A 121,896-nucleotide genomic window follows, 5' to 3' on the forward strand; every position below is an offset into this window, starting at 1 on the left:
TTTGAGTTGAGTTGAGTTGAGCTGACTGCTGAGCTGAGTTATCCTGAGTTGAGCTGAGTTGAATTGACTTGAGCTGAGCTGAGCTGAGCTGAGCTGAGCTGAGCTGAGCTGACTTGACTTGACTTGACTTGACTTGACTTGAGTTGAGTTGAGTTGAGCTGAACTGAGTTGACCTGGCTTGAGCTGAGCTCTCTTGAGTTGAGTTGAGCTGAGCTGATTTGGCTTGAGCTGAGCTGAGTTGAGCTGAACTTTTTTTATTTATTTTGTCAAGCAATTATAAGATAACAGGTATAAGTATAAACATAGTTATGGATACATGAAATGGGTACATACAAGAAAAATAAAAAGAGACAATAGGACAGGGATGGTAGGCATGTTGGTGCCCTTATGCACGCCCCCTACAGACCTCTTAGGAAAGGGGTGAGGTCAATAGTAGACAGTCTAAGGTTAAAATTTTTGGGGTTTGGGGAAGAAACTACAGAGTCGGGTAGAGTATTCCAGACATTGACCACTCTGTGGCTGAAGTCGTATTTCCTGCAATCAAGTTTGGTGCGGTTAACTTTGAGTTTGTATCTATTGTGTGCTCTTGTGTTGTTATGGTTGAAGCTGAAGTATTCATTGACAGGTAGGACATTGCAATGTATGATTTTATATACCATGCTTAAATCGGACCGAAGGCGGAGTAATTCAAGGTTTTCTAGTTCTAGAATTTCAAGTCTGGTGGCATAAGGTATTCTACAACGAGTAGAGGAGTGGAGAACTCTTCTTGTGAAATATTTCTGGACTTTCTCAACTATGTGAATATCAGATACGTAATGCGGGTTCCAGACTGTTGAGTTGATGATGATGAATTGAGCTGAGTTGACTTGGTTTGAGTGGAACCTGTCTTCAGATTACCTGAACTGAGGTAAACTGACTTGACTTGAGTTGAGTTAAGCTGAGCTGAGTGACTCTAGATTTACAACTGCCTATTTCTGTTTCAAACTATGGTTGGGAATATCCCTATCGTATACCCATGTTCCTCTTGCATCCTTGCTGTTTCAAAACGCTCTCCCTTTATCCTTCCCATAGTTCTCTTAAGGTGAGTTCACCCTTTACAATACAATAATTGATCAGGCCTTCCTATCCAAAGCATTTTATAAAATAAAGCCATGTTGGTATCCTACATTTTGCCCAAAGGTTATGATGAAAAGCTACCATCAAAGTGAATCCCAAACGGTCTCTTCTTCTTCCAGAGCAATAGTTTGCGAGAAAAACAGAACTGAGAGCCAATGGGAATCAGGTAGAGACTGAGTAACTTTTGGGTTCCCTAAGAAGCAGAAAGGCGGGGTGAGGGGACCACAGATAACATGGCCTAGGTAAGTAAGTCTTTGACTTACAACCTTTGACTTACAACCTTTTGTTTAATGGCCATTCGAAGTTATAACGGCACTGAAAAAAGTGATTTATGATCATTTTTCACACTTCCAATCTTTGCAGCATCCCATGGTTGTTGTTGTTGTTCTTCTTCTTCTTCTTCTTCTTGCCCCACATATCCTTGCTGGGTGGAATCTGGGCAACTGAATGGAGCTAGCAGAGTGTTTACTGGCCGGATGCCTTTCCTGTCACCAATGCAGAGTTTTGTTCAGCGGATATATTCCCATTGTGCCCAGAGAGAGAAATATTTGCCTCTACCTAGGATCGAACTCATAGCCTACTGATTGTGAGGCAAGGGCTCCTCCTCTGGGCCACGGCACCACGCCAGCATCCCCATGGTTACGTGATCAAAATTCAGAGGCTTGGCAACTGACTCATATTTATGACGGTTGCAGTGTCCCAGGATCACATGATCCCCTTTGGCAACCTTCTTCTTTTTTAAAAAATAAATTTTATTCAGAGTTTCCAAAAAATTTTTTTTAAAAAAAGAGAAACATGTTCTCATATTTTGCATCATTGTCGTAACAGCGTACATATCTATTAGTGTCCATTAAATTCATTTACTCCAAATATATCTATAACTTGTTTGCTAAGTCCTTACTTATTTGTATTGTTATTAAGTTACAATAATTATTTATTTACATTACTTTACATATATACATATCTATATACGTATTCATCCTTTTTCCCATTTCTTTAATCATTTTCGCTAAACATCTTTACTTCCGTTTTACTCAGCCATTTGTACCATATATTCCGTATTATAAAGCAATCTCCTTCTGCCTTGTTTTTTAATGTCATCGTTAATCTAATCATTTCTCCGCATTGGTGGGTTTTATTGATTGCTGCCAAGTCTGTGGGTACCGTTGTCGATTTCCAGTTTTGAGCGAAAGTTATCCTCGCCATAATGTAATAATGTGTAGTATTAAGTGCTGATGCTTCTTGTCCCGTGTGACATTCCCAATAAAAGGTCTCTGGGTTAAACTTAATCTTTTGTTTTGTCAATTCTCCTAACCATGCCTGAATCTTAAGCCAAAACTTTTGCGCTTGGGGACACCTCCACCACATGTGAAAATACGTTCCCTGGCTGTGGTGATTGCATTTCCAACATTTGGTGATAGGTTGGGGGACATTTTAGTTCATCTCGCTGGTGGCAAGTGCCCTTTGGCAACCTTTTGATGACTCAAGTTGAGTGGAGAAGCCAGATTCACTTCACAAACCGTGTAACCAACAACTGAAGCGATTCAGTTAACAACTGTGGCAAAAAAAGGTCGTTCAATGGGGCAAAATTCACTTAACAGTCGTCTCGCTCAGCAACAGAAATTTTGGGGTCCATTGTGGTCATAAGCTGAGACGGTGCAGTGGCCTAGAGGGGGAGCTCTCACCTTACAATCAGGAGGCTGTAAGTTCGATCCTGGGTAAAGGCAGATATTTCTCTGGGCACAATGAGAATTTATCTGCTGAATAAAATTCTGCACTGGTGACAGGAAGGGCATCCAGCCAGTAAAAACTCTCTGGTCCACTCAGTTGCCCCGACTCCACCCCCACTAGGGATTATGGGGTCATTAAAAGGAGATGATGATTGCAGTCATAAGCTGAAGTCTACCTGCACATCCATGAAAAGTTTTGCAGTTGTATTTTCACCTCGTGGTAAAAATTGGTATTAACTTGGATTAACTTGTGAATTCAACCTAGTTAATTCAAGATTCAGGGGAAAGTATTGTGCGGACTCAGAAAATGAATTAATTCAGTAACCACGTAGACTGTTTTTATGCTGATGAAGCCAGAGGCAACATTTTAGGGCAGCTTTTCCCCCCCCCGAGATGGAATTGATCCTCCTCAAAGTTGTCAAAGCTTAGAAAAAGCAGCAAGGAATCCCAGAGCAAGCGGTTTTATTTAACCTTGCTCCAAATTACATTTATCTAATTACCATTTATATGTACGGAAGATCTGATTAACACCTACATATCTACTCACATTTCCGCACTTCTAAAAAAATACAACAGTGTGAGCTAAAGGCCTGCATAAGTGCCATACAGATAGTCCTTGATTTACAACACTTCGTTTAGTGCCCATTCAAAGTTACAGCGACCATGAAAAAAAAGTAACGTGTGGCCATTTTTCAGAGCTCACAACTATTCACTTAACAACTGGGGCAAGAAAGGGCATAAAATGGCTCAAAACTCATTTCACAAATAGCTCACTTAGTGTTGTGGTTCACCGGCAGCCGGGGCAGATGGCAACAGAGTCAGACATTGAGGAAGAACAGGGACCAGTCTGGGAATCTGGAGATGACTCGGATGAGGGTCTTGCATCCGATGCAGATATGGGGCCAGGACCATCTGTGAGTGGGGTGCTGACTCTGGAGCCTTTGGAGTCTGGCAGCAGCGAGGCAGAGGACCCAGGGGAGCCTGTTCCCAGTGCGTGTGTGCACAGAGCTGCTAGAAGGCGGGAGCATTTGAAGCAGAAGGGGTGACTTGGGAGTAAGGCTGGGAGGTGATTGCCCCTCCCATAAGGGATAAAAGTCAGACCTCAGTGACAAACTCTTTGCAGGAAGCAAAGTAGTTAGATAGATTCTAAGTCCTCCTTGAAGCTCTGTGTCCTCTGGTTGTTTTTTTTCTGGTACTTTGGTTGGTTTCTGTTTTAATTAAATTGGATACTTCTGTTTTTGGCAGCATTCCACAGCACTGAAAGGCGTGTGGTTATCTTGGGGAACTGTTTTAAGATTAGTTCTGGCTGGGAATGAAAGTAATTCCCAGGGTTACATTAAAATAGGTTTTTGCTTTTAAAACAAGTTTGTGTTTCATTAAGTTTGACGAAGCCTGGGTCAGAACACGTAGCAACATAAAAGTTGGGCTCACTTGTGGTCGTAACTTCGAGAGCCACCTGTACTTCATTAGAATTGGCACAATTATCAACACGAAAGGGGTTCATTTAGCACCAAAGTCAAAGGCAAAGTCAACATGGTTGGGACTTGTCAAAGATGTATTACAGGTAGTCCTTGAGTTACGACCATCTGGGAGCTTCTCTATTGTGGTCATAACTCATGTCAATCGTATGTCAGGTCAGCCACATGACCGACCCGATTTTACGTTTTTGGCAAGTGGTTCTTAAGCGAACACTGCGGTGTTGATAAAGTGATCCCATCAGTCATTAAGCAAATACCGGGGTCATTAAGAGAACCAATGGCTTGCTTGTGGGCCTAGTTTTGCTGAAAACCGATAGTTGGATTAGAAGACCGCCACGTTCCCTCCCGCCTCTGTTCTGTATTCTAGATGTTAGTTCTTGACAAATCTGTTCTAAAACACGGTCATGTGCTACATATGGATATAGATCACTCGATCAATCAGAATAGAGCTGGAAGGGACTTTTGAGGTCTTCTAGTCCAACCCCCTGCTCAAGCAGACGGCCCTATACCATTCTAGATAAATGGTTGTCCAATCTCTTCTTAAAAACCTCCAGTGATGGAGCACCCACAACTTCTGAAGGCAAGCTGTTCCACTGGTTAATTGTTCTCAATGTGAGAACATTCCTCCTCAATTCTAGGTTGCTTCTCTCCTTGATTAGTTTCCACCCATTGCTTCTTGTCCTGCCTTCAGATGCTTTGGGGAATAGCTTGTCTCCTTCTTTGTGGCAGCCCCTGATATACTGGAATCCTGCTGCCATGTCACCCCTAGTCCTTCTTTTCATTAAACTAGACATACTCAACTCCTGAAAACGTTTCTTTGTATGTTTTAGCCTCCGGTCCCCTAATCATCTTAGTTGCTCTCTCCTTGATGAGTTTCCATCCATTGTTTCTTCTCCTGCCTTGAGATGCTTTGGAAAATAGACCCCCCACTCTTCTTTGTGGCAGTCCCACAAATAGTGGAATATTTCTATCATGTCCCCCCACAAGTCCTTCTTTTCTCTAGACTGGCCAAACCCAAATCCTGCAACTGTTAACAGATAACCAGAGTTGGAAGGGACCTTGTAGGTCATCTAGTCCAACCCCTCGCCCAAGCGGGAGACCCTACACCATTTCTGACAAGTGGCAGTCCAACCTCTTCATGAAAGACTCAAGTGATGGCGCTCCCACAACTTCTGAGGGCAACTTCTGTTCCATGGGTTGTTCTCACTGTCAGAAAGTTTCTCCTTATTTCCAGATTAAATCTCTCCTTGTTCAGTTTCCATCCATTATTTCTTGTCTGGCCTTCAGGGGCTTTGGAAAATAGCTTGACACCTTTCTCCTCTCTGTGGCAGCCCCTCAAATATTGGAAGACTGCTATCCTGTCTCCCCTGGTCCTTCTCTTCCCTAGACTAGCCAGGCCCAGTTCCTGCAACCGTTCTTCATATGTTTTAGTCTCCAGTCCCCTAATCATCCTGATTGCTCTTCTCTGCACTTTTTCTAGAGTCTCCACATCTTTTTTATAGTGTGGTGACTAGCTGGATGCAGTATTCTAGGTGTGGTCTTACTATGGCTTTATAGAGGGATATTAGTACCTCACTTGATCTGTATTATATCCCTCTGTTAATGCAACTTAGGATTGCATTGGCTTTTTTAGCTGCCGTCGCACACTGCTGGCTCATATTTAGTTGGTTTTCTACTAAGACTCCAAGATCCTTTTGAGAGTTCCTGCTACTGAGCCTGGTTTCACCCAGTCTATATGTGTCCTTTTGGTTTTCTTGCCTAAGCATAGGACTTGACTTTTCTCTACATTGAATTTCATTTTGTTAGAAATTGTTATTCTTCATGTTTTTGTTTTCAAGCCTTTAATCATCTTAGTTTTCTTTGCACTTTTTCCAAAGTCTGATTGCCCAGCTCCCAAAAATGCTATGGAGAACCATCCAAACTTCAAATCTAACTGCAAAATAGCTTCAGGGAGGCCCGTCATAATTTCAAACAGTTGTTAAGTGACCAGACATAAGTTGAGAACTACTGGTAATATTGTCCTCTGGCTCTAACTCTAGGCCTTGCACTGAGATTCGTTCAAAATTTCTTCCCTTCCTCATTCTCCCCCTCTTCAAACTCAAAGAGTAACTTTGCTTTCTGCAGTGCATCTAAATTCTCAATGTCTAAACTGCACATAATTAAAAAATCTCCCATAACATTTCTCCAAGGTTAAAAGGGACTCTATTAATGTCTGGACAGCTTCCAGGACCAGTAATTATAATTTTGACTCCTTAGAATTCCAAAAAGAGTTTTAATTAGAAATGGATTTTTCCCCCCTTCCTTCTCTGCTTTTTCTCTGGTTCTTCGTGCCATTTCAATTATTTTTTTCCATCTCCAAATTTGTCAGTTATTAATAACAGGTGAAAAATTCCTCCTGTAGCTGCAGAAATAAAAAAATAATCTGAATCATCTTTATAAAAGAAAAGAAAAAAGAAAGAAAAGCATTGCGACAGGTTTTTTTCCATGCTTTGTGCGGTGACTCGGGGTGTGGCACAAAGGCAACACAGTCAGATAATCAATAAGGGCCCCTTTATTAGCTCCAACTTTGCCCCCAATATCCTGGTTACCTTCTGGCTGGAGAAAAACTCTCCCAGGAACAGCCCTTGGCTGCAGAGAATCAAGTCCAAAACGTGGTCAACAAAAACTGTAACTATAAGTCCAATCAAGGCAAAATGAGGTAATTTAGTCCAGCAGGGCAGGAGCAGGAATTCCAGATGTGACACGGCAATAACTCAACACGGTTGGAAAGATGCCAGGAACATAGATAATCAAAGTCAACACAAGATAAACTCACATTTGCTCCCAGCACACGCTGCATTCAACATGCATTTCTTTTAAACTATCTTCCCAGCTGTGGCTAATAAAGGGAATCAGGGCCTTTTCCTCCCCCGTAAGCCACGCAACCTACATTGCTCTCTTCTCCATTCCTCTCTGTGTGCCCTAGGATGAAGAGGGGGTGGGCCTGGATCTTCCTCTGAACTCCCTCTCCCTTGTTCTACCTCTCTTCTGCTCTGCCCAGCTGAATTTTGCCCTTCCCCAGTTTCCTCCACAGCCAATGGAGACACACTCGCACTCCCTATCAGCTGTTTGTCTTCCTCCTCGGATTCAGACTCCGACTCTGGTTGCTGTTAATACATGTATAATTAAATATGCTTTTTCTTTGCTGTAACCTTCAGGAACCATTCCTAATAAAAATATTTCAGGTTTCAAATCTATGTGTTGTTTTATCATTTTTTCCAACCTTGTGTGTATTTTTGTCCAATATCTCTTAGCTTCTATACAAGACCACCACATATGGTAATATGTTCCCAGTGTCTGGTGGCACTTCCAGCATTTAGCTGATTTATCTTTGAACAGCTTAGCTCATTTTGCTGGTGCCAAGTGCAATCTATAAAACATCTTATACAAGTTTTCTTTGTATGCTGGGCACCTGACCACGTTTGACCGTGGCTTTTCTGAAAACCAGCTGTCACTTCTGGGTTTGGACAAAACCGCGCCCTTAGCGAATCCATTGGTTCGCTTAACGACCATGGCATTCGCTTAACAGTCGCTGCAAAAGAGATGATAGCAGCGGGCGGGTGGAAATAGTTTTACAAAGCTTATAGCACTATTTACATTTAGGTTTGACTGATCCTTGGCATGTCTCTCTGTCTGTGTGTGTGTGTGTGTGTGTGTGTGTGTGTGTGAGAGAGAGAGAGAGAGAGAGAGAGAGAGAGAGAGAGAGAGAGAGAGAGAGAGAATAAGAGAGGATGAGACAGAGAGAACAAGACAGAGAAAAGAGAATGAGAAAGGAAGGAAGAGGACAAAGGAGGAGGAGGAGGAGGAGGAGGAGGAGGAGGAGGAGGAGGAGGAGGAGGAGGAGAATTGATGAAGAGGAGGGGGAGAAGAGGGAGGGAGGGACAGAGAGAGAGAGTCAAAAGCTTCCCATATTTCAAAAGGAGCAGCCTCTGTAGACGTAACACAAAGAGCAAATAGAAAGTTTCCACAGAGCAGCCTTTCTGCCGCTGAAAGTGGATCTCTGGCTGGAACAGATTTCCAAGAGACTCCTTGCAATTCGGAATCAAATTTCTCTCTGGGGCTGCTGAGACCTTGGAATAGACGCTCCTAAAGCTGCAGCTGTTGCAAAAGGAGAATTATTCAGCCCTGCCAGGCTGGGGGGGGGGGGCAGGTTGAGACACCCTGACGGGCTGAAGTCTCTCCCCTCCCACCTCCACATCCCCCCTCCCCAAAAAGTACGACTTTTTATTTTATTTTATTCCTGTATTTATTTGTCATAAATATTTATACAAAAATACCATTTTTATTTATTTATTTGTAGCCCAACGGTTGGGTTGTCCTCAAGAACATTATGGGTTCTTGAGGAAATGGAAATGAACCAAAGGGAAGGGAGTTTTTTCCTTGAATATTTATTCATTAGAGTTTTATCCTGCCTTTCTCTTTCTTTTCTTCTTTCTTTCTTTCTCTCTTTCTTTCTTTCCTTCTTTCTTCTCTCTCTTTTTTCTTTTTCTTTCTTTTTCTCTTTTCCTTTTTTACTTCTTTCCTTCTTCTCTTTTTTCTTTTCCTTTCTTTCTCTTTCTTGTTCTCTTTTTCTTTGTTTCCTTTTTTCTTTCTCTTTCTTTCTCCTCTTTTCTTTCTTTCTCTTTCTTTCTCTCTTTTTCTTTCTTTCTTCTATTTTCTTTCTTTTTTCTTTTTTCTCTTTCTTTCTTTCTCATTCTTTTTCTTTCTTTCCTTCTTTCTTGTTCTCTTTTTCTTTCTTTCTCTTTCTTCTCCTTTCTTTCTCTGTTTCTTTCTTTCCTTCTTTCTTCTCTCTTTTTTCTTTTTCTTTCTCTTTCTCTTTTCCTTTTTTACTTCTTTCCTTCTCTCTTTTCTTTTTCTTTCTTTCTCTTTCTTGTTCTCTTTTTCTTTGTTTCCTTCTTTCTTTCTTTCTCTCTTTCTTCTCTTTTCTTTCTTTCTTTCTTTCTCTTTCTCTTTTTCTTTCTTTCTATTTTCTTTCTTTTTTCTCTTTTTCTTTCTCATTCGTTTTCTTTCTTTCCTTCTTTCTCATTCTCTTTTTCTTTCTTTCTTCTCTTTTCTTTCTTTCTCTTTCTCTCTTTCTCTTTTTTCTTTCTTTCCTGCTTTTATTTTTATAAATAACTCAAATTGGCGAACATATGCAATGCTCTTTCTTCTTTCTAATTTTTCACCCAACCATAAGTCTGTGAGATGGGTTGGGCTGAGAAAGAAGGACTGGTGCAAAGTCACCCAGCTGGCTTTTATATCCAAGGTGGGATTAGAACTCACCCTCTCCTGGTCATTGGTCCAATGTCACCCAGCTGGCTTTTGTGGCTAAGACAGGACTTACCCCTGCTTCTGGGAGGAACCTGATAGCTTTTGATGGGGAAGGCTCAGGCCAGGGGCTCTTGGTGGAATCCCATTTTATGGGGTCAGGGGCCCAACCCTTGCTTAAAATTAGATAGTGTAGAAAGGTAGCACCCACCCCTCTCCTAGAAGAATGAAATATTTTGAGAAATATTTTTTAAAAAGTCAAATATTATATTTCCCTGGATGAGAAATGGAGAAACATGCTCTTGGAAAGCAGCCCCCGCCCTTCCTTAATAGCCAACAGCAAAGCTCAGCACTAAGAGTCAAAGAGATAGCTAGCTCTATTCATAAGCAAATACTCTCACCCAAGATCCAACAAAGGTAGGATTAACTCTCAGTCACAATAGGAATTGCCGAACAGCCCTTCATTGCATCACCCTCACAAACTTCAACCAAACTTACCTCAGACAAACTCCTAAGATCTGTATTTTGCCTTTAGAGCCAGCTATGACCGCTACATAACCCCTACATGGCCCCTTGGGAGTCTGACAACAGCCAATAGAATACATATTCTTGCACAGGAACAGGAAGCTCAAGCGCAATGCTCAGAGAAGGTATAAATGACCCTCACTCTCAACTCCATGTGTTCAGCTGCACCAGGGAACCATGGGCTTGGTGGTTCTGCCTCATCATTAGACCATCTTTCCAACCAGCCTCCATGTTTCCAGGGTCTTCCTCCCGGCTTGGAACTGAGCCAGATGGATATTTCTTCCAACAATAGGAAGACCCTGTTAGGGATAACATTGTTTACCCTAACTGTTTTGGGTAAAAATAATAAATATGGTATCATGGTTTGTTAGTTAAAGTGTGTGTAACTTTAACAGCAAGAATGTAATTAAGGGTGTGGTTGTAAAAGCACTAAATAAGAAGCGAGGCAAATGCAGCTCTCTCTCTCTGGCTTGAAGATCCCTAATTACTGGATGGATTGATGACTGCGTTCTTGCTGAAACGGGGAGAGAAAAGGGAGTGTTGATTTTTCTCAACGGAGAGAAGATAAAGTTTGGACTGATTTATTATAAGTGTACTGACATTGGCTATTCATCACGGACTTTGCAAATAGAGTATCCCTGACAAGACTTGACTGAAATTGATATATGACTAATGGACCGTTTATTTGACTATGCTATAGTTCTTAAATGGAATAAACTATATTTTTGATAGCACAAGCGTATCTGTATTTTTACTGCGTGTTAACTAGAAAACTTATCTCACACATTTACCTGTCTTCCTATCTGACTTTGCTGCACGTTCTGTTTAGTTTGTTTTCCTTAACACCCGTTGGGGAATCCAGGCTTAACAGACCCTATCTAATATACGGAGATTTTATGATGGCCCTGCATTGTTTGGGTTAGAGACGGTTAATAGTTGATTCCTAATCAGGACAGAATCAATCCATTTACCTTCTTAATGATTGGATTTAGGCTCTCTTCCAGGTGAACCGCTAATCCTAAAACGACATAGCCAAAAGCATTAGCTGATTTATGTGTGACAACTGTTTTCTGAGAAATTCTCCCTCGTTGTCAGGTCCAGTGCTAATTAGCTTTCCTTTCAATCAACCATAATTGGCCAGGTTTAAAGACATCTCCTAAATCCTACTCATCGTGACACCAAAGCTGAGTGGGAAACTTGGGAAACTCAGAGGTTCTATGTTATTTCTTATATATATATATTTGGCACCAAAACATCAGAAAAGAGATCTGTTAAGCCTTGGCTAGATTTATTATGTCTACTTTCTTTTCCCACCCCAGAGAGCTAAAAAGTTCAGCCCTACCCTTGTGCTGAATCAGACTATTCAGAGAGAGGGAGGCGGGGAGAGAGAGATGGCTAAGGAAGGAGAAAGAGTGAAGGAGGAGGAGGAAGAGGAAGGAGGAGGAGGAGGAGGAAGGTGGGAAGGAGAGAGAGATGGCAAAGGAAGGAGAAAGAGTGAAGGAGGAGGAGGAAGAGGAAGAAGGAGGAGGAGAAGAGGAGGAGGAAGGAGGGAGGGAGGGAAGGAGAGAGAGATGGCAAAGGAAGGAGAGAGAGGGGAGGAAGAGGAAGAAGAGGAGGAGGAAGGTGGGAAGGAGAGAGAGATGGCAAAGGAAGGAGAAAGAGTGGAGGAGGAGGAGGAGGAGGAAGGAGGAGGAGGAGAAGAAGAGGAGGAGGAAGGAGGGAGGGAGGGAGAGAGAGAGAGATGGCAAAGGAAGGAGAAAGAGTGGAGGAGGAGGAAGAGGAGGAGGAGGAAGAAGGAGGAGGAGGAGGAGGAGAAGAAGAGGAGGAGGAGGAGGAAGAGGAAGGGGGAGGGAAGGAGAGAGAGAGATGGCAAAGGAAAGAGAAAGAGTGAAGAAGAAGAGGAGGAGGAGGAAGAGAAATAAGGAGGGAGGGAAGGAGACAGAGAGAAAGGGACAGGGGAAGGGAGAAGAGAGGGAGGGAGGGAGGGAGAGAAAACTAGAGAGAAAGTGAGTGAGAGAGAGAGGCAGACTGGCTGACTGGCTGACTTTTAAAAGTCAGGACTGTTTATTCTGTTCTATCAAAGGTATATAACTTAAAACTCCAGGGCTTGCAGTAGGTTCAGTAGCCCACACCAACTTCCCAGCATCATATGAAGCATTGCATGTTGCATTCACACAACATGCTTCCCCTAAGGACCAAATTAAATTATTTCCTGAGTATGCAGAGCACATGGATGTAAACAAATGGTACTATAGGAGCATCCAACACTGATGTTAACCCCAAGGTAGCTTAGCATTTGATGTGAATGCACTGGCTAGGTGTTTCAGCAAACTTGATCAAAGAAATTGCCAGAGCCTACAAATAATGCTAATTCATACTTAGACAGAAATATTAAATTACACCTTTGGTTCTCCGATGGCCAGCCAAGATACATCTTTCAAAGTCTAATAGGTCACGAGGCATTGGCATATTTTCTTTCCCCCCATCGATTTTCATATCATTTTTTTCCCCAATCAAAATCCAAGGAAAAAAAAATCAGAATGAAAAATATTGTATTTGGCCATTTTGTTCTAGGGCTGGATTGCTATTAATGGGGAGCTAACGAAAACTCAATCCAACCCAGAATAAGCAACTTTCACTTCTCTTGTCATAAGTGGTGAAATTATGCATGCTCTGTTAAAACGTATCCTACTCAACCTAGTAAGTCTTACTTAATGGAAAGAAACCAGGCTGTTCTCTGAATCTCAGATATTGGGATTGCAATCTTGCCGTTGAGGTCCAGTCCTCATCATACCCATATTTTTTTATTTAACTTCAACAAAAAACTGAAATGCATATTGTATGTGGAACAAGTCCACAAGCCTTAAAGTTGCAAAGCTTGGAGAACCATGCTCTAGAACACTGTTTAATGATGCCTGGACTTCAAGTCCCAGAATTCCCCCAGCCCCATGGAATTCTGGGACTTGAAGTCCACAAGTCTTAAAGGTGCCATGTTTGGAGGAAGATGATGTACAACAGTATTTTATGCATGGACTTCCACTCCCATAATTCCCCCAGCTCCATGGTGTTCTGGGAGTTGACGTCCACGGATCTTTAAATCACTGAAGTTGAGAAACACTGCTCTATCTCCATCTCTCTTGCAGCATTCAACACCCTGGAGCTTGCCTCCCTCCATCTATTGGTTTAATCTCCCGGTTCTTCTTGCTTTTCTACAAATAAACGGTATTATTCATTTGATAATAATGGATCTCAAAGTATTAGTCAGCATTAAGACTAGGGGAAAGCTAAGTAACATGACAACAAAAGAAAGCACTGCGGTGTGTGAAGGGACCAATTGGTGCCATGAAATATCTCAGGATTCACATCAAGAGGCAACAGATGTTCTCTGGGGTGGAGGTTATTGAACTTGATGGCTGTTTACACACACACACACCCCACATAAAACCACAGATGGCCTGCCTTGAAGATCAGCTGCTAGGGAATAGCTACAGAAGAGGCCAATTGTCCATTTGTCCACGGTTGTCGCTTTTCTGGATGCATCTGTTTGACCACCGCATGACACATGAGTTCCAGATTAGATGTGGCCTCAAGACTGTTCCAACTTCAAGATCTTCTGGTGTTCTTTGCCCAACCACATCCACCTGACCCACCAGAGCAGGGAGGCAGGGGGTGTTATAGGTCTCCTCTTTGAAGGAAGTCCATCTGGTGAGACCGAGAAGAAGGGTCTTCTCCATGGTGGATCCCTTCCCTGTGGAACACCATCGCTGTGGAGATAAGACTGGTTCTTCACCTTGACACTCCTCCAAAAAAATGTCCCGAAGACATGGTTCAGCCAGCAGACCTGGAGATTCCAGGGTGGTAACAGAACCCATCAAGTGTTTGGTTGGTCTTGTCATCAAGGGGTTGAGGAATTATTGGGTTTTGTACTGGGGTTTTATCTTTGCAAGGGAGTAGTGCAGTGGCCCAGAGGTGTGGAGCTCTCACCTCACAATCAGAAGGCCGTGAGTTCAATCCTAGGTAAGAGGGAGATATTTTTCTCTCTGTGCACAAGAGAACATATCCGCTGAACATATCCTCTGCATCGGTGACAGGAAAGGCATCCGGCCAGTAAATACTCTGCTAGCTCCCTTCTGTTGCCCAGACTCCAGCCCACAAGGGATTATGGGGTCGTTAAAAAGATGACGATGATTTTATTTTTGCAAGCTGCCCTGAGTTGCTGTGACTGAGTTGGGCAGCCATATAAATATTCTTCAAAATAAATATATTCTTAGGAAGGTGTTTTTTTTCTTAGCGGTTCTGACTCGCAGTGCCTCTCCTCAGATCTGCTTCATTGCATTCAACTACACCAAACAGAGTCTTTTCCATCACTGAAAACAATTCGTCTCCCCTTTCCTACCTCAAATTGCTGCCTTCTATTTTCATCTTTTCTTTCCTCTATTAATGCCTTCATTTTTCATTCCTCTTTGTGGCTACTACAGCTGCAAAGAATACCAAGAGCATTGGCCATTTGTGTCGCACGGAGATGCAACCAAAAATACCAGCACTTCTTTCAACATAATATGAGTAATTCTTGACTTACAACCCCAAATTTGTTGTTGTTAAATAAGTTTGATGACCTTTCTTGCCACAATTAAGTGGATCACTGAAGATGTTAAGTTAGTAACATGCTTATTAAGCGAATCTGGCTTCCCCATTGAGTTTGCTTGTCAGAAGGTCTCAAAAGGGGACATTGCAACCGTCATAAATATGAGTCAGTTGCCAAGCATCTGAACTTTATTCATGTGACCATGGGGAGGCTGCAAACGGTCGTAAGTCTGAAAAAGTGGTCATAACCCACTTTTTCAGTGCCATCGTAATGAATGATTATAAATTGAGGACTACCTGTGTACTGTTCGTGGTCTCACTCCTCAGGAATTTATGGCAGTTCTACCCAGAACTAAACCTCCCATAATCCTTCACAGAGGATTATTCTTAAGTAAGAATTCGTTTTTACTGACTCAGGGGATGAGGTGGGTTGAGATTTTGAGCAAATAAAAGGAAAAGAATGTATACAGATATGCAAAATAGATAAAGACAGATATTAATAACAAGCACAAGTAAGGATAATAATTATTGGTGATGTATATGAATAGACAATAAAAATATAATATTGTATGTCGATGCTAAAATGCTGTTGAAAATGTATATATGTACTGGTGGAAAAACAAAAATCATTTGGAAAAAAAAGGAAAAGAATGTAATGAATTATAATTAATTTGATATGAAACAAAATATGAACAAAATCATTCTCAACATACCAAAATAATAATAATAATAATAATAATAATAATAATAATAATAATAATAATAATAATAATAATAATAATAATAATAATAATAAATAATAATAATAACCCACAAATTCACTTAGAAACTATTCTGTGTTGATGTTTGAATCTGTATTTATTTCCTTCCATTTTATAACCGAGGTTTTAAGGGTGAGATTGTGACTTGTATGGTTTAGTGTTAATGAATTCTTTGCTTTTTGAAAATACAGTTAAACCACATATAATTAAAATTTAGGCTTAGCCTCAGCAGGGAATTGTTTGTTTCTGCAGAACGGTTACCTCTGATCACAACGACAGTGCTTGGAATTTTGAGGCCCAGCATTTAAAACAAATTGATCTTATTTGTCTGCTTGCTTTTGCCCCAACCTCTCTTTTTCAGACAGTTCTTGAAATCAAAACTTTTATAATGGGAGATGGACCTTTTCTATTGTTTTTGGTCCTTCTGTGATGGAATTTTTACAATTAAATCCCTTATTTTGAACCGAGCACCTTTGCTTCCCTCTAAGGAGCAGACCAAGGCAAATAGCTTAGAACATAGCGCATCGTCAGAATTGGAAGGGACCTCGGAGGTCTTCTAGTCCAACCCCCTGCTCAAGCAGAAAACCCTATACCATTTCAGACAATAGGTGGTCCAGACTCTTCTTAAAAGCCTCCACTGATGAAGCACCCACAACTTCTGGAGGCAAGCTGTTCCACTGATTAATTAATGTTCTAACTGACTGGAAATTTCTCTTTTACTTTTAAGTTTGCTTCTCTCCATATCAATTTCCTGCAGTCGTTCTTCATATATTTCTCCTTTGTTCTAAATTGCTTCTCTCCTTGGTTTCTTCTTGTCTTGCCTTCTGGTGCTTTGGAAAATAGGATGACTTCCTCTTCTTTGAAGCTTACCTCACCTCTAAAACCATTGTATTTCCTGCACCCTAAAGGAGTTTTAAAACTCTCCACGGCCTTCACTTTTGGACCTGCCTTTCTGGTGTGCAACCAAGAGCAGCCGTCCCAATGGTGGTGGAGTCTCGCATTACTCAGGTACCGGTCCGTGGAAGAATAAATAATCGTGAAACCGGTCCTGGTTCAAAAAAGTTGGGGCCACTGCCCTAAAGGAGTTTTAAACTCTCCACGGCCTTCACTTTTGGACCTGCCTTTCTGGTGTGCAACCAAGAGCTTGGGATCTTCAAGAGTTTGAACAAAGGTAGGAGTTTATCGCTTTTTCGTATTTCCCTTTTCTAAGCGAGACAGAGAACAAAGCGTACAGCTGAAGTCTGGAATTAAAAGGGTAAAAGAAGAGCTGGTCACCTATTTACGCAGTTTTAAAAGATCTGGATGCATTCGCTAGAGATTAAGCTATTTTGATCGCTTTTGATTATCTCTGAGTCACGAACAGCAGTATTGTTACTCTGTCTGTGCTTGTGTGTTCCCCAAAGACAGTTGCTTGTCCCTAGGGTGAGTCAGGATGCTAGATTACAAGGGCTTTTTTTTTTTTACAAGCTTGTAGGCTGCTTCAAAAGTCAGTTGACGGCAGCCAAGGCTATTGTATGCGCAAAAATGGAAGACCACTTCGATTCCCACCGTGGACGAACGGTTGCAGAAGTGGATGGAAATGGCAAAAATTGACCACTTTGATTAAAGGAAAGAACACAAGTGCTTCTGTTTCCACATGGAAACCGCTTCTGAGCTTTGCGCTTGATGTGGAAAAGAATGAAACTCTCGACTTTGGGTTTTACCGATTAGACTGATAGATCTTTAGAGAAATGACTTGTTCGTACTCTTATGGAAAAGCAAAAAAGCTGAGATTTGATGCTAATGCCTTATTCTACTGCAACAGAGGGTTGGAAGTCCATGTGTCAACTCATAAAACATTCCTATGCCTGTTTTAGTAGTTGCCATAAAAAAAGGGGGCGGGGAGGAAGGAAATCTGGAGGAGCAATGCAGCAAGCGAAAGTACATTCCAACTCTTATCTGTAAAAGATTGTAGAATTCTATCTCTGCACTCAGTTTGTTTTTGCTTGATACAGGTCACCTTCAAGAAGTGAGAGGAGCCAAATGTCAACTCATAAAACATTCCTATGCCTGTTTTAGTAGTTGCCATAAAAAAAGGGGGGCGGGGAGGAAGGGAATCTGGAGGAGCAATGCAGCAAGCAAAAGTACATTCCAACTCTTATCTGTAAAAGATTGTAGAATTCTATCTCTGCACTCAGTTTGTTTTTGCTTGATACAGGTCACTTTCAAGAAGTGAGAGGAGCCAAATGTCAACTCATAAAACATTCCTATGCCTGTTTTAGTAGTTGCCATAAAAAAAGGGGGGCGGGGAGGAAGGAAATCTGGAAGAGCAGTGCATCAGTTTGAATGCAAAAGTACATTCCAACTCTTATCTTTAAAAGATTATAACTAAAATACCAGAGTTTTTGCTGGCAAATATATTTAATTGGAGAACGTGAATGATGACACCCAGCCCGTGAACATGCTCAATTGGAGAATCTGGTTTATGAGACACCCAGCGGGGGGGGGGAAACAGGGTCACAGGTGACTGTCAATTACGTATGCCAGAGTTGGCTTCATACAGGGCAGTGCCAGTATGTCGCCTTTCATAAATCCTTTGAAGCTTTTTGAAGTTTGGCTCTAGAATCATGATTTAATTAAAGCAATTGCTGGAATCCTGACATTTTGCTTCTTTTCTTTTCCTACCTTTCCTCATTTTTCTTTCCCCTTCCCCTTCCCCCCCCTGTTTTTATTTACTTTTGCATATTATACTTTATCACTTAATAAAAAAAATGTTTTAAAAAAACAAGTCTGTGGGGGAACACCTCCAGAAGGGGATGTAGAACAACTCGCCATGGCTAACTCACTGTAGGACGATGCATTGCAGGACAAGAGTTCCATTAATATAGAAGAAATACTCGAACAGAATCGTTAAAGAAAGGAGGCCAAAATACAATGTGAATGATGAAAATTAAAATAATTTTTAAATTATTTTAAATCATTAAATCGAATTGTTGAATTGTCCTGCAGTGAGTTGGCTATGGCACACAGTGATGGGATTCAAATTTTTTTACTACTGGTTCTGTGGGCGTGGCTTGGTGGGCATTGTTTGGTGGCTTTTTCTGTAAAATCTCCATTCCCACTGCAGTCCAGGGGAAGGTTACTGCAAAATCCCCTTCCCTCCCCACCCCACTAACCTGCTTTCCAGCTCTGTTCTCCTGTGCAGGGCAACCAAAGAAGACCCAGCCAATCAGCTGGGACTCAGGAGGCAGAGAATAGAGGGGGGCGGGGCCAGTCAGAGATGAGATTTGCTGGTTCTCCAAACTACTCAAAATTTCCACTACCAGCTCTCCAGAACTGGTCAGAACCTGCTGAATACCACCTCTGGTCCCACGGTGAGTTGGCGGTACCAAATTCCAAGTTGGCCGTGGCAGATTGGCCATGGCAAGTTGACTGTGGTGATTTGGCCGTGGCGAGTTGGCTACATCGAGTTGTCCCATTCTCTCCAAAAGTAAGGAGGATCACAGATGGATAGATTCATTCCATGGGGACAGATGCAAAATGCTATAATAGGATGGGGGGGGGGGGGATGATCCCTGGGAAAAAGATTTGCTTGTCTTGGTAGATCACAAGCTGAGCAAAAAAAAACCCGACTCAACAGTGTAATGGAGCTGTGAAAAGAGCAAATGCAACCTTAGGATGTACGTATGCATGTCTTTACTATGTGTGTATGCATGCATGTGTGTGTGTGTGTGTGTGCATTTGTTTTCTTATGTTTTCACAGGTATTTATATGTACGGTATTTAGGTTTCTTCGGGTATTTTCCCACATTTTAATATTTGTGCTTTTATTATAGCGACATTTCGGCAGAATCTCATCTGCCGTCCTCAGGCTAGTGTATTGGGTTCTTTTTAATCTTGTGTGTCAGGCTTGGCAGCCATTTTTTGTTTGAATTTGGTGCTGGCTTTCTGCTTTATTTGAATGGTTTTTTCCTCATCCTGATTGGCTGGGAGTCTAGGTCTGTTTTTATTGGTCTTCGAGTTGCTGTGTTCTTGATTGGTTGGCAACGTTGTGTTTTGTGCATTGGGGTTTCTTAGTGCAGCTTGGTTTCTTGTGATAATTATTTATATAATGTATATATTTTATAATATTATATATTATATATTTAGACGAACACAATACAGAAGCCCGATGATGGAAGATGAGATTCTGCCGAAACGTTGCTACAACTTTAAAAGCACAACTACAATGACGTGGGAAAATACCCGAACAAAACTGAATACCATATATATATATAAATATATATAAGTATATGTATTTGTATATGTGTGTGTGTGTGTGTGTGTGTGTGATATGTAGGTCTAGGTGTGTTCGGGTCTTTTCCCATGTAAGATAAAGAGTATCTTGGCGACGTTTTGGCGAGGTCCCACTCACCATCCTCAGGCTGGTGCTTTCGGCTTCGTGCCAGTGCAAGCAGTGTGTGATCGGAGCTGCCGTCTCTCTATAAATACTGGTGGTGGGGGCTGGTATGCTGGGCTGGTTGGCTGCGCTGCTGCCTCTTGATTGGTTGATGGAGTTGTTGTGGAGATATCCTGGATCTTGTGCTGTACAAGATCCAGGATATCTCCACAAGATCCAGGATATCTCCACAACAAAACTCACAAGGCCATCACACAGCCCATTATACCAACATCAACTCCATCAACCAATCAAGAAGCAGCAGCGCAGCCAACCAGCCCAGCACACCAGCCCCCACCACCAGTATTTATAGAGAGACGGCAGCTCCAATCACACACTACTTGCACTGGCACAAAACCGAAAGCACCAGCCTGAGGATGGTGAGTGGGACCTCGCCAAAACGTCACCAAGATACTCTTAATCTTACACGGGAAAAGACCGAACACACCTAGACCTACATACCTCTACCCGTGAAAATCTACGAAAACAAATATGTGATAGATATATATATATAATATTTATATATGTGATAATTATTTACATATATATATATATATTGATATATTTATATATGTGATATATGTGATATATGTGATATATGTGATATATATATATATATATATATATATATATATATATATATATATATATATATAATATTTATATATGTGATAATTATATATATTTATAATTATAAATAATTATCGGCCATTCACAAGAAACCAAGCTGCTCCAACATCCCATTACCCAGGTCGTTACAACACAGGAGGCTGATAGACACACAGCCAATACCTCAGCCACACACGTTCTTACGAAAAAGCCAGCCAATCTGCAAACATCAACTCCATCAACCAATCAAGAAATGACAACACAGCCAACCTCCCCACCAGTATATAGAGAGAGACGGCACCTCCAATCACGCTTTGCTCGCACAAGCACGAAGCCGAAAGCACCAGCCTGACTGATGATGGCAGATGAGATTCTGCTGAAACGTTGCTACAACTTTAAAAGAACAACTACAATGACGTGGGAAAATACCCGAACCAAGCCGGAACACCATACATGTAAGTACCGAAAACTTAAGAATATATATATATATATATATATATATATATATATATATATATATATATATATATATATATATATATATATATATATATATATATATATAAACACACACACACACACATACATATATACATACATACATACATACATATACACACACACTGTTCAAAAAATAAAGGGAACACAAAAATAAGACATCCTAGATCTGAATGAATGAAATATTCTTATTAAATACTTTGTTCATTACATAGTTGAATGTGCTGACAACAAAACCACACAAAAATTATCAATGGAAATCAAATTTAGCAACCCGTGGAGGTCTGGATTTGGAGTTACACTCAAAATTAAAGTAGAAAAAAACACTACAGGCTGATCCAACTTTAATGTAATGTCCTTAAAACAAGTCAAAATGAGGCTCAGTAGTGCATGTGACCTCCACGTGCCTGTATGACCTCCCTACAACGCCTGGGCATGCTCCTGATGAGACGGTGGATGGTCTCCTGAGGGATCTCCTCCCACACCTGGACTAAAGCATCCCCCAACTCTTGGACAGTCTGTGGTGCAATGTGGCGTTGGTGGATGGAGCGAGACATGGATGGAGCGAGATGTCCCGGATGTGCTCAATTGGATTCAGGTCTAGGGAACGGGCGGGCCAGTCCATAGCATCAATGCCTTCGTCTTGCAGGAACTGCTGACACACTCCAGCCACATGAGGTCTAGCATTGTCTTGCATTAGGAGGAACCCAGGGCCAACCGCACCAGCATATGGTCTCACAAGGGGTCTGAGGGATCTCATCTTGGTACCTAATGGCAGTCAGGCTACCTCTGGTGAGCACATGGAGGGCTGTGCGGCCCCGTAAAGAAATGCCACCCCACACCATTGCTGACCCACTGCCAAACCGGTCATGCTGGAGGATGTTGCAGGCAGCAGAACATTCTCCACGGCGTCTCCAGACCCTGTCACGTCTGTCACATGTGCTCAGTGTGAACCTGCTTTCATCTGTGAAGAGCACAGGGCGCCAGTGGCGAATTTGCCAATCTTGGTGTCCTCTGGCAAATGCCAAATGTCCTGCACAGTGTTGGGCTGTAAGCACAACCCCCACCTGTGGACGTCGGGCCCTCATAACACCCTCATGGAGTCTGTTTCTGACCGTTTGAGCAGTGTTCCTCCTGTCCCTCCTTGCACAAATACCGTTTCCCAAAAATAAGACCCAGCTGGAAAATAAGCCCTAGCATGATATTTCAGCAGGCTTGTAATATAAGCCCTACCTCAGAAATAAGCCCCAGTTAAGATCATCACCAGACTTCCCTGAAAATAAGCTCTAATCTGAAAATAAGCCCTAATGCACCTTTTGGAGCAAAAATTAATACAAGATCCAGTCTTATTTTGGGGGAAACACAGGCATATGTATGTATGTATTTATATCCCTTTATACATTTTTACAATAATTCAAGGTGGCGAACATATTCAACACGCCTTCCTCCTTGAATTATCAGAAGTGTAGAGGTAGTCCATGACTTACGACGACAGTTGAGGCTCAAGTTTCTGTTGGTAAATGAATCATTTGTTTGTCATAAATACATGCCATTTGCCAAGCATCTGAATGTTGATCACGTGACTATGGGGATGCTGCAACGGTCATACGAGTGAAAATAAGTCATTTTTTTCAGTGCCGTTGTAACTTTGGATGGTCACTAAAACAAAAAGTTGTAAGTTGAGGATTCCCTGTATTTAGAAATACAGGAATGCTGATATTCACTGATGTGTTTTCCATTTGTTTCCTGTTATTAAATAACAATTCAGTGGCATGCATAACCTGTGAGGGATAGAATGGAACAGAATAGAATATTGGAATGAAGAATAAAAATAGGAAGAATAGAATAAGAATGGAAGAGAATAGAACGACAGAGTTGGAAGGGACCTTGGAGGTCTTCTAGTCCAACCCCCTGCTTAGGCAGGAAACCACATACCATTTCAGACAAAGGGTTCTCTAATATATAGCTTGATCTGCAGGTGAGCTGTTAATTCTTCAGTTGTCTTTTTGTATGGGGGGGAAAGTGATGGGAGAGTTTCTGGAGTTAAAAGAGTTTAGGTCTAACTCTTCCAAGTGCTGCGGGAAGCAGACTCATGCCTTCTCTGGCCCGTTCCCATGTGGTCCTTCTCTCTCAGCAAGGGGCCCAAGCTGAGTCAGCCGAGGAGCAGAGGTGGAAAGGAGGAAACGGCTGAGGGGTGGAAAAGCATTCACCAATTCAGCGCCAAGCTCGGAGGAGAGATAAACCAAGCTGCAGGGATGCTTCGGAAGTGCTAAAAATGTTCAGCCCAGCTGCCACATAAAAACCCACAGAGGGACAAAAGGTGCAAGATTGTGCTTTTCTTTGAGAAATCAAAGTGGGAAGCAGGGAAGGAGAGAAACGCACACAGACAAACGCAGCAAAAAGCAGATATCCAAAGGAGCAGCCAAGTCTGTCTGCAGAATTTTAAGTTTAACCTTAGACTGTCTACTATTGACCTCATCCCTTTCCTAAGAGGCCTGTAGGGGGCGTGCATAAGCGCACCAATGTGCCTGCCGTCCCTGTCCTATTGTTTCTTTTTATTTTTTCTTATATATACCAATTTCATGTATTCATAACCATGCTTATACTTATACCCGTTATCCTATAATCGCTTGACAAAATAAAAATAATAATAATAATTTGCACACGGTCTGACGAATCAACAAAATTCAAAGGCCTTTCCAGTCCGCCCATCCTGTTTCTTCAGAGTCCAACCTAGGCTTCTACAGAGTGTCGCAAAGAATAACATGGACAAAGAGACATTCCTGCATCTGTCTAATATTTAGAATAAAATAGAATAGAATAGAAAATATGGAATGGAATGGAATAGAAAATATGGAATGGAATGGAATAAGAATAGAATAAAATAGAATAGAATAGAAAATATGGAATGGAATGGAATGGAATAGAAAATATGGAATGGAATGGAATATAATAGAAAATATGGAATGAAATGGAATAGAATAAGAATAGAATAAAACAGAACAGAACAGAATTGGAAGGGACCTTGGAGGTCTTCTAGTCTAACCCTACACCTCTTCAGACAAATGGTTGTCCAATCTCTTCTTAAAAAATTCCAGTGTTGGAGAATTCCCAACTTCTGGTGGCAAGCAGTTCCACTCATTAACTGTTCTGACTGACAGGAAATTTCTCCTTAGTTCTAAGTTGCTTCTCTCCTTGATTAGTTTCCACCCATTGTTTCTTGTCCTGCCCTCAGGTGCTTTGCAAAATAGTTTGACTCTCTCTTCTTCATGGCAGCCCCTGAGATATTGAAGCCCTGCTATCATGTCTCCCTTAGTCCTCCTTTTCATCAAATTAGAACATACTGAATTCTAGCAATCATTCAGGAATGTCTCTTTGTCCATGTTATTCTTCGTGACACTCTGTAGAAGCCTAGGTTGGACTCTGAAGAAACAGGATGGGAAGACCAAAAAGGCCTTTGAATTTTGTTGATTCGTCAGACCGTGTGCAAATTATTATTATTATTATTATTATTATTATTATTATTATTATTATTATTATTATTATTATTATTATTATTTTGTCAAGCGATTATAGGATAACGGATATAAGTATAAGCATGGTTATGAATACATGAAATTGGTATATATAAGAAAAATAAAAGAAAGAATAGGACAGGGACGGTAGGCACGTGTTTTAGCCTCCAGTCCAAGGGTGGGATTCAGCTGGTACGGACTGGTTCACGCGAACCGGTATTTCCGGCGGTTAGTTGGCCCCACCCACCTACCCGCCCCTGCCCTGGTCTGTCCTTTATTTCCGTGTTTTGCAGCCGATTGCCGTGCCTCAGCTGTTTCATTCACCAGGGCTGCAGCAGAAAGTAAGTTTTAGAGCTGAAAATGGTCGGATTTCAAACCCTGTGCACGCTCACCAAACCAGTTGTTACACCGGTTGAATCCCACCAGTGGTGTAAAATCTCCAGTCAGAGGTGGTATTTGCTGGTTCTCTGAACTACTCAAAATTTCCACTACTGGTTCTCCAGAACTGGTCAGAACCTGCTGAATCCCACCTCTGAATCCCACCCCTGCTCCAGTCCCCTAATCATCTTTGTTGCCCTCTTTCGAGAGTCTCAACATCTTTTTACCTCACGGCGACCAAAACTGGATGCGGTATTCCAGGTGTGGCTTTACCAAGGCGTTTATAAAGTGGTATTAACACTTCCTGTGATCTTGTTTATGTAACCTAGGATTGCATTGGCTTTTTTGGCAGCTGCAAGCACACGGCTGGCTCATATTTAGGAGATTGTCCACCAGGACTCCAAGATCCCTCTCACAGTTTACTGCAAAAGATTTGTTTTTCAAAGGAGTTTCAAACTAAGCAAGGAGAGAACCAACTTGAATTAAGGAGAAATGTCCTCCAACCCAGCATCCTAACGTGAGCCACATTGTTCCTTTTATTTTTATGCATTTATTTGTAGCCCACCTTTTATTATTATTATTATTACTACAAAAAATTCAAGGCAGCAGAACATTTCCAGCACACATTATTCCTATTTTCCCTACAACAACCTTGTGAGGGGGCTTGGGCAGAGAGAAAACAACTAGCCCAAAGTCACCCAGCTGGCTCTCATACTGAGCGGGGACTAGAACACACAATTTCCTGGTGATTGGTCTAAAGTCACCCAGCTGGCTTTCATGCTTAAGTAGGAACTAGAACTCACCATCTCCTGGTGATTGGCCAAAAGTCACCCAGCTGGTTTTTATGGCTAAGGCAGGATTTGAACTCACGATCTCATATTTTCTAGCCTGGTTCCACATGATACAGTTCTACAGAGGAATTACTGAGTCTGTCATCTGCACCTCTATAACTGCCTGGTTCGGTTCTGCAACCCAACAGGACAGACACAGACTTCAGAGGATAATTAGGACTGCAGAAAAAACAATTACTACCCACCTGCCTTCCATGGAGGACCTGTATACTGCACGAGTCAGAAAGAGGGCTGTGCAAATACTTACAGACCCCTCACATCCCGGACATAAACTGTTTCAACTCTTTCCCTCAAAATGACACTATAGAGCACTGCCCAGCAGAACAACTAGAGACAAGGACAGTTTTTTCCCACGACTGCCATCACTCTGCTAAACAAATAATTCCCTCAACACTGTCCAACTATTTACAAAGTCTGCATTACTATTAATCCTCCCTTCCTTTCACCCATACCCTCCCACTTGTGACTGTATGACTGTAGCTTGTACCCTTACGATTTATATTGATTGTTTCCAAGTATGATTTTATTGCTTATTGTATCCTATGACTATCACTAAGTGTCGGGCCTTATGATTCTTGACTCTTGACGAATGTATATATATTTTTTGTGCACACTGAGAGTATTTGCACCAAGACAAATTCCTTGTGTGTCCAATCATACTTGGCCAATAAAGAATTCTATTTATATGTTATATTATGATAGTTTTAATAAAATTCTTAATCATAAAGAAGTAGATTGTCATCTGCACTCAGAAGTTCACGTACATTTCCATTTCCAGTTAACACAACCCTAATTCATCCCAAGCTTGCCTTAATATACTTTTCCGTTAATATACTAAAAAAACCAAGCAAATATCACACTGATGTATTATATTTTATTCTATTTACTATTATTCACTTATTTAACTACAAGTTTTATTTTCATCATACTGCAGTCACTTTCGCCATATTCTTATTATATCCAGCAAATAGTTCCTCATATTTGTGCAAAACCTTCCATAACCTACGTTTATTTACCTTATTGTACCTATGCTCTAAATTAACAAATTATATTAACCTTTCCTTCTTGTGTTCATACATTTTTCAACAAAATTGCTGAAAAACAAACATCTCATCTTTGTTCTCCCTTGTCTGACATAAAGTATATTTATGGATTTTGCTGGTTTTCACCTCTTTTACCTTTTCAGTCAGAATTCTGCCAAACACCTGCTCATGCGTAGCTAACAAATTAATCCTCTGGAGTCTTGCAATTTTGGTATTTTTTTCTGAAATCTACTGAAAGGACAACATTTGCAGCCTTCCCATATGCATTATCCCCCCCCCCTTTTTTTGGTTACATAACTATTTTTTTTAAATGATAGTTATATAAATGGATCAGCAATAGGTATCTTCATGAATAATAGTTACATTAAATAACTATACATAAGATTGGTAGCTATTTACAGCTCAAATGATATATACCTTTTTCTCTTTTATTGTATTTTTTTCAATTGAGAAAATATTTTCTATGTGGGGTTTTGTTGTTTTTTGGCAATGCATGTATTTTTATGTTTGTTTTCTTTTTCTGTTTCTCTGTCATTGCTTTAAAACAGATTTTTTTTTAAAAAAAAGTCACACTTGTTTACAGGTTTTCAAGTCAGTGTTCTGACTCTTAGTGATTACATAGACTTTCTCCTGGAATTAGCTGTCTCCAACACTTTCTAAACAAAGACACTGATATTTTAACATTTCTTCAGGCATATCGTCTACATCTCAGTCCAACCCACATCACATCTTATTTTTGAAACAAACATATTGCCTCTTTTTCTAAGCAGATGCTTCTCACGGTCACCATCCTCATTTATTCTTGAATTGTGAAATGCCCCAAACTTCCTCTTTTGGGGGGGATTGTTACCATTTTCCCAAGCATCCATTCATGTCATCGAAAATGACTGGCCGCAAGGTCACCCACCTAGCTTTCATGGCTAAGGCGGGACTAGAACTCACTGTCTCCTGGTGTTTGGGTGTCTGGGCCAATCACCAGGAGACAAGTGAGTTCTAATGATTGGCCCAGTCACCCAAAGTGTGTGTGGCGCACGCAAAGCGCGCCCATCAAGCCACGCCCACTAAACCGGTGGTAGTGTCAGGGTTCCAGCAATCGCCCTCATTAAATCATGATTCTCGAGCCAAACTTCAGAAAACTTCAAAGGATTTATTAGAGGCAAAATACTGGCACTGCCCTGTATGAAGCCAACTCTGGCACACATGATTTACAATCACCTGTGACCCTGTTTCCCCCACACACACTGGGTGTCTCATAAACCAGATTCTCCAGTTGAGCACGTTCACAGGCTGGGTGTTATCATTCACGTTCTCCAGTTAAATACATTTGCGGGGGAAAAGCCCTGGTATTTTAGTTACAATCTTTTAAAGATAAGAGTTGGAATGTACTTTCACTTCCAAACTGCTGCACTGCTCTTCTCTTCTTGGCAAAAAAAAATCTTACTTTTTTTCCCCCAAATAAAATCATCTTTCCATTGTACAGTGTGTTGGTTGGTACATATCTCTTGTGCACAACATTAAGTCTTTCCCTCCTAAATTAAAATTAAAAATTCATATTATGTAAATCAGCTATCCATATCATATTATATTGCTATCAAACCATTATTAGACTTTGATTATAAGTTCATGTCATCCTTTTCGAGCAAATCTCAACTTTTACAACGTCTCTTTCATTTCACAATAATCAAATATAACGTATCATTACAGTGTATCATCTTTACTATTATATTATAGTATATTTTATTTCTCTATTTTCTTATCTAGCCATTGATAAAATAAATCCCATATTTTATAATATTCTTTTTTCTTATTGCTCTCTGATTTTGGCAAAAAATTTGCAGGAGTGGTTTGCCACTGCCTCCTTCTTAGAGCTGAGAGTGAGGGACTGGCCAAAGGTCACCCGGCTGTCTTGGTGACTAAAGTGCAGAACTAGAAGTCACCGTCTCCAGAGTTTTAATTTGATGCTTTAACCACTACCCTAAACTGGCTGTGGCATATACTGGTTATTGAATAAATGGAACACATGGAGATTTTTGTACCTCTATCACCGTCTAGTGGTTGGATTTTTGTGTTCCATTTAAGGCTGGACTGGGGAATGGTGGGCATTTTATGTCTTGTGGACTTCTGTTGGAAGAAATGTGCATCTGGGTTCAGTTCCAAGTGGGGGAGAAAGACACTGGAACCATGGAGGCTGCTTGGAAGGATGGTTTCAGTGGTGGGATTCATATTTTTTTTTTTACTACCGGTTCTGTGGGCGTAGCGTGGCTTGGTGGGTGTGGAAGGGGAAGGATACTGCAAAATCCCATTCCCTTCCCACCCCACTAACCTGCTTCCCAGCTCCGTTCTCCTGTGCAGGGCAACCAAAGAAGACCCAGCCGATCAGCTGGGACTCGGGAGGCAGAGAATAGATTGGGGGTTGGGCCAGTCAGAGGTGGTATCCTTAGCTACTGGTTGTGTGAAATGCCGCCAAGCATGAGAATGGAATAGAAACGGTTAAGACCGATTTCTCTCGAGTTTCCCTGGAGATGTCCTGATAGAACCAAGTTTTACTTAGGAAAGGCTGTTTTTGCTCTCCAAAATGAGATAGGTCAGGAGTGAGGAATTATGGCCCCTTCATGACCTGTGGACTTCAACCCCCAGAATTCCTGAGCCAGTATGGCTGTTTCAGGAATTCTGGGAGTTGAAGTCCACAAGTCATAAAGGGGCCATAGTTCCCCAGGGGTGGGATTAAAATTTCTTAACACCCAGTTCTGTGGGCGTAGCCTAATTTGTGGGTGTAGCTTGGTGATCACGTGACTGGGTGGGCATGGCTTGCTGACTGGGCGTGGCTTGGTGATCACGTGACTGGTTGGGCATGGCTTGTATGTAAATATTTATGTAAATATTGATTATTATTTTTTTAAATTTAAAAGAAGAGCAACTTTTACCCAAAATCAGGCAAAGCAGGCAGGCAGATAAGAGTTGCTTGCAGAACCACAGATCCACTCACAAATTCTGCAATCTGCTGGCTGAGTCTGCACTGAAGAATAGAAGCTTCAGTCCTAAGGAAGGTTCAGCTCTGCTCGCAGGCCGCTTCTCCCCCCGACTCCAATCCCCTGAATACCACCCGACTGGGCCTCAGGGAAGCCTCCTGGGCAAAGGCGAAGCAGTACAACAGCAATTTAGATTTGCTAGAAAGCAAGAAATCCGACGATTTCCTGCTTTCTAGCCAATCTAAATCGCGTGTCACAGCTGATAGTCAGAACAGCTGATCGTCAGGGGGAAAAAAATAGCAACTTACCAAAAATTAAGCGAAGGCACAACACAGGCAAGTTGGATGGTGCGCATGCGAGCTAAGGAGTGACTGGGCTGGGCTGGGCGAGGCAGCCGGGCAGGAGCCAGCCAGTGGCATGATTTGCCAGTTCTTCGAACTGCACAGAATAGTAACAAGTAGTTCTATAGAACTGGTCCGAACAGGTAAAATCCCACCCCTGTAGTTTCCCCCATGCTGGCTCAGGAATTCTGGGAGCTCAAGTCCACATATCCATAGTTCCTCACCTTTGATAGGTGATTCTGTCCACCCTGAGATGCATTCACAATTCAGCTTGACCCCTGCCCTGCAAGCTTTACAAGATCGTTTACTACAGCTAGTCCTCGACTTACAAGTATTCATTTAGTGACCGAAGTTACAATGGCACTGAAAAAAGTGACTTTATGGCCACTGTTCACACTGACAGCATTCCCCAAGGTCTCGTGACCAACATTCAGATGCTCGGCAAGTGACTTGTATTTATGGGGGTCATGGGATCCCCTTTTGCGACTTTCTGACCAGCAGAATCGATGGGGGAAGCCGGATTCACTTCACAGCTTCGCAACTGCACTGGTTCACTTAATAGACACTTGGAAGAAAAGTCGTAAAATAAGGCAACGCTCACTTAGCCACTGTCTCGCTCAGCAACTAGAAACGTTGCGGCCGTAAGCCTAGGACTACCTGTATTAAGTTATGAGGACTGTAATTTGCATAGCGCAGGACCACAGGGAAGGTTCCTGCTGGGTTTTCACTCATACCCTTTTCCAGGAGACTCCATTTGTTTTCCATCATCCAGTTCTCTCTGACCACGAGGGTGTCATTCCTGTCGGAATCTGATTCGGAGGGAGAGGCCAAACAGCTGACATGGAGTGGGAGTGTGGCTCCGTTGGCTGTGGAAGAAACTGGGGAAGGGCAAAGTCCAGCTGGGGAGAGCAAGGGAGAGGTAGAGCAAGGCAGAGGGAATTCAGAGGAAGACCCAGGCCCACCTCCTCTTCATCCTAGGGCACGCAGGGAGGAACGGAGAAGGGAGCAACGTGAGTTGCGTGGCTTGCGGCGGAGGAAAGGGCCCTGATTCCCTTCATTAGCTGCAGCTGGGAACACAGTGTTTAAAAAGGGAAGGTGCGCACAGCAAACTGTTGGGAGCAAATCGTGAATTTATCTGGTCTTGTCATGGCTTATCTGTGTTCCTGGCATCTTCCCAACTGTGTGAGTTTTGCCGTGCTTTCAAGTCTGAAATTCCTTCTCCTGCCCTGTTAATTACTGCAGCTTGGTTTGTTTGGAGTTTTAGTTACAATTTGTATGTCTCTTGTTTTGGACTAAATTTTCTCCAGTTAAAGACTGTTCCTGGGAGTCTTTTTCCAGCTGAAGGTAACTTAGACAATGGGATCAAAGTTGGAGATAATAAAGGGACTCTTCTTGCTTATTTGACTCTGTTGCCTTTGTGCCACGCCCCGGGTCATCACAGAGGGTTTTGCCACCTCTGGAAGCATCAGGTCTTATTAGAAGGTTTTACATTCTTTTACCGTTCTCCCTTCAAGAATGTGTTCGACTGAATTGAGATTCCATGCACCTCATTTGGGATCGAAAAACTGTTTTGATTCCATTCCCGGGTCACGGCTGGGATTTCAAAAGGCAATTTTTAGAAAGGCCTTTACAAAGCATTTTCACCACATAGCCATTAGCAAGAGAGCACGGTGGGGTAAGGCTTGAATGGTGAGTCCAGTCTCTTCTGCCAGGAGGCCTCTCTAGATGATTGAAGGAGGTACTTTTCCTTTGATTCCATCATTAATACAGGCAGAATATTGATCTGGAGGCGACTTAAGTGTAATACAGCTGAGATGATGTACAAGAAATGCTTTGGAGCCCTTTCTTCAGTCACAACAGGTAATGGGATGCATTCTGTCCATTAAGGAAAGCCAAACTCAGGAAGCACCCTGGTTGAGATTGAACCACAAATTAACAGCAAGGGAATGATCAAATGGATTCCGTTTGACACTGACGGGGTTATCCGTAAACTTGTAAGCTACCTATTAGCAATATAATAGACTAGCTTGATACCCGTGCTTTGCTACGAAACTATATGGTCAGGCTTAGATTTTGGGGAGGGGAAATTCTGCCTCTGCCTACCAGCATCCATCGGTATTCATCTGGCTAGTGTCCTATCAGTGTGTGAGAGAGTTGAGGGTTGCTTGGAAACAGAAACAGTATTTGCTAAGTGAGCAAGGAGACAGCAAGGAGCCTGGGCATGGCTTAACTCAATTGTTCTGTACAAAAGCTGCTTGATGCTGTGAAACTAAAACTGAAACTCCTCTCCTCTGCTTGCGTTTTGCATTTGGAACAGAATTCTTTTCAGGTGGGGAGGGGGAGTAGAACTCCTTAGCATCAGAGCGTGTTAATAATAATAATAGAGGAAATACTAATGCTCTGATGGTCATTTCAAAAAATCCTTTCTTAGTGAGCACCTAGAAGCCAAGAGGAACATACGTGCCAAATTTCAAATTTGTAGGCTTTATAGTCCTGGAGGTTTTGTGATGATGCGTGAGTGGTATTTCGCTTTTATACATATAGATTAAGATTATCTGCAGCTCAGGGTTGAACTATGGGGTTCTTGGTGCTGAGCTGGGTTGTTTTCTTGCAGATGTTTCATTACCCAAATAGGTAACATCATCAGTGCATGGATGTTACCCAGTTGGGATAATGAAACATCTGCAAGAAAAGAACCAAGCTCAGAGAGCACCAAAGACCCCACAGCTACCTCTTAGTGGTACAGTTCCCTGTTCGGCAAAGAGCTGGAGAAATGTTATGAACAAGTTTGCCAAGAGAGTGGATTCCAAGGCAAATCTGACCTGTAGGGTTTAATCGATAGAGCTCCAGTTCCCATTGGATGGACAAGGGAAGCAGGCAGATCTGGGATCTTCACCGAAGCAGAATGTGTTGGCGACGGTTTGGAAATAAAAGGGAAATGGCTGTGGACAGTAGCTTTTATGGCAGAGGTGGGGAACAATGGCCCTTTTATGGCTTGTGGACTTCAACTCCCAGAATTCTGAGAGCTGGCTCAGGAATTCTGGGAGTTGAAATCCACAAGTCATGAAAGGGCCATCATTCTTCTCTCTCTCCCCCCCCCCCTTTTATGAAAACCATCTCAGGAAGATTTTCCCTTAAAAAAAACATGGTCACAAAAACCCTCACAGGCTACAAAGTAAGGTATTGTTTAAATAATTCACTCTATTTTATTATTTTCCTTTAAAATAGTTTAAACTTTATGCTACAGACTTGTTTCAAAAAAAAAGCAAAACAAAAAAACCAGAAAGTCTCATCTTGCTGCATATATATATATATATATATATATATATATATATATATATATATATATATATATATATATATATGCACATCGCATAATATATGCATATACTACGTATACACATATATCCACAATTGATTTTTTCCTCCAGATCATTAAATATTACATGAAGAGAAGAATGTGTGTTAAAAAGAACCTTTTTGTGTGTTTTTTTGACTTTTTAAACTCAGCAGTTACACAAACAAATTCTAACTTTCCCTCTCCCTCCCACCCGAAATAAAATAAAATAAAATAAAAATGAACCCTCTTCCTTGTGGAAGATATGAACAGAGCTGTTAAAACCAGACCTGTCAAGAAAATTAGAAGCCCGACTGCCTGGTGCTGCAGCTTGCCAAATGCTTATAACAAAATCAGGGTTGGTTGCAGCCAACAATGCCAACTTTACTGAAGGTTCAGATGACAGCTGACCCGGAGGGCACGCTTGGCAAGACTGTGCTAAAAAAAATTATCAAGTGCATTGATCCTTAACCATACAATGGCCAAACTCTCACTTTTGAATAGAGCAAAAGACAAATTGAGACAGGTTGTCGCTCTGCCAAAATAAAATACAACAAAAATGGCAAAAAAAATTAAAAAAAAAAAAACCTCCAAATCCTTTAAACTATCCAGTGATTGTATTTTTTTTCTTTCTTTCTCATCCTTTTTTTAAGATTCCTTTTAAAGAAGAGAGAGAGAGAGAGAGAGAGAGAGAGAGAGAGAGAGAGAGAGAGAGAGAGAGAGAGAGAGAGAGAGAGAGAGAGAAAGAAAACGTAGTGTTTTTAATTTAAAAAAGAGAGAGAGAGGAGGAAAAAAAACTGGTTACCAAGCTAAAAACCTCATGATTCCTTTAGAACAAACAACAGTGCACAATTGGAAGAAGTTTGGTTAGAATGCAGTCAGTTTTTTATATATATACATGGAAGTCACAGCAAATACAAACTAAAAAATAGCTTTTTTTTTTCTGCCCCTCTTCATTTTAAAAGGGTGATCCACCAGTATGCCTCCCCAGATGCTTCTGATACTGGCCAACAACATGAAGAGACTAAATACTGGATTTATTCAATCAGTAGATCAATTAGAGCTATAGCTTTCCTTACTAAAAAAAAACAACAGAAACCAAAGAGAATCCCCCACTTTTTCTGGGTTTTGGGGGGACGGGGAGAAGGGAACTCAGTTAAAAGTAGCACAAAGCAGCTGCTCTAAGCCAGATTTCCCCTGCTCCTAGTCTTCAAACACCCCGTCTCCTAGTATTGCTCCATGGGGTTAGTGTTGGAGTGGGAAAATTGAAAGCCACAACTGTGATGATTTTATGGGTCTCCCTTCTCTTCGGCTATGGTGACACTCCACTGGGAAAGAACCAAGCGCTCCTACGGCCTTGTTACGCTCAATGCTACTTTATGCATGCCTCCTCGCACACGTATGGGGTAGCGGCGCGCAAGCTAGGGAGGGTGGAAATGATGAGATTGCCTCCTGGTGAGAGGCGGGACCAACCCTTGAGAGGGAAAGAGGCGATTCTGGACACATACTGCCGGTTGCCTTAAGAACCACAAGAGGAAGGATGGGGATGAACAAAGGTGGGTCTTTCGGACGTTGTGCTAATCCACGTGGGTTAGGAAGAGCTGCATTTAGGCCCCATCTAGACAGCTGCCGGCTGCCGGTCTCTCTCTTGACTGGGGAAGGAGGGGAGAGGCGTAAACAGCTTCCTGCCCCGTAGGAAACAAGACTCCCGTTTCACAAGGTGTCAATGCTCAGTTTTAAAGGGGGGGGGGGGAGAGAGAGAGTTTTCCTTACGTCAAGAGATGGAGGACTGCAGTTCTTCCCAAATCGTTGACGGTCTTATTTCACATCCTTGAAATCAACTTTAGGGGAGTGGGGTTCTAGTGTAAGGAAGGCTTTCTCGAGCGTGCATGGGTGTGCTTGGGTGTGGTCAGCACACCACTCCCATCTGATATAATGGCCTCGCCACGCTAAGGGTTGTCGAGGCACAAAGGTGCCAACTCAAGCAACCAAGACTTGCAACCTCTTTCCTTCCCTGGTTAAGGGTTCCCTGGCTGTTTTACATCCCACAATTCTGTAAGGGGTGGTTGGGTTCATTTGTCCTTTTTAAGGATGGATGAATCCCCTTTGAATTTCTACACCCGACAGCTTTCACCCACCTGTTTGGCTCCACTACCGCGGCCTCACCCAAGCGACAGAATTTCCTTTTTTTAAAAAAAAAAACTGAACAGGCTTCGTGACATTCAAAGGATTGGATCTACCTCGCGTTTTAGCGCCTGCTTCTGAACGCAGCGAAGGACAGAATCTTTCCAGGATCTATCTTTCTTTCTTTCTTTTTAAACCTGAGCAATAATGTAGGGTTGTGTCTCTTGACATTTTTTTTTTAAAAAACCCAACTTGCAGGGAAATTCTTCCTGATTTGTGAGCCTGGCCTTTCTAAAGGGGTGGATGCAGGAAGAGAGAAAGTTTCCTTTAAAGCAGGGCTCTCCAACCTCAGCAACATTAAGACTTGTGGCGTTCCCATGGGAGTTGAAATCTGCAAGTCTTAAAGTTGCCAAGGTGGGAGACCCCTGCTTTAAACTACTGTTCTCAGAATATGCAAAGGTTTGGTCCGCTGACCACCATTTGCTGCCGAGAAGGCCGGTTTCTGAGGACACGTCACATAAAGCGGAACCATGCCACCAATCTCTTGGTCGTGCATGCAAAATGGACCAGGAGATTCAAGGGATTATTAGGGGCCAAGGGTATGATACGCCTGTACTACTGTTTTCCTGATGGGAATATTTGAGGCCAGCTTGCCCAATGACACCGGCCCTTAGGCACAGAACAAATGCCTCCATTATTCCCCCTCCCCTTGAGGGAATAAGGTTGATCTCAGCAGGCAGGAAAAGTTAACCTCTGGGAGAAGGCAACTGGGCCTAAGGCCCCAAGAGAGGTTCTACAAGCAAGCATCATCATCATAATTCTTAATTTGTGGGGTGAAATCCAGCTCAGTTTAAACAAGAATGGAGAAGAAGAGCCAAGAGTGGAAGAGACTTCTGTCAAATTAAAGCGCCGGTTTTCGTGTTAATGCTTTAAAAAAGCAATGAGCTGCAGGTCATTTCTGAAAAGGTATTGAAATGAAGATCCACGACCTTCCTCTGGTTATCTATTTGGATAACTTTTCTGAGAAAACATTCAAGTGATTACATAATAACTATATTATTAAAGCAGTGCTGCCTGTTCTTTTATGGGTGTCACACCAATGCACACCTTAAATTTTATTCCGATGTGCTTGGCGTGTAGAGATCGGAGTCTTCCCTGTTTTATTCCTCGGTTCCAATTTACAGAGAGCTACCCTGGGAAAGAACCATGCTGAGCCTCTTCGGTCACGAGAGAGAAAAATTTCTGAGTTTGTGCTCGGCCATCCCCAAATCCCACTACAGTTTCTCAGCGAGAGCGGAACTTGAAGTGGGCTGACTTTTTAATGGCCTTTTGCATGAAGATAGCTCATCGTTCTCACCCCCTACCATCATGTACCTATCACCCCACAGATATGGGATTACGGCTGCGACCCTGTCCGTTCAAGCCACCTCTGTAAAATACAGCGGCGATCAGAAAGGAAAAAACTGCTTTGTTCCTTGTGCTTTTCAAAAAGATACACACACACCCCCCCAAAGGTTGTAAGCCAAGCCAAGTGACCAATAGGAAAAAAGTAGTATAGGCAGAAGTGGGCAGATATCGGTTCGCCCCGGTTCGAATGAACCGGTTGCTAATGTTATCATTTTTAATGGCTGGTTCAGCAAACTGGCAAATCCCATCCCTGGCTGGCCCTGCCCACCCCGGCCCTCCCAAGAGTCTCCATGTGGCCCATTTTGGATCCCAGGTAAGTACAGGGATTGTGCGGAGGCTCGGGGAGGGTGAAAAACAGGCCTCCCGGAGGCTCCAGAAGGCCGGAAATGGGCCAGAGGGCCTCTGGAGTCTGGGGAGGCCATTTTCACTCTCCCGGAGGCTCGAGAAAAGCCTCCTGAGCCCGGGGAGGGCAAAAACACCCCCCCCCAGCCATGGTGCAGGAGGCCGAGTAGGCCACGCCCACCCAGCAACCAGGCAGAGAACCGGTTGCCAAAATTTTTGAAGCCCACCCCTGAGTATAGGGAGGGGGAAAATAATAAGAAAATGCACTACTACTCTGAAACTCAAATCGGGAGTGCAGCTGAAAATTCACTCCTGAATTGGAAACCAAATTGGGAGGCAAATTGGGTCTTTGGGGACCGAGCCTTGGTGCGTCTACGACTGAATCTGTTGGCCCCCTGGAGGGCCCTGGTCCTGACTCGCTGCTTGTTAAGCTTCCCCCCATCCCCCAATTAAGGTACAATGAGGATACTCAGGAACCTTTTTGGGCCAGCAGTGTCTTTTAATGCTTACACGCTGCCGGAGAGGAAAGGAAAGGAAAGCGGCAACGTTCTGTTTTGGTGGTGAATTTAAAGCAACCGGCGTAGCGCTTTCTCTCTCTCTCTCTACAGGGTGGGACCGAGAAGGGATTGTGGCTCCCGTCCACTCTGACCGAAAGACATAGAGTTAAAAACAAAACAAAAAAACCAAACCAAAACAAAACGTGGAAGCTTCTCTCTGAAGTTCAGTGGGCTGTGCTTTCCGCCGACGGGAAGCTCCCTTTCTTTTAGCGAAGTGTTGCCTCTTCAAAGAAATGTCTGAAGTGACCTTGCAGTTCTAAAGGCAGGAGGGAGGGAATGAAAGAAGGGGGGGGCAGAAGAAGTGGAAGAAACTCTCCCAAAGGAGTCTAACGACTTCCAAAAACAAAAACGCCCGGAGTGGATGCTTGGATACCAAGGTGATATCCAGAAACTTCTTTGCCACAAAAAAAAAAAAAAAAAAAAAAAGGGAAAGGACTAAATAACTAAAAAAAAAAAAAAGGAAGAAAAAGAAAAAAAAGAAAAAACCACAGTGAAAAATTAACTGCTTTACAGTAAGTATTTCCGTCGGCTGTCCTCGTCCAGCGTCAGATCTACCACTTCGGGGGGCGAAGACCAATTCTGCGGAGGAGGGGCCACACCTGTCCATGTCTCTGATTGCCGGGGGCACTGCAGACCTGAGCCGTGTTTCCGGGAAGACACCGTCTGAATGACGCCTCCACGAGGATGGACGTATCTGGGATCAAAGCAGAGGGAGACACGTTCTTGAATATGCCTGATGGGCTTCTTCGGGTGAATGCGGGCGATGCCTCAATCACAGGTATGCTGCCCCGAGTCCCGCTGGGAGGGGAGACCGGTGGTTTTAAAACCTCCTAAATAAATCTATTTTATTTGTTGGTTTTAAAACCTACTAAATAAATAGAATAGAATACTTTATTGGCCAGGTGTGATTGGACACACAAGGAATTTGTCTTGGTGCAAATGCTCTCAGTGTACATAAAAGAAAAGAGACATTCGTCAAGATTCAAGAATCATCAGGTACAACACTTAATTATAGTCGTAGGTTAAAATAAGCAATCAAATCATACTAGGAAACGGTCCATATAAATCGTAAGGATACAAGCGACAAAGTTACAGCCATACAGTCACAAGTGGGAGGGGATGGGTGATAAGGAGTGATGAGAAGATTAATAATAATAGTAATGCAGACCTAGTAAATAGGTGAACAGTGTTGAGGGAATTGAGGAAATACTAAATAAATCTATTTTATTTGGTGGTTTTAAAACCTACTAAATGAATACGAAATAAATCTATTTTATTTGGTGGTTTTAAAGCCTACTAAATAAATGCGAAACAAATCTGTTTTATTTGGTGCTTTTAAAATCTATTAAATTTACTAAACAGATCCTCGACTTACAACCATTTATTTAGTTCAAAGGTACTTAGGGCCATTTTTCACAGTGACAACCTTTGCAGCATCCCCAGGGACACGTGATCAAAATTCAGGTGCTCAGTAACTGGTTCATACTTGTGACCGTTGCTGTGTGTGTCCCGAGGTCGTGTGATCGCCCTTTTTACAACCTTTGGACAAGTAAAGTCAAGGGGGAAGCCAGAGTCACTTAACCAGGTTACTAACTTAGCAACTGCGTGACTCGTTTAGCAAATTGTGGCAAGAAAGGTCATAAAATGGGGCAAAACCTGCCTAACAAGTGTCTCGCTTAATAACTTTTGGCCTCAATTGTGCTCATAAGTCGAGGACTACCCGTAATAGAAACGGGAAGTAGGTGGCCAATGGTTTAAGTTGGCTAAGTTGAGAAAAATCAATGGCTTGTTTTGGTTAAACCGGTCAACCTGATGTCAACCTCCATTATGTTCTGGGGTGACACTTGTCATTTCCTAAAGTTTTGCTGCTGGCAGACAACAGGAATAGCACTTAGACTTATATACCGCTTCCCAGTATTTTACAGCCCTCTCTAAGCGGTTTACATAGTCAGCCTCTTGCCCCCAACAATCTGGGTCCTCATTTTACCCACCTCAGATGGAGGGAAGGCTGAGTCAACCTTGAGCCTGTCAGGATCGAACTCAGTGGGCAGAGTTGGCCTGCAGTACTTCATTCTAATCACTGAGCCACCATTGGCAAGGAAGGAAGGGAAGGAGGGAGGGAGAGAGGAAGAAAGGGAGAGAACGTGGAAGGGAGGGAGGGAGGGAGGAAGAGAGGGAGGGGGAGAGGGAGGAAGGAAGGGCAATAGCCTTTAGACTTATATACCGCTTCCCAGTGCTTTCCAGCCCTCTCTAAGTGGTTCACAAAATCAGCCCCTTGCCCCCAACAATCTGGGTCCTCATTTTACCCACCTCGGAAGGAGGGAAGGCTGAGTCAACCTTGAGCCTGGTGAGATTCGAACTGCCAAACTGCAGTCAGCTGGCACAATACTGCACTCTAACCGCTGAGCCGTGGCTCATAACAAGAATGGAAGGAGCAAGTGGGAAGGGTAAATCAAACAATATGGGAGGCAAATATGAAAATAATATGAGCCAATAGCAGTGGTGGGCAACTATGCCCCTTTCCAGCTGTGGACTTCAACTCCCAGAATTCCTGGATGGCTCAGGAATTGTGGGAGTTGAAGTCGATAGCTTGTAAAAGGGCCATTGTTTCCCATCTCCGGCCAATAGTCAACCCAGAGCAATTGATTGCATGATCCTCAGAATTTATACAATCCTATGACTTTTACTTGTATTTTTGCATGAACTGATGCAACATCGAAGCCAACGTTTATAATATCTACATTATTGGGGAAGGGGTGGGTGGGTGGGCTTTGGGAAGAAAAAAAACAGTGGCTAGTCCACAAGTTAATGGGTTTCAACCCCCAAATCTCAGGAATTGAACGATACAAGGGATCACGGTGAGATATTTACAGAAAGGATGCTTGGTGATTTGCCAAAAGTACTGGCAATAAGGAAGATGTAATTCTATCAACGTTTTCCGAATCTTAAGCATGCCATTAACGGGATAGGGTAGATGACATGAATGCGCGGATTTCTCGTGTCAGGCAATGCTTCCCCAAGTTCATTAAATTAGAAATAGACTTGGGAATAACAAGTTGAGTCCAACGGGACCACTCCCAAATCAGTTCACTCAAGCCAATAATAAATATAAATACACACACAGACACACACAAAGATATGACTTGACCTTCTTTGAGCCTCTTCATTTTTTTTTTTATAAGGGCACTGCAGCATGGGTTATCCTCACCTTACAACCATTCATTTCGTGTCCATTTAATTAATTGCTGAATTAAATATATATGCTGCCCTTCTCACTGTAACAGTGACTCTTGTTTACAACAGGGCTGGGAAAAAAGTGACCAATGCATTTTTCACCATCAGAGTGTCCCCGGGGACGGTGTGTGTGTGTGTGTGTGAGAGAGAGAGAGAGATGTGATCAAAATACAGGTGCTTGGCAGCTTCCCACTTGCGCCCTGAGATCAGGTGATCATCATTTGTGATCTTATTAAAGGAGACTTCAGACAGAATCAATAGGAATGGGGGGAGAGCGCCAGATTTGTCAGAGTATACTCATGAACTGGAATAGAGCATGGTAACAAGGTCAGCCAATGAATAGGCATAGCAACTAAGTCGGCCAATGAGGACTGTTTGGAAACTGAAATTAGAAATAGCCTAGGCGTGGCTCTGCAGTTCTGCAGCTATGTTGAGCTCTGAGTCTGTCTATTGAAAATGAAACTGCTTCTCTCCTCTGCTGTGTGTCTTGCTTGCCTGCTGAACAAAAGTAAAACTGATGCCCGTTTCTCTGCTGAAGTTGAGCTGATTGTCACATGTCTACTCCTGTTTGAGTTTGCTCCACGTTGGAGAAATCCACAACTGGTATTGTAACATTTACTTAATATGTTTATAAAGATGTTAAATGAAGCATCAGCGATCTGTGTTTCTTTTTCTGGCTCTGAATTTACGCTGCAAAATTCTGAACAAGATTAACTTAACAAGCTTGTGAATCGATTCACACCCGCAAGGGGGAAAAAGGGGGGGGGGGATAAAATCGATCGCTTAACAACCATATCGCTTAGTGATGGAAGGTTTGGTTCTGATTGTGGTTGTAAGTCGAGGACTTCCTGGATTTTCAATTACCTGCCTTAATCCCTTTCTGTTAGGTTTGGAGGCTTGTTTCAACAACTGGGGGGAAAACTTTCTATTTCCTCATTTCCCCAGGAACCCTTTGGTTTAAATCTTAATATTATTGGCCAGGAGGCTCAACTAGAATTCACTGCACCCTATATAAAAAGATGGAATAACCTTCAGGATAACTGAAGGGCTGCCCTTTTAGGCTGGACATCTGCATTTGATTCAGATCTCTCCTCTCAAGGAAAGAAACACTGAAGGGGAAAGATGCTTTTGGGTTAACCTTTAATGGTTAATGACTATGGAGATTCTCAGTCATCCAGGCCATGGTGTGTTTTTTTCCAAGAGGCAACTGGACTTTCTAGTTTTTCTTTGAAGACGTTTCACTTCTCTTTTTTAATATATATTGATACATTTTTCAATTAACATACATAACAGTGTATTTATTGTCTGGGTCAATTGCTTACGTTATGTTTTCCCAGTCTCCTAATTTCTACTTCTATTACCCAACCATTTATGAAACCAATCCCATATTTGAAAATATTCTGTGTCTTCACTCTCTTTTATCTTTAACGTCAAGTCTATCCATTTCTGTGCAATCTAATATTTTTTTTAAATGACATCTTCTTCTCTCGGTGTTTTCTTAATTTTTCCTAGACGTTTCGCTTCTAGAAGCGGAGAGCTGAAGAAGCTTCTTGGATGAGAAGCGAAAGGTCTTCAAAGAATAACCAGAAAGTCCAGTTGCCTCTTGAAAAAAAAAATCACCTTTGGGGGGGAACAGCCTTCCGCAGGCAACAGAAACGTAACCCCAAAATCTTAATCTTAATTCCTTAGTTAACCTTACTAAAGCTTAACCTTTAATGATGAAGACCTGCTATGGCAGGGGATCTCCTGGCAACCTGGAAGACTTCAACTCCCAGAATTCACCAGCCAGCCAGGGAATTCTGGGAGTTGAAGTCCACAAGTCTTCAGGTTGCCAAATTTGGAGACTCCTGTGCTATGTTGGGGGGGGAATGAACACGATTCTGCAAGTTGGGCTTTAACCGAAAAACGAGGGAAGAGCTTTGTTTTGGCACCTGTGCTCATAGAGTTCTTCACTCCTGCTGCTCGCCTTTCCTTTTGGCAGCTCATTGGTTTTCTCTGCCTTCATCTCACTTCTCCCTAGGCCTGGGATTCTCTGTCCCCTTCCTGCTTGACCGACTTCGTTCCTGTTTCAAAGAAAGATCTCTTTACTTCTTGCACTTCTCTCTCCTTGTAGGGTGACTCTGCTCTGACTTGCTGGTTTTAAGCAGCTTTTGTCACAACTACCGTGCGTTTCTACGGACTCTCTGAAGCCCAGCATTCCATGTTTTTTTTTTTAAATGCTGCTTCTACATCTGAAATTAACCTGAAAAGAAACCAAGCCATCTGGCGCGTCTATGGAGATTCTCAATCATCCCGTTGATGGTTGTCCCAAAGGTGCCTTTTTTTTTTTTCCTCAGGCCACTGGATTTTCTTTTGGGGTGGTGCAGTGGCCTAGAGGTGGGGCTCTCACCTCACCATCAGGAGGATGTGAGTTTGATCCTAGGCAGAGGCAGATATTTTCTCTCTCTGGGCACAATGAGAATATATCTGCCGAACAAAACTCCGCATTGGTGACAGGAAGGGCATCCGGCCATTAAAACACTCTGCTAAGCTCCATTCAGTTGCTCAGACTCCACCCCGCAAGGGATTGTGGGATTGTTACATTGAAGACGATGAACTGGATTTTCTTTGTTTTTTTCCTTGAAGACATTTCACTTCTCATCCAAGAAGCTGCTCCGGTTCTGACTCTTCAGAACTGAAGAAACTTCCTGGATGAGGAGCTTCTTCCGTTCTGGATTTTTCAAGAGGCAGCTGGACTTCCTTTAGTTTTTCCTGGAAGATGTTTCGCTTCTCATCCAAGAAGCTTCTTCAGCTCTGACTCTTCAGAACTGAGGAAGCTTCTTGGATGAGAAGCGAAAACGTCTTCCGGGGGAAACAAAGGAAGTCCAGCTGCCTCTTGAAAAAGCACCTTTGGGAAAAAGCCATTTTGCAGGCAACAAAAACATCACCCCAAAAGCCTTAACGTTCGTCATTTTGAAAACTTATTCCAGCTTTTTAATTATAGTCAAGAGTTAAAAAAAAAAAAACAGAAGCAAATGGGAAAAACCTAATAAGCACCTTGCATGCTCTTGAACTCCCACGATCTCCACTTCGCTATCAGAGGAGGCAACGTTGATTTCTTCATTGACCTGGGCGTGGCTGGTGGGAAGTTTGTTGCTTGCCAGGAACTCAGCATCCAGATGATCTACGGGAAAGAAACCAACAGACATCAGCCAACCAAAAGATTCCGGCGGGGCTGGAACAGCTTCACTGCTCGGGTAAATCAAAGATCCTTCTCAATACAAGCACAGCTGCAAACCTCAGGGCTAGTTTTAAAACAGTGCAAAACAAATTCTGCAAAGAATAGAATGGAATGGAATGGAATAAAAAATAGAATAGGACAGAAATCTGGAAAGGACCTTGGAAGGTCTTCTAGTCCAGCTCAAGCAGGAGAACCTATACCAATGATGGCTAACCTATGACACGCATGTCACTCGTGACACACCGAGGCACTTTGACTGACACGCTTGTTGGTGTGGGGAAAACCTGCACATTTAGAGGCTGCCTGTGCTCTGCTCCAATCCCTGCTCCCTGCTTGTTGCGTGGAGGCGTGGTGTCACCGCTGCCGCAAGATCTTTGCAGCAGAGAACCAGTTTTAACCGCCATAAACTGAGGTTTGTCAGTTTCATTACCTCAGGAACGCTACAGGAGGAAAGGAGATCCATGAGGTTCACAGCCCTGTAAGGTGGCCTTCCAATCCCCACATCCTGCACCTGCAGCCCTGAGACCAGGGAGACGAGTTTTTCACAGCCCTGTGTGATCACCCCAGCCCAGTCCGTCATAAACCAAATTATTGATATTTCTTGAAGTGACACACGACCCGGGGAAGGCTACACTTTTTCCCGATTTTCGACACACCAAGCTGAAAAGGTTAGCCATCACTGACCTATACCATTTCAGACAAGTGACTGGCTAGTCTTAAAAACCTCCAGTGATGGAGTGCCCACGGTTTCTGGAGGCCAGCTGTTCCACTGGTTAATTGTCCTCACTGTGAGGAAATTTCTCCTTAATTCCAGGTTGCTTCTCTCCTTGATTAGTTTCCAACCATTGTTTCTTATTCCTGCGCTCTGGTGCTTTGGAGAATAATTTGCCCCCCTCTTCTTTGCGGCATCCCCTCAAAATACTGGTGGAACACGGCTATCATGTCATCCCTAATTCTTCTTTTCTTTAGACTAGCCAGACCCAAAACCTGCAGCCATTCCTCATATTGTATCTTCGTACTCAACGGAGTATCCCAACTTTGCATTATACACATTGTTGCATCCACGCTGCCACAACAGGTTGTCCTAGGTTTTACAACCATACGTCTGAAGTTACAATAGCCAATAGCAACACCAATAGCACTGAGGCTTATATATCGCCCCACAGTGCTTTACAGCACAGCATTCTCTGGGCTGTTTACAATGCAGAAGCATTATTTGAATATTGCTCCCAACAACCTGGGCCCTCATTTTACCGACCTTGGAAAGAGGGAAGGCTGAGTCCATCCTGAACCCTGTCAGGATTGATCTCCAGGCTGTGAGCAGAGTTTTGTCTGCAATAATTTTGTATGTATGTATGTATGTATGTATGTATGTATGTATGTATGTATGTATGTATGTATGTAGGTCGCTTTTGGGGTGTGCATGTATCGGTGTTGGTACCGGGTCACGCAGGCAGCACCATACCGGGTACCTACCATGTTTTAATATACCTACTTATTTATGCTGGGACTTCTATTGAGGAGGCGTATTGTCATGTCCATGTAGCATATATTGGAGCGTATATTGAGAAGTGATGCGGTGGCCTATAGGTGGAGCTCTCGTCTGAGTTTGATCCTAGGTAGAGGCAGATATTTCCTTCTCTGGGCACACTGAGAATATATCTGCTGAACAAAACTCTGCATTGGCGACAGGAAGTATCATGCCCCAGTTGGAATCTGATTCTGAGGGAGAGGTGGAACAGCTGACAGGGAGTGGGAGTGTGGCTCTGGAGGAAACTGGGGAAGGGCACAGTCCGGCTGGGCATTCAGAGGAAGACCTGGGCCCACCCCCTCTGCATCTTAGGGCATGCAGGGAGCAACGTGAGTTGCGTGGTTTACAGAGGAGGAAAGGGCCCTGATCCCCTTAATGGGCTGCAGCTGGGAAGACTGTTTGAAAGGGCAAACTGCGCATGGCAAAGTTGCTGGAAGCAAAGCGTGAAATTATTTTGGTTTGTCAAGTCTTATCTGAGTTCTGGCGTCTTCCCAAGTGTGTGTATTTCGTTATCTTTTGACATCTGCAATCCTTTATCCTGCCCTGTCTCGTTAATTGCTGCAGTTTGGTTTGTGTTGGTTTTTCTTTATAATTTATATGTACTTTGAGTGTTTCTTTTAAAAACTGTTCTTGGGAGAGTTTTTCTCCAGCCGAAGATAATTGGACATTGGAGGCCAAGTTGGAGGAATTAAAGGGACTTTACCTATTTTTGTGACTTTGTTGCTTTTGTGCCACGCCCCTTTGGGTCATCACAGGAAGGGCATCCGGCCCTTAAAACACTCTGCTAGCTCCATTCAGTTGCCCAGACTCCACCCCACAAGGGATTATGGGGTCGTTAAAAGGAGATGATGATGTAAGTGTATATTGGAGGGGGTGACTCTTTGAGAGCTGTATGCAATGAAATTTCATTTTAATGTATGCCGATTAGTGTATATTCAAAGTGACAATAAAGCTATTCTAAGTCTCTATGTTTAATAGTGAGTGCACTTTAACCGCAGTGCCGGTAGGGCTCTTGAAAACGACACTGAAAAAAATTACTTAGGACCGATGTTCACACTTACCACTGTGGCAGTATTCCCATGGTCAAAATTCGAGCACTTGGCCACTGGCATTGTATATATGATTGTCACAGCGTCCTGGGATCATGTGATCGCTATTTGTGACCTTCCTATCCAGCTTCTGACAAGCAAAGTCAATGATTGTTGGATTTGCTTAACGACCTCATGATTCACTTAACTGTAGGGATCTGATTAATCGTCGTGGCCAAAAAAAAAAAAAAATTGCAAAAAAGGGGACAAAACTCACTTAACATCTGCTGTGCTTAACAATGGAACTTTGGGGCTCAATTCTGGTTGTAAGACAAGGACTGTCTATTATATTTTTATCCTGCCTTTTTAAATGTATTTTTCATGGCAGCCAACATACTGAAGAGGGCTAGTCCCTCAGGTTACGGTGGCAACTGGGACCAGAACTGCCACAAAGTGTGACGTTCCGCAACTGTGTCCCTTAGCAAGACAATCCCAGTTGCCATCACAAACCCAAGGCGCATCGGTCATTAAGTGAAAAGTGGAAGGGGAGTACCCAGGGAACTTCTATTTGAGAAAGCGATTAATGTAAGCTTCAAGCCCGTGTTTCTTCTTGGTATATCTCAGTCTCCAGACAATAGAAAACAGCAGATAGATGGGGCTGCCTGAAAAACATAGCAGCGGACCAATATCAGCTGGTAAGTACACTTATGTACCGCAAGCAATTCTTAAAAAGAATTGGTTACAAAGGAGAACGGTGTTTTAACCGCATTTCTGCACCCAGTGCAAATTGAACACTGTCGGATTGTATTAGATGTCGAGAGGCAGAGATATTTATTGCACTTCTCTTCCACTGATGGGGAAGTCATCATCCAAAAATACAGCTCAGAGCAGCGGCAGCCTCAGCATTAATTTAAATAAATTCCCAGCCTGTCTTTCCACCTCCTCCCCTACTTTGTACATATTGTGGCTTACAAATATAAAATTCAATCGAGCCACCGAAATATCAATTTAAAGCAAAACTGTCTCCTGAAGCTACAGTTTTCTTCTCATTAGCTACACTAATGAGCCTCCCTTCATGAGAAACTTCCAAAGCCCTAGAAACAAAGCAGGATGATATGTGGCAGAAATAAGAAATGAGCTTCAATGCCGGATCTCGACATAGTAAGATACAGCAAAATTCTTAGAAAAGAATTAAGGGGTCCTTGGTCCTCTCTGAGCTTGGTTGTTTTCTTGCAGATGTTTCACTACCAAGCTAGGTAACATCATCAGTGCTGGAAGGAAGGAACTACCAGCTGAGTCAAACAAGCTAACAATAAACAACAGCCTAATCAAGGAACCACCAAGACCACTCCCACCAACAGGGTGTAGAAAGGTAGCACCCATCCCTCTCCTAGAAGAATGAAATATTTTGAGAAATATGTTTAAAAAGCCAAATATTGTATTTCCCTGGATGAGAAATGGAGAAACATGCTGTAGGAAAGCAGCCCCACCTTTCTTAATAGCCCACAGCAGATGCCAGCACTTAAGAGATGGAGAGATAGGTAACACTATTCATAGGCAAAAATTCCCTGCAGCAAGGTCTGAACAAAGAGTAGGATTAGCCCTCAGCCACAATAGGAATTGCTCAACAAGCTCCTTCATTGCATCAGCCAAACTTCAACCAAACTTAGCTCAGACTCCTAGGATTTGAACATGGCCCCATGGGAGTTTGACAACAGCCAATAGAATACGTGTTCTTGCACAGGAACAGGAAGCTCAAGTGCAATGCCCAAGAGAAGGTATAAATACCCCCCACTCTCAACTCCATGTGTTCAGCTGCACTAGGGAACTATGGGCTTGGTGGTTCTGCTTCACCATTAAACCATCTTTCCAATCAGCCTCCATGTTTCCAGTATCTTTCTCCCCGCTTGGAAGTGAACCACATGGTTATTTCTTCCAACAAGGGCAAATGACTGGTATATAAAAATAAGAGCAAACACCGCTCCCTTCTACCACTGATGATGTTTCCTAGCTGGATAATGAAATGTCTGCAAGAAAACCAACAAGCTCAGAGAGCAGCGAGGACCCCCACAGTTCAACCCTGAGCTACAGATGCTCTCTACTATCTAAGAATCAGAGCTGTCACAAACTCACATGCAGCAAAAGTTGGGATTAACTGAAACTTCTAAAAAATCCTCCTGGGTAGGCCTACAAAGAACTGGTTCGAACACTGTGCTACGTGTTCAATTGTAGTTTGTGCCCTAATAGGTTGTCTGCATAGAACATGCTAAGAATAAATCACAGTTTACAAGCAGTCGTGACCAAAGAAAGCCAGCATATCATGTTATGGCATCTGTTTGAACCTGGTCACAATAACGCCCTACAAAAAGATCAGCTCAATAAATTGCAAGAACCTGGATGACAATGGTCAGGGGCCTCTATTGTGGTCCTACTCAATGAGCCAGATATATCTCATAAAAATGCACTGAGGAGGTTTTTTTTTTACCATCAAAACACTCTGGAACAATGCTGCATTTGAAGTATAATCTTGTATATCAGTGTAAAGACTCTTTATCTATCTGTAAAATTTATTGGCTTGTTACACAGCATTTTGTAACGACAACTCTGTGCAGCTTACAATATTCAAAGATAAAGCTATAAAAAAAATCTGAAAGACAAGTAAAATACTGTAAGAATTCAAGTACTGAGCCCCAATTAAAAGATAGGGGAGCAGAATAAGAAGAGGAGGAGGTGGAATCTGTTATTAATCTATCAATCAATCACCTTCCATACATGCTTGAAACCTAGTCTCTCTCTCTCTCTCTCTCTCTCTCTCTCTCTCTCACACACACACACACACACACACACACACACACACACACACACAAGCACCACCTTATAAAATTACTTTGGGTTTGTGTGCATGATATGGATTCCCCATTCAAGAGACGTGGTGGTGCAGTGGTTAGAATGCAGTATTGCAAGCTGACTGCCCATTGCCAGCAGTTCGATCCTGACCGGCTCAAAATTGACTCAGCCTTCCATCCTTCCGAGGGAGGTGAACTAAGGATCCAGATGGTTGGAGGCGATATGCTGACTTTGTAAACTGCTTAGAGTGGGCTTTGAAGTGGTATATAAATCTAAATGCCTGTTGCTAGTTATGCCTCTAATCTGCAGCAGGGAAAGACCAAAATGGGCCATTGGTTAAGAAAGCAATAGGAACTGCCTAATTTGACTCAAGGACATTCCTGGCATTTCCTGTTATTGCAACCTTGAAGGGCTAGTCAAGTGGATAATAAGTACCCTGTGCAAACTTATTGACAAAAGTACACGTCCAGATAAGCCCAGGGGAGCTTGCTGCCCTGAAGGTGAGGGAAGAAACAGACAAGTCCTCCCTCACAAACACTCAGCTAAGGGTCTGAAGCAAACCTACACAACTGTTTGGACTAAAACATACAGCCTGAGGCCTAAGAGCTGCCCATGATCTCTTTTGGAACCCCTGGAGGTCCTCCAAACGTTTCTGCCAGATGGTAATTTTTTTAACGTGAGCAATAAGGATGATGAAGTGCATTGTATTAACTATATTTTGTCAATTGAATTATACGATTGAGATCCAAGTTTGCTTTTGGTAGGGACCCTTGAATTTCTTCCTCTTTTTGGAGGGTGACTACAGACGTCATTCTGAGGTCATGGCCTTCAGCCCTGAACGAGTTGAATGCATTCAAACAAGGGGAGGCTGTATGACTCACACTTTCTGGGGCCTGGTTTGAAATCCAGAAGAGGTCAGGGAGTCACTCTGAAAGACATGCCAATTTACAAGATAGCCCTCGACTTACAACAGATCACTTAGTGACTGTTTGAAGTTATAATGGCGCTGAAAAAAGGGACTTAAAAGGGAATAAAAGTGAAAGAAGAGGAAGGAATGAAAATACTTTAATTGTTTTTAATGATTTATAAAATACAACTGAAAAGAAATGTGAAAGATTTCTAATGACATCAATATCAGTTGTCAGGATGAATTTCAATAGAGTAACCATTTTATTCACTATTTTTATACATTTTTTCTTTTTTTAGAATTTAGTGTGTATTTTTAAGGGAAAGTACCAAGCCGAATTCGGTTGATAAGAGTTATATAATATAAAACAGATATTAGAAGCTGAATGTTATAATTGTATAATGTATAAATTAAATGTTTAATGAGATTTAAAAGGATAACAATTATAAGATATAAAAGTGACACACTACTTGGTAATCACAGGGGAAACCTTGCTTTTTAATGCCTGGAAGGGGAGGGAATTTTTAATTTTCTTTTCCCTTTTGGGATGATGATGGAAAAAGAATGTATGAAATTGTAAACAGGACAGACAAAAGTACAAGTATAATGACTAGAAAGATATAGAAATTTAGAAAAAAGATATGTAATTGAATTAGAAGGGAATGAGATAATTATAAAATAAGGTTGAGGAAAGTAAGGGAAGGGGGAAATTATTGAGAAATTAATAAAATGGTGACAAGATATGAAATTGAATAAAAAGATGAATATGTAACTATATGTAATATATCTGTATGGAGATGTGATAATCTGGAATCATGCTGTTCTCTAAAAAAAGATGTTCTATTTTTATTATGTTTTGTGAAAACCCAAATAAAACTTTTACAAAAACAAAAGGGGTGGGCGACTTATGACCATTTTTCATCCTTATGACCATTGCAACATCCCCGTGGTCACATGATCAAAAATCTTGCTTCGCAACTGGTTCATATTTATGACGGTTGCAGTGTCCCGGGGGTCATGTGATCCCCTTCTGTGACCGTCTGACAAGCAAAGAGAATGGGGAAGCCAGATTCACTTAACCGTGTGACTAACTTCACTGTGGGAGATGACCAGGCCTAGAATGAGGGAGGGGTCAAATACGTCATCAGTCACGAGTCCCTACGTGCCCGCAAAAGATCTAAGTCCAGCCCATCTTGAATGCCTTTCTTATCTCCCGTTCTGTCATGCCCCTGTGGGAGTCTGAATCCGAGGAGGAAGACAAACAGCTGACAGGGAGCGGGAGTGTGGCTTCGTTGGCTGTGGAGGAAACTGGGGAAGGGCAAAGTCCAGCTGGGCAGAGCAGGGGGAGAGATAGAACAAGAGAGAGGGAGTTCAGAGGAAGACCCCAGGCCCACCTCCTCTTCATCCTAAGGCATGCAGGGAGGAACGGAGAAGAGAGCAACGTAGGCTGCGTGGCTTACGGGGGAGGAAAGGGCCCTGATTCCGTTCATTAGCCACACCTGGGAAGAGAGTTTAAAAGAAATACATGCTGACTGTGGCAGCTGCTGGGAGCAAATGGAACCCAAAGTTTATGTTCCTGAGACATTTGTTAAGTGAATTTTGCCCCCATTTTACAACCTTTCTTGCCACAGTTGTTCAGAGAATCACTGCTGTTGTTAAATGAGTAAAATGGTTGTTAAGTGAATCTGGCTTCCTCACTGACTTTGCTTGTCAAAGAGGTTGCAAAACGGGATAACGTAACCCCAGGACACTGCAAGGGTCATAAGTATGAGTCAGTTGCCAAGCATCTGAATTTGGATCATGTGACCCTGGGGGATGTGGCAACCATGCTCAGTGCGAAAAATGGCCATAAGTCACTTTTTTCAGTACTGTTGTCACTTTGCACGGTCACTACATGAACTGTTGTTCACTACCTGTACTCATTTGAACTATCTGAAGCTCCCGATTTCCGCGGCGCTTGACATTAAGAACGGCGGGAATTCACTAAGCAACTATGGCAAAACAAGTCATCAAAATGGGTCAAATTCACCTTAACAACGGTCTCGTTTCACAACAGAAATTTGGGGCTCAATTGGGGTCCAGGACTGCCTGTACTGCAAGTAGGCAGATACCTTTTTGCGCAGGTATTACTACTGCAGGACCTAGGTTGGGATCGTGTGATTCCACATGGAAAGAGAAGTAAACCTTGAGGGAAAGCACCAGAAGCAGTGGTGGGATTCAATATATTTTTTTTACTACCAGTTCTGTGGGCGTGGCTTGGGGGTGTGTGGCTTGGTGGGCATGGCAGGGGAAGGATATTGTAAAATCTCCATTCCCACCCCACTCCTGGGGAAAGGTTGCCACCGGTTCTCCAAACTACTCAAAATTTCTGCTACCGGTTCTCTAGAACTGGTCAGAATTTGCTGAATACCATCTTTGACCAGAAGGCTGCTATGATCCCAGCAAGACCCATGAAATACATTCTACCCACTTGTCTCTGCATTCAGCTCTTCCAGCAAACCTCTCGTCCTCCAAGTAGGCTCAGCGTCCTGGTTAGCGACGGAACTGTTGTGCTCTTGAACGGCTGCGGCTGCCAAAAGATTGTCCACGTTCACCACTTCGGGGTCAGAGTTTGTGTCCGAGATATCGTAATGGGGCACGACGGGAGGTCCATCTGGAAAGGAAAGGAAACCTACAGAGATCAGTGACGATTGACTGCCTTGGCTGTGAAAACCCAACATGTGAGCATTTCAAAATAAACGGCATGTAAAACATATGAGCTGTTGCAATAATACACCTGAATAAAATGCTTAACATAAAAACTTAGGAAATGAATATGTGAAACAGACAGCTGTCCTTCCCATTAAAACACAGACCCCTAATTCTGTCACAGGAATTAAATGATTTCTATTTAAAAAGAAAAAAGATGGTGAAGGTTTATCTGTTTGGAAAATGGCTGCTTAAATCTAATAAATTTCAAATACATGTCTATACTGGTTTTATTTTGGTTTTAGAGTGTTACGTTTAGAAAAAAAATATTAAAATATAAAATATAACCCTGATATTCATACGGTCAATCTGACATTATACAGAGTCTTAAAAGACAAATAATGGGCAAATCATCATTTTTCAGGTCATTCATCTATCCACCCTTACAAAAGAATTTGATCCCAACTTTTTCAAGTTGCAGTATTTGTTGTTTAGTATGGAAGGACTATAAAACAAAATTCCAGATGAAAGTTTGAAGTAGAACGTAACAGGCCTATTCCCAAACTAACCACACTAGTAACAATTACCTATTAATACAGAAGAGGAGGAGAAATTAAATAAAAAAGGCACTGGTTTTGTGACACAAAGTCAATGGACCAATTCAGATATGGCCAATTTTGCCATCAGAAATACGTTCTAAGATCGTGTATTCCTCTCTTCTGCATTTTAGTTTCTGGGAATTTGCCCAGAAAATTGCCTTCCTGTCCAAATGAGCCATGTTTTGTGTTCCCATTTGTCATAGTTTACTTCAAAATTGGATTTGGAAATTTCAGTTTGAAATGGGCTTAAAACTATAGTTTGCACACACACATACAAAATCAGAGTTTGCTCTTTTGGAAGCTGCTGCTGTTGGCTCACCAGGGCTATCTCAGGAAGTGAAGAAAGGAAGTGAGCATTATTGCAAGCATGTCTGGGTTGCCAAATTATATAATCAATCATATCTGAACCAAATCCAAAATTTCACTATGTCTACTTGGATGCACATTATTCTCCAGGTGTTCCCAAAGGAACGCAGAACGTTTTTTCCCCTCCAGTTTTATTTTCAGAACAATCCTATAAAGGAAATTAGGCTGAGGGGTGATTTTTAATCTCAAGGGTTGCAACGGTTCAGACGCTGAACTTGTCAGCTAGAAAGCTGACGGACCAAGTTTGAGATCCGAGCACAAGGCAACGGGGTGAGCTCCCATTCCTACCTCAGCTCCGGCCAGCCTAGCAGTTCGAAAGCATGCAAATGTAAGTAGATAAATAGGTACCACTTCGGTGGGAAGGAAACAACGTTCTGTGCAGCTTGGCGTATAGTCATGCTGGCCACATGACCATAGAAGTGTCTTCAGGCAACGCCGGTTCCCTGAGCTAAGAAATGGAGACGAGCAACACCCCCAGAGTTGGACATGACAGGACAGGGGAAACCTTTACCATTTTTATTCCCAATGTCACTTAATGTGAACTTGAGACTTCCTAACCATCACATCGGTAGAGGCCATCAATCATTTTGTGATTGAAACCCATTTGGGGATTCAGTGCTCAGCTTAGGATAGTCCTCAAAAGGAATGTGGACATTTCCTATTTATTTCATTTACTCCCAGGTCCTATTATCACAAGTTTTCCTCGATCTGAAGCATACAGCATTTATGTGATAGGAATATGTGTAATTGTTAAGAAGTCTGAAACATTTAAATCAGGGATGGCCAACCTTGGCGACTTGATGATCTGTGGACTTCAACTCCCTCCCAGCCATGGCTGGCTGGGGAATTCTGGCAGTTGAAGTCCACAAATCTTAAAATCGCTAAAACTGGTTACTCCTGATTTATGGGCTTCCCAGTTAATCAAATTGATCACTTGACTAAGAAAGGGATCAGAAAGTCCAGCATTCTTGCTTTCCACCACGATCATATGCAGGATAAGAGCCGGAGGGAGGGGTGCCCCTCCTTCGCTGTTGCTCTCCAGCCACGGGCAATGAATCATCATCCTTAACAATGGTTTATAATCACTTCCATAAATTCATCTCCTCCCTCTTTAAATGCTTCTTTGAAACCAGCAGCTGTCTCCACCATAAAACCCTTACACTCCCGAGGACATCATAAGGATGTTTTGCAGATAATGAAAGAGGAAGCCTCTTGCTGTCGAGAGAACCCGCCCTCACTTAAGTTGTCACTTAAAAGGAATTTGGAGGTGGTAGTAGTAACGTTTGCTCAATAGTTTCCTTGGTATCCTAGCCCAAGGCTGGGAATTGCCTCTGCCAAACATTTTAGGGAATTCGCTACACGTTGAGACACACAGTGTTGGGCTCATGATTGATCCAGAACAGGTAGTCCTCGATTTACAATCACAATTTCTGTTGCTAAGCGAGACAGTCGTTAAGTGAATTTTGCCCCATTTGATGGCCCTTCTTGCCACCGTTGTTAAGTGGATCACTGTGACTGAGTGAGCAATATGGTTCTTAAGTGAATCCAGCTCCCCAACTGTTTTTGCTTGACAGAAGATCGTAAAAGGGGACGACACCACCGTCATAAATATGAGTCAGTTGCCAAGCATCTGAATTCCGATTACATGACCGTGGGGATGCTGCAAAGGTTATAAATGTGAAAAACGGTCGTAAGCTCCTTTTTTCAGTGCCGTGGTAACTTTGAACGGTCAGTAAACGAATTGTTGTTAAGTTGAAGACGGCCTGTTTAAAAACAACTTTTAACATTAGAATGGCTGTTGTATTGCATGCAAGGTAAGCTTCAGCCTGATATAACTAGAGATGATAGTTCGAATAAACTGTATTATAGGAAAAGAGCTTGAAGGCTGAAGATCTACAGTTCAAACTAAAGACATTTCTCTGTTATCAATAGAGGACAACAATAGCAATTGCACTTACAGTGCAATTATAGCCCTCTCTAAGCGGTTTATAGAGTCAGCCTGTTGCCCCCAACAACCTGGGTCCTCATTTTACCAACCTCAGAAGGATGGAAGGCTGAGTCAACCTTGAGCCTGGTGAGATTTGAACTGCCAAATTGCAGGCAGCCGACAGTCAGCAGAAGAAGCCTGCAGCAATGCGCTCTAACCACTGCGCCACCATGGCTCATAGCCTAATCCCCATAGCAATAGCAATAAGACTTATTTATCACTTCATGTTGATTTACAGCCCTCTCTTAAGTGGTTTACAGAGTCAGCCTCTTGCCCCCGCAACAATCTGGATCCTCATTTTACCGACCTCAGATGAATGGAAGGCTGAGTCAACCTTGAGCGGGTCAGGATCGAACTGCTGGCAGTGGGCAGAGTTGCCCTGCAATATACTGCATTCTAACAAATTGCATCACCAGGGCTCTTATATAGGTAGTCCTGGACCACAATTGAGCCCAGATTTTCTGTTGTTAAGTGAGACAATTGTTAAGTGAATTTCACCTCATTTTTTTTGACCTTCCTTGCCTCAGTTGTTCAGTGAATCACTGCAGTTGATGAGTTAGTAATCCAGTGAAGTGGATCTGGCTTCCCCGTTGAGTTTGCTTGTCAGGTCGCAAAAGGGGATCGCATGATCCCGGGACACTGCAACCGTCATAAATATGAGTCAGTTGCCAAGGGTCTGGATTTTGGTCACCTGACCATGGGGAAGCTGACAAAGGTCATAACTGCGAACAACAGCCCTAAATCACTTTTTTCAATGCTGTGGCAACTTCGAATGGTCACTAAATGAACTGTTGTAAGTCGAGGACTACCATAAAGAACCTTCCCTCAAGAAAAGAGATATTTGGACATGGAACCTTTAAACATTGACGTTCCATCTAGCTGACAAATTTAAAAAAAAAAGAATCAACGTTTTAATCTGCAGTTTGCCCTTCCCTTTTAAAATGTTTGGCAGGTTAAGATTCTGAGACAAGTTATAAAAGAGAGATTTGGACATGGAACTTCTAAACATTGACGTTCCATCTAGCTGACAAATTTTTTTAAAAAAAGAATCAACATTTTAATCCGCAGTTTGCCCTTCCCTTTTAAAATGTTTGGCAGGTTAAGATTCTGAGACAAGTTATAAAAGAGAGATTTGGACATGGAACTTCTAAACATTGACGTTCCATCTAGCTGACAGATTTTTTAAAAAAAGAATCAACATTTTAATCCGCAGTTTGCCCTTCCCTTTTAAAATGTTTGGCAGGTTAAGATTCTGAGACAAGTTATGCATGGAACACCTGAAATCAGTTTTGCAGTTTATACTAAAGAAAGGTACAGTCAAATATAGCTTCTTTTTGAAAATACGCAGTTCCAAAAATGACAGCACTTTACTTAAAAAAGGGGTAAACGAATGGTTAAATATGAGAAGGCATGGGGTTGGTGATGATGGAAAACGATGATTTTTGCAATAAACACTGATGACTGCAAAGTGTTGGAGAAGCCTTAACAAATCGGCATTTCAATGTTCACTGTCTAAAATGTTGCATGCAGCTGTATCGAAGGAATACTTGAGGTTGAAGAGGGGTTTGGAGGTTTGAGTAATGTGAAAAAGGAAAGCTATTTCTCCCCTTGATGAGTCATCAGAGTTCATTCAGTGCAACTGGGCTTCAATGGACATTGCATGACCGATTAAAAAAAAAAGTTTTAAGTGCAGAAGATACGAGGGTTAAGTACAATATTGACTGTTTATTACCTAACCAATGGTGGTGCTGTTTGTAATTAATTCCTTTTATCAATTTCTCAACGGATTGCCTTTAATTACCAGCACTGGTTTGTCCAAAGTAGAATCAAACAGATTTATGGAGGTCAAATTATGCTTAGTTAACAATAAGAACCAAGTCAAAATTGTACCACTCCAACATGTATAATCATGCAAAAATGTAGAATAAAATGCATATACATGCAGAGTGATATTCCGATCACCTACCCAGAGAATAACTTGGGTGAAAGTCTTCATCAGTAGGAAATAAAAGCATAAACTTGCTATCTGTAGCGCCAACTCTGGTATCTTCCACACTTCCAAACAGCAAACCTTATAGCTTAGCTTAAATTTAGCATACATGAGACAGTGACAATTTACATGCTGAACAATAAGATTTATCAGTTAAGAAAAAAAAATCAACTTCTTTTTTTCCCCAAGTTTTCATTAAATCAAGGAAAGAAACCAAAATATATGCCTTCACTCTGTGAATGGAACAAAAATGTTGCTTTTTAAAATTCTGACTCTCAAGTAAGATGAAAATATGAGCAAATCTTAGGAGGCAAATAAGCTGAAAACAGGCAAGCAGAGAGGAACACAAGGTTGGAATATTTGGCACAAGATTTTTCTGTACAAACATTCCTACAGTTAAAAAAAACCAGGGTTCAATGAAACTTAGGCAGGAAACTTACCAATAACCCTTTGTTTACAGGGAATAGTGTATACATGTGAATGGTTTCTTTGGGACATTCAATTTCAAGGCTACCATGCTATGCATACTTACTTAGAATAATTCTACTGTGGTAAAAAGGGATTATTCCTATTTTGAATAAACAAGCAGGGGATTGGATCCTGTGATCCTGAAATGCATCGGGTTAAAAACTGGTATCCTTCAGCCATTCCACAAACCAACTTTTTTTCAGAGTTGCTGTTTTTCTCATTTTGAAACTAGGTAATATGATGTCTCTTTTAATATGTGTTCGCTACTCCGAACTGCAAAAAATAAATTCTCTCGCCAGACAGAAGGCTGAAATGGATGTACTGAAATGAGCCAAAGAAGCTTTTTGAAAGAGAAGCTAAATCTTTTCAAGGAAAACAAACAAACAAACAAACAACAAAGTCCCTCTGAAAACCTGTCAGAGAGTTGGGGAGGGGGAATTAGAAATCCATGATGATGAAGGAAGCTGATTAGTCTTCCACATGTTTATGTGTTGAGCTTTTATACTGAACTGGTGCCCAGAAAATTATTCAGGAAGCCTTTCCCCAACTCTCTTCCTGATGCCCTACAGTCCTCATGTCTGCATTTCCAATAAAAGCACCATGTCAGGGAAATTCCCCAGTCATTTCACTGGAGGAAACCATTCCTCCTGAGAAAATAAAAGGAAACTATCACTTCATCAAAAAGAGAAAATAATTGGGTCTCTGAAACTTAAAACTTATCAATACAAAATGCAAAGGGAGAATACATATGAAAGCATGTGGAGAAAGGTTGCAGGAATTGGGTTTGGCCGCTAGAGAAAAGAAGGACCAGGGGGAACATGATAGCAGTCTTCCAGTATTTGAGGGACTGCCACAAAGAGAAGGGGGTCAATTTATTTTCCAAAGTACCAGAGGGCAGGACAAGGAATGATGGTTGGAAACTAATCAAGGAGAGAAGCAACCTGGAATTAAGGAGACACTTCCTAACAGTGAAGACAATAAACCAGTGAAACAGCTTGACTCCAGAAGTTGTGGGTGCTCCATCACTGGAGGTTTTTAAGAAGAGACTGGACAACCATTTGTCTGAAATGGGGCAGGGTTTCCTGCTTGACCAGGGGGTTGGACTAGAAGACCTCCAAGGTCCCTTCCAGCTCCATTCTCATTGATTTGATTCTGATTCAAGAACGAGATAAGAGCTCAATATAAACACAGTAAGGAAGAGGAGGGGCGGGTAAAACAAAAGCAGATTTACGGGAGGAAAATAAGTGTAACATCCCAAAACCATCTAGGCTAGCTTCCTGGAGATACTTATAAACAAGGCATAAAAGCAGTAACATTCCACAGCTGCTGATCTCCACTGAGTAAAAAATGCTGTGTGGTACATTGCCACTGAAAATGGAGGCCCTCAACTTTTGACCACAACTGAGCCCAAAATATCCACTGCGAAGCAAGACAGTTGTTAAGAGAGTAAGACAGTCATTAAGTGAACGTGGCTTCCCCACTGACTCCAAAAGTGATCACGTGACCTGGGAAACGACAACCGTCATCAATACACGCCAGTTGCCAAGCTTCTGAATTTTGTTCGTGTGACCACGGGAATGCTGTAACAGTCCTTAAGTGTGGAAAAAACGGCCACAAGTCGCTTTTTGGTTCAGTTCGAAAGGTCACTAAACGAATGCTTCGAAGTTGAGGACTATCTGTATAACTTCCACGCCTGACAGCCAAATGATTTCCTTCAAAGGTGTCTAATCTCCTTTAAAAGGAAGACTGAATCTTTGCTTCTTTATTTCTTCTGATGATTGGAAGCGCTCACTTCTTCTCAGGCCACAAAAGAATAGATCAATAAGAGATCCAATGGCAGAATCACACAGCCCCGAAGGCTTTTACGAAAGAACTGGACAACCACTTGTCTGAAATGTTACAGGGCAGAGGTATCAAACCTGTGTTTGCCCTCGGAGGGCCTGGCCAGGGTGGGCGTGACATGGTGTCAACTCATAAAATCTTTCTATGGTCTTTTTAGAGATGCCAACAGAAATGGAGGGGGGAGCAGTATGGCAGTTTGCAAACCGAAACCACATTCCATAAATGCTTTCAAAGATACTAGAAGTTTCTGCCAGCAAAATTCTAACTGGAGAGCATGATTGATGACTCTTGGCTATGGAGGTGTCCCATTGGAGAATAGGAATTATGATACACCCAGGGGGTGAAGGGAAACCAGGGTCAAGGGTGACAATGAATGATGAGTCTCAGAGTCGGCTACACCCAGGCAATGCCAGACCTTTTAACTCCCAATAAATCCTTTTTAAGTTTTGGAAGTTTGGTTCGAGACTCATGATTTAAATGGGGGTAACTGCCGGAATCTTGACACATGGGACTCCTGTGGTGGCCAAGTGCTAAGGCAGGACTTCCCTGAGACGCTCCTTCACTCTCATTATAATCTTCCTTTCCTTTCCTTTCCTTTCCTTCTCTAACTTTTCTTCCTTTCCTTTCCTTCCCTTCCTTACTCTTCCCTTCTCTTTCTTTCCTTCCCTTCTTTCTTTCCTTTCCTTTCCTTCTTTCCTTCCCTTCCTTACCCTTTCCTTCTTTCCTTTCCTTTCCTTTCCTTTCCTTTCTTTCCTTGCCTTCTTTCCTTCCCTTCCTTACCCTTTCCTTCTTTCCTTTCCTTTCCTTCTTCATTCCAATTTCTTCTTCATTCTCTTTCGTAGTCTGTTTTTGCTAGCAGAGGCAATACGGGCTGGTCCTTTGCTGTTTCGAAGCCAGCTCCGTGGGCCAGATCTAAGCACATCACGGGGCAGATCCAACCCATGGGCCTTGAGTTTGACACCCAAATTCTTGATTGAGCAGGGGGGGTTGGACTAGAAGACCTCGAAGGTCCCTTCTAACTCTGTTACTTCGTAACCTTTACAGACCATAAGCTGTTCAGAGGACAGGAAACATCTGCAGGGGATGGACTGCCCCCCCCCACTTGTCCTGTGGGTCCATGCAACTAAATTAGGGCACCTCTATTTAATCACCAGCCATTCATTGGGAACGGTCTCAAATAATTAAATGTGCCAGGAAGGAAGGGGAAGGAAGGAAGGAAAACTAAAATGGAAGTCTATCTCTCATCAAAAGGAATTGGGTAGTCCTCAACTTACAACAGTTTGCTTAGTGACCATTCAAAGTTACAACGGCACTGAAAACAGTGCCTTATGGCCGTTTTTCACACTTATGACCACTGCAGCATCCCCATGGTCATGTGATTTACATTCAAATGCTTGGCAACTGACTCATATTTATGATGGATGCCCTGCCCCGTGGTCATATGATGACCTTTTGCAACTTTTTAACAAACAGTCAATGGGGAATTCACTTAACAACTGTAATACTAATTTAACAACTGCAGGGATTCACTTTAAGAAATGTGGCAAGGAAAGTCGTACAATGGGGCAAAACTCACTGAGCAAATGTCTCACTTAGCAACATATATCTTCTGCTCAATTGTGGTCGTAAAGGGAAGGGAAGGAAAAGGGAAAGGGAAAGGAAAAGGAAAAGGAAAGGAAAAGAAATTGTGAGCAAAGCTTGGGTAAGCCACCCAGAGTCATTTGCTGAGATAGGCAGCTATGGGAAGGGAAGGGAAGGAAAAAGAAAGGAAAAGGAAAGGAAAAGGAAAGGAAAAGAAAAGGAAAAGAAAAGGAAAAGGAAAAGGAAAGGAAAGGAAATTGTGAGCAAGACATGGGTAAGCCACCCAGTCATTTGCTGAAATGGGCGGCTAAATGGATGGATGGATGGATGGAAGATGTGAGAAAGACCCAGAGTTACTCTGACATAAGGCCTATACATTTTATAAATAAATACTAATTTTAAAAAAACTCTGAGGTTTATTTCACCCCCAATCATAAGAGGGAACAATCAAGGGATATATTGTGACTATGACAAATAATCAGAGAAGAGGGGAAACCAACACAGGGAACAACAAAAGGGAAAACCAAAATCATTTATGATCACCCCCAAGGAGACCCGGTTGAGGGCTGTAATATCATTCCTGTTTAAGAGGTGAGGCAATTCTACAGCTTGGGGATTGCAGATTCCACTTGATATTATTTCCCTCAATCTAAAGAGAAAACCATTCACGAACCAAACAGATGCTTTTGTTTCTTTGCTGAAATCTCTAGTCAGGTGAAAAATAACGACCCCTAAATACAGGTAGTCTTCAACTCACAACAGTTCGTTTAGTGACCATTCAACGTTACAATGGCACGGAAAAAATGTGACTTATGACTGTTTTTCCCAGTTACTCCCCATGGTCGTATGATTTACGTTCAGTGGCTTGGCAACCAATTCTTATTTATGATGGTTGCAGTGTCCCAAGGTCACGCAAACCCTTTGGCGACCTTCTGACAAGCAAAGTCGATAGGGAAACCGAATTCAGTTAACAACCGGGTTACTGACTTATCAACGGCAGTGGTTCGCTTAGCAATGGAGGCAAGGAAGGTCGTAAAATGGGGCAAAACTCACTCAATGAATGTTTCACTTAACCACAGAAATGTTGTGGGCTTCATTGTGATGGCAAGTCGAGGACTACCTGTACCATAAGGAAACTGCTGTCATGGATACTGTTATTTTTTACTAATTTGTTTTACAGATTATCCCCGACTTACAACATATTCGCTTGGTGATGGTTTGAAATCACAATGGCCCTGAAAAAAGTGACTTACGACCGTTTTTCACACTTACAACTCTTACGGCATCCCCGTGGTCACATGATCGAAAGTCAGTAATAGTACATTAGGTTGCGTTGCCTCAGCTGCTGTCGTTAATAAGCCTTGATTTATGGCTTACTGTATCCTATTACTCCAACAAAGCATGCTTTAAATAATCAAGCAACATTAAAATAAACCATAGTTAAGCTTCTTTGAGGACCACAGCAATCTGTTCATCCCAGCTACTTCAGTTTATAAGTCATTTTATGACTCAGTGTGATGTATGAACTCAACCACTGGCTGAGTACATAAATTGTATGATAGTTTCCTGAGTAGGACAGTTGGATTCCTTCATACACTGTGTTAAGCCATAGCTTACAAATTATGTCAAGATTCATGCAATGATACAAAAGTATTCTGAATTGCAGCTTTGTGGGATTGTAACTCACTAGCAAATCACAGTTAAAGCAATTAATAGTTTTAAGTATGGGAGCCAAGACGATAGGAAAAAACACTTCTCAATATGATAAGACCTGTGTTCTAATTCTTTTTTGGGATCGCATTTCTTACTGGGTTACTGACACTTCCAATTAATCATCCTAAACTTGACTTGCTTCCCAGAAAAGTCCTACCTCTGACAGGATCAGGCAACTGGTAATGGAATGAACCATACAGGATGCTCTCTTCCAATTACTTAAGTCCCTCTGGCTGGATTCACACAAAACAATAATGTCAAAGACAATATACCGTGTATGAACTCAACTCAGTGAAATAAATCTTCCTGAGTTACTACAAACCGAGTAGGATCTGCAACCTGAATAGCATCTCCATGTTGTTCTTGACTTGTGGCTCCCAGGACAACCTTATACTTACTCAGAAGTAAGCCGCTACTGAATTCAATTTCATTGTAAAAAGTTGGGTATGGCTATTGGTAATGTCAAAAAAAATCTGGATGGGGCTCCTTCCAAACATTTTACCATTTGGGGAAGGGGATAGTTTCAGAAGGATCTGCATCCAGGAGATCTTCTGATCTCTTCTTTCATGATCTTGATCTTCTGAGGCTGCTCGAGGGAAAGATACGAAACAGCTCCCACAAAAAAGCACAAAGAGGAATTTGCAGGAGGAGATAAAGGGGAAAGAGTAAATTTAAGGGCTGAGTAAACTGGCACTGCAATACTGAAGTAATACTGCAGTGACAGCAAATAGTATTAGTAGTAACTTCAATACTATTTGGATATTATCTGATATGAAAGGCAAAATCTTTGCCACCTCATCGTTCGCAATTTGACATTTTCCGCATTTAGTCAGAACAAGAGTCTGAGCATGCAAGGCATCAGATGCACCAACAATTGGTAAAAATAAGCAAGAGTTCTGAAGTAGGCAAAAAAATGACTGTATAGAAAATATACACTCCTTTAGAAATAAGATTTCAAGTTATTTGGAACCAAACTTGCAAGCTACTTGTTTTTTTCTAATTCATCACCTGGGCAGGTTCCTCCTTCTGCACCCCATTAACTATTGTATTTGTCATCTTCACAAAATCTCAAGAGACAAACAGAGGAAGGGACCGATAAAAAGGATGACTTGCTGATCGCGACTGGTAGTTTCATGTACTACGCTGCATCTGGCAGAGAAGACCCTCATGAGCCAAATTTTAGATTGCTAATGTGATTAGCTGAAATCAAGATATAGTTTTTGATGTCTTCAGTTTCTCTGTCTTCCCCAGAGCACTTTGCTTGAAATATGGTTGGTTATAACCATGGTTGTTATGATCTCAAATACAGTTAGCTCTAATCATGGCTCTTATTGTATTGAAACTTGAAATCATTATCTATAACTGAGATTAATGGAAGGGACACGTCCACTTTTCATAGCTGACCTTTCCTAAACCATGATTTAAACAGTTACTCTTGACTGCCTGGCTACAGGTAGTCCTCAACTTACCACCAATTGAGCCCAAAATTTATGTTGCTAAGCAAAGACATTTGTTAAGTGAGTTTTCCCCCATTTTACGACCTTTCTTGCCACAGTCGTTAAGTGAATCATCAACCATTGTTAAGTTAGTAACATGGTTGTTAAGTGAGTCTTGTTTCCCCATTTACTTTGTCAGAAGGTCGTAAAAGATGATCACATGACCCCGGGACACTGCAACCGTCGTACATATGAGTCAGTTATCCAGCATCTGAATTTTGATTCCGTGACCATGGGGATGTTCCATAACTATGAACAAATTGTTATAAGTCACTTTTTTCAGTGATGTTGTAACTTTGAACGGTCACTAAATGAACTGTTGTATATCGAGGGCTACCGGTATCTTTCCAGAGCAGCATTTTAACAAAATCCAGTTCACTGGCACCAACAGGAATGCTACACAGCTTTTGTGGAAAACAAATATGAGCTTTAAATCACCTTTACATTCTAAGTTTGGTTTTTGCAATGATTTTTAGAGGGCGAGAGTTGGAAAAGTATGTCAAGAGCTGTTTCATATGTTAGTTTAGAATCCAATGAGAAATAATATATTGTAAAAATCTACCAATAAACCATACCTAATTTCTTATACTCCTGTAATGTTTCAGAACATGACTAAGGCAAGAAAATGGTGTTTAAGCCAAGGTGTGTTTGGGAAAACAGATAGAGCTGGCAGCCTCCTCGGAACATAATCCTAAATTCTTACCTGTATCTCAAGAGCAAAACAAAGAAACTACAATACAATAAACACTACACATTCTTAATTTGTAAAAGAATGGCAACTTTATGCTTTATTCAAGGCAAAACCAAAATCAAAACCAACTTGTCAAGATACTAAAGAGATTCCCTACTGTTTAAAACCAGTTAAATGTACACATTTTTAAGGTTAGGAAGGTATCAAATTCACATCCATATCAATATGATACATGGAAAACTATTAACACCAAACTTATCTTTTAGAAACCATTCACGTTTGTTTTACATATTATTTCCTGCATAGCCTTTTGAACAAATACCCTGAACAACGCAGCTTTTAAAAAGCTGCTTTATTTCTCCTAAGATAAATTATGTAGAGGAGAGGGTAGGAAACCGGTTTACATATTTTTAATTTTTTTTTTAAAAAAACATCATGTTCTTTAAATACATTCACAGATAAAATTAACAACATGGATCAATGAGCAATAACTGAAGATATCTATAAAGTACAGGCATCCAAGATATTGCTTTAAATATCACGATCTAAAGAGATCTTTTTGAATTTTTGAATGCTTATCATTTCACTGCATGCCTTTTCACAAACTGCATTTTCAAAGACCTTTTCGCTTTCATAGACTGCTTTCCATGTGATAGGAGCAGCCTTGAGGAAAAAAAAAACAGCATCCTCATACCGAGGTACTCAAACAATTTGTTAATTCCCCCCCCCTCAACTTTTACAATTGAAACTTTAGGCTGCAATCCTAAACCAAGAAAAAGCTGCAGTGACCTGTGTGGGATTTACTTCTGAGTAAACATGTTTAGGATCTCATTAACTGTGGAGTCTTGGGCATAAATTTTACCAGATTGGGTTACCCACATTTTAAAAATTTTAGCATAATGAAAAAGTGTATTTTTGTAGTTTTTAAAAATAAATTATTTTCACATGAAAGGCCAAATAGGAACCATCAGAATTGTTGATTTCTAACTTGTAAGGGATGTTTACTCAATAATAGCCTCTCCCAGGAATGAAGAAAATTTTAAACTGAAAAGAATAACTACATACTGAATGGGTATTCCCAACCAACACCTCTAAGAAGAATGTTCAGTGAACAAGAGCTTAGAAAATGTTTCTAAAAAACTAAAAGACATGGAAAAAAAAAGAGCAGCAACCCAGAAAGCCATGCAGCAAAACCCACTTATTCAAGATCTTATTATGTGTCCATACACACCATTTCCACATTTACTTGTAACGTTCAGGAAAATGTGGAATTTTTTTTAGATCAAGGAGATGGGATAAGAAAGAAAGAATACTCTGAAAACAAACTCTGAACAAATATTTGGAAAACAAAACAAAACCTTACCATATACTGCTTCCAGAGGTATATCTTCTGGAAGCAAGCACAGATTTTTTTCATCCCTTAAATCACGGGTATCCAAACTTGGCAACTTGTGGCCTTCAACTTCTAGAATTCTCCACTCAGCCATGATGGCTGGGGAATTCTGGGAGTTGAAATCCTAAGTCTTAAAGTTGCCAACTTAAATGTATGGATAAAAGTGTCCCTGATAACTTAGCCTGAGTCCATGTTTTTTCCATTATCTGAACCAGCAGAGAACCCAATGGAAATCAGGAAAACAAGGATGTCAATCATAAAGCACACAACAGAAGGAAAAGGGTAATATTTGTTACTGCTTGAATCTTTCAAACTGTTATTTGGCATCAAGATTAGAAAATGAGGGAAGGAACTTGTTATGCAGCACAAGAGATACTGACTAAAAGAGCAATCAAAATGATCATGCTATGAATTCTTTTATAGGCTGCAAATGACAACATCTTTCAAGCTGAAATTTACAACTGGCCAAATTTCAAGACTTAACCCCACTATTATTTCACACTATAGTCCAGAATTGATAGCATAACATTACAATTTGATTGTATGAAACACACCCACACCGACAATTATTCTGTTTTGACAGGTGGTATAAGTTCTTATGCATGCTTTTATAGTAAATGTTCACTTAATCTCATTCAATGTTCCCAAATTAATTTAACCCTTGGAGAGACAGATCTATTATTTTTCTCTCTCAAATTCTTCTGGCCATTAGGATTAGCATGTTTTTACAAAATGAAAGATTCCTCTAAATATAAATACTGTGAATGCATAAACTTGTGTGAAAGCGAATGAGAATATTGAATGGTTTATCAAAAACTTTCCAATTCATAAATCAGCCAATTTCTGCCCTAAGTGATGGACGAACCAAACATGGCAAGCAGTATTATAATTCTGTTTAAGATGCACAATATAGATGCTAGCATTTATTTTAAGAAAACATTTACAGGACATACTGATTTGGTATGAGTCTTTCAATTTCAAATCTTTTATGTATATAATATATACAAATAAACAATTCTGGCATGCAAAAGGAGCAGATAAGGAATACATTGATTGGTCCTATAAGTAAAATACACACAAAAAGTGCTCACTAACGTAAGCTCTGCGGATGAAAAGCCAGGAAGAGCATCTCAATGGCAAAACCAAATGACATTTCTTTTCTCAAGAAGGTGACAAGAAAAATAAACACCGTTAAAAAGCCTAAAAGAAGGAACCAAATTGTGTTATTTGTTTTACAACGGTCAGCTTTTCCAGTCAAGATCTGGGTTAACCGTTGCCGCTTGAGCATCTTGTTAAGTTTGTGATGGGTTCAAGCTGGATTCCATGATATTTCCGTTTTCAGGGAAGAGAGCTGGGAAATTGTTATTCAAAGTCTCTGGAACCTCTAAAGCCATATCGGTATTTTGACAGCTGGCGTAAGAGTTAAAGGACGGCTGCTGTGGAAGTGCCTGGCTATCCGGCGGCACATGCATAAAAATCCCTGCCTGAGGAGTTGAGGAGATTCTTTGGCCATCTAAGGGTACTTTAGGTTCCCTGGACTCCAGTTGCTGCTTGCTTTCTTCATCGGTGTCCAGGCGAGTGAGTTTTTCTATCCACATGCGGAACTTCTCCTCTGTCTGCCTCTGCATCTCGGCAAAGCAGTTCATGGCCTCTTCCAGGACGCTGCCTATGCAGTTCCTATCCCACACGGTGCCCCTGTCAAGCAATCCTGGAATTTCCCTGGTCGCTCCTCCAGATCCCCCAGCACGGCTGAAGCCAGCTTGAAAGACATTGAGGCCATGGCATCAGATATCATTAAAGGAAGATAATCACATCCACACATTTAAGGCATGCGAGTATGGTATGAACGAGCTACACGCTTGCTCTAACTGACCAAGAGACACACCGTCCCGGAGGAGTACCGTGTCTGCGTTCATAAACCACCGCACATTAAGGAAAACCTTTTTGACTTTTCGAAATTATTTTCAGAAAGTGAAATTAACACAATTCCCCTATGCAGTTTAAACCTTCATTGCAGAAAGCAAAAATTTAATTTTTTTTTTTAAAAACAACCAACCTCAAATCTAGGCTGTATGCATATCTTTCTTAACATAAGTAGCCCTCCCAAAGCAGATCAGGAATATTAAGTCCAGCATTCCATTAAACCATTGGTAAGTATCTTTGGGAGTTAAGTAAGCCTTGAAGGTGACAGGCTGGTTGTACCTCAACGTTATTACCCATAAACATGACAGTTCTGTTCATCTTATGGTTACTGTCATTCTCTAGGCCTCTAAGATTTAAAAGAAGCTTAGCTATCCACCGGGGAAGTGGTACACAACTAATTATGTCAAACCCACTTTAATTACACTGCTTAAAAAAAAAAAAAGACAATCGGGCCAAAAACCCATCCAGTCCTGCATTCTGTTCCCAACAGTGCCCCTCAGATATCCCTTTGTAGCTTATGATGAAGACATGAAATTATCCTTCCAATTATATATCCCAACAAGTATGTCATTATGACTAGTAGTAGCCTTTGATATCGTCTGTTAAATTATTTAGTTACCTTTTAAAAACTTCTAATTTAGTAGCTATCACCACTCTGCTGGGGCGGGGGAGGGGGGAATCCCAAACCTTGGAGACCTGCTCTGTGGACTTTATTGGGGGGAAAAAACTGCTCCTGCAGGCAGTTATTATTATGTCACACAAATTAACAATTACACAATTCTAGATATTCCCAAAGAAACACTTTGGAAAAGTCCAGACTTAAGGCACAATTAGACTATGCCCACTGAAATCAAGATTTAAAATAAGACTAAGTCTTATTTAGTCTAGTCTTTCTAATATCTTACCCATAGAAATGTAAACAAATTTAATTTTCAATTTGTATTCAGGTAACATTTAGAGCTTTGCCAAAATTCGTCAGGGAATAAAATGACTAAGGGCAGAGTAGATAAACATGGGCATAGAGAAAAATTAGGAGGAACACAGAGAGTGAACAGTGAAGAAAAATTGGAAATACACTAATTATTTCCAGTGGTTATAAATTATTTTCCAGGATTCTTTTGGTGTGGGCTTCTTATGCATGCCACCTGCATATGTTATCTGAGGTGCTAACATTTTTGTTTTAGAGACATTAAAAATCTAATCTTCCCTATTATAAATAAAGCCATGATAGTGAATGCAGAGGAATATGTTTTTCCACATAAATCTACAGCCGAGTTTGCTATAGCCTTCTGCAGATGTTAAAGCAAATATAGTACACTGGTCCATTAAACTGATACCTATGGGAATGTACAAGAAAATCATGGAGACTGAAGAATTGAATTGTTTAGATGAACTTTTTGGGTTTTTTTTCCAAATAGCAATATATCATTTAATATGAAGGGAACTTTATCAAATAAATGGACAAGATGCAGGCATACAGATTAGCTCCCAGGTAATCAGCAAATAACGGTATTTGGCTGAGTTGTCTGGCTCAGAAAGTAATCAGGGCCTGACCCGGACTTGGATGGAAGGCAATCTGAAAATATAGGGTAGTAGGCAAAAGGAGGAGTCAAAAAAGCATAATGGAAGAAGGCAAGAATTAATGCAGTGTAGAGTTGTAAAGATATGTCTATCTTAAAGTCATACCAAATACAGCATCTAGTCAACTTTGGTCTTGTCAAACAAAAGCTAGAGATGGTTAGACTTCATTAAAAATAATGAAAAATTAATAATAGGAGACTACGGAGAAATCCAGGGATGTAGAATAGACCGGAAAATAAAATAAAAAAAATAGCTTGGTAAAAGGCAATGACAAACCATTTCTCTAATGTTACCAATAAAACTTCATCAAAGCAGCTAGAAAATCAGAAAAGGGTTGAAATGTTAAAGGAAATGTTGTTTTTGTACAAATTCAGACTAATGTCCCCTAACCTAGGTTGGGGAGAACCAATCTAGAACTAAGGAGAAAGTTCCTGACAGTTAGAACAATTAATCAGTGGAACAGCTTGCCTTCAGAAGTTGTGAATGCTCAAACAGTGGAGTTTTTAAGTCATTGGACAACCATTTGTCTGAAATGGCATGCCAGAAACCGGGCCGCACAAACAAAGCCCCATCCGGGGTGTGCAACACACAAAACCATGTCCCCTCTGGTCCACGGAAAAGCCTTTCTCCACAGAACCGGTCCTTGATGACCAAAAGGTTGGGGAGAGGGCGCTAGTATAGGGTTTCTTGCCTGAGCAGAGGGTTGGACTAGAAGACCTTCAAGGTCCCTTCCAAATCTGTAATTCAGAATTCTGTAACCTATAGGCCTCCAAGGGTTTTTATATAACTCCCCAAAGACAAACTAGCAAACTATTATTCACTGTTAATGAAACCATTGTCCAACTATATCTGGAAAACTGCTCTTGAACCAGGATGCATTGTGAGCAAAAAATACCAGGAACATCTGGTACACTTTCCAGATGGCTCCTGAAACCATGATTCATATAAAAACTGTGAACAATCCAGATCATCATACAGCAACAGCATTTAGAGTTATATACCTCTTCACAGTGCTTTTACAGCCCTCTCTAAGCGCTTTACAGAGACAGTCTCTTGCCCCCAACAATCTGTGTTTTCATTCTACCGACCACGGAAGGATGGAAAGCTGAGTCAACCTTGAGCCTGGTGGGATTCAAACTGCCAAATTGCAGGCAGCCGGCAGGCAGCAGAAGTAGCCTGCAGTACTGCACTCTAACTACTGCATCACCGTGGCTCTTAATTCTGCCTTGCTGCTGTGAATATTCAGGCAATACAAGCTATGAAAACATCAACACTGAATTTCTCTGCAAAGACACAAGGGAGGAAATTCTACATTAATCCCAACCACAAAACTACAAGACTTCAGTCTGCATAAGGAACACTTCTTAAAAACATGGCATAAGCACAAAATTTGTATGAGTTAGCTCATCAAGAAAAAATGTGTAGGAAACAAACCAATCCCTTACATTATGTGCTTATTTTATTCTTCTGAATTATCTTTTAGCATAAGGCACAGAATAAAAAGAACCACATATTGCTATTTGTCTTTCAATCCGTGAATCAAAACGCTTCTGAGAAAAAAACCAATATTCAGGGGTTTACAAATTTGGGGTACTCATGCTGGTCAACCAAACCTTGTTAGAAACACAAAATCAGAGGCAAATGGTCTCTCATCCCTCTCTAACTCAAACTTGGTAACATGTAACCTCTCTATCCCCACTGAAAAAGCAATGTTTTAACACCTGCCTCCAACTTTCCTTTCCTGTTGAGAGCTGTCAAAGGACAGCAAAGGCATGACTGATGTCTGTCAGTCATCAAAAGTTCCAACTACCTCTCAGATATAAGCCTTTTGCCTCTACCTCCCCTCCACTCTTCATTCAAACGATAATAGAAGTATGCAGAATTTCCTTGTTTCAGTGTTTGCAATGGCACTTAATGCCTCAGTTCTGCTAGCATGTACAAAAAAAGGCTCTCTGCTACCTCTTGTTATCTTCTCATCTTAAAGATGAAGACAGAAGCCTGAAGTCCATCTTCTGGTCAGGTTGTTACTACAGGTAGTCCTCAACTTGCAACCACAATTGAGTCCAAAATTTATATTGCAAAGCGAGACAATTAATCAAGTTTTGCCCCGTCTTACAACCTTTTTGCCACAGTTATTAAGTGAACCATTGCAGTTGTTAAGTTAGTAACACGGTGGGGTTAAGTGAATCTGGCTTCCCCATTGACTTCACTTGTCAGAAGGTTGCAAAAGGGGATTACATGACCTGGGACACTGCAACCATCATAAATATGAACAGTTGTCAAACATCTGAATTTTGATTACGTGACCATGGAGATGCTGCAACAGTCGTAAATGTGAAAAACAGTCATAAGTCCCTTTTTTCAGTGCTGTTGTAACTTCGAACGGTCACTAAATAAATGTTGTAAGTCAAGGACTACCTGTATTCCAATTGACAGCAATGATGATGGAAGGTTTCTCCCTGCAACTTGGACCTAGAAGGGTAAACATTATGCAACTTGTCAATACTGTTTCCATCTTCCTTGCACTACAGATCGAGTCCAGGTCTATTAATCCTCCTAAGCTACGGCACAAATTGCGATGATGCCAAAATGATTATGTGAGTGCAATGAAGTCATCACCCAAATGCCACGATCAGTACTGGCATCGGATGAAAAACATTGTGGCATTTATACAACGGTAACAAGCAGCATATGTTGTCATTATGCACACACACCTAGCATCCTCTTGGCAGATGTCCATGTTTCTGAGCAAGGCTGTGGCACTTCCAAATGACAGCATTGAATTCTGGCCATTTCTTGTTGCTAAATGCTTCCATCATTTAAAATGGAATTTCATATAAAACTGAATTGTCGAAGACTCATTTCTCTATTTGTACCAATGGCAGTATAAACTATCAATCCTAATTTCTACCAACTGATTAACACTACACAACGAAAGCAAGTCATGCTAATTCATGACTGTTATTCATGTTTTAGCTACTGTCAAAAGTCAAACTTAGTTATCCTTAAAAATATGTGTTATTATTATATATACGGTACATACCTCAGCAGATGATAAAATATTAGCATCAAAAACTACACATGCATGTTTTATAATTTTTTTTTTCAAATGTAGTCTAATCAGGATTACTTTAGGAGGGGAAATTTTTCTTATTTATAGGCAAAATATTAAAATGTAAATGAATAGAAATAGATTATGTACTTTTGCGCTTTATTTTTCCAACTTCATTTCCCTCACTGGCAGTAGCCTGCTCAATCAACTGAAGTGAATTTCTTCATATGCTAAAAAATATAGCATGTAAAATATAGAATTAAGATGCAGTGACATGTTTCTTTGAATTGCCTGCTCACTAACATTTGTTTAGATTTACAATCAATTTCAACCTAATCCTATTTGTTGTACAGCAAAACAATTTTCCATTTAATAAGACTTACACTTCTAAAAATATCACAGCTGCACCTGTAATTTTTATGTATAAGAATTTTTTTTAAAAATCCCATGGAGACTATTTCTGGATCTGCCAATGAGGAAAATCTACACTAAGTAGGTTTGCTAAGATTCAATCAACAAAGTTAAATAGTACAGAATTATATGTAGTTTTATGTAACAGAATATTACTCTGAAAGTTTGATGTCTGTTTCATAGACTTATTAGAAATGAACAAATGTATACGGATTTTGTTTTATAAACCAGTTTGAATAGAATCCCTTATTCAGTGGCAAAAAAAATTACCTGTTTCATAATTTTCTGATGCACATAATTTATTTCCCCATAGCCAACATTTGCACATAGCCAAAAAGAAAATTAGCTAGCCTGACCTACATTTTGAATGAAGGCTGCACTGAATTATGTTCAAACAAAACCAGTTTAGCAAAAGCCACACTGAATTTTATTTGTGATGGGGCTATAACATCTTAGACTGTAGCTCACTGGTTGCATTAACAACAGTCTATGTGGAGAAGCACATAACTTACAATCTGAAATGGTAAAGCCCAGCAAGAGATACACTGTGTAGCTTTTGCTAGTCTGTTCTAATCAAGACAACAGTAAATACGTGTATAGTCTGTCATCAAATAAATAACTATTTCAAAAGAAACCTGCCGGATTAACTATTGCTTTTAAAATAAATGTGATGTCCAGAGCATCCATCTCACACAGCTGTGACAACTTTCATTAATTTCAAATGCTTTGGACAGAGCCTTCATGAGATCCAAATTAAAAGGGAGATTGGAGGGCTACAGTGTCTGCAATACGCAACCCGAGCACAAATGCAAACCTCCATGTATTGTGCAAAGGCAGAATCCATCACACGTGCTAGAAAGAACACTGAAGGGCCATGTTATGAGCTCCACATTGTAGCCTTCCAAGCCATCCTACATAGCATAGAAGCAGATTTACTTAGAACACCGATTGTAGTTAACAAAACTCACTTCCTTTTGTGTAAAAGAGATAAATGTGTGCTCACCCATAAAAGATTAGCAAACCAAAGGATTTTTAAACAGTATTTTATTTTAAGGTTGCTATAAATGCAATTATTTTGAATACCATATGCCGAGTAGTTTGATACATATTCCTGATCATGCTATTTCAGCTAGAGGAATAATGTAGGCCTTAACAGTCTTTTTTATTATTTAAATAACACACCTTCTGTTATTTTATGAGAGCAGCCAAAATATTTTTCTTCTCAATTTAGATGCGGGGGTGGGGGTGGGGGAACAGTATTGATAATTGTGCAATCCACACAGCAGAGCATGTTACCTCTTCCGAAACTGTGGGATAGCACTCATTTGCAACCTGTGTGCAAAATGTTCCTTACACAGGCTCTGAAATAACCAAGTTGCCTGTTATTAGAGAACTTTCAGCAAAGCTGAACCAGCTTATCATGCATTGAAAGGGAGCTAGAAAGTGCAACATCAACAAGGGAGGAGGGCTTATCGCAGAGGCAGTTAAGATGCCTCCTGAAATTTCAGATGCAGACAGCTGCAGCGCTTTAAAACAACCCATTCAGAATGAAATAGCAGCAAAGTAGACTGTTTTGAAAGATTACAATCTAAGGTGCACTAATGCCAACCGGCAGGAGAAGGTGGAATACTGGGGGAGGGGGGAATAATGGACATCTCAACATTATCACGATTTGTCTGGTTTTTTGTTTTTTTTTAAAGGTGAACTATCGTGCAAATAAGAGCACTGAGAAACCCTCCTTACCCGCCTTGGAAACATGTCACATTTTAAAAATACGTTGCAGCCCCCGTAAGAGACAGAGCTCTGGTTCTCCTAGCAAGTTATTTATTTACTTTTTTTTTTTTTTTTTGCTCCTTCCTTTCTAAATTTAGCCCGACAGCTGAGAAACGATGGCAGGAGCTTTTTTTGGCCAGTTCAGTTTAAAAAACATCCTCTACCTGGTATCTCCGCAGTGATTGTCTTGCTGCTCCCTGAAACTTCATCGTCGTCGTCCGACGAGCTTGTGCTCGAGTCACAGGTTAGGTCACTATCGCTGGTACTGCTGTCCTGCAGCAGGTTATACTTCTTGCGGGCCGCGGCCTCCCGCTTCTGCCTCAGTAGCCGGATGCGCTCTTTGTGCTTTTGGCTCCTGTGACCTTTGACCTTAGTGACGCGGCCGTTCTGCTTGTCACTCGATTGCCGGTTTTTCTTTGCAGCCATTGTCGAGGTTTCGCTTTCCGATCTGGACCGCCTCGATTTCCTCCCGACAGTCGATACGGACATGGAGGAAGAGTCTCCCTCGACCACCGCCTCAGGTTTCCCGGGAGCGTTCTCTTCTGCGGAGGACAGCGTGTCAGAATCAGCCAAATGGCCGCTGGATGAAGGGGACAGCATGCAATGGTTGGAGGAGTCACTCTCATAAATGCGACCGGCCATCGGCTTGTCGCTTTCCGTCGAAGCCAGCTGAGATTCGGAGGAGTCCCGTCTCAGTTCCATCAACAAGCAGGGCATTGAGGTGAGGACTGCTGAATCCTCCCCCGGCGCTCGGTTCTCTTTCTGAGCAGGCATATCCAGTTCTATAGATCCCTCTTCGCCCAGAGCTAGCTCCTGTTTCTCTGAGAGTTTGGGTGGGACTTCTGGGTCAATGAGTTCTTCTGTTCTGTCTGCTGCCTCCATCTTCATTTCAGAATTTGAAGTCTCTCCTGGTCTCAGAGGATGGACCCAGAGCTTTGTGGAAGTGCAAACTCACCTAGGGCTTCAGCAGGAGAGCAACCTAAGGAGAAAACACATACAGCACGTGAAGTGAGCTGGTAATGAGGACATCTTTGGATAATATTTTGTGAAGAGCTTTGCAAAATACAGAAGAAGCATGCTGATTATGCCACAGAGCAGGGCAATTCTATGGGGGTATACAGTGCATTCACAAAGTATTCAGACTCCCTTCACTTTTGTCCATATTGTTATACTGCAGCCTAATTCTACAGCTGTTGAAATTCATTTTTTCCTCATTAATCTACACTCAGTAGCCCATAATGATAAAGTGAAAACAGAATTTTAGAAATGTCTATAAATTTATCAAAAAGGAAAAAAACCTCCCAGTTCTCTTGATTGTTGCTGACATGTTTATACACTTTACAATTTGAATACTGACTCTCCCCACTTACCTCTATTTTTACAATGGGGTGGAGTGGTGCTTAAAAGTCAAGAAATATATTGCTTTTGTAATTTCATTGGATGACTCTATTCCATATTCATGTTAACTGTTAAAAAGTTCTACAGTACTATCAGCTATTCCATTCAATTTCCCTGGGAGCTAATTGCATAACCACTGGAAACCTACAACCAGAACAAAAAGTTGTTCCCTCCTGGACTCTAATAGCTATGAGTTTGTTAGATATTCATTTGAAGAAATTCTAATTTGTCATTATCCCTATTTTCATACCTTCCCATTTTGGCAATTTGTGAGCAGAAATTAATTTCAGCCTAGATTCTCTTGCCAGGAGCATTGGGGAAGCAGGATAGGGGAAAACCTTGGTCTTTTAGAAGAAAAGTGAACAATGGACACTACAACCACCCGTTAAATAATTTGGATTGATACACAACTCTCATCTGATATAAAAACTGGAAATTGATCCAAATACTTTTATTTATTTTTATTTATTTTTTAATTACATTTTTAAACCACCTATCTGCTTCACAGAGTGTCTCTTCTTTCCAAGTCATTGCATAACAAATCAATAAATACTTCACCCAATCCCACCCCATCTTCAATCTGTCAGTAACAAAATTATTCTATATACCTGTTGAAAAGAGAGTTACAGAATGGTTCAAAGCCACACAGAAGCCTCAAATCTTAGAACTGAGCATGCTGTCATTTCAAAGTGTGATCAATCAATGCAATAAAATTCGCACATCTGTCTACAATAATGTAGATGGGGCATGAAAATTATGAATGCCACCAGGGCTCAAGTGGATATAAGATAGCTGTCATATAAATAAGGTTGCTACTGTTTTAAAGGTTTGCTAGGATTTTAGTATCACTAAAATACTGAAGGGGGGGGGGGTAGAGAGAGGGAGAAAACGACAGAACAAACTGTATGCATTACATAAATACTAATAATAATATTAAGGTTTTTAGATTTTTTTATTTTAAGTGTTCACAGGTTGTTAATTACTAGTGTAAGAATTATTGGTTTATTTAACTTCATTCTATAGTTGATGTTATAAGTTATCATAGTACATCATAAAAATGTAAAGACAATCTTGTTTTGTTGTGTGGCAAAAGATGTGACATTCTATGTTCATTGCTGGCAATGCCAGCATGTTGTATTGAGAAGAAAAGTTTCATTTACATAGACAAGAGCATAGACATTTGGGGTATTTTTTCTTCTTCAGTGCAACTTGTTCCTGTCTAAGCTATTCCTGGATTATATTGTCATACTAATCACCACAAACTTTATTTAGGAACTTTATTGTCACTGACAAATACAGTCCAAACTTCAGGCGGAGTTGTTTTTTTATCTTTGCTTTAAAATGCCATGATTTGAATCTGGGAATATTTGCATACCATTTTGCCCAACACAAAAAAGGGACATAAAAATATAAAGTGGATGTAGTTGAAGACCCTGCTCTATACTCAGTCAAGTCTTCTGAAGCACCTTCAAAAGAAAAAAGAGCTGTAAAAGCCACAACTCAGTTGTATAACGCAAGTGAAACAGAAGAATTAAAGTTAATAATAAAGCTACAACTGCAACTTGAATTGAGTTAGTAAATACTACCTTAGTCTCAAAATCTAACTTCAGGTACCTGGTCACAGTGGTAATGTAGCTAAAATGGAGACGAACAACGGAGATATATTTTTAAGCTGAGAGAACCCAAGATTTATAACTATAGAAGAATCTTATGATGATATCATGAACAAAGGAGTCCAACGTAAATGCTCCGTGGATACAGAAAACCATGTGTTGGGAGAACGAAAAGCCACAGTTAAATTGGAATATTTTGATCGCTCAGTAGCTTTTGATACTATTGATCATGATACCTTGCTGGACCAGCTCAGGGGGAGGGGGCACTGTTTTACAGTGGTTCTCCTTTCACTGAGGCCATTATCAGTCAGTGCTGGTGGGGAAGGCAAGGTCAAGACCCCAAGCCCTTATTATGTGGGGTGCCTTAGGGCTTGAATATTTCTCCACTCCTATTTAACATCTACAAGAAGCCGCTGGGAGAGGTCATCTGGTGGCATGGGGTTTGGTGTCATCCATACGCTGATGATACTCAATTACACATCTCTACCCCATGTTGGGCCAATTGATGCCATTTGGGTGCCGGCTCAGGGCTTAAGAGGCTGTAAGGATGGAGAGAAACCAGCTGAAACTCAACCCTAACAGGATGGAGTGGTTCTAGTTTTGGGGTGCTTGAGGTCAAGAGAATTAACATACTTGGACTCTGGGCAGGATAACACTCCACCAAAGAGGTCTTGGTGCACAATTCGGGATTCCTCTTAGGACTCACAGCTCCTGCTACAAGAGCAAGTGGCCAAGGGAGCCTTTGTCTTCTCTGCCAATTGCAACCATTTGTTTGTTCATCAATTACAATTATTTTCAAGCAACATACCCAGAAACAATTGTTATAATATCACACGCAAAAAAAGTTTTGAGAAGAAACGTGTAGATGTGAGGCAACCAAATAAATAATTACATGAGTAGGCTTTTCCTCCACTTGCCAAAAGAATCTAAAAGAAAACATTGTTCTTCCAATTAACTACCCACTCATCAAAAATATTAAATTAATAAAAATTTCTACACTTGTTTTGACTAATATTGCTAATCAGGATTCTTTGGTGACATTTAGAAAAGCTCAACGTGTAGCGTTCTCTGAATACCAACAGCAGGTTTAAGTTTAATTTCAAAGTCCCTCTGCAACAGATTAGATTTCTGGTAAGGAGTAATATATCTCTTCACTGTTTGGCAGAAAGAAGGAAAAGAATATCCTAGTTGGATACAGGTAGTCCTTGACCTATAACCATCCATTCAGTGACTAGAGTTATAATGGCACTGAAAAGAGTGACCTATGATCATTTTTCGTGCTTGCGACTGCTGGAGCATCCCCAAAGTTACATGACCCAAATTCGGACACTTGGCAACTGGTATGTATTTGTGATGGTCTCGGGGTCATGTGGTCCCCTTTTGAGACCTTTTGACAAGCAAAGTCAATGAGGAAGCCAGATTCACTTAACATCTGTGTTACTATCTTAACTGCGTTACTATCTTAACTTCACTTAACTTTGGCCAGAAAAGTCATAAAATTGGGCAAAACTCACTTCACTGTTGTGTTGCTTAGCAATGGAAATTTTGATGCTCAATTGTGGTCATAAATCCTTGTGGTCATAAATCAAGAATTGCCTTGTTCTCGTTCACTAGTCTCTCTTCACTTTTGCCTCTCAACCTCATTAACCATGTGGCCTCCCTTAGATTAACAAATGTCTCACTTGGTAACATAAATTTTGGATTCAATTGTGATCATAAGTTTAGGACTACCTGTATGCATATAGGTACTTTGTTTCTCTGTGAGACAGGGAACGGCTGGCGCATGCAGACGGGGGAACAACTGGTTAACAGAATCATTGGCTCTGCCAACTCATGCGGGGTTCACAGAGTGGCATGTGACACTTGAAGGTGCCCCTCTGCCCTTTTAAACTTTTAACTTATTCAATGTTTTTTTTTACCCAAGCTCCCACTTTACTTATTATTATTAATAAAATTATAAAATTTTAGTTTTATCTGAGTTTTATGCTTTTAACTATAAACTGCCCAGAGTAACTCTGAGAATGAGACGGGCAGTACCTAAATTTGATAAGTAATTACTTAATTAGTGATTCCTAATTGCAAGTGTATGATACATATATGCACATCCAATAATTGCCTTAAATTAACTGTGAACCAATAACAATTTTTGCAAGTACAATTTTGCATGTATTTAAATATGAATATATTGTTGAATTAATTCCTTACCTTTCAGCCTCTGCTGTCACTGCTCTGCAGACAAAAGACCTGAGAATCCAAAGCTGTCATTCTGGCTGTTTCCCACCAAATTCTCTAAACAAACAAACACACACATAAATCAACTTAGAAAAATGTTTTAAAAATAAATACACATGGAAGACTTAGCTAATGCTTATGAGTGTTGTTCACATTTTTTCCTATTTTATATTGGGGAAATAAAATTTGCAAAAAAGATATAGGTAGTTCTAAATGTTCTGTACTTTCTATTGCTTATATGCAGAATTCAGCACAAATTAATTTCTCTTCCTTGTAAGTCAACTCTGTACTATAGTGTTGTTCAAAGTTACAATAAATTCAATTTAAATAAAGCTATTATAAGGTAAGAATAAACAGTGTCCCAACCTACAAAAGATTTCATGCATTTCAGCCCAATTCCCTCTTACATAAGCAGACATGCACATTACTTAATAATGAAAGCAGTAGTAAATGCTGTGTTTCATAAAAACGCTGTAAATAATGCTTATCTATAATAATTTTGGTAAATTACAATAAAAAATACTACACAAAAAAGAACCAAAAATAAAAGGGACAAAGAAAAAAATAGAACAAAAGAAAAGAAAAAAGAATACAGTAAAGAAAATGTATAAGTGATACATACACACAGACACACAAACATACGGGGATGGCAACATGGAAAGAATATTACGGTACTGATACACAATAACAGGGTAAATATTTATATAATCTGAACAAAAAGCAGAGTATAGGGGTAAGGAAGATCTGAACTGGAGAGAAGGAAGAAAATTCATGCTTGCTCATTCATCCATTTATTCATTCATTCATTCATAAAATTTATTGGCTGCTCCTCTTGCCTCAGGGTAACTCTGGGTGGCTTGCAGCCATAAAAATATATTTATACAGTATGTTAAAACATAAATAAATTAAAACTAAACATTAAAACCTGATGACATGTGGGAAGAGCAGGGATGGGGTGGAGGGGAGATGGGATCTGTTGTTACTAGATCATGTTACTATTGTGATTAATGGACTGAAAATATTATTTTAAAATCTAAGCATGTATATACTGCACTCAAAATCTGTTCTTAAAACCTATATCCTTTTCAGGGTGCATTATAAAACTATAAAGTACATATAATGGTGTACAGAATAATAGTGATCTTTGGAAACAGCTTTGCTGTTTTTGATGTTCAAGTCCTTCTATAGCTTCCAATTCTTTGTGATCCAAAGGAAAACTTTTTGGGTCAATAACTGCTTCTTTGAATTCATATTTATGTCATTCATGATGGTATCTGCTTGCCTCTTTTGTACTTGCTTTTGATTATTTCCAATTATTAGGGTCTTTTCCAATGATTTTTGCCTTCACATTAGGTGTCCAAGTTATTTCAGCTTCAGTTTAATTTTAATTTAGTACTTCCAGTGAATACTCAAGTTTACTTCATCTTATATTGAATTGTTTGTTCTTCACAGTCCAAAGTATTCTCAACTATTTTCTCCAGCATCTCAATTGAAAGGAATCAATTTTTCTTTGTTTAGGTGTTATGATGGTCCAACTTTGACAACCATATGGTAAAGTGGAAAACATTATTGTTGGAAATGTGTAAATTTTGTTGCAATTGTGATGTCTTTTGACGTCAATCTTTCATTCAGCTTCATCATAGCACTTCTCTCAAGTAATGGATTTCTCTTTATTGCCTCAGTCACCATCCATGTGAATTTTGAAATTCAGGAAGGTTAGGTTTATTACTGCTTCAGTTTCCTCTCTGTCTTCCGTATTTTCACTGGGCTAGCTTTGCCTATTTACGTAATCTGATAGTTGAAAAAAAAATCTGAGCAACAGATTGGTTTTCATAATCTCTTCTTCTAATTTCAACGAAGGATTTTTTTGGTCTTTGCTTCCAATCATCAAATGGTATCACTCTATATCATAACTGGTTACCCCATCACTCAAAGTTCTGGTTATCCTATTCTAAAAATGACACCATGGAATTAGAAAATATGAAATAGGGATTTCAATACTTCTTAGGAAGAAGCATCAAAATATTCAGATCGTTTTATTATTTCCAATCCAATAGATTGTTGGAAAAAATTAAGTAGAGGTGATCAGGTTTCTCTCTGTCTCTCTGGGTTTCTCTCTTTCTCCACCCCATGCTTCCCAGTGAAATATCACACAAAGGCAACACCCTATGATCCTCAAAATAACCATTAATAATTAGGTTACCAGCATTGGGGGGGGGGGGCATGATGGCTCAGCGGTTAAAGATGCTGAGTTTGCTTGGGTTCGAGACCTGAGCGCCACACAATGGGTTAGCTCCCATTACTTTGTTCAGAGTTTTGCAGTGTAAATTTAGAGCCAAAAAAGTAAATACAGATGGTTAAGGCTTCATGTAACTTTTTTATAAACATATGAAGTAAATTTTACAAACCAGTTGTAGATTTCTCCAACATGGAGCAAACTCAAACAGAAGTAGACATGTTACAAGTGCAGAGCTTCAGCAGCAACTCAGGAGATCAGAAACAGACATCAGTTTCGGTTTAGTTCAGCAGGCAAGCAGAGGAGATAAGCAGTTTCATTTCCAATAATACCCAGAGCTTAACATAGCTTCAGAGCTTAATATAGAGCCACACCTAGGTTACTTCTAGTTTCAGTTTCCAAACAGTTCTCATTGGCTGATTTAGTTGCTATGCCTACATTGGCTGACCTTGGTACCATGCTCTATTCCAGTTCATGAATATACTCTGAAATACTTGCCCCAGTTCCTGCTCACCTAGCAGTTCGAAAGCGTGCAAATGTGAGTAGATTAATAGGTACCACTTTGGTGGGAACAGCATCTTATGGTGTGCTGGTTACGTGACCATGGAAAACTTCTTCGGACAGTGCTGGCTCTCTCTCAGCCAAGAAACAGAGATGAGCACCATGCCCTGGAGTCAGACATGACTGGACAGGGGAAACATTATATCGACATTGGCTGCCTAGAAGGATCTGTTTGGGGATTGCTGGAAACAGAATGTTGCAATAATTGATTGTTTGCCCACTTAAACTTTTCTATGCTATCAATCCCGATGCCCCTGGTTTATGTAGAACATTTTGACCACCATAAATATTGGTTGTAGCTTCTCACAGTATACAAGTGTAAAGGTCAGAAGGCAATGTGAGCAATTGCTGTAGTCTTGCAAGAGAAAGCCCAGTGTAGCTTCATAAATTAGTGAAACTCCTGGATTTTAGGTGTCTGCCAAATTGATAACCAACTGTCCCATTTTCTTTTCTTTTTTTGTAAATTTTATTTGAGTTTTCACAAAGAGAAAAAAAATACAAATAAAACATCTTTTTTGAAAGCAGCATAATCCCGGATTACATTTCTCCATACAGACACAAATTCAGGTTCGTGCTCATTTTTATATTCTATTCCATATCTTATTACTATTTTACATTTTCTGCATAGCTTCTCCCCTCTTTTAATTTTCTCAATTTTATTTTAATTATCTCATCTCAATTCAAATCATTGTATTTATATTTTTTGTCTGTCCTGTTTCAATTATCTATTATCTTTTCTCATTAAACAAAATTTCTCCTGTAGTTACTGATTGGAGTATGACGCCTTTATATCTTTTCCCTAAAGTTGTAACATTCAATATAATACATAACTTCCATTCAGATTCTGCTTGGTACATTCTTAAAATACACACTGTATTCTTAAAAAAAGAAAAAAATATATAAATATATATAATTAAAACAACATTCCATTCCAATTCAATTCTATCATTAATATTAATATTCATTAAAGTCTTAACATCTTTAACATTACTTTTCAATTAAACATCATACTTCTATGGGAACAATTATAAGCTTTCCATAGTTAATTCCCCCCTTTCACTTATATTTTATAAAACATTAACTAATCAAAATGTTCCCGTTCCTTCCTAATTCAATTTTCTCGTTTATTTCAATTTTATTCACAAACATTTCACTAAATTACACTATTTTATCCCTCATTTTAATCATACATTGTTTCCAATTTTCTAAAGTTATTTCTATTACTAATATAACAATACAATCTTATGTACCTTTACAGAATCCCCTTTTCAGTTAGATTTTCACCAATTATCTCTAAATAGGTCCTGTTTCTCTCTATCTTGCCCCGGTCCTTTGTAACTTCTTTTCCTTTCCTTCTTCCCTCTCTTCTTCTCTCTCCCCTTTTTACCCCCTTGTCTCTCTACCTCTATTTCTCTCTTCTGTATTCCCCTTTTCTGTTGCTTTCCAGTATTATACTTATTTTTCGAATTATTTTTCTTTTCTTTGGTTGTTTTATTAGGTCTTAAATTCTCCATTCTCTTTCCCCCCTTTCCTTTTTCTTCCCCACACAGAATTACTTGTTCATTAAAGATGGCTTCTCTTTGTCCCAGTCTTCTTGTTTTGCAGTCTTTTCTTGTTGTTTCTCATAGTTCCAAATCTCCATTTCTAAGAATTGAAAAACGAAGCCAAAAGAACCCTTCCCTTCTTGTGCATCTTCTTTGTACTTTTTAAGTTCCATTTTCAATTCATCCAGAAGTGGTGCCATTGTATAAACTTTTAAACAACCACCCAATTGATTTTAGTCATTCAGATAATAACCAAAAATCCAAAGATCACCAAATAGTCCAAATACACGTAAGCTGTTTCTTTTTTGCTCTTTTTTTTCCACTTTCTCTTCCTGGGGTTACTATTTAGTTGCAAAGTTTCAGTTAAAATGTATCTTTAGAAGTCTTGTTGAGTTTTACTTTAAATCAGGATCCCCAACCTTTCGCGCCGGCCGTTCGGCGTTAGAAGTCTTGGCGCGCCATCTTTTGAAAATCACTTCGTGCGTCAAGTTTTAGAAACTACCTTTAAATCTTTTGAAAAATTGCTTTTTACAAAAAGATTGCCAGCAACCAGGCCGGTAAGGCTTGTTCGCGCCGGTCCGGACCGCGTTGGGACCCCTGCTTTAAATTCTTTTAATTCCAGCAGTTTCCTCCTCTTCCAGATCCTGCCCTTATTCTTTTTCTCCCCTTCCTGCTTATGAAAAAGAAAGTTTTTAATGTCCAGAAATCTTTATTATCCCTTTGGCATTTTGTTTTATTTTCAGCTTAATTGCTTATTGATGTCAAAGCGGATTTTTCCGATTTCTTATTTAAGTCTCTTAGTTGTCAGTATAGGGAAGGAGAGAGAAGAAAAAAAAAGCCAAACCTTTCCCTTTTCACTTTCCTTCGCTGCTTCCGACTCTTCTTTGGGAGCGATGTTATTTTTTGTAAGTTTAAATTCCAGGGTACCTTGGTTGTTGCTTTTACAATTTAACCCGGTCAGCCAAAACTTTCACTTATCTTCCTCCTGCACATTCTTTTCCGGTCGAGTTCTTCTTTGTGGTGGCCATTTCTGACCACCGCTGCAACCGCCTTCGGGAAAGAGAGTAATGGCCAGCTGAGGAGGAGAGATGCGGCTCTCCTCCACCCTGCTGGCAGTCTCCCCCCTCTTCACCACCTCTACGGGATGGTTTAGCCCTGAAACCAGCTGGCTCGGGGCGCTCCAGCGGCGAGCCCAGACAGAAACCGCGCACGATCACGGATTTCTGTCTGTCGCCAAAGCCCTTCAAACAAGAAGTCCAACTGTCCCATTTTTCAATGTATTTTTTTTAAGACAGCATTTCCAAAAGTGCTCCGATTGTGGCTGGCTGAGCTGATACAATGAACTACCTACTTTTGAATCAGCATCAACTATGAATCTTTATTTCATAACTTTGAAAGTATAAAATTAGGTAAGCTTAACTGTGTATAACCACCTGAAAGCATTCAGTTAATCTGAATAGTTTACACTCAGTATAGAATTGATCAAACTTTCTTCTTTCAACTAATACACAGCACTCATCTGTAAGGCAGCCAATGAAAATAACAGCAGCTGAAAAAACAGGGAGATTCACACAAGTTGATTACTTTCTCTCAAAAAGGAAAATAATATAGCACTCTTAGAAAATACATCTGAGAACAAAAGTTGTGGAATATAAAACTTATTCAGAACTCTAAACCAAGTTAACTTCCTTTGCTATATGTTCTGCAACTCACCAGGGCAAATGTTGAAATAATTTGGTACCTGAAGTCACCAAGAAAAAAAAAATCTACACCTATAAATCATCTGTATTTTAAGGCTAGTAAAATGGTTTACTTTTGTGCTAGCACGGAAGGAAGGCGTATCACCTTACTAATTAATCCCAGATCAATTGCATACAAATACTTACCAGTTTTCTCAAGATACTGTGCAATATTTGTAATCCCATATAATTATTTCAATGGTTTTGTAATTTTTACTAGAATAAATAAATAGCTATGTTGGGTAAACTTATTTCACCCGATTTGTTAGTCTATTTTTGAAAACATGCTATAAATACACAGAGGATTATATTTCGTAGCAATGAGACATATGGAAATCAGCAACTCTGCTCTTTAGTTGTATTAGTCTTACAAGGGCTGGGAAGCAACACTCAAACTGTTGTGTTCCATTAAAAGGCAAGATGGGAGATGTTATTTAAAACTTTTAAAAAAATCATATAACAAGAAGATGAACATTCAAATTTTGATGAAATGAACTATTTACAGGTAGTCCTTGACTTACAACAGTTCATTTAGAGACCATTCGAAGTTTACCAGGACACTGAAAAAAGTGACTTATGATCATTTTTCACACTCATGACTGTTGCAGCATCCCCGTGGTCACATGATTTACATTCAGACGCTTGGCAACTGGTTCATATTTATGATGGTTGCAGTGTCCCAGGTCATGTGATCACCTTTTGCAACCTTCTGACAAGTAAAGTCAATGAGGAGCCAGATTCACTTAACAACCAACCGTGTTACTAATTTAACAACTGCAGTAATTCACTTAATGTGGCAAGAAAAGTTGTAAAATGGGGCAAAACTGAACACATTTCTCACTTAGCAATATAAAGTCTGGGTTCAATTGTGGTCATAAGTCAAGAGCTATCATTATTATATAGCTGACCTTTTTTAAAAATGAATTTCTTATAGTGGAACCCAATGTGGCAATTACAAAACATCTAGTTCTGACACAGAGAAACATTTACAAAAGAGATGACACAGCAGGAGTAGGAGTTATCTGCTCTTCCAGTATAATCCTTTCCTCTACTCCCAGACATTTCCAATTATCCTTGCTATGCATACTGCAATTAAAAACAGAAATCTTTCTCTGCTAGCAAAGTTCAAGTTCGGCATTAGTGTGAAGACAACCTGCAGTTCAGGAATGTCACACTCCTGGAAGTTAAATGGTCACCCCTTTTTAAAGTCTTGGTAATACAGGTAAGTCCTCGACTTACAACAGTTCATTTAGTGACCATTCAAAGTTACAATGGCACTAAAAAAATGCTCAACAACTGACTTATGATGGCCACAGTGTCCCCAGGGGTCATGTGATCAAATTTTGCAACCTTCTGACAAGTGAAGTCAATGGGAAAGACAGATTCATCTAATACCTATGTTACTGATTTTTTCAACTGCACCGATTCATTTAACAACTGTGGCAAGAAAGGTCGTAAAATGGGACAAAATTCACTTAACAAATGTCTCACTCAGCAACAGAAATTTTGGGCTCAATTGTGGTCATAAGTCAAGGATTACCTGTACAGACACCACATGCAGGTTACAATAATTCCATCTAGTTAAACTTTGGAAGACAATAGAAGAAAACAGGAGTCAGAATGTAATCTATGGGACTTAAAATGGTGCAAGAAGAATATAAAATTGGTTTATTTGATTATGATTAAATAATGAATTGCTATGTCTGAAATTTAATGGTCATCTTGACTGGATAGGGTTTTTTATTTTATGAAAATGTTTAATTGGCTTAATGAATTACTTTGCATTATTATCTACAGTACTTTTAGCATGTAAATAAGGGATTACTATTTCCTGTAATGTTTAATTAATTTTTTTCTGTTGTTCAATTATTAAATGAAATTAGACTTTATTATTAGAGAGGAATGAGAAGGGTTTATATTACATTAAATGGAAAGGGGGATTATATGCTTATGTTGTTAGGTATTCCTGCTAATTTTTATTGGACATTTGATGATTAATGAGAGTTGAAGATTGAGAGATTAGTTTATACAAAATGAGGTGAGGTACAGAATGAAAATGCATTGGGCAAATTCATGTAAGGTGGGGGAAAAGAGGCCCGCATTTTGTAGAGGATAATTGTGGCCAAAAGATGGCTTGCGTGTATAATCCAGCCAACTGGAGGAAAGAGAGATCCTGAAATCAACCCCATGAATTCTAAACCGGGGGTCTCCAAATAAGGCAACTTTAAGCTGTGGGGATTACAACTCTCAGAATTCTTCAGACAGGTTTGGAGACCCCTGTTTTAAACAGCTGGAGAAGGGGAGAGGTCTGTGAATCCAGCAGAAACAGGTTTTTGCAACTGCTTATATTCAGCTGGAAATCACAGGTTCCATCATGCTCTGAGCCATTAATATAGCCAAAGTTTGTCCTAGCCTCACTTTTTAAATGACCTTGGAGTTAATCTTTTTACTACCTCTTCAAGATTGAAAGGCTTTGAAAAATGGTCAGATGGGTATTTGCTGGGTGAGTTAATCTGTTTAAAGAGAAAGAAAAATATGTGTCTCCAACATTGTAAGATTTTCCTTTTTGTAATATACAGCAAATGGAACTAGTGTTGTTTTAGCTTGTAAATACTAAGGATATGGATGAAACTGATTTATAGAAAGATGTGCAAGTTAACTAAAAATATCCTATCTTGTGGGAAAGAGTGTCTATGGTTATAAATTGCTAAGAAGGCTTTGAAGGCTGGCTACCCATCAGAAAACGCCAGATGGCCTTGTTAAAGAAAATTTACAACCAGTGGACTCAAGAACCGTGTGAATTAATTAACTCTATGTTGCAACCAAAAATGTTGAAGAGAATCAGGCTACTCTGAATAAAATGTAAAAGGATATTATAAAGTGTTCTAAAATTATAATCCATAAAAAAGAGATGGAGATATTAGATCTACAAATTGAACGAGGACTATTTAAAAACAATAGAGATACACAAATAAGATACCAAAAGTATGATGTGGTTTATTAAAATACGAGAGATTTGTTGGAGAGGCTGCACTTGAAAATACAACTGGAATTTGATAAAGATGACACTGATTTTGAGAGATAATGGTAATAAAACAGATGTTAACAATTTGATATATACATATATGTTATGTCTCACCTGTGCCAACGAGGTGAGAGTCCAAGTTTCCAAAGGAATATACACAAGCAGACAAGACCAGTAATGACAGGGTTAAATTCCTTTAGCCAGAAAAGTCCTTGGCAGTCTCACACAAGCTGTCTGCCAAGTCCAATAATAAAGCAAGAACATAAATCACAGGCTATCGCCACACACAGAATTTTTCTAAGCTTCTATCACAAATCAACACGTTGTCCCGAACAAGAACCCAGAGCTAACACACCCACTTTTATTCCCTGTGGGGCGTGTCAGTCTCTCATCTCAGTCTCTGATTTGTCCTTTCCTTCTGCGTTGCATCTCACGCTTTTGCCTGCGTCTTTGCCTCGCATCAAACCAAACATTCCTCAGCCAGAGGCTCTGATACGTCCTCCTGATTATCTGCCGACACCTGAGGCACAATCAGGGAGGAAGGTCCTGCCGAGGAGGAAAGTCCTGGGGAGGAAGGCAATTCCAAATCCTCTAACAAAGCAGGCTCAAACCTCAGAGCCAAATCCTCCCCTTCCTCACCGTCCAAGTCTGTGTCCTCTAGCAAAGCAGGCTCAAACCTCAGAGCCAAATCCTCCTCTTCCTCATTGACCAAATCCGACCTCTGACAAAGCAGGCTCAAACCTCCGAGCCACAACACATATATATACACACACACATATATACATACATACATATACATATAAATGTGTGTAAGAGGATATTATAATAATGGTTGCGATCTTTGGTGGTTAATGATTACTTTGCATAATTTTTGCTTTGGAATTATACTATTAGGATAATGCTTGGTTAGCAATATCTATATTACTACTTTTCATATATAAATCAGTAATGTTTAAAAAAATTTAATCTTTGTCATGTTTAATTGCTAATTGAGATTTAATTCTGATTATTATGAGGTATTGGGGGATTAGGCTTTAAATAAAAATAGGATTATATATATTTATGCTGTTAGATACTTCTGTCAACTTTTATTGGACATTTGCAAAATAATAAAGCGAGCCGAGGATTTAGATATGAGTTTACAGAAAATGGGATGAGATATAAAACGAAGATGTATTTGGGTATATTTTAAGAGATTTGATAAACTATTGTTGAATATACTTGATGGGGATGAAGAGGAAGTTTCTCTTTTGAGAAACCCTGATTTAGAAGATCCATTTTTGCCTGTCCCCAATAATTGTAGCCAGTTTCTGTTTTCCTTTGATCATTTTTATCATTGCTACTAGCAGAAGAAAACTAATGTTACTGCTGCCCACAGTGGATAATCAGTTGGAGAAATGCAGAGGGCTTCACAGATCATAAAGAGTACAACATGCAGTTATTTAACCTGTGAGCTGCCAATACAAGTAGTCCTTGACTTACAGTGACTGTTTGAAATTATGCCAAAATTTGGCCTCTTGGCAATTCACCCGCCCTACGACTGACTGGGATGTCAGAAAGGGAAGTATTTTTTTAATACTGTGCAAATGTTATTGGATTTGTATTGATATATCATGGTTTATAACCATAACAAAAGGAAAAAATAGAAAAAAGCGAAGCATTCAAAACTCACAGAAACAGCATTTTAGCCTTCCAAATTGCATCACAAAAGTTCAGATTACTGAATAACAACTTGGAAATTACTCAGTAACAACTCAGCTTTATGTTTATGCTTTAAACTATAAAGCTTTGCATTTTAATTACATTACCTATATTAACTATTTTACAGACTACCAGTATTTCCATTATCACCATAAACTCTTTTGGGAAATATAATTGTTTCAGGGCTATACATTTAATCGAGAAAGTAAAAAAACACCCCGAAAGAAAGCACTCTTTTCTTGGCTGTGGGAATCTTTTTGAAAATAATGCAAACATAAGAAGGCTCTCTTCCTGACTATATTTTTTAGCACTTATGCTTAATAAATTAGACATGCATCTAATTTCATTAATTTCAGGCAGGATGTATAGGTGTGTATGTTTCTTAATTAACTTAATAATAAAACTACCACTTCACATAATAATAAAACCACTAGAGCTGTGAAGCAGCAGTGGTTATAATGCAGTATTGCAAACTAATTCTGCTCACGTTGGCATGAGTTTGATTCTTTCGATCCTGACCGGCTCAAGGTTGACTCATTCCATCCTTCCACGGCCAATAAAATGAGGGCCCAGATTGTTGTGGGCAATACACTGACTTTGTAAACCACTTAGAGAGGGTTGTAAAGCACTGTGAAGCGGTATATAAAGACTAAGTGCTATTACTATTTCAAACACAACTCACCAAAGACGGACTATACAGCGGTGGCTAACCTTTTGGGTCTCCTATCAAAAATTGTGCACACACTCTCGTGCCAGCACCCAGAAGGCAATGCACCCCCCCCCCCGTCCCCTGTGCATGCATGTGCAACACACACACACACCCGCTTTCCTGCACTGCGCTTCCCAGCTGATTTTTGGCCAGTTTGAGGCCTTTTTCAGCCTCCCAAAAGCTTGAGGAAGGCCTTTGGCAGCCTTTGCAGGCCAAAAAAAAAGAGGCCTGTTTGGTCACTTCTGGTATTACCAGAAGTGATGAAACGGGCCTATTTTCCATCTTGCAAAGGCTGCCAAAGGCCTTCCTCAAGCCTCTGGGAGGCCGAAAAAGGCCTCAAACTGGCTGAAAATCAGCTGTGAGGCACACGCATGCGCAGTAAGATAAGTTTATTTTATTTTATTTTATTTTATTTGATTTGTCAATCGATTACAATAGGTATAAGTATAAACATGAGTAAGAATACAGAAAATAGGTACGAATAAATAGGGACAATAGGACAGGAGTGGTAGGCACGATGGTGCACTTATGCACGCCCCTTACAGACCTCTTAGGAATGGGGTGAGGTCAATAATGGTTAGTTTGAGTTTAAAGGAATGGGGGTTAGAGGATGTAACAGCAGAGTCAGGTAGTGCATTCCAGGCATTGACCACTCTGTTGCTGAAGTCATACTTTCTGCCATCAAGTTTGGAGTGGTTTACACTGAGTTTGTATATGTTGTGTGCTCTTGTATTATTGCGGTCGAAGGTGAAGTAGTCATTGATTGGTAGGACATTGTAGCAGATAATTTTGTGTACTACGCTTAAGTCCAATTGTAGGCAGCGTAGTTCAAGGTTGTCCAAGCCCAAAATCTCAAGCCTGGTGATATAGGGTATTCTGTTGCGAGCAGAGGAGTGTAGTACTCTTCTCGTGAAATACTTCTGGACTCGCTCAATTGTATTAATGTCCGATATACACTGTGGATTCCAGACAGATGAGCTGTATTTGAGTATTGGTCTGGCAAAAGTTTTGTATGCCCTAGTTAGCAATTCGATATTTCCGGAGGAGAAGCTTCATAAGATTAGACTTACAATTCTTAATGTCTTTTGGGCAATGTTGTTGCAGTGAGCTCTGGCACTTAGATTGTTTGATATGAGTACTCCAAGGTCCTTGACAGAGTGAGGGTCGTCAACGAGGTCATATCCACCTAGCAGTACAGGAAAGCGGGTAGGGGGAGGGGGGATTGCACATGCATGCACAGGGGGCGGGGGGGGGGGGTGCATTGCCTTCTGGGTGCTGGCACAAGAGTGTGTGCACAATTTTTGGCAGAGGAGCCCCAAAAGGTTAGCCACCTTAAAGGCCTTTTCACAATTTGACACAATTTTGGTCTCCTAAATTTAACTTTTGAAATTATCTCCAACTACCTATGGTGTCTGCACCAAATGTCTACCTAACACATACTGAAAATTGTAACATTCTAAATAATTCAGAAACAAATGAAAAAATGAGAATATAATGATGCACAGAGGTCAAGCTAGATCTGATGCTATCAAAATACTTGAGAAACAGTGCTTGAACAGTCAATCCATTGTTGATGATATACAGAGGAAACTATAGATTACTCCTTTCCCCAGAATCTATTACATCCATCTGACATCATTTAAACTTAATTTTATCGGCAGTACCCTTTTTTTGTAATGCCACTTGGCACTGACAGGATTAACAGCTTGCTTTCCAGACAAGGAATGCATGTTGCTGTTTCTGCACAATGTTCTCAAGTGAGGATTGGCTTGAGATCTTGTGGGCAGGCAGACTTATTCCCAAACCACTCCCTTTCTGCGACATAGAAATGTTTTGAACCTTAAAACATGGGTGGCTAAGATGGAAGCTAAGTATGGGGGCTGAATAAAAGAGTTATAATATAAAATATAAATATCTAAAAGATAGATAAAAATGCAAGAATGCTAGCAGGGAACATCAAATAGCACTTTATTCTAAGAAATAACGAAGAAGCCTAACTAGGAATTATGTGTTAAGTTTAATTTCAGTTGCTGCGTGTGCCTAAATCTATTATTTTGTCTTTGATAATCATTTATTTTCTCGGTACAAACTGATTAACTCCATGTTTTGTCACTTGGAATTCCTTTACACAGTAGAGGTTTCTCTAGGAATCATCAGCAAGTTTGTGGTTTAAACCAGAGTTTTATATTTTCCTATGGGAAATATTTTTAAATTACAATCTGTGATTTGAACAGTTCTTCTTATTCCTCCAGTGCTGAATATTTTCATATAACTACCTAGAGTTAAAATACATTATTTCATTTCCTTTGATTTTGTTTACCTCTTTGACCAGTCTGTCTCCCAAAGGGGAAAAAAAGAAGAGCTACTATCCCTAGCTGGGCACAACACTTCCAAACAACTACGGTGCACTGTAGAATTTCTATCATTTTCTTTGTCTTTTCTTTTTAGTCTGCCAGAAGAGCACCATTGGTTATGAGGGGGGGCATCATGCTGGGGCCATGGGGGACAATGTTAGGTGAGGTACCTATCTATAAAAGACAGGCAATTACTTCCAGCTGCTACATACAGGCAGGGAAATGGTAGGCAGACACAGAATTTCTTTGAAGAGGTTTGTGACTTTCAACCTTTCTCCCTAAGGGCTCAGTCATGCTGCTGACTACTCCAAACTCACTTGAAAAAAGAACCTTCCATACAAAAAGTGTTGCTTGAACCATGCTCAATGTTTTAAAACCTTGATCTTGGTCATATTCGTTAGCAGTAAGCAACTGAGCAAAAGCTTATATTTATTTGCTCTGAAATACAATAGAATCATTCTCCTCTGACTGCAGCCTATATTGTGTGATTTCACCTGTGAATGACATCGAATTAGGCCCTCATCCATGTTAAAAAGCATTTCAGGGCTTCAGATTAACATACTGAAATATTGTAGTTATACAATACAGATAGTCATCAGCTTATGACCCACAATTGAGCCCCAAATTTCTGTTGCTAAGAGAGACATTTGCTAAGTGGATTTTACGACCTTCCTTGCCACAGTTGTTAAGTGAATCTGGCTTCCCCATTGACTTTGCTTGTCAGAAGTTTGCAAAAGGTGATCACATGACCCTGGGGGTGGTTGATGGCTTGAGAGAGCTCTTTCCACCTTTTTGTTTTTAGCTCTGTTTTTAATTCTATCTTTTTAACTGTGTCTCTTATATGGTTTTATGGTTCTAATCTGTAAATTGCCTAGAATCATTTAGAAAGATGGATAGTGTATTTGATAAACAAGCAGACAAAAAATCAAGATTAGAATAAAGAAGCAGGTGTTTAAGTTATTTCGATGGTGAAATAGTTAAATTTCAAAAAAAATAAACTATTAGTTGCTATCCACATATTAATAAGCTAAGCTTTCCTTGTCTTCTAAATTTTCCTTAATTTTAATATTTGTCCACTTTAATAGCTAAAGTATATATCTATTGTTCTATGATATCCAAATTATACAACCAATTTGTATAAAATGCCAAAATTATTATAATCCATTCTTATATTAAAAACACAATAATCATTAAGAAAGGTCACAGATGCCAAATCAGCTCTGCATGTATCTCTGTTTTTCACACAGATTTCATATCTAGAGAGCTTTTACACATAGTCATCATCAAATGAACTCCACCCATGGAAACATTGCTCAAGTTTATTTCTCAGTTATTCTTGAAAAAAATCTTCTGAGATCTTCTGAGAAATAAAACTATTAATACTGTGCCATGGACACTAAAAAGTATCACACAATTGAGGATATGAAACTGAAAATATCTGAATGTAGGCTAGAATATAACTGAAACAACTTAAGATAATTATAAATAAAACACCTTAACTAATTTTATTTGGTTTCTTACAGCTGCTCAACTCCAATGGACTCTGAGTCTCTGACTGTCCAGAATAGCAATGTTTGTTCAAACCGAACTATTACTAAAATTTAAGTTTTATAGAAATAATCTTAATTTCTTTAATATTTCATGAATTCAAAAGTATGTCTCAAAAAATCCAGAGCAAAATTATATGCATGAATAATCATTTAAACACTGAATAAGCAGCAAAATCTAGCAATAGAGAGGTTATTAAATTTTTACTCTAGAATTTCAAGGCAAAACATTCTGTTCTGTACAGTATGCAACCTTCTCCAGGTTTTATTCTGTGTAATGTTAGGCTGAGATAGTGATCACCCACTGAGTTTCTATAATCGCTAAACTTGAACCTAGGTTGTCCTAATCTAGTACTTTTACCACTTTAATACTCTGACTCTCATTAATGTAAATTGACAATTTATGGTTGTCAATCCTAAGCAACAAAAATGTAAAGTCCAGGGAGTTTCCTTTTGTTGTCTAAATTGCTGTAACTTTAACTGCAATTCTCTAACTTCCCCAAAACATCAATTTCTAAATCACTGATTTATTGCACTTGATGCAATAAAAAGAGCTGAGACTAGTAAGCCAAGTCCACCCATATGTATCACCAATATCTACAGTTATTTCTGTTCATACACAGCCCTGTCCATATTCTCAAGGTTTTGTCCAGTGCCATAATTAAATTAACAATTGCTAGACCTTTTTCAGTTGAGTTTCAGGCTGAGTACCATACTCAGTACTGTACTGAGACAGCATTGGTTGCACATAGAATAATCAGAACATTGTTAATGACCCATACTGGAGCCAAGATGGAGCTGGACCATTCTCCTGGCCTTCCTTGACCTTTCAGCAGCTTCCTCATAGTATTATTCTGGACCAGCTCTGGGGGAATAAGATTGATAGGAGTAACTGTGACTGATTCAAGTTACTCTTGGGTCTGAAGTCCTTGCTTTGTCAAGGTCTACAGTGGTCAACATTCCCATCCCTCCTATTTAATACCTACATAAAGTCAATTGGAAAAGTAATTTTTCAGTTTGGAGTCAAGTATTATTAGTACATGAATAACACACAGTTCTCTGCCTAGCGAAGGACTTGTCTCACTGTTTGAGGCCTGTTGAAATCTGGGTAGGGACACACAGATTAAAACTCAACCCAAGGAAGATTGAGAGGCTATGGCTACTTCAAATTCTTTGGTTTGGGATCTTCATCCTTAAATGGGCTGCATTTCCCCTTCAGGTCTAAAGTGTAATCTGGTGGTCTTCCTAACCTAAACTCTTAGCACCTGCTTGAGGAGAAGGCTTTTGTGAAACAGCTTGTGCCCAGGAAAGCTGTTGCACAATCCCCACTTATGCACCAACCATACCTGGACTGTGAGACCTTCCTTGCAGTTACTCATGCATTGGTCATCTTATGAGTGAACCACTGCAATGGGGTATCCACCGCTCCTGAAGACCATTCAAAAGCCATTACTGGCCCAGAATGAAGCAACACATGTAGCAATAGGCAAGCCTAGCTGTGCCCATGAAACATGTTTTATGAGCTGCACTGGTTGCTAATAAGCTTTCAGGAACAAGTGAAGAGACTAGCTGATACCTTATAAAGCCCTACATGGTGTATCTGACAGACTGTCTGACCTCTCATAATATTTACAATCAGAGTTGGCATACTTTAGATCCTATTAACAAAGCAATGTCCTCTCATGCAACCCAGGAAGCAGGGTGACTATGCTTTTTTTAATATTATACTGGTCATGTTTTTTGTTTTTAGTTATGTAAAGCTGCTTGTTTGTGTAATTGAGAGGCCTAGATGAATAATTACAAAATTATTCCACTGAATCAACATTCGTATAAAAGAGAGAAAAAAAATCCAGCAGGCTTAAAATTGATAAAGCTAAAGATATATAAAAAACAAACAAACATTACTACTTGCATGACATGGAGTTAAAAATACAACACAAAAATAAAACATCTAGCATATTTTCCATCCTTTTAGTGTGTGTGTGTGGGGATCAGCACATAGCACATAGCATTGTAGTGTAATTTTCAGCAAAAACAGGAAGGATAAAACACAGCAACCACAGCTGTTAGTCAGGTATGATTTAGGGAAAATGCTACTTCTCCCCAATCTTCAATCTTTACTGCTGGGTTGGATTGCAACAACCTTGTAAGGAGTCTATGGAGATTCTCAGACATCCAGGTCATGGTTGTCCCAAAGATGCTTTTTTTCCCCCCAAGAGGCCAAAAAAAAAAAAAAGTCCAGTTGCCTCTGGGGGGAAAAAAATCACTTTTGGGACAGCCTTGTAAGGACCATAATCTCCTGGAGATCCATAGAAAACATCTAGGGGAAGTTCATCTCAAAATTATAGTTAAAAAAAAAAAAATACCGAGCATGAGATGGAAAATATTCAAACAAAAGCCAGAATACATCCTTGCCTCTGGAATTAAGATGACAGCCAGTGAGGTCTTTCCTTGTAAAAGGAAGAGGAAAGGGAGGAATTGTTTCCACAGGTTCAACATATTTTATATTGAAATGGTACAGGGTCTCCTGCTTGAGCAGGGGGGCTGGACTAGGTGACCTCCAAGGGCCCTCTATTCTGATTCATAACAAAAATACAGAGTGGCATAACGAGATCTAATGCACCTTCGGTTTGATGTGTTCAATCTCCATCCTCCCCACACTTCCAACCAGGGTAACGGGGAGTGTGTGCCTCATACTAACCTTAACTGGACCACATGAATCCTTTGCACGACACGCTTAACCCTTCTTAAACTAACCACGGTTTAGGCCCTTATCCCCGTTTTCCGGTCGGCCCAAAGGGCAGACCGAGTTGCTCTTGTGGCCTAAGATGGTGCGGTGCGAATTAAGGGCTTCGAGGGAGGGAAAAGCAGCAAAGAAAGTCCGGGGAGGATGACGGGTCTTTTTCAGCAGGCCCGCTCGGCCTGACTCGAGGTGGCCGAGCGAGGCGACCAAAGGGAAGCGGGCCCTTCAGTCCCCTCAGAATACCCGGAGAGCGGTTTGGGGGCTCGGCCTTCGTAGGTCGAGAGGCTCCGGGAGGCTGAAACGACCAAGAAGGGAAGTCACTCACCAGAGTTGTTGCCGCCGCCGCCGCCGCGGCCTCTGAGGCTCTTCCCGGCCTGAGGCCCCGCGGGAAGGGCCAGCTCGAGCATGAGGGGCCGGGGCTCCCCCTCCCGCCCACCTCTCCGTTCCTCCTCTGGCGTGGCCGGTGCCGCTTCTTCGGCCCGGGGCAGGAGGGAGGAAAAAGAAGGAGCCGGAGGAAGGTGTGTGGGGGGGGGGGGAAATGTCACCTCAGAAAGGAGGCCGCTGGGATCGCCTCAGCTCGAGCCTTCCGACGCCACTTCCGGCAGCAACAGCGGCGCTACCTGACACAGGAAGTACGCCAGGGAGGAAAAAGCGGTGCGCGGCCGGAAAGAACGGCTGAGGGCGTGACGCGGCGTCCTGGCCGCGCCACCTGGCGGCTCCCGGCCGCTCCTGCAAACGGCGGAAGGCAATTGGGCGGGAAAGCGAGGGGAAAAAGGGGCGGCACCTTTGCTATGCTTCCAACGGTCGCCGCGTTCGAAGGGCGGCGCGCGGACTATTCGGGCCTGAACCGACTGCGCATGTGCGCTAGGGAGGAAGGAAGGAAAGAAGGCAGCAGGATTAACCCCTTCCTTCCTAGACTTTTTTTTTTTTACTTGATCCAGATTTAGGGCTTATGTGAACAAGGCTATTAGCCTGCGACCACGTTGCAAAAAGGGAGTAAACTACTAGATGGAGATAAATCTTGCATGCAGGACCAATGAGGATACTGCTCAGCTGTATTGCTTGGGACCAGTCAACATGGCAGCGCTACAATTCCCACGCACCCAGGACCAGCCTACATGGCAGCGCTACAATTCCCGCGACCCAGGACTAGTCTCACATGGCAATGCTACCCCGCGCACCCAGGACCAGTCTACATGGCAATGCTACACCCGCACCCAGTACTAGTCTACATGGCAATGCTACAATCCCGCACACCCAGGACCAGCCTACATGGCAGCGCTACAATTCCCGCGCACCCAGGACTAGTCTACATGGCAATGCTACAATTCCCGCGCACCCAGGACCAGTCTACATGGCAATGCTACAATTCCCGCGCACCCAGGACTAGTCTACATGGCAATGCTACAATTCCCGCGCACCCAGGACCAGCCTACATGGCAGCGCTACAATTCCCCGCGCACCCAGGACCAGTCTACATGGCAATGCTACAATTCCCGCGCACCCAGCACCAGCCTACATGGCAGCGCTACAATTCCCGCGCACCCAGGACCAGCCTACATGGCAGTGCTACAATTCCCGCGCACCCAGCACCAGCCTACATGGCAGCGCTACAATTCCCGCGCACCCAGGACCAGCCTACATGGCAGCGCTACAATTCTCACGCACTTTAGGACCAGCCAACATGGCTCCACTACAATTCCCACGCACCTTGGAGCCAGCCTACCCAAGATGCAATGGAAGTCGTGGCTTAAAACACTTGAATAGCACCAGCTGGAGAGTTCCCAGCATTTTCCAAAAAAGCAAAATCTTGCTTGAGAATCACTACCAAAGGGGTGGGGGATGGGGTCAAAAAGTCAAGATGGCAGCCTTAACCATGCATTTAGAATCCTGATACCTAATTTGTTAAATGGTTGGGGCAGCCATTTTGACTTTTTTTGGACCATCCTGGTTTGGGGATTTTCTAGGCAGCCAACAATATAAACATGTGCAATTAGTCCTCAACTTACAAATGAATTTAAGATTCAATTTATGATTGAGTCCAGTATTATAGTCATAAGTCATTGCCAATGGTTAAGCAGGTGACTTAACAATGGTTAAGCAGGTGACTTAGGTCACATGACTGCACTTGATTTTACAAACTTTTTTGCAGTGGTTATTAAGCAAACCCATTGTCCACCATGGGCTTTTTTTAAAAAAAAAAAAAATTTGCTGGAAACTTTAAGTAATGTTGACTTCCTGCAAAAATGTCATAAACTGGTCATATGACCATGGGATGCTGCAAATGGCCATAAATGCAAGCTGGTTTCCTGGTGCCCAAAATGCAGTTGGATGACCAAGGGGTGTGTGTGTGTGTGTGTGTTGCAAGCAGTCTTTGGAGCTTGGAATCTGGATTGCATCTTTCAAATAACTTTGAAGTCATAACAAAGGGCTCTTCTTGGAATTAGGAAAGTTTGTTAAAGCAGGGGTCCCCAACCACCGGTCCGCGGACCGAACCGGTCCACGGAACAAGTCCTACCGGGTTCGCTGAGAGTTGCTGGGCGCCGCCATTTTTGATGAAAAGTGCTTCCAGTGAGCTTTTCCGGTAGAAAGCTCACCGGAAGCACATTTTCATCAAAAAGATGGCGGCGCCCAGCTGATGCCGGTACCGGGCCGCAGCGTAAAAAGGTTGGGGATCACTGTGTTAAAGGACTTGCTTTAGGTTTTATACGATTTTATCTTTAATAATGTAAGCCGTTCAGAGGTACCGAGTGGTAAGATGGACAGCTAATAAATTTTATAAATAAATAGTCCTTTATTGTCAGTAATGAGATACAGTTATTTATTCTGTGAGTTATATACAATAATATTTTACAACACACAATAGGGTAATGGCCTAACCCAATTGCTTGTGCAAATGCATATGTTAACATTTTTATTCAGCAAGGCTGAATACTACATACTAGTCCCAGAAAGAAAAATAAATTTATATATAGTATGGTATGTTCTGTTAAGGGAAGAGAGAAACCAGCAGTCACAACACCCACAATTGTTCCCTTTCTCCATGCACCAGAATGATTACACAAACGGTCGTTTGGTAGGCAAAGTCACTGAGAGTGCCGTCATATCCAGCTTTGTTGAAAACTCGGCCTCCAGAGCTTCCTGCAAAGGGTAAAAGAGGCTCCATAAGATGATTTCTTTTTAGTATTTTTTTTATTCATAAACATTTTGAATAAAATGTATTGTCAGGGAGTATCATTTACCAAAAACCAAAATAAGAACAAAAATAAATATTAACATATCTGCTAATAACAATAATAAATAATAATAATAATAATAATAATAATAATAATAATAATAATAATAATAATAATAATAATAATAGTATTTACAATAGTTTTAACTACATTTTTATATTAGCTTATTTGTAATTATGTTGGCTACATTGGCATATTTATAATTATATATATATTCTATATATTCATACATAGCAATAATCTTCCTTCATCTAATTTTTACCTCTTATCTCTAACCATTCGTAAAATCTGTCCCATGTTGAGTAATATTCTGTGTCGTCTTTGTCCTTTATTTTTAATGTCAATCTATCCATCTTTGCACAGTCTAGTACAGTGGTGGCTAACCTTTTTGGACTCCTGTGCCAAAAATTGTGTACATGCGCTTGCACGCTCGTGTGCCAGCACCCAGAAGGCAATGCGTGCGCCTCCACGCACCTACGCATGCGCGCGCAATCCCCACCCCCACTGCCCCCTTACCTGCACTGCGCCTCACAGCTGATTTTCGGCTGGTTTCAGGCCTTTTTCGGCCTCCCAGAGGCTTGAGGAAGGCTTCTGCAGGCTTTGCAGGCCGAAAACTAGCCCCGTTTCGTCACTTCTGGTATTTTCGGAAAAACAGGAACTAGACAAAACAGGGCTAGTTTTCGGCCTGTACAGCCTGCAGAAGCCTTCCTCAAGCCTTTGGGAGACCGAAAAAGGCCTCAAACCAGCCGAAAATCAGCTGTGAGGGGTGCATGTGCTGTGAGGTAAGATTGCCTGCAGCTCACATGCTGGCACAAATGGCTCTGCGTGTCACCTGTGCCATAGGTTTGCCATCACGGGTCTAGTATTTTCCGAATTACGTCCTCATCTGATGGGGTCTTCTCATTTTTCCAATACTGTGCAAATACAGTACAATCCTTGCTGCTGTCAATACATGCAAAACTAGATATATAGTCCCTTTATCACAGCCCTCCGGCATTATACCCAACAAAAATATTTCTGCTTTTAGATGTACATGTTGCTCAATCATCTTTTCCAACCATGCTGTATTTTCTTGCTTTCACACAAGTTCACCACATATGATAATAAGCACTTAGGATTACACTTCCAACACTTGGCGGACATATTACTAAACATTTTTTTGCTAATCTTCCATAAGACGATTTGTATTAAAGGAAAACAGCTTTTTCTTCAAAAATGAAGAATACAGGTTGTCCTCGACTTACAACCACATTTCTGTCGCTCAGCCAGATCGCCATTCAATGAGTTTTGCCCCCTTTCTTGCCATCGCTGTTCAGCGAATCACTTTCACATCAGTTGTTTAAGTTAGTGACACAGTTGTTAAGTGAAACTGGCTCCCCATTTGACATGGCTGGTCAGAAGGTCGAAAAAGGGGGAACACCTGACCCCAGGACATGAGAACCGTCATAAATATGAATCAGTGGCCAAGTGCCCACATTTTGATCTCGTGACCCTGGGGATGCTGCAACGGTTCTAAGTGTGAAAAAATATTTCAAGTCAAGTTTTTTAGTGTTGTTGTAACTTTGACCGGTCACTAAATGAACTGTTGTAAGTCAAGGATTACCTGTACTGACTTGGGACTAAACAATGCCCTTCTATGTATCTCTTCTGCTAGATTGAAATCAGCATCCATGTTAGCCCCGATTTCAGCTTAATGCCAAAGAAAAGACCTACCAGCTCCCTCTTGGCTTCTTCAATCTTCACTCGAGCAAGAGAAGGATTCTGAAAAGAAGAGGAAGACCACAGCAATAACACTTAAGACTTATATACCACTTTGCCCTCTCTAAGTGGTTTACAAATTCTTGCCCCCAACAATCTGGGTCCTCATTTTACCGACCTTGGAAGGCTGAGTTGGTCAGGATCGAACCCCTGGCGGTGGGCAGAGTTAGCCTGCAATGCTGCATTCTAACCACTTTGCCACCATGACAAGGAGGAAGGAAGGAAGGAAGGAAGGAAAGGAAAGGAAGGAAAGGAAAGAAGGAAGGAAAGGAAAGGAAAGGAAAGGAAAGGAAAGGAAAGGAAAGGAAAGGAAAAGGAAGGAAGGAAGGAAGGAAGGAAGGAAGGAAGGAGGAGTGAGTGAGTCAGGATTCCGGCAGTTACCCCAATTAAATCATGAGAAATGTTTTATGAGTTGATGGACGGAAGGAAGGGAGGAAAGGAGGAAGGAAAGAAAGAAGGAAAAAAAGAAGGAAAGAATAGCAATAGCAGTTAGACTTATATGTGGCACTCTCTGGGCAGTTTCCAATGTCACCATATTGCCCCAATAATCTGGATCCTCATTTTACCCCCTCGGACGGATGGAAGGCTGAGTCAACCTTGAGCCTGGTGAGGCTCGATCTGCCAAATTGCAGGCAGCCGGCAGTCAGCAGAAGTAGCCTGCAGTACTGCACTCTAACCACTGCGCCACCGTGACTCATTACATAGTTGTAATGCCGCACGCAGGATTCCCTCCAAACATCCAACATGCCACAGAGAGGGCATCCCTCCCAAATATTCCACGGCATGGCATAAATACCCAACACTCTGGCACAGTGTTTCTCAATTTTGAGATGTGTGGACTTCAATTCCCAGAATTCCCTGGGGCAGCTGTGCCATGCCAGAATTCATGCTGCTGTCCCTCCTTTTTCTGCTTCTGTATTCCACTCTCCTTAAACCCAGTTCCCCTAATGCAGGGGCCCCCAACCCCTGGTCCATGGACTGGGACGGGGCCGCGGCGTGCCAGAAACCGAGCCACACAAACCAGTGAAGCCCCATCCGTGGGATTCAGTCAGCCCGTGAAACCACCGTCCCGTCTGTGGAAAATCCTTTCTTTGATCCCTGGTGCCTAAAAGATTGGGGGGGGTCCATCCAATGGTGGGCTGCTACCGGTTCTTCTGAACCGGTACGAACAACGATCAGTTCGCCCCACCCACCCACGCCCTGTCCCAGGGGCCGCCAACCTTTTGGACCTCAGGGAACACCAAACTCATAATTTTAAATCTCGCGGACCAGAGACCCCGGGAAAATCCCCAAAAAAGTCTGCAGGGAAATTCCCCACCCCGTTTTCCTAAAATGATCAATCGTTCTTTATTTGGGACTGTAGGATACCGTCTCCAGCTCCGTTCTCAGGAGGGGGGGGAGAGAGAGAGACAGAGACAGAGACAGAGACAGAGAGAGACTTTTGGCTTCATGAAAGAAAAGCAGCAGAAGTCTTTCTTTCTCTCCCCCAAACTCCGCCAGAAATGAGTCTTTGTGAGACTTGTCATGCCAGCGGAGCCTCTTGGAGCAGGAGGCCTTGCAGGGTCCCAAAGACTCATTTCTGGTGGAGTTTGGGGGAGAGAAAGAAAGACTTTTGCTGCTTCCCTTGCGTGCAGCCAAAAGCAGAAGAAGCGGAAAGAAGCAGCCCGGTGGCCAGGCCAGGCGCGTGGGGCGAGTGGGGCAAGTTCCTCCCCTCCGCCCTTTCTCCCCTCCCCTCACTACCTCGTGTTGTTCGCAATGCAAGCAACGCAAGCCTTGTGTTCCCGCTGGCCATGTGGGCGGCGCAGCCTGGATTCATTGCTTTGTGGGTGATATTTCTCTGTGGACCACCAACATTTTCTCACGGACCACCAGTGGTCCTCGGCCCCCTGGTTGTCGACCACTGCCCTATCCCGTCTTACATTTCCTTCTTTTGCAGCTCAGCTGATTCGCGCGGCAAAGTAGATTACCGCAGCTCAGCTGTTCTTCTTGCCAGGGAAGGCTAGAAGGTGAGCTGGAGAGATTCAAATTGCTGTATGCACATGCGAAACACACACTCCCAAAGCCGGTTGTTAAACCGGTTGCAGCCCACCATTGAGTCCACCTTTATCTCCTTTCTATTCTGGCCTCACTTTTTAGTGTCCACAAAATGGGTGCAGGACACCTTTTCTACAAAAAGACAAGCTCAGGAAGAAAGGGAGGGAGGAAGAGAATTACCGGTGTGAGATCCAGATAAGACTCTATTTTCTTCTGTAAAGGAACGGACTGGTTCTTCAAGTCTGCCAGTTTCTGTGGAAATAATTATTTTATTTTATTTTGATTTTTTTTTTTGTTTCGTTTCATTTGAATGACAAGTAGTCCTCAACATACGACTGCAACTGAGCCCAAAGCTTTTATTGCTAAGCAAATGGATTTGTTAAGTGGGTTTTGCCCCATTTTGTGACTTTTCTTGCCACCTTCGTTCGGTGAATCGCTGCCGTTCTTAAGGTAGTAACGCTGTTGTAAAGCCAACCTGGTTTCCCCACTGACTTCGCTTGTCGGAAGGTCGCAAAAGGGAATCAACATTACTGCTGTTACAAATTAGAAAACCTTTGTGTTCCGTTTGGCTTTTTTGTTTTTAATTTTTCCATCCAATTATTTTCTTTCTTTCTCTCCCTCCCTCCCTCCCTCTCCATCCCTTCTTCTCTTTTCTCTTTCTGTTTCTGTGTTTCTCCCTCCCTCCGCTCCCTTTTTCCCTCCATTTTCTCTCTTCTCCCTCCCTCTTTCCCCTCTCCATTTTCTCCTTCCCCATCCCTCCCTTTCTACCTTTTCTCCCTTTCCCTCCATTCCTTTTCTCTCCCTCCCCCTCCCCTCACTCACTTCCCCCTTCCCTCCCCCTTCCTTTTCTCCCCTCTCCCCTTCCCTCTTTCCCCTCTCCCTCCCTCTCCTTCCCTCCTTTTCTCAGCTTCCCCCTCCCTCCTTTTCTCTCCCTCCCTCCTCCTCCCCCTCTCTCCTTTCCTTTTCATTCCCTCCCTCCTCCTCCCCTCCCTCCCTCTCTTTCTCATTTCACTGCAGGCCTTTGCACATCAGATGCTGGAATCCTGGCCGTTTGAGAGAGGCTTTGAAGAGCTTAATCACAGCAGACTCAGATCCCAGCTCTACGTGGCTGAATTATCACTTCCTCCAGCTGCCCAGGTAAAATGCCAGCCGGCTGGTCTCATCCTGTAACGTCCATGGTGTCCCACCCACCTCTGAGAGGGCCACCAGTGATTGATGCGTCAGGGAAGCATCCAGCCCACTCGCAGACAGCTGGTCCTGCAGGGGGAGAAGAGAGAGAGAGAGAAGAGACAGCAGGTGGGATGAGGAAACTAGACTAAAAGCACCATCATAAATGTGAATCAGTTAAGCATCTGAATTTCGATCACGTGATCCTTGCAATGGTCATTAAGTGTGAAAAATGGCCATAAGACACTTTTTTTCAGTGCTGTTCAGAGGTGGTATTCAGCCGGTTCACACCGGTTTAGGCGTACCGGTAATGGAAATTTTGACTAGTTTGGAGAACCGGCAAATATCACTTCCGTTGGCCCCGCCCACCCACCCCCGCCATTATACCTCTCCTATATTCCCTTGTTTTTTTAGCTCGGCTGATTCGCGTGGCAGAGTGGATTGCCACGCCTCAGCTGAGGTAAAAAAAAAAAAAGCTCAGCTTACCATCATTGACAGAGGTCAGTCTTTGAGCCCCCCATGTGCGCACGCACAAAGTGTGCGCGCCTAGAATTGCGCATAGAACCGGTAGGAAACAATTCGGAAAACAACTACTGGTGCCATTGTAACTTTGAACAGTCACTAAGCAAACTTATCTGTGAACCTGTTTTCTTCCTTGGTCAAATGGGCCGAGCCTTTATTCTTTCTTTCTTTCTTTCTTTCTTTCTTTCTTTCTTTCTTTCTTTCTTTCTTTTTTATTTATTTATTTATTTATTGATTGTCATTCTACATACATACACTATACATACAACGAAATTTACGTAACACCCAGAGACCAGACTCAACATGCACACATACATGACAATCCCCAAACAACCCCCACCCGCCAAAATTCCCCGCCCCCTAAAAACACACAAGCATCCACACAACAGACCAACTAATACTGTCCAACAGCTCACTGATGGTGGTCCTTAAGTTCATCATCTTGGCTTTTGTGACTGGTGGGCATTAATAGTCCGTGTTTGTCATTTCCCTTTACCTTCTTCTGTTCAATTTGGTGCCCATCATCACATCTTGGGCAAGAAATCCTCTCATTTAATTATGACTGTGTAGAAAAGGAAGGAAGGAAGGAAGGAAGGAAGGAAGGAAGGAAGGAAGGAAGGAAGGAAGGAAGGAAGGAAGGAAGGAAGGAAGGAAGGAAAAGAAAGAAGGAAAGGAAAAAGGAAGGTGAAGAAAGATGAAAGGGAGGGAGGGAGGGAAGGAAGGAAGAAGGAAAAAGAAGGAAGGAAGGAAAAGGAAAAAGAAAGAAAAAGGAGGGAAGGAGGGAGGGAAAAGGCAAAAGGAAAGGAAGAAAGAAAGAGGGAGGGAGGAAGAGAAGGAAGGAAGGGTGAAGGAAAAAAGAAGGAAGAAAGAAAAAGAAGAAAGGGAGAAAGGGAAGGGAGAAGAAAAAGAAAGAAAGAAAGAAAGAAAGAAAGAAAGAAAGAAAGAAAGAAAGAAAGAAAGAAAGAAAGAAAGAGAAAGAAAGAGAAAAAGAAATCCCAATACAAGAGAATATTTGGAGTTTAGGGTTGATCTGTGGCGTCATTGGTACTCGCTGAGCTTTACCAATGATGTCACCCTGTTGGGTGATGGGATATCTGCAAGAAAACCATCAGGTTCCGAGAACGCCAAAGATCCCAACAGTTCAATCCCTAAAGTTCAAATATTCTCTCCTATCGGTTTTCCAAGTCTGAAAGCTAAAAAGAATCAAATGTGGATAGCAGTTGACTGGGAGATCAGAGTTTCCATAAAATTGCTTTCCCCCTCCACACACCCCCAAAAATATCCTGGATGCACGTATACAGACTCTAGGAACTGAGGCTAACTGTGCTGTCCAGACAGTAGTTAATTGGGAATTGGGATAATTAACTGGGAATTGGGAACTGTCCTCTTAAGGGAATGCCTCAGGGTAAATTTAGTTAATGCATCATGAGAAATGTAGTTCATGTCATGTGGCCACATCTGATTGGTCACTGAACTGACCCTTGGTTGGGTTGGGGGAGTTTCCTTTACTCTTGCTCGGACCCCAGCATCGTGTGGGTGTCTCACCCTTTGCTCCATCCTTATGGGATGAAGATAACTGTATTTTTACACTATAAAGTCATCTATGCGAAGATTGGACATTAGATGGATCTCGACATAACCGTGAGTTACACTTCGAGGATGCCTTGTGACCCAATAAAGAAACTTTGTATGGAAGGAAGCCTTTGTAGAGTTTGCCTGACTGTCTTTATATTCAGACAGCAATTAAGAGACAGAACCGTAACTTTGCTAACGGAAAAGCATGTTCTTTAAAACAGTGATCCCCAACCTTTTTGATGCATCAGCGCGCCCGGCGGTACGGCATCAACTGGGCACCGCCATCTTTTTGATGCCAAAAAGATGGCGGCGCAGCATGCTTCCGTGAGCTTTTTCGGGTAGAAATGGCTTTATACCCGGAAAAGCTCACGAACGCTGGCGCCGCCATCTTTTTGATGAAAAAGTGCTTCCGTGAGCTTTCTACCCGGAAAAGCTCACCGGAAGCACTTTTACCAAAAAGATGGCGGCGCCCAGCAACCAGCGGCCCGGTAAGACTTGTTCCGCGGACCGGTACCGGTCCGTGGACCGGCGGTTTGGGACCCCTGCTTTAAAACATGAAGATTTTCCTTTGCAGACGAACCTCTCAGAGCAAGAGAGATCTAAAGGTATACGGCCTAAAAAGTACTTTTACTGTAAGCTTCTGCTTTTTTTCCTTCAAAATCCAAGCAAGAGGATTTGTTCTCATTTGTCCTCCATTTCTCCTCTTTTGGGATCCCCTTTAAACAGATGTTCCCAAATTTCAGATGGTGGGATGGGGACCTGCAGGAACTTAAACCATACTTTTTTTTTTTTAAAGGAAAAAAAATTCTTTCCTTTTTTTTTTTTTCCAGTCCCCCAAAATATCAATTTCCTTCCTCAGAACTCTTAGCAGTCCGGTCCGACGTACCTTGGCGGATTTAATTTCGCCTTTGATGTCTTCCGATTTTTTCATTAGGAACTCCATAGTCTGCATTCGGCGATCGGCTGTTTTTCTTTCCTCTATCAGAAATTTTTCGGTTTTCACCACATCACTGCAAAGGAGCAACAAGAACAGAGTATTTGTAGTCAGGGCTGAAGTGTGAGTTTTGTAGTTTTCTTGCAGATGTTTCATTACTCAACTAAGTAACAACTTCAGTGCTACCATAGAAATGAGTGGAGGGGGAGGGGAGGGAAGGAGGAGGAGGAGGAGGAGGAGGAGGAGGAGGAGGAGGAGGAGGAGGAGGAGGAGGAGGAGGAGGAGACAACTATGAGATCCTTGGTGCCCTGTGAGCTTATTTTCTTGCAGATATTCCCTTACCCAACTAGGTGATATCATCAGTGCTAGAAAGGAGTGAGGTTTGCAGTGGGGGAGGAAGAGAAGGAGGGTAAGGGCTATGGCGTCTTTGGTGCTCTCTCAGCTTGGTTGTTTTCTTGCAGACATTTCATGACCCAACTAGGGAACATTATCAGTGCTAGAAGGGAGAGAGGTTTGCAGGGGGGAGGAGGAGGAAGATGACACCTGTGGGGTCTTTGGTATCCTCTGAGCTTGTTTCCTTGCAGACATTTGCTTACCCAACTAGGTGATATCATCAGTGCTAGAAGGGAGGGAGGTTCACAGGGAGGAGAAGGAGGACTGTGGGGTCCTTGGTGCTCTCTGAGCTTGGTTGATTTCTTGCAGACGTTTCATTACCCAATTAGGGAACATCATCAGTGCTAGAAGGGAGTGAGGTTCACAGGGAGGAGAAGGAGGACTGTGGGGTCCTTGGTGCTCTTTGAGCTGGAATGTTTTCTTGCAGACGTTTCACTACCCAACTAGGGAACATCATCAGTGCTAGAAGGGAGAGAGATTCGCAAGGAGGAGGAGAGGGGAAGGAAGAGAAGGACTGTGGGGTCTTTAGTGATCTCTGAGCTTGGTTGTTTTCTTGCAGATGTTTCATTACCCAACTATGGTAGGTAACACCACTAACATTGCTAGCATTAGCAACCAGTGCTGGGTGCTTTTAAAACCAGTACCCTCCGTCTGTTTCCTGCTGTTATTTCCTGTTTGGTTCTGCAATGCCATCTGTACCACTAGAACCCAGAATGAATACTTGGCATACATTTGGAAATCAAAAGAGACAGCATGCCATTTAATTATGACAGATTCATGTGTGTGTGTGTGTGTGTGTGTTTAAAAAGCGTAAGTCGAGCCAGCTGGCTAGCTGAAACTCTGCAAAATATTTTGGGAGTAAAGAAGGGAAAGAAAGGCAAGGAAAGACAAAACGCAAGAGTGCTTACTCCTGAAGGCGTTTTTCCAGCACAAGCGCTGAGGTGAGCTTTCTTTGCAGGGTGCTGAGTTCGAGTTCGAGTTCTTTGTTTTTGGATTGTGCTCTGGACAGATCAGAAGTCAAGTCGTTGATGGCAGGAATAAAACTAAAGACAAAAAGCCCAGTTAATCAGGATTTGTGCTTTGTTTGTTTTTTTACATGGAGAGCTGTCATAGTATTTAGCAACTGGTCACTATTAGATTCGGAGGGAGTTTAGGTGAGAGGAGCAGCATACAATTCTAATAAATAAACAAACAGGTAGATCAAAATTTGGAATTTTATTGCAAATTTGGATATCCTCATCTCATTTGTGAGCTTAGCAAGAAGCATTTAAAAGACTAATATGTACCCCACCAAAAAAAATAAAATGTGAGGGTTGAACATGATTTCTTTCCTCTATACGTTTATCCACAGTGATAGTATCTTGCAGTGTTTGCTATAGAACAGAACAGTTGCAGTGTGCACCTCTAGGTCAGGGTGGTAAAAGATGTCCCAATTTGTGTTCTCAAAACAATCCTGAAGTTGCTGGGAAGCATCTTCTGGCCAAGATTTCACTGTCTTTATTATAGGCAGAGCCCGTCTCCTAAGAGGGATGTACGCTGGTGCTCAAAGCAGTGGCATATGGTCTGATTGTCCCAAATGTGGTAATTGTATAACCTTGTAGCCATGTTTGATGTTGGTATATACTTTGTCCAATATGTTTGCTCCTCTAGTAGCACACTTAACATGCTGATAGAATTTAGGGAGCACTTCTTTTAAATCAGCTTGATTAAAGTCCCCTGCTATGATATGCACAGCATCAGGATACTTATTCTGCTGATTATTAACAATGTTATACAAGAATCCCAAAGCTATGGTAGTATTGGCATCAGGTGGGATATAGACTGCAGTAATCAAAACCACGCTGAATTCCCATCGAAGATATATGAGTCTACATTTAAGTGTCATATACTCCAGATCCATGGAGCAATGGCTGTCTACAGTCTTTGTATTGATACACCAGCTTTTGTTCACATAAAGGCTTAAACCTCCCCCTTTGATCTTGCCAGAATCTCTACTCCTATCCTGCTGGTGAGCTATGTAGCCTTCCAGCTCAACAGCTGCATCTGGAATGAGTGAATGAAGCCAAGTTTCTGTGATTAGCAAAACACAGCAGTTCTTGATGAATTTAGTCTTTACAATCTGTAGCCCTAATTCATCCATTTTGTTAGTCAGAGATCTTGCAATTCCAAGAAATATACTTGGAATTGAAGGCTTGTGTGGAAACATACTCAGCCTAAAGAAAACCCCAGCACGGCATCCTCTCTTCCTCATCCTGTTCTTCTTTCTCCGCCTCTTCCTCCTTCCTACAGGGATAGTGATCCATGGCTCCCCCAGGGGCCTAGCTGCCTCCTTCGGTATGTTATGAGAATGTATAAAATCATCCGTAATAACCTTTTCACATTTCAGTCCAATTTGTAACAAGGCTTGCCGACTATAGATGCTCCTTGCCCCACAGGATTCAATCAAGGAAAGGATCCAAAACACACACAGAATCATACACACCATACACTGAAAGAAGGAGCGGTTAGCCGCAGCATCCATGTGCGCAGCCGTCTTGAAAACCGTTGAAATAATAAACAAATGCTGTACCAGAGGTTATCTAAATTTCAATCAAGTTTTAAAGCTAGCACTGTAGATTTTCAGGTGTTCCACAAACCAGTGTAGAAAAGATTCTGTTCTATAGAGAAGCATAAATGGATGGATGGATGGATGGAAAGACAGATGAGAGATGGATGGATACCGTATAGAGATAGGTAGGTAGGTAGGTAGGTAGGTAGATAGACAGATGAAAAGACATGATATAGATATAGATGAAAAGATGTGATAGATAGATAGATGATAGATAGATAGATAGATAGATAGATAGATAGATAGATAGATAGATAGATAGATAGATAGATGATACTAGATAGATGATAGATGGATGAATGGACAAACGGACAGATGGCTGAGTAGATGGATGGACAGATGACACCATAGATAGATAGATGGATGGATGGATGGATAGATGGAGGGAGGGAGGACTGTTTAAATATTCCCCAACTCTTCTCTCTAAAAAAATATTAATGATCATGAAGCGCCTGTAATTCCTCCCTCACAGTTGGCACTGCAGCATTCAGAAATATTTCCGGAAGAGATTTACACCACCTTGCAAGAGTTGTGTCCTTTGTTTCCAGAACCAAGGCAATATCCACTAGGTTGTTTAGGTAGCTCATACTTTCTTTCGATAGGCTGTTAAGGGAAAAATTCAGACCCTCCATTAAAAGTTCCTGCAGTAAGAGGCCTGGGGAAAGAAAGAGAAGACAGCAGGTGTTTTAAGGAAACATTACGGCAGGGGTGTCAAACTCGCGGCTCACGCGCCAATGCGTCACGCGCTGGCCACAGCCACCCCCATTTTAGCGAAGGAGAAAAAAATTCGTGATCCGTCACATGGTGACGTGACATCACAAGTTTGACACCTCTGCCTTTACGGCATAAACATCCTTGGTGTGAGACTGACACAATGACTCTAATCTAATTAGAGAGCCAGTTGGATGTAGGACAGTTAATCTCGGCTTACAAACCTAATGGAGCCCAACATTTCTGTGGCTAAGCAAAACAGTGGTTGCATGAGTTGTCTGCCCCATTTTATGACCTTTCTCGCCACCGTTTGTTAAATGAATCCCTGCAGTTGTTAAGTGAGTAACACAGTTGCTCATTGAATCTGGCTTCTCCACCAACTTTGCTTGTCAGTAGGTCGCAAAAGGGGATCACATGACCCAGGGACACTCCAACTGTCGTTAAGTATGAGTCAGTTGCCAAGCCCCTGAATTTTGACCACGTGACCATGGGGAGGCTGCAATGGTCATAAGAGTGAAAAATGGTCATAAGTCACCTTTTCCAGTGCTGTTGTAACTTCGAACGGTCTTTGAATAATGGTGGTAAGTTGAGGAATAGGTAAAGGTAAAGATTCCTCTCACACATATGGGCTCATCTCCGTTACAAAGCCGAAGAGCCAGCACTGTCCGAAGACTTCTCCGTGGCCATGTGGCCGGCATGACTAAACACTGAAGTGGTCATAAAATGGAGCCAATGTCATTTAACTGTTTCACTTATCAATGGCAATTTTGGGCTCCATTATGGTTATAAGTCAAAGACTACCTATATGCAATCCTTATCCTTTCTGTGCAATTCTGTACCATTATGTCCGGCTTCGTATGTTGTTTGATCCCAAATAATTGTGATTTTTTTTCCCTTGTGGGTTTCTGCAATTATAAATAAGACACAGCCTGTGGCTACATACGTAAGCCAATTTCTGGTTACCCATGTGACAAAAGGGATCAGCCACAAAAACTGAGGTCAATGAAGTGTAAGATATTCTCTTGATAAGTTTTGTGAGTCTTATGTGTGTAGGAGAAGAGCAGGCTGAGCTGGAAGGCAGAGTTAAACGTGTCATCAGTTTGGAGTCATTGCATTGCCACAAGAGACCCAAGTCCAGCCCCCCTATCAATTACATTGACCCGTAAAGGTAAAGGTTCCCCTGACACATCTGTGCTAGTCATTTCCGACACTAGGGGGCAGTGCTCTGTTACAAAGCCAAAGAGCCAGCGCTGTCTGAAGACGTCTCCGTGGTCATGCGGCTGGCATGACTAAATACCGAAGGCGCACGGAATGCTGTTACCTTCCCACCAAAGGTGGTCCCTATTTTTCTACTTGCATTTTTACATGCTTTCGAACTGCTAAGTTGGCAGAAGCTGGGACGAGTAACGGGAGCTCACTCCATCACGCGGAGCTAGGGATTTGAACCGCCTTTCTGATCGACAAGCTCAGCGTCTTAGCCACTGAGCCACCACATCCCCAATAAGTCGAAGAATACCTGTAGTTAAAGCACTAGGCTAGAAACCAAGTGGCTGTGAGTTCCAGTCCCACCTCAGGCATGAAAGCTGGCTAGATAATTACTTCACAGGAAAGTTGTTGCGGGGAAAATAGGATGCGGGATACATATTAGGCCCATCTATCCTTTCAATAAATATTGCTACTTATCAAAACAAGAAAGGCAGGGAATAAATTAATCTCACCATCTGACTCGTACTCCACTGCTTTCTGCTTCATATCTTCAATTAACAAGTTGATGTCCCGATCTCTGGACTCATTGCATTCGGCCAGCCTATACAAAATATCCACCGTCTCTGCGTTCATTTCTAAAAGAGGAACCGGCTGCTTCCCAAAAACTTTCTTCAACCATGAAGTGACCTGTTAACAAAAGAAAAGAATGATGGTTTTTCTCCTACATTTTGCTTCTGGGGCATGAACACATTTCAAAAGGTGGGTAGGCGTGACTGTAACATTTCAATGTCGTGACATTTTAGATTTTTTATTAATGTATTTATTTACATCCATCCTTTATTTCTCTTTTATCAATACACAATACTCCTCCTTCCTTCTCTTTTCTCCACAACAACTTTGTGAGGGTGGATTGAGCAGATAGCAAGAAATTGGCCTAAAGTCACTCAGCTGGTTTTTATGCCTAAGGTGGAACTGGAACTCACAGTCTCTTTGTGATTGGCCCAAAATTACCCAGCCAGCTTTTATAATAACAGAGTTAGAAGGGACCTTGGAGGTCTTCTAGTCCAACTCCCTGCTTAAGCAGGATACTTTACCCCACTTCAGACAAATGATTATCCAACCTCTTCTTAAAAGCTTCCAGTGTTGGAGCATTTACAACTTCTGGAGGCAAGTTGTTCCACTGATTAATTGTTCTCACTGTCAGGAAATTTCTTCTTATTCCCAAGTTGCTTCTCTCCTTGATTAATTTCCACCCATTGCTTCTTGTCCTGCCTTCAGGTGCTTTGGAGAATAGCTTGACTCCCTCTTCTTTGTGGCAATGCCTGAGATACTGGAACACTGCTATCATGTCACCCCTGGTCCTTCTTTTTATTATATTCAGTTCCAGCAACCATTTTTTCATGGCTAAGGCGGGACTAGAACTCACCGTCTCCTGGTGATTGGCCCCAAGTCACCCAGCTGCCTTTCATGGCTAATGCGGGACTAGAACTCTCATACACCGGGTGATTGGCCCAAAGCTGTCTTTCATGGCTAAGGCGGGACTAGAACTCACCATCTCCTGGTGATTGGCCCAAAGTCACCCAGCTGCCTTTCATGGCTAATGCAGGACTAGAACTCTCATACACCGGTTGATTGGCCCAAAGCTGTCTTTCATGGCTAAGGCAGGACTAGAACTCACCGTCTCCTGGTGATTGGCCCCAAGTCACCCAGCTGCCTTTCATGGCTAATGCAGGACTAGAACTCTCATACACCGGGTGATTGGCCCAAAGCTGTCTTTCATGGCTAAGGCGGGACTAGAACTCACCATCTCCTGGTGATTGTCCCAAAGTCACCCAGCTGACTTTCATGGCTAATGCAGGACTAGAACTCTCATACACCGGGTGATTGGCCCAAAGGAGTCTTTCATGGCTAATGCGGGACTATAACTCACCATCTCCTGGTGATTGGCCCTAAGTCCCCCAGCTTTTTCATGCCTAAAGGGGGTTGGGGGGTGGACTAGAACTCACTATCTCCTGGTGACTGGCCCTAAGTCACCCAGCCGTATTAATAAGGAAGAAGACAGAGAATTGGCTTCTCTAACAAATATCAATTTAATCTAGAAGCTCACAAATGGAACACAAAAGCTTTGAGCCCGGCAGGATATTATTTGCTAAATGTTGTTATTTGTTAGACTGGAGCTGCAGAATCAAAAGGGCTTTCAGTTGGAAAGAAACCGGGGGGACGGGGGACAGAAAACAGGGGAACGCGTTTTTGCAGGAAAATCTTTCCGATCCTTGTAATTTTTTATTCTTTCTTAAAAAAAAATAATAATCCCCGAATGGTCGCAGCCTCGCTCACCTTCGTTACCTTTTCCTCCATTCTGGTTCCCTTCGCCCTGCGTTGCAAACTTCCCGCTCCCCCACTTTCTCGGTCGCTGGCCAATGACGTCATCGGAAACAGGGGCTCTTGGGAGTTGTAGGCCGGCGGTCGGGGCTGCTTTCCCCTGCAGCCTCAAATAACCCCTTGTAAGGAAAAGAAAGGGCGAGTCTTTTTTTTTTTTTTTTTTTTGCCCTTTAGGTGAAGAGTCTGGCGCGAAATAGAAGAAAAAATAAAAATAGAACTGAGAAGGGTAACTGCTTTAAAACACTTGGAGCCAGGTCGATGTCTCTCACTGTCCTTGATCAAGTTAGATTATTATTATTTATTCTCATTGTCTTCTTTCCTCGTCCTTTTATTGGTGTGATGATGGTGGTGGTGGTGTTGCTTTGCATGTACATTGTGTGCTTTTTCCAAAAATGCTTTTTTCAGGAGGCAACTGGACTTTCTGATTTTTCTTCGAAGACGTTTCACTTCTCATCCAAGAAGCTTCCTCAGCTCTGACTGACTTCTTCAGCAAATGACCAGCTGTCTGCCAGGAATATAAATCCTTCCCTTCCCCACTATCCTGGCAGAGTTGAAGAAGCTTCTTGAATGAGAAGCAAAATATCTTCAATAGAAAAAAAAAACAAGAAAAGTCCAGTTGCATCTGGAAAAAGCACCTTTGGGACAACCATGACCTGGAGGGACTGAGAATTTCTACAGACTTTTAGCTATACAATATGTGGTGGACACTCTTTGAATGGTGTGGGAGTAGGAATGGACTTCCAGAGGAAAAAATTGCAGACTATAGGAACCAGGAGAACTACCCTGAGACCCTGAGGACACAGATAAACCTCCAAGTGCTTCAATTTAATCTGAATATTGAGGTTTTAGTTTAGAAAAAACAACTCATACGTTAACTTTTGTCTTAAAAGAAAAACACAATAACAGAGCTTTCAATGATACAAACAACTTTTTATTTGAAAGGTAAAAGTTTGCATTTGGCCTGCTTTTAAACAATTAATGTGATTTTTGCTATCGCGTGCATGCTGATAATTTGTTTAACCTTGGCTCATACTTTGTAAGTTTGAGAGCAACACATGCAGCACTCAGGTCATCTGTTAGTCTGTTTCTGGTATCAGATTTGAGATCATTCAAAGCTGAAAAGAACTGCTCACAAGCATAAGATGATCCAAACAAAGGAAAGCAATCCCAAGTGCTTTCATTGACTTAAAAGTAATTGGCGGAGAATTCCACAAGGATTTCATTTTTTGTTGCTAGAAATGGGCCTCTCCTCTCACATCTGCTGGACTTTCTTACTAACAGACCTCAAACTGTTAGGATTGGCAGCTATTTTTCCTCCACTCTTGCTCTCAGCACTGGCTCTCCACAGGGTTGTGTGCTGAGCCCCTTTTATATTCACTCTACACCTACGACTACACTCCCTCTTGTCCCACTAACTCTATAATAACATTTGCAGACGACACCACGTTGGTGGGACTCATATCAGGAGAAGACGAGATGGCCTATAGGTCAGAGGTTCTCAGACTGGTCTTGTGGTGCAAGAGTCATAACCTTGCCCTGAACATCAAAAAGACCAAAGAATTGATTACAGACTTCAGAAGATGCAAAGCATAGCCTCTCCCACTATATATCAATGGAGACTGCGTGGAAAGAGTTCATAGTTTTAAATTTCTAGGAACTCATATTTCTGACAATATGGTCAGAAACTCATATTTCTGACAATATTGGTCAGTCCACACTATGGCCACTGCAAAGAAGGCCCAACAGTGCCTGCACTTTCTGAGGCTGCTGAAAAAGAGTGGTCTGGGTGAGAGGTTGCTGGTTACTTTTTACTGGTCTACCATCAAGAGCATTTTGGCATACTGTGTAACGGTGTGGTATGCTGGATGCTCTGCAGTGGATAAGATGATGCTCCAGAGAGTTATAAACACAGCACAAAAAATCATCGGTTGCTCTCTTTCTTCTTTGGAAGAGATTCTTTCTAGAGCAGGATCCCCAAGCCGGTTCGGCGCAGCTGGCGCCGCCGGTTCGCGTGCTGGCGCCGCCAGAAATCACTTCCGGTGCGTCACAGAAGTGATTTTCGTAAAAAGGCGCTAGTCGTGAGCTTTTCGGTGAAATGGCTTTCACCGGAAAATCTCCATCTTTTTGAAAATTGCTTTTTACCAAAAAGATGGCGGCGCCAGCAACCAGCGGCCCGTAAGGCTTGTTCATGCCGTGCCGTCCGCGGACGGGTTGGGACCCCTGCTCTAGAGCACTAAAAATCTCCACAGACCGTTCTCATCCTGGACATTCATATTTTGAACTGTTACCATCAGGAAGGCGTTACAGGTGTCTTAAAATGAGGACTAATAGACTGAGAAACAGTTTCTTTACCAAGGCAGTAACTGTCTTGAATCAAACAGTGCATTTGTGATTTAGCCCTATGTATTTGGTGGCATTTTTAAACTATCTAACTTACATGTTTTAGATAGGTTTTAGACTAGGTTTTTAATTATTATTTTAATTATTTTAATTTTTAAATACTCCTGTAGTGTGATTGTGATGTGGTGTTTGGGACACTGTGCTGGAGTAGCTTTCAAATTTCATTGTATTTGTAGAATGTAATGACAATAAAGGTATTCTATTCTATTCTATTCTATTTTCAGAACTAACTGTGCTGTCCTTTGTCATCCTTTCATCTTTTCAAGTGTTTACGCAGGTTATAGAATTTATTTTTCCAGAGAGAGGTTTCTTGAAATTCTATTAGCTCCATTTCCAGATTTCCTAAATCTAACCAGTCTAAGCAGGAAATATCAAGTTCTTCAAATTCGGCTTTATCTGGAGAAGTAAGAAAACACAGGGTTGTCTCCATCTTACGGAACTTTAAAAATCTGTTACTAAAATTCACCTTTGCAGCTACTACAATGCTAGAAAATTCCTTGTAGATTTCCTGATGGCTTGTAGAATTGTCTGCAAATCTTGTAGAATTTTCTAAATGCATTTTTAGGTGTCCAAGGAGCTCCAAGGAGCTGCTGATACAGTTCTACAGAGGAATTATTGAGTCTGTCATCTGTACCTCTATAACTGTCTGGTTTGGTTGTACAACCCAACAAGACAGACACAGACTTCAGAGAGTAATTAAGACTGCAGAAAAAACAATTGCTACCCACCTGCCTTCAGTTGGGGACCTGTATACTGCACAAGTCAACAAGATGGCTGTGCAAATACTTACAGACCCCTCACATCCAGGACATAAACTGTTTTAACTCCTTCCCTCAAAATGATGTTATAGAGCACTGCACACCAGAACAACTGCACACAAGGGAAGTTTTTTCCTGAGCGCCATCACTCTGCTAAACAAATAATTCCCTCAACACTGTCCAACTATTTACTAAATCTGCATTACTATTACTATTAATCTTCTCATCACTCCTTGACACCCATCCCCTCCCACTTGTGACTGTAGGACTGTAACTGTCGCTTGTATGCTTACTATTTATATTGACTGCTTCCTAGTATGATTGATTGCTTATTGTACCCTATGACTATTATTAAGTGTGGTACCTGATGATTCTTGACGAATGTATCTTTTCTTTTATGTATACTGAGAGTATTTACACCAAGACAAATTCCTTGTGTGTCCAATCACACTTGGCCAATAAAGAATTCATTCGTTCATTCTATGCCACGCTATGCTCCTCTCCAACCTCACCATGGGAATCATTTTCACCACAGACTCAACAGGTTGCCGTCCGCAATGCATCCTCACTCTGCATGTGAGATGCACAACTTACCCCAGACATGGGTAAAGGAAGCACTTGC

General features: G+C 41.4%; 2 protein-coding genes and 1 non-coding gene across 9 annotated transcripts; all 3 read right to left on the reverse strand.

Annotated features, from left to right (window-relative positions):
• Positions 1–11,155: 11,155 nt before the first annotated feature.
• On the reverse strand, positions 11,156–11,265 carry LOC113431733 (U6atac minor spliceosomal RNA). Its single transcript, XR_003373364.1, has one exon. It is a non-coding gene; the product is annotated as a U6atac minor spliceosomal RNA (small nuclear RNA).
• A 24,472-nt stretch (positions 11,266–35,737) lies between these two features.
• Positions 35,738–100,212, reverse strand: ARK2N (arkadia (RNF111) N-terminal like PKA signaling regulator 2N). Of its 6 annotated transcripts, none has more exons than XM_026688418.2 (7): positions 99,916–100,212; positions 81,405–81,488; positions 76,353–77,167; positions 53,105–53,287; positions 44,138–44,264; positions 43,033–43,164; positions 35,738–38,561 (listed from the first exon to the last, which is right to left on the reverse strand). In XM_026688418.2, exons 3-7 carry the CDS (start codon positions 77,074–77,076, stop codon positions 38,375–38,377), a joined length of 1,353 nt encoding a protein of 450 aa, XP_026544203.2. In that variant the 5' UTR covers positions 77,077–77,167; positions 81,405–81,488; positions 99,916–100,212; the 3' UTR covers positions 35,738–38,374. The 6 variants fall into 6 exon arrangements, with proteins under 6 accessions (XP_026544203.2, XP_026544205.2, XP_026544204.2 ...); XM_026688417.2 differs by having other exon boundaries at positions 37,792–38,561; positions 53,105–53,305; positions 99,916–100,196; XM_026688420.2 differs by lacking the exon at positions 43,033–43,164 and having other exon boundaries at positions 99,916–100,202.
• Positions 100,213–102,383: 2,171 nt separating this feature from the next.
• Positions 102,384–118,171, reverse strand: HAUS1 (HAUS augmin like complex subunit 1). 2 transcript variants are annotated; one of them, XM_026688415.2, is made up of 9 exons: positions 118,072–118,171; positions 116,247–116,421; positions 114,337–114,472; positions 112,118–112,252; positions 110,769–110,892; positions 107,810–107,875; positions 106,799–106,870; positions 104,540–104,587; positions 102,384–102,731 (listed from the first exon to the last, which is right to left on the reverse strand). In XM_026688415.2, the coding sequence occupies exons 1-9, from the start codon at positions 118,162–118,164 to the stop codon at positions 102,648–102,650; spliced, it is 933 nt and encodes a 310-aa protein (XP_026544200.2). In that variant the 5' UTR covers positions 118,165–118,171; the 3' UTR covers positions 102,384–102,647. The 2 variants fall into 2 exon arrangements, with proteins under 2 accessions (XP_026544200.2, XP_087814827.1); XM_087958701.1 differs by having other exon boundaries at positions 118,081–118,159.
• Positions 118,172–121,896: the final 3,725 nt, after the last annotated feature.

This window comes from Notechis scutatus, chromosome 2 (genome assembly GCF_049901735.1).
Source record: "Notechis scutatus isolate UNSWTSFEM ecotype Mainland chromosome 2, rNotScu1.2, whole genome shotgun sequence".
In the NCBI taxonomy this organism is placed as follows: domain Eukaryota; kingdom Metazoa; phylum Chordata; class Lepidosauria; order Squamata; family Elapidae; genus Notechis; species Notechis scutatus.

Coding starts and splice junctions, on each gene's coding strand:
- ARK2N (XM_026688417.2), bottom strand. CDS start 77,076: ATGAAGATGGAGGCAGCAGACAGAACAGAAGAACTCATTGACCCAGAA. Junction 43,165..44,137: donor GGAGTTCAAGAGCATGCAAG/GTGCTTATTAGG, acceptor TCTTTGAAACAG/GAACGAAGTCGGTCAAGCAG. Junction 38,562..43,032: donor GAAGAACTCTATGAGCACAG/GTGCCAAAACAA, acceptor CTTTGATCCCAG/ATACGTCCATCCTCGTGGAG.
- HAUS1 (XM_026688415.2), bottom strand. CDS start 118,164: ATGACGTCATTGGCCAGCGACCGAGAAAGTGGGGGAGCGGGAAGTTTG. Junction 114,473..116,246: donor AGTGGAGTACGAGTCAGATG/GTGAGATTAATT, acceptor TTCTTTCCCCAG/GCCTCTTACTGCAGGAACTT. Junction 112,253..114,336: donor AAGGACACAACTCTTGCAAG/GTGGTGTAAATC, acceptor TTTTGTCTTTAG/TTTTATTCCTGCCATCAACG.